We start from the raw sequence: 144,179 nt of genomic DNA on the forward strand, positions 1-144,179 counted from the left end.
GTTGAGTAAAGTGGATCAGCTGAAAGTCATCGTTAGCAGAGGCGGGATGACTTCTCGCACAAAACTGGGCTTTGCTGTCCGTGTCTGGCTCAAGGACACCTCAGCAGAAAGCTTGCTGCAGTAACACTGTATGCATCTGTCGGTGAAGAGAGAAATGAACCGATCTCAGCCTTGTTAAGTTGGAGGTGAGACCACATGTTTACTGGAGCCTCTCAGGAGGCTTAATTCTGTCTTGCTTTTTGTATTTTTTTCCCCATTTATGTGTGAACACTTATGCCAAATAACTGATCAATGCTGGGACTATTTGCAAAAGTTAAAGAGGTCCCCAGTAAACAATGGCCCAGAGAACTGTAAACTAATGATGTTGATCACCACACCAAAGGACGGTGTGTCTGTCAGCTCAAAAACACAGCACAAAGCAGGAGACAGTATCCGACTTGCCACAGCATTGAACAAGAGGTGAGAAACAAAGTGCTTTCAGCCTGTCAGTCTGTGCTGTCAGCGACGCAGACAAGAAAGCCAAGAAGAAAGATCAAAGCAAATACAATAAATTAATCAACTGGTTTTTCTCACAAAAAGCTAAAAGAAATAAAGTAGTTAGAGGGGGAGGAGTCACGCTACTTCACTACCTAAGATTTAACCAGGAAAGCATGAAGCTCTAGACTCATACCAACAAAACATACAGCTTTTTTTTGTTCAGTGGACAGGGTTTGACACAAACTAAAAACACAATAAATACTCTTTCTGAAGAACAAAAGATTAGGTATATCTCTTCATCAGCTAAAAGGACACTAAAAAAAGGCAGGTCTGTCTGGCAGACTCGCTCAGAAGGGGAGAGGGGGACCCTTTGGGTAAAAAAAAAAAAAAAAAAAAAAAAAAAAAAAAAAAAAAAAAAAAAAAAGGAGGAGGAGGGGGGGCGGCTTGCATCCACAGGGGGAGCCCCTCCCCTTCGTTCTTATGGCACTACAGCAATTCCCCATCAACATTTTCGGCCTTTGTACTTTTCCATTTGTTGGATCATTTTTTATTTACTCCGATCACATTTTACCCCCCAACGGAACCTTTTCAGCTGGATTTTTTTTTCTTTTCTATTTTATTTCAATCTTGTCCACAACTGTGACGTTTGGTTGTCCTTTTTCCATATTTGTCAGCATAAAGTGCAACAGTGCTTTGTTCTCTCCTGCAGCCCCCTGACCTCCACCTGGTGGCCCCTGGTGGCCCCCTCAGGTCAGACGGCACGGGTTAGCAGGATCAGGTTCGGGGTCAGGGTTCGCGCTGGTCTCGCTGATCAAGCTGGTGGCGCTGGCGACACTCGGCTCCTCCACTTCCTCCTCCTCCTCCTCTTCAGTCACTTCTCCAACATCCAACACCTCCACTTCCTCATCATCATCATCATCATCATCGTCATCCTCTTCATCCAGTCCGCCCTGCAGCAGCTCCCCTTCCTCTGCGGCCATCTCCTCCCCCTCTTCTCCTGCTTTCTTCTGCTCTTTCTTCTCCTCCTCCTCGTCTCTCTCACCACTTGACTTTTCCCTCTGCTGGTATGCGGCCATTTTTAGCGGTTTGACCAGACCTTCTGCGTAGACTTTCACGATGGCCTCGCACACAAAGCGGTACTGGCTCTGATAAAGAAAAGACACAACAATGGATATTATAGCTGTTAGCTTGGCTCGGCTGAACGTCTGCACATACAAACGGACAAATGGACTTACAGGTGTTTGAATCATCATGGCCCTCTGATCTCTCATGGTTCTAACAATATCTAATGGATAAACTGGCTGACCGCACTCCATTAGACACAAGGCCGTTTCCATTGTGATCAGAACCCCTGTCCGACCGATGCCCGCACTAGATGGAAAGATATGCTGTTCAGTCAGTTTAAGTGTATCATAAATCAAAGAACAAGAGAAATGAAGATAGAAAAGTCAATAGTGTCGTTTACCTGCAGTGCACCACCATCGGCTGGTCCTGTCCGGCCCGTTTGCTCCGTACCAGAGCTACAAAGTCCAGAAAATCTGTGGAGTCGTCCGGAACGCCGTGGTCTGGCCAAGCCAGGTACTGAATCTGAGTGAGCTCTCTCTGCTGTTCACTCTGAACAAGAAGAAACAAGTGACTTAATCCATCCATCCGACACAATGTATCCACTCTCATCTCAGTCAAGACAAAGTTTACAAGTAATCCTCAGACATCAGCGACAGTAAAACCCATGCAGGTGATCAAAGTCTCTGCGGCAGACCTCCAGGCATGCATGATTCAACTCTTCCAGCTTTAAAAATGTTAGGAAACATGCTGTATTAATAAACATCTCCACTGAAACACATCACAGTTGTTTTACTGTATAAAACATGATATTTCACATATTTCACAGCATTTAACACTAAATAGCCATTCTGCAGCTACAGAAAACAGCAGGTACTGACCAATGCTTCTTCTGCAACTCAGACCCTTGTGTTTCTCTTTAAGCCTGCCCTGCTGCATCACCATGGTAACACATCCTTCTCCATAGCAACAATAACAGGCAGAGGAGAACGCTAACTGCCTCTTATTATATCCATATATTTCAAAGGTCACGGCACAACACAGGGAAGTGATCAGGTCAACAAACAGCAGGAGGGAAATGTTACAGATCCCCGATCACCCTGAAAATCTTACATGTTACGTGTCGTCCAGCAGAAAATGAAAGTTCAGCATCACATGTTGAAGTAAGCGTGGAAGCATTAAAGCCTTCAACAGGGTAATTTAATCAACTTCCATTCTGCATTCCTGCTTTTTACAAACATCCCACTCTCTGCTCCTCTGTTTGGGTTCTCTCTGTTCGCTTCAGCAAAGTGACTGACTGGGTGGTTATGTTGTCATGACAACCAGATCCCAATATGTGGCTGGCTTGCAGCAGCAGGAGCCAGAATAAGAACAGCCCACACTGGTCACTATGGCAACACACCTCCTCGGGGTCCTCAGTAGCTCATCCTTCCTCGACACTGGTCCCTCTTTCTGATTGGACACAGAGTCTTTGTGTGCGGCGCCTTCACCACCCCCCCCTCCCCTCCCCCCCATCCTCTCAGCTCTGGGTGTGCCCTGTGTGTGTGTGTGTGTGCATGGTTACCTGCGTGTGCATGAGAGTCATCTCGCGGACCAGGAAGGCAGAGTTGCCCTCTTCGTTGTGACATGTAACAGTGAAGTCCCCGTAGGTGGCGCTGCTGTCTGGGTTGGGCCAATACTGGTGACACTTCACCTTTAAACACAAACCAGGGATTCAGTTGGATATGTTAGACTGAATGTCTAACATATCCAAACTCTAAACTCAGAGGTCAGGGTCTGGCACTCTTCAGTTAGCCATCTGTTCCTTGAGCTCCCATTTAAAACACATCACACATACAACACACACAGTGAAAGTGAAACTGCTTCCAAACTCCAGGGCAGAAATAATGATTTTCAACTTCGCTGTCACAAGACACAAGATATTTTTATCTGCAGCCTGGCAGCGTTTCAGGAGTCTTCTTTGTTATGTAATGTTGCTTTCGAGCTGTTAAGAGCTCCCTCTGCAATTAGAAAAAAGTCTTTCATTGGTTGTGATGTATCAGTGTTCTGTACATAAGGAAATATTCTGTGTGGCGGAATTAAAGGACAGACATTTACAGATCAACGAAAAGGATGCAGCACTTTAGAGTGCTGGGTGTCCACATTTCAGGGCTTTTCTGAAAAAATCTGGAACAGAGTCACCGACTTCATTTCCAGCCCTTGTCCTTGAATGAGTGCTTTCACATACCCGCCCCCTCTCAACCTGCGTAGTTAGCATGACCACCATGGATGAGCCCTGCTCCCAGGTCATTTGCCAGAAGTCAGGGCAGGTGTTGGGCAGAGGGCCCTGGCATGCTATGTAGCGGTTTATCAGACTGGAGGCTGGAATCTCCATCTGCATAGAGAGGGACACAGAGAGTGAGCTTCTGAGGGAATGAAGTTTGTCAGATTATCAGTCAGATTAATGTTTCTATTACATATCCTGACAGTTACAAATGAAGGCTTTAGCGTTTGCTAAATAATCATTAATTGAGACACAGAGTAAACAATTATTCCACTGCAAATTACTTTTTAAAAAATCCCTGTTTGAAAACTGAGCACTTCATTTGTCACACCAAACCATCCTGCTTTGGATAAGTGAAAAAACAGTGAGGAAGTATATATATATAAAAAAAAAAAACTTTCCTTCTTTGTAACATAAAACTGCCTGACAGACTAAAAACTGTGCAAGAGCTGGCATGTCATACTTAAAGCTAATGTGCTTAACGCATTCACCAGTGTGGCCAGCACATAGACGTCTCATCAGCTGTTTGATGGTTACAGTATGATTCCTCACACAAGTTAAATGAAACATGGTATCGAAAAATAAAAAATGAAAGCCAGGACTGAAGATGAATCAACTTACATTGATATAGTTTGCATTGATGTAGTCATCTGTGCTTTTCAGAATGACCCGCGTGGCATCATCTGTCAGGAGATGAGAGGTAATGTTACACTTACAGAGAACAGAGGAGATGACACACAGAGTTAGAGGAAAACAGGCTCAGAATAGAGAGCATGTGATGAGAGGAACTAAAGGTCAAGTTGAGCGCATATTTCAATACTAACGGCAACCATGTTTGCTCACGTACAAGGAGAGATGTCCCTGTAGCGATTTTTGGAAACGTTCTGAGGTAATTTGGCACACAGCATGGTCATCCCCGGCCTCTTCCTGTACAGTTGCTGTGGGACAAGAAACAGAAAAGATAGAAATTATTATCAAACCCCAAGATTTTCTTCTCTCAGATTGTGCAGGTTAGTAATTTTGGAGCAAAATCTTGCATCCACCGACTTTAAGTGTGTATACATTTTCCTGGGACGATAAGAAGTAGTTCAATGACTGGGATAGAAGAGGAAGTTTGTGGAGCAGAGAAAGAAAAACTAATGTGTGCTTCTCTACTTTATCTGCTCAGGTTCCGACTGTGTGAATGTTTTTATTTCTCTCCTCACATCAAACTGTGCCAGTATGGCTCCACTGCTCAGGCCTTCCTTCAGTGTGACCATGGAGTCCCTCAAAGCATGCTGATCCAGCTGAGCGGGGTCCTGCGGGGACTTCTCAGGGATATACTGGAAATCAGGCTCAGGGTCCACCTTCTCCTCCACAACATCGTAGATAGCTGAACGGGACAGGAGAAAAAAATCATTTTACTCTAACCAGGAAATACGTGTCCAAGCTTTAATTAATACACCCAGGCCTCACACCGCTTACAATGTGTTTACAATCTCTTAAAAAAAAAAAATGTAAAAAGTCAGATTGCACTGCACAAACTAGTTCTTTCTTTCTTACTTTGTTCCCACAGCCATAAGGATTCTTAACAGTGACTGTTCTTCTCAAATTGATTGATTGATTTTTTTTATCTTTATTTAGTCATTTAATATTATTATTATTATTAGTGGTAGTAGAAGTAATAGTATTTTTATTAGATTTATTATTATTGTTGCTGCTTATATACAATCATTGTAAAAAATTGTAAAAAATAAAATAAAATTTGAGCTACTTGACTAATTTGAATTTCCCCCATTGGGTGATGAATAAAGTATTTTTCTATTTTATTCTACTCTTTCATAAGAATAAAAGGAAATTAAACTAGCACTTATACCTTGTAACTGCTAGAAGTAATCATAATACTAGACCAACTGAATAGACAATCTTTCTGAGAAAAATGATCTAATTATCAGTGTTACATATTCTGGTTACATGACAAAGAGAATCACTCCTCCAGTGCCCCGAGTGAAAGATGATTTGTAACATAGAAAATCTTTCACAGTGCGCATGATGGAGGGGACAACTCACCGTTTGGTCTGACCAATAGGATGAGCTCCCCAGAGTGGCTCTCACAGCTGGCTTTGATAAACATGACCACCTGGTCGTGGGTGTGGTCAGAGATGTCCCGCCCATTAATTAGTACCACCTGATCCCCCTCATTAAGGCGTGGCACACACAGGTCAGCCTGAGAAAGAACAGAGAAAAGAACGGCAACGACAGGATGTGAGGATGCGTTCCTGTTCGGATCAATAAAACGCCTGCAGTCAAAGAGAACACAAATACTGGGGTGCAGCTCGTAGCTGAAAGGACTGAAGGTGTCGACTTGTGGTGGCTGAAGTTACATTTGACTCTGTGGGTAAAGAGCTAGCCCATTCTGTTTGAAACACATTCTAATCCACATCTTTGCATATGTGACGGCCGTTAACTTACGGATGTTCCGGGAGCCACTCGAGACACAATGATGGGCATCTTCTGATCAGCTCCACCCTGGAGATAAATGGATACGTTAATAACACAGCACAACGGCTGGAACAAAAATATCAGGGGACATTTCAGGCAAGAAGCGTGGACGTGTGATGATGCATACTGTGGAAATAAGATCATCTAAAGAACCGCACGTTCCAGCTGAATTCAGCCCTCACCTTGACATTGAAGCCAAAACGTCCGTGTTCGTCAGGTCTCATCTTGATCAGGACCAGGTTATCATGCGGGACGACTCCGTTCAACTGAAAGAAGGGAGATGAACAAGGATGAATCAAATCTACATCCTGCCGTGATCCACATTGTCCCTCCATAGTGCCCTGCTAACTCTGATCCTTTCATGGCTCGAGGCACTTTGGAGTGACTGATCAACAAGAAGTACAGAAATCTTCTTATGTTCACTGAAATCTGCCCTCGATTTAAATTTCAAGTAACCACCTAAGAGCATCAATGATTCATTTCATAGGGGAAAAAAAAAAAAAAAAAGGTTCATTCAAGCCATTGCAATTTCACCTCCCAATAATGTTCTATATTCCCTTCTTCAAACATAAAAATCCCTTTCGGATCCTGTTCATCTGCTGTAGATAATCTTTTAAAGGTCTGCCACTACCCCTTTCTTCCTCCACTTGTCCAGTTTCCTCAGATGTTTTAAGGACACTGCACACCATGCTGAGACATGCCAAGTTTTCAGCTAAGAGCTCTTTGGGAATCACCTTGTTGCTGTAGAAATACTATTTTCTGTCTGTCAGACTATCATTGGCACTTTTTCATAGATGCATCTAAAGAAATGGGAACAAATTATGTGCATTTGCAACAGACAGCTTGTAACAACGTGTCTAAACTTACAATTTAAAATCGGGTTTTCGCTATCTGTTACTAAAAGTATCCGTAATGTGTACACGAGACAACGCTGCTTCATCCCTTGAGTTAGGTGCATCTTCTTTTAATGCTTGAATAATTCGTCAGTCAGTGTTAAGTGGCTAAACAGCCAAATAAAAATCCTCCGAAAATGATCAGGTACAAGACCTGGACTGAAAATGAGTGAAAAAGTACCCCAAGTCTAAAGAAGAACTTTAAAAGGCCTGGAGAACTTCTACTCCACCACTTTAACAGATTACAATAAAGTCTGGGTGTCTTTAAGCTGAATACAAAGAAATGAGCGCTGGCTTAGGACTTATGAAAAGTTATATCCAAGTTGCTAGGGTAACAGTGATTAGGCTAGATGTGTCAAATCTCTTAAAATCTCCCAAAACATGTTTTAATTAGTTCTTTAGTTGTAATTTTAAGCAAACTTCCAACTACCATGAGCATTTTTTTCTCTAAAAGCTTTATGTAATACTACACAAGGCGCTTCTGAGTAGAGACACTCACAGTGATTTTGTCAGCGTTGACAGGAACATCGTACATCTCATTGAGGTGGTTGTCCAGGAGGCTTTGCTGGGAGTGGGCCTGGATGATCTGGCTCAGAGTCTTCCTGCTCAGCTGCTTGGGGGGCAGGGCTGGAGGTTGGCCATCTAACCCATCTGGAGACCTGTGGGAGGCAAACGAAGAAAGAGAAGGAGACGGAAAATTTAAGAAAGCAGACAAAAAAGAGAATGGAGCAGTAAGATAAGTTCAGATGAGATGGCAGTCCTTTTTTTTTTTTTTTTTCCTCAATCAATCTGACATGCTCCAGAAGTGATGACGTCTGTCAATTAGAGAACAAGTCATGATAGATAGTGAAAATACAGAGTATTAAAAGAAAAGAAAAAAAAAAAAAAAAAAAAATAAAAATAAAAAAATCGGAAAACTGGTCTTTTAAATGTTATAGTGGTAGTGGGTGTTTTATAGAGAAGAGAGAGGTAGAAGGTAGAAAACCAGATAAGGAATATGATGAGAAAAAGATTGTCAGAGACAGAGAAGCTTAATAGCACCGTTAGTCACAATGCATTAACCTCAATAAAAAAGGCTGCAAGAGGAAGGAAAACAACCCCCTCCATCATTCAGGCAATAAAAGGCAGTCAGTGTGCAAAGTGAAACAACACGGTCAGTCAGTTAAGGCTTTCAGCAGCACCGAGGCGCACTCTCTGGTGGGGAAAGGCCAGTCATTTCACAGTGTGTGTGTGTGGTTCACACACACACACACACACACACACACTCTGGGGGTGGGGGCATCAGTCAAAGAGCATTGCCTTTGTTTTGGCTGCTGCCACTGGTGCCACTTTGTGTCTTAAATACACACATACACAAACTAACATTTATTATGGGTCAAAACCAGGTCAGGCCTTCAGTTAGAGGGCAGTGCACAGCGGGCCTGAGCCAAGACTGCACATCCTCCTCCTTTACTTAATCCCCTGAACATAACACACAAGCGTGATGAGTGCGCAAACATCTGCATACATAAGCCCAATTTAGGAAAGGCTCTGGGATAAGAAGAGTCAAACCCAATGAACAGGGCAGGACATGTTTTAGTGCTTCCGTTTGGTCGACTGCTTTGATCTAAATACTAAATCTTTAAAGAGCTTCTTCTAGGATATGCTACAACTAAAAAAATGAGCCTGAAGTGAAATGAATGACTGAATGACTGACTGAATAAATTAACAAATGCATGGATGATCGAACAAACCGAGCAAACATCACATGACCGTATACAGGACATCCAAAAAGACTAGAGGATAAATTAGCAGGACATAAAGTCCCTTCAAGCTGCATGCAACGCTTTCAGACTGTTTACTGTGTAATCCCAGCATTCTTTCTTGGAAACAACAGCACAACTGTTCATCCAAGTCTACTTTCATTTAAACTGGTGAAAAACTGGGAAAATCTGGATTATAGACCAGAGCAAAGTGATCAAACTGGAGATGGCAAACATGTAGTTGCATTTCAATTGTCTACAGAAAAATGAGGCCTTTCAAAAGAAAAGAGCAGATTTAAATCTAGTGCAAAGCAGGAGTTCTTCAGAAATGACAGTGTTGTCTGGATTGGACCAAATCTTTTGTAAAAGACATCATAACACGGCCGCTGGAGGAGATAATTCAGAGTACTGCAGAGCAAAAAGACCCACCTTGAATGTGAAAATGATTTTCTTCTGAAAATGGTAAAGAGAAAACTATTTTCTGAATATCTGCTGCCAAATACAAACATCTGGGACAAGGAAAGTCCAGCAATGCACTGATTTGAGCCTCTGAGGAATTTCTGCAGGAATCTTCTCTATGAAGGGGAAAACACATTCAGGAAGGGAAACTGGAACATTTTATCTGTTTCCGATTTCACAGAAATGATTTTGAATGTCTTCCTGTTTGACACAGCTTGCCTCTGCACAATTGACCCCTACTCATTTAAGTTTTATGGGCAATAACTACCCAATGTGTGTAATGACAGAGTGTCCAGTCATTCAAGAAAGATATTTTAAACATGTGCACCCCACAAACAAAGAAAATATGTTCAAGACAAACAGTAATCCTTGTTTGTTTCCTGCTAATCAGCTTAAAATGAGATGTTCTATTTTTAATATGATTTTAATGACATGTTCAGGGGTTATTCAAACACAAAATGTTCTCAGATCAAACCAAAGACAGCAAATCAAACAGCATGCATGAGTAACGTCTGTGTTGTCTGAGGGAGAAAAGCAGGTGATTATGTCATCTTCTGACTCTGAAATAGAGCGATGAGCCGCTAAACTTGCCGTTTGCCTGTGTGCTTTGTAGGCAGTGGAGCTGCCACTTTGAAGTTACTTAACCACACTGATCTCCAACTGAGAAATGTTCCATCTTCCCAGCTCCTCTGCTCTCCAACTTCAGACTTTCAAACAGCAATGTGGGACTTAAAAGAACTTTACCAGATATTTTATAGTGTGTGAGCAGTGTAAGGAAATACAGCAGGCACAAAGCTAAGACTGGCTCAGCCCTGTTGCACAATCTCTCCACCCTGCAAGCCTTCTATAAACACATTTTATGGGCTGTTTCTCAAAGGGTTCATCTTTCCAATGAGGTTGCCTAAGTGACACTGGGAGAGGGTGTGAACTGCTGGCAGAAGCCACAGACACCGACAGACATTTAAAGACGTAAAAATAAAACAGTCAACACAGCAGCACAGTCAGACAGACTGAGGCTACCGCTGATGAGGAAAATCTAACTGCTTAATTAAAGGGTGGCTGTTTCTCAGAAGATGTTTTATTTATGAAGCAGTGAAATTATGATCCAACCAATGCTCTGCAAAGTCAAAAGTGATGCTTTTTCCCCAAAGAGAAAGAACTTTAAACAACATGGCCACTATGAAAAACAAGAGATGAGTAAAGGATAGAAGAAAGAGAGAAGGGGAAGGTAGATATGTACAGATTAGAATGATACAAACAGCTTAGAGTAAAAAACAAGAATTATCTCAGGTGTGCGGCAGGGATGAGACTCACGGTGTAGAGTCCAGGCTGATGCTGTTGGCCTGCGTGGACGAGGCTGACTTGTGATTGGAGGAGAACACAGGTAGGCTGGGGGAAGCATGGATCACATGATCAACCAGGTGGCCGACTGACGAAGGGCGTAGTCGTGTGCCTTCTTGTACAAACAGCGAGTTCCTGAGTGCACACAGAGAACTGGAATGTTTAACGGCAGCTTTAAATGTTCTGAGAGTTTGTTTGTTGCTTCACAGAAATACCTCAAATATTTTGAGTTTTATTATTGTAAAAAACATTGTTGTTCGGAATCATAGTTGACTTCTTATGGGGAAATGCATTATTTTAGTCTGGCAAACTCTACACGGCAGACACAGGCCTGGCACAGAAATGATGTCACATTTTATTTGCATGATTGGAGTAAAGAAAAATAAATGGTTGGGCTTTAAAGTAACAATAAAGAATTTAGCTCCCATCATGCGATGACCCCTTCAAAGAAACAAAAAAGTTTGGACTGCAGTCAGAAAACAGACAACTGACTTTCCCATTAGAGAAGATTTGTGTTATTTCTAGACTCACTGGTTGGGTGTGCCGGGTGGTGAGCGAGTGGGCAGACTTTGGGTCTCCAGTCTCTCATCTGATAGGCTGTTCCTGCTGACTGACTCCCAGTCAGTCCCACCCATCAACTTCCTGGCCAATGGCTTGCTGGGAGACCTGCTCAGACCAAGACATTAATTCAGCTGTGCGCAAAATGGAAACATAATTCTCACTACTTTTATACCTCATTTCAACTGTATGGTTCTGCTTGACTTGATTTGACTTTACGTGCTAATGGCAGGGGGATGGTAAACCTCAACAATACAACAACTGTTAACTAAAGAATTCTTCTCAACTGGGTCTGAACCAAAGCAAGTGATCACCTTCTGTCCACAGAGGAAAACCAAAAGAAAGGCGGGTATAGTCAAATTCAGTTGAGCTGTACCATGAAGAGGAAATTAAACACTCAACTAAGCAAATAGCTGTTTTGGTACCTTGCAAAAACTCTGTCCTTGATGCATTTCTCCTTTCCATACTGTACAGACTGCACTTCTGTCCGTCCGCTAAAAACAGAAACAACAAAAACAGCAGTTAATGAACCGAGTTAAAAACAGAAAACCTCATTTGATGTGAAGGCCAGCAGGGTTTTAAAAAGTCATCATTAAAGCCACGTTAACTCTGTACTGAGGCTTAGAGTGATGGCTACCTCACACATCCTGTGTTTGTTGATGTCTTTGATTAAAGGCCCTAAATACCATCTGTGATACCAGAGCTGTTGCTTTTTTCGTCAAGATCTTAACACAATATAAATAATGGCTTCTTTTATTTTCTCCATTTGCATTGTTCACATTCTGCACAGTCTGAGTTTGCCCATGTGCCTCCATTTGAAATCCTCCTCTAGCACACAAGCAAGTATATCTAACCATTAAAGCACCAGCAGAGCCAGTTGCCTACCTGAGCTTCAGCTTGATACAGGTTGTTTTAGTGCTTTGTTTGCAGTCATAAAAGTTACTTCAGTGGTATTAGCTCTTTAAATCTTTCAGAAACAAATGATCTCACACTGGACACGTCAAAGTAACACCAGCAGTCTGCCAGCCAGTAACAGAAGCAGCATATTTGATCTTTTGAAACACTGTTAATACCATACCAAACAGCCAAAATTCACAAGTTAAAAGACCATTCTTATACGAGTCTGTCGATATCTCAAGGGCAAACACACACACACATACACACACACACACACACACACACAGCTTCAAGCAAAACAACAGACGAGGTTCGCTCACGTTGCATCACCGCTGCTCAATAAATAATCACAAGAAAAAAAATCAAAAAGGAAATGAAAAATGCCAACAGAAAAGTAAAACAAAGTTGGCACGAGGTGACATTATAATCCAGCAAGGAGACAGCATTTCATTTGATGCTTTTAGCCCCAATTACAATGTGAAAGTTTAGGAAGGACATGTCAGCTGAGAAATATGTTGACTGGGGAGAGGCTGGAAGCAGCACCGGTGTGTGGAATTAACTGACATAACTGAGAATGGGCACAAACAATTACTGCTTAAGAGTTTAAGACTTAAGAGTAACAGCACAAATGAAATTTTAAGTATACTATTCACTAATGATATGCTTATGATAGGACAGAAGTATAAGAAAATATGTTGTTTAGGCCTCTCAAAATAAAGAGGTACAACAGCATGAATTTAAAAGAAGATGCACTTCTGCTGGCTTTTTTTCTTGAAGTGCAAATGCTGGTGAGTCAAACACAGGGAGAGACCCACAGAGCACGTTCCCATCTGGTCTGGGTCTTTCTGTTCCTCTGGGTACATGCGTTTCATTCCTCTTGTTCCTACCAGTATCTGAACTTTGAGCCCAGGGTGAAGTAGTGAGTGAAGAAGTTCTTCTGCGGGGGGATGGGGCGCTCCAGCCTGAAGAAGGTGTGGTGCTCCACGCAGGCTTTCCACAGGTTCTTACAGGCCCGATAGTTGACCATATTAAAACCCAGCAGCGTCTCGCGAGTTTCCGTCTGTGTGCAGGGAGAGGAAGATGAAGTTATGTGGGACGCTGAATCAGGAAATTTTCCATAGTTGGGCCAATTATTCATTCATTCAATGCATTACTTGAAGTTGTTGCTACTGGTTAAACATTACTTTTCATGTGCAACTATTTTGACCGTTTCTGCATTACATTTGGCCAACCGTATCAGTTGTTCCTTACTTTTATCTAACCATCTTTTTTCTAACAGCTTTGCCCTTTATTCTTTACTTTTGGCTTTTTCAGCTCATCAGTTTCGAGGCCATCTTGAAACTTTCTTCAAAACTTTGTGGAGACTCCTTTTATTGTATATCACATCACTTTTAGCCCTTTCATTGATCAACCTTTGAGCAAAGTGTTTGGTTTTCTGTCTGCTTTCCTTCCCATGCAAACTAAACTTTTCAGAATGATCCTCTCCCTTGTACTGTAGATGCACAACGTTTCTCTGAGGTCAACAACAACAAAGTGAAAAATGCTACTCTGTTGGCCCAGGAGAGTCTGAGATCTGTCAGTCATGATCCTCAGCACACGTGCCTATTTTCTGACGTGACAAACTGAATGCAGATTTCTTTTGGCTCGACTATGACTTTGTTATTTCGTAAAAACTTTGTGAGAAAGTACCCACCTAATCTACTGTCTCATGGTGTCTGGTACCCTAACCCTAACCCACAAGCCTGTTTGAACCAAGTTTAGATAACTAGCCTTTGCCAACTCATACAAAACAGCAGAAGAATGACACAATAGTAACAAAAGTAGGACATTTTGGTCCATTAATATTTAGTGGGTCAGAAGTGAATGCAGGTGAAACAGCGGACTTTGAACAGTTCAGTGAAGAAAGAAGAAATACAAACACATACAACATCAGCTGTTGACAGTTTTTCCTTAATCTTACCCTTTACATCTTGTAAATTTTAGCTTTTAGTCTTATCAAATGAAACGTGGAGATGGATAGGTGGACAAGAAGTGGACGAGGGACAAAATGAAATCCCTGCAATAAATTATTAGAAGCAATGTATTTATTTAACACAGATTACAGAAATGCAGACATAGCACAAGGAACATGTTGTGATGTGTTATTGTACATACATTTAGTTCTATAACCGGCACAGTATGTACAGAAAAAACAAACTCACATTGGATCAACTCCATCTGTTCAGAAACTAGGATGTAGGTGGGAGGTAAGGACGTGTGTGTGTGTGTGTGTGTGTGTGTGTGTGTGTGTGTGTGTGTGTGTACACCTACCCCGTCTCGCCTCAACTGGACGAAAAACTGTTTGCACTTGAAGGAAATTTTCACTATTTTCAACCTAGAAGTAGGAAAAGGCAAAAAAAAAAAAGAAAAAAGAAAAAAGAAAGTCAGTTAGCTGTCCTTAGCAGCATTGACACACCATCATTACAGTTAATTCACCCATTCTCCCTTATGGTGACAACGTTGCATTCTTTGGAGGACTGTGCAAACAAATGCTTTGAACTTCAAAGTTGTTCTTTGCAACATGCGGTAACAACTGTCAGTGAGCACCAGATCGAACAATCGAATGTGAGACGGAACAAATATCCGCAGAGCTGATCTGAGATCTGGAGCCTGATGAATCTGAAGTATATTTGCTCTCGTTGGAAAAAGAAAAAAAGAACTGTACAGCAACTTTTTAATCTTTATCTTTATTCTTTAAAATGAGATGAAAATCCGACGGTGCTGTTTACTCCGGTATAATCTGACACCGTCGCCTGTAAATCCAACCCAGTGTGGGCAGTTCCCCTCACTCCATCTCCACTTACTTACAAAACTTCTCTCCTTAAGGTTGCCAAATTAAATACTGTGCCTGCATATTTTTCCCCAAAAGCAACTAGCTTTCAGTTTAGATTTCAGATTTAGTTTCAATTTTCCTCCTTCACTTCTCTCTGATGAGCAGAGCTGCAACTCACTGGAAGCTGCAAATGTAAACTAACATTCATACCAGATGACGGCACAATGCTGCTAAATAATGTGCAGTATTAATGCCAGTTAGACTATATAACAGTACACACGGGTAGGGGGGCACTGCAGCGCCACGGACAATGTCTAGGACCGTGAAGGATCGCATCCAACTCGTCTCACTTTAGGTGTACTCAAGTCACTTTACTACACTTCACTTTATTCTTATAATTGACCTGATACTACTTTTGCTCTTTGTTGAAGCAATCAGGATAAAAAAATCCATCTATCCATCTATCTATCTATTCATTTCTGGCTCACTGTGCTTCCCCATGACCGAAACAGTGAAAAGAAAGAACAGCTTTATCAGGAATTCAGTTGTATCCAAATGAAGTGTGTGAGAGCAGAGATGGCAGTATGCAGCAGATGTTAACTGTTGACGCTGGTTACCAACAGGCTGAATGAATACACTTTGTTTTACATTTCCTTTCTCAATACTATAATACTAAGGATTAACAGCAACATTCTGATATGTAGAGTATCTCAACATTCTGTCTGAAAATGCCAAGTTTTTGGCCATATCGCCCAACCCTATAAGAAATCTCAAACTGCCGGGGATCATCGCGCAAAGGATAGGCAAGTCAGAAATAACCGTAGACTTAAAGGTGAAAGCACACTGATAGAAGAGGAGACTAAAGCGGTCATTCTGTGGATCGAATAGAGGTCCGACAGTCAAATCCAATTGTGTCACAGCGGCGGTGAGCAGGGCGGGGGTAAAAAAGACAGAGCTGTGGCAGACAGAAGAAAACAGGAGATCTTAAACTAGAAGGAGGAGAAAAATAGGTAGCAACTTCACTCCTGTAATTAATTCTTCACAGCTTAGAATGATACTTCCTGTCAGTGTTCACGAAGCTCATGCAAAGTTTGACACCTCCGGTGAGGCATACGTGCCTCAAAGTGCAATATAAAAAAAATCAAAATTATAATAAATAATTAAAAGCAGGAAAATCACTTTGTTTCATCAGGTCTAGACTTTGATTTACTGAACTTAACTCAGCGTAATTAACATCAAGCTTTTCAGGCATTTGAAGCAACCCAAAATACTTTAGAAAAGAAGAACTAAAACTATGGAAAAGATTAGCAACACTCAGAATGAACAATGTGCATTAACAGCTCAATTCAAAATACAGAATGATAAGAAAGATCAACAAATGATTGAAAAGCTATTTCAAAGTTTTAGGCTTAGATAGGAACTGGTGAAGAAGAGGAGCCTGAAAACTAAAGGCTCTTCCTCCCGTTTGGGTCTCTAACAAACCAACCAGCACTCTGAGAGCAAAAAGTTTTTTGGGGTTGATATGGAACAACGATATCTTTAAGGTAGTAGGGCACTAGACCACTGATGCTTTGTATGTGATGAGAAGAATCTTTGGTTCTATTTATCTTGTAATCTAGCCTAGTAAGCCAGACCCGTACAGCAAAAAGCTGTACAGGGGTCTAGTGACGCTGGATAGCAGTGTGGGCGGGATAAACAGCTGTCTGTCAAGTTCAACGCCACGCAATAGGATGGCGCAACAACCAATCAGAGCGATGAAGAAGTTTTACGTAGTCAACGCGACGGAATGTACAATGTGGTCAGTAGTCTATGGCCTGAAAAGCCGATTTCTCTTAAGCTCTAAACTCTGTAAACTTTAGCAACATTTGAAACATTTTCAGGCGAGAAAGTAGTCGCTTAGATCCCCAAGGTGTTGAAAATCTGACAAAATACCGGCTATTTACAATTTTGTTCCCACGAATTCGGCACTGCTAAAGCTAGCCGCAGTGAGCAACGCACTTCCGGTTTTGCCGTTTTGACTCCTCTCGTCCCGTTAACGGAATTTGACCGTTCAAATGCCTTACCGGAGAGTTTTGTCAGCTCTGAGACGAAGATCGGCCCGCTGTCTTTCGTACATCATGCTCGCAATTGACTGGGGATTGCTCTCAGATGTAAGTTTACTTCGTTGAGAGCTAGCTAATGGAACTTTTTTTTTTTTTTTTTTTTTTACCTCTCTCTGGAACTACACACTGAAACGTCGCACCTCTGTCGTCACTATGTAGCCCGGCCTCCGACCCCGCTGCTCACGATTTGATTGGCCTGATTAAGTTTTGATTTGGAACCTTGCAAAACGTCCACAAGTGACTAGACTAGCCTCGGAGCAAAATCCATTTACGGCCGCCAGGGGAGTCTAGATTTCTAGGCTACTTGTAATCAGGAGCAAATGCGTTTTGGGAGAAACGTTTTCTCCCTTGCCAGCCACTCAGTACTCTGGGTGCCGGGTTTTGGATCAATTGAAAGATTGTTAAGGAGTTATTTGGACACCCAGCTCAAATGGCATTACAGTACTCCAGCCCGGAGGTAAAAAAAAAGGTGTAGACCAACTTTTCAGCATCGCTTTGGGAAAGCATGCTTCTGATTCTGAAAATATTCCACAGATGAAACAAGATAAGATGCATCTGATTCATACTTGTTATCACAAGTGATCATTCATGCTTCATTTGTTGAACAGAATTTTGACAGCAATAGAGTCAGAACACTTTAACAACCCCATCGACTCTCATATAGCCACACAAAGGAGAGGCAGTATAAATGATGCCCCAATCAGAGGACCACACACACGTGCGGCCGCTGCAAACCGTCTGCTGATGAGCGGCGGCAGCAGCAGAGCAACATAATCCCCTCCTAGAGTTGTGTTGCTGCTGTGACTCATCGCTCCCTGCTAAATATATTTTACATACTTACTCACACACACTTGGACGGACAACCATACACATGCTTAGGCAGAGTGTGAGTCATAGCCCATCTAAGTGTGGCTCTGCTGCGGACAGAAACAGGAAAAAGGCAAAAATCTAAATGTGTCTCTCCAGCTCTCTTTACCCTTTCTGGTCTCACATCCTAACTGACACTAAGGCTGGAACAACGATATCTTTACGGTAGTAGGGCAACAACGCTCTGAAGCATAAATGCAGATGTCCGTTTTTTTCCTCCACAATTTATCTGCGTTCTCACGAGCGTCTTGGGGTGGATATCTGTCTACCCATGGGAACAGGGAAAACGTATAAAACTCGCAGTTTGCCAATGTAGTATGCACGCCCCGGACGTAGGTGGCAGTAGCAACAATACCTTTGGTATTGTTATATATTAATAAATATGAGAAATGCCTGTTTTGTGGCTATTTCCTCCGCGTCAGTTGGAAGAAAATGGCGAAGCGCGGCAGCAACAACAGTATGCCTTCAAACTTTGTTTGGACAGATGATGAGGTCCAGTTGCTCCTGAACACGACACTGAACTACAAAGCCAGGAAGGCAGTGGATAATGTGGATTGGGAGAGTGTCCAAAATAAATATAGTGAGATATGTGAGTCGTTAATGGAGAACTACCCACTTAACCTGTGCAAAAAACGCACTTCTGCGTTTTGAACTGTTCCTACGGCGACGAGAGGTTGGATCGTTTTAAAGATCTCCACTCTGGAGGGCGTTTGCGTTTTCTCCGTTTTGAACTCCTAAAAACGCCGTCGCCGTGTGCAAGATAGGCACATCTGTCGAAATGTTCTGCGTTTATCTGTCGTTACCATTGTCGTAGGCACGTAGCCTAAGAGGAAAATGGCAACAAGAAAGGAGAGCCAGTAAGAGCATGGAAAGAGCTTAAATACATGTAGAAAGGGTGGGTTTTTTTCTGTAGAAAGAGGATAACAGAAAAGCACTGAGCGTAGAGTTGAGGGACACTGTGGACTATTATGTTTCGCTCTTTCTGTCGCACACATGGTGCTCAGCAGCTGCTGGAGACACCACTGTTGGACTCTAAATTTAGCTCAACTGACACTGAGGGACTTTGCGTGGACTTAGACTCATTTGGACAGAGACGCACTCTTTATGCATTTGTTTACCACAATGCCAGAAAACAAAATTGCTCAAATGAACAAAAAACGCCCGTGTGCGCGCACACACACACACACACACACACACACACACACCAGCTGCTGTGTGCATCTGGCCAGAGTGTGGAGCCGACACCTCAGTAAATTATAATCTGGAGTTTGATGGGTTCCTCTCACACCCTCTGCCATATTAACATTTAGTCTCCCACAAAGCAGCAGCAGTATACAAGAGATTTCCAAAAATGGATTCTTTGAAGATAGAAAAAGAGACACAGAGACTGATGAGAGGAAGCAACAGAATGAGGAGAATGGAGGTCAACGAGCAGATATGATGTTTCCAGAAAATTCGAGCTTGACAAAAAGTTTTCCAGTCGAAGAACTATATGTAATCATCTATGTAATTCTAGTGAAGATCAAAAGAAGCTTAAACATCAAAATGCAATGCCAATAATCACCACGTGAGAGGTTTCAAAAATAATACGCAGCCAAGTTCTCTGTGAAAGGACTTTCTGGAGGCACTTCAAGTGGAGCTGGCAGCACATCGATGGGCAGAGAGATGGATTTGTGACAAGGACATCCACACTTCAAAGTATGAAAATATCAATGAGGAACACTTTTTTTTTTTAACACTATCAGAGAAGCTCAGCAGTGTTTCCCATCCACACAGACCCACTCATTTACACCTGATAGCTGCCAGGTTCCCTGCCAGAGTTCCAACAACCGTGATCTCTGAGCAGGTGGAACTCAAACCTCTGATCACAAGCTTCTTTTATTTACTCTGAAACAAAATTTTTTTTTTTTTTCGGTTCAAAAAGCGGACCTTAACATAGTTTAAGAAGTGCTCTTGTTTCCACAGCCATGATTACACATTCACTGATCTGTGACCAGTGTAACCAACTTCTTTCCTCAAAATAAAACATGGAGCCAACTTTCTAAAACTGAACAGTGACAAATTATATGATATGATCATCATCACCGGGTGTAAAGCTCTCACAAGAAGGATCCACAAATTGCCCCTCATCATACACGGCTGCACTCTGAGTAGGACACCATGTAAACCAAATCCCAAGCTGCCATTTTTCACCGTTTACAGTCTACTTTTTCCTCATCTCAGTTAAATACCAGGGTAAGAAATAGCATCACATAAATCTCACCACACAAACACACTTAGTGATGTGTGTTTTCACATTCTCCTGATCAATGTGTGTGCCACTCACCATGGGAAATAGTTGATCCGTACCCTGTTTTTGTAAACCACAATGCCAGCAGACATCACTCCGATGAGAATCTCTGTGTTACTCTGGTCCTGAGGAGAATGAAGCATTGTGTGTGTTGAAGACGGAGAGCAGAGCCAAAGAGGTGAAAAACAACAACGCAACACACCTTAAACAATAGAAAACCTTTCAAGAGGCTCAGGGGCCCGCTTTCGTATACGTCCTGGGTTACACCAACACAAGCGGACAGTACTAAATACAGGTGTGAACACAGGTGAATAAGGGACAATTACTCAGGGGTGGTCGGTGGCGTAGTGGGTTGTGCAGGTGCCCCATGTACAGAGGCTCCCGCATCGGACGGCCCTTTACTGCATGTCATTCCCCCTCTTTCTGCCCCCTGTTTCCTGTCTCTCTCTTCAACTATCCTGTCCATTAAAAGCATAAAAAGCCCCAAAAAATATAAAAAAATATTTAAAAAAAAAAAGAAGTAATCACTCAGACCACTGTCAGAGGGGGTCTTCTATGTATTTATCCACACTTGTTTAGTAGTCTGGATGTGTCCTGGACAACCTACTGATCTCACATTAGTCCACACGAGCAGCAGAGTTGGAGCCAGGATGTTTTCCAGCTCTACCACTTTACGGGTGGAAAAAAATATGTAAAGAGCAGTGTCCAAATTCGGCACCGCTGACGGCAATGTTTAAAAGATGCAACAGCACTGGCAAGGTGGACTCTGATCTTTGTAGCTTTTTAGTTGGAAACATGGTTTTCTTCAATGGAGTATTGTGTGGAAGTTTGCTTGTTCTGTAGTCAGCAGGGACTCTCATGCACCAACATGAATGTGGAAGTGGGCCAGCTGCCACATGAGCAAGGCAAACAGGGGGGGCACTGTAATGAGCTTCTTCAGAGCCTCACTGGTAAGAAGACTTGTGACACAGCATATTTGATCTTTTTACTTCAGCTGCTATAACTATAACTCATACACAGAATCAGCCCTCATGAGCATTCCATACATTTACTTTAAAACTGTTTGCCGACTTGAATCTATGTGTAAGCCCCAATATGCTCAATGCTTAAGCGTTACACCCTTCCATCCCATCATGACATCAGAGCTAATACTGCACCGTTCTAATTTCCTTCTTGAAATGACAGCCAGAGGAGGTCATGTTAGGACACCTAAAGCTTAACCCGCTCCTTTTTTAACAACTAACTATTAGAACTGAGAGAGAAAAGTTAAGGTATCCTAAACAGTGTTTTTAAACCTTTTGCAAATATCTGCTGGTATCATGATAAGAGCGAATGTCAGTGTGTGGCATTTCTGAGGAGTGTGAGCATCCACTGTAAACACTGCAGTTCCTCCAACCCGTTCTCGTTCTCAGTGCAGAGACACTTGGCTCTGGAGCTGCTGGCTTAATAAAAACAGTGCAGTATCATCCATGTTGTGCTGATGAGGATGGGGAAACCTGTTATGGACCGGAGCTTTTTCATTTCAGTTCTTATCATAATGGTTGAGGAGATATATAGACTAAATCATGTGAAAATGCTAAGAAGGAGCAGGGAAGGTGAGACTCTTGCTTTTCCTGTCGAGAAAAACCTGCTTTGGATGTGCTGAAATACGGTAACACACAAACACAAACTGTATGTAGAACAGTCTTTACCATGCACAGACAGGGGGTAACAGGCATGGAATAAATCCTTACTTACCCTTGCATAGTGCAGCTCTACCCCGTAGAGCTCCAGCGTGCGTGCTGTGTTCAGATAATTAAACTCTGACTGGGCAGGAGACAGACCGCTGAGAGGGAGAAGGGTACAGAGACAGACGGGGACGGGAGGTTGTGTGTGGGAGAGCAGGGAGTGGCGATGGCAGGGCAGTGTGGCAGAGGTATGGAGGGAGAAAGAGTACAAAGAGAAACAACAAAACACAGGCAATCAGAAATAAACTGAAGCAATGGGAGGGAAAAGGTCAGATCATCTGCAGCATATGGAGCCGTTTGTGCGTACATCTGCGAGTGTCGGCGCACAGTTAACTATGTAACATTGGGAGTTTTCTCTATGATCAACACCACAGGGAGAATGAAGAACTAATGTTGCACCAAACCGAGGTTCAGGACAGAGTGTCCCAGTGTACCTGTGCTGCTGGTGATGTTTGGCAACCTCTTTATGGAAGTCTTGTGGGGGGTTTGGGATGAAGCTGTACTCGGACAGATAGCCAGGACTATGATCCGTTTCACTGTAGTCCCCCAGCTCAGCTACAGAAAAGGAGAAAAAAAGAGAAATATAGAATTCAGTTGTGATGTTAAATGGAAAACATGCTAGAAACCCCCCTTAACCCCCCCCCCCCCCCAGATAAAGGTCTATGAACTGGATGCTGACAGCAATCTGGATCTTCACTCACTATTTTTTTCAATTTTGCATCACACCACAGTTCAGGTTTCCACTTTTCTGGGTATTTTTTTAAACTTGCACACAGTGCCAGCCTAATATTTCACTTCTAAAAGACGGGACTATGTGCAGTGCTCTTTTCACACCTCATCGGGTTACTGACCTGGTAATTATCGTTGTAGCATTAAACTGCAACTATTTGTTGACCTGTACACAAGCTTTCTTTTCTTTTTTTTTTTTCTTTTTTTTATGTAATACAGGCATCAAATTTAAAAATAAATAAAAAAAAAGATAAAACATTACTGCTGATCAAATGTTTATTTGATCAAATCAAATTTTCTTTGTACAATAATTGAATCAACAAAGGCTTTGCACACTGTTTTCATTATCATTTTTATAGATTCTACTAACTCTTTGAAAGAAGGTTGTAAAACTATTCATTAAATGAAGTAAATAAAGACCAAAGTAACACATTTTTACAATAAGCTTGAGAAATAATTAGTCTGTAAAATGTAACGCATGGGCTGTTTTCAGGAAGGAAAAAGCTTTGTTCACACTACAGGATTTTCAGGACAATTTTCAAGTCACAAACAAATGGCCCAGATCTGAGGCAAATCACAGACTTGATCAGCACTTGGGAAACACTCCAAAGACATGGGCTCGCATAACCATTCCAGTCTCTGACCCAATATTTAGCGCTTTTTATTTTTCAAGCGTTCGGAGGAATCGTTAAGTGAGCCAACAGATACTGCCAATGAGAGCAATAGATACAGGGGACACGACAGGGAGAAAGCCAGAGAAGGAAAATAATCACACAACCAAGATGAGCATGGAGGAAAAACTCTGGTGTGCTCAGAAGGCTTAGAAGAGTTCGCTGGGGACGGATCTTTGGAAAGAGGCTGAACAACCTGCTCAGCGTAATGAACAACACTGCACACCCTCTACACATCTCACTTATCAAACAGAGCGTCTTCAACTCAGAGGTTTCTTCAGCTTCTCCACATTGACAAGAACTCTTTCCTGCAACAGCCTTACAATAAGGATATCTATAAAGTATCATTCTACCCAATTTAAAAGCTGATATTTTAACTGGGGTCAATGTACAAAAATATATTTTGCCCGGTTGCAAATAATACAATTTAAGGCAAACCTACCATGACAACCAAAGGAACATTAGAACACCAAAATGTCAGTCTTTGTGTAATCTCCTTTTTTCCATGTGCTTATTTACACAGAAACAAAGTCATCTTAACAACCTGAAAGCACATTTTCTCAGTCTCTGACAATCCTTTTCCACTGGGAAAAGCCAGCATTATTACAAATTGTGCACATAAGATTAAAGCAAAGTGAAAGCATCTGGGGACTAAAGCCACAGCACTCATCTTATAGTGCGATAACTGCAGCCAAGTGTGACTGTATGCCTGTGCATGTTATCAGCTGAAAAAATAAGATAAAAACAGGCAACATAACAATATTACTGTATATAACCAGACCAGCTGGAACCTTAACAGAGTGATCACATACATTTAGTCCTCATCACAGGGCGGGGAGCTGGCACACAACAAATATTCCAAACTACAAATGACAACCATGTCTGAACTGGGAATAGCATTCATGTGTTGGAACTTTTTATTAAACGCAGTCCTTCATCAAGCACTTAGGCAGAGGCATTAACTGCGGCTCAGATAGACTGCAGAGAGGAATTATAACAATTTCATTCATAGATAATGAATTGAAAAGTGTTTGAAGACAACAAACAGAAAGAATTAAATGATTCGCAGTAGCTTTCAGAAGCTTCACAGATGAAGAACTAAAAGCAGATTCTATTAGCTCACTGGCTTGCAGCTGAAGCTTAAAAAACATCGATTCGCTCAAGTAGTCCCTTGACTGACCTAAGAGCTGGTAGCCTAAGTATATTGACCAAATAATCAATTGAAGCTTATACACTCATTGAGGTGTACACACCACAGGGGAGATATGCTGCTCAGCTACCACAGTAATGAACAGCGTAACAACTGAAGGGAAAAACATCGAGTATCTCGTTATGATAGCATCTATCTGGATATTTTAGGCAGCAAATGAACATAGAAACATGATGTCTTGGATGCAGAAAACAAAAAAGGAAAGAGCAATGATCTGAATGACTCAGAAAAGGGCCAAATTGTGACGGTCAGATGACCGGTCAGATATCTTAAGAGGATCACGGGCCCCCAATGGCGTCAATTCTCACCCGGCCTTCAAATTCATAAAACAAGCCAGTTCCACATCAGCTGTTAAGGTGCCCGATACCACAGGACTCGTTCTGAGGTCTGATGTAGCCAAAGTTTCCACGGTTCAGAGCTTTCTTAGTCATGAGGATCCACACATGGTTAAAGTGGTGGTTTATCAGTTGTATGAGTAGGCTACTGTTGGTCTAACTACACATCCCGTTCGATGTAAATAACAGTGAGGGTGAGAGACGAGTCAGCCCCATCTCTGTTTTTATCAATCGTTTGATGTGAAATCCATATTCAGATGCCAATCTGCTTTAAGTGGGAGAGACAAGCTTGAGCTTGTGGCTGCTTCTGGTGACAGAGCTAACCCCCAAAAAAGGAAAGAAACAGACAAGATGTTGAACTCTCCATTTTTGATGATGTATTTACTTATACGGCACGTAAATCAAGCGTGCATGTATCCATCACTGTCAACATGAGCCAGTTACACAGAAACCCACTTAAAGTCAGTTTGGAATATGCAAAAGTGTTGGATGATGCAACATTTGATAGAGATAGTAAAACTGCAATAAACAAGCTCACATCACCTGCTCTAAAAAGAAGCAAATGTTTTAATTTGTCTTTACATCTCCTTTTAAGGAAGAGGTTGCTGTGGTTTGGGGTAGTTTTTTGAGTCAATCACAAAACCAGAATTTACCAGGAGGGATTTGTGATGATTTGAGAATGGAAGCTTTAGTGTGGGATTTAGTCATCTGTGCTGGCACTTGGGCTGAATTAGCAGCATAGCAGCTGCTTCAGGCCATATTTCCCCTCGCTCTTTCGTCCCTGAAGCAAACATTTATCTCCATAATCTGTGCTGGCACAGTGAGAAGTGACAACATGGACCGAGCAAAACTGTGCGTGCGTGTGTCTGTGTGTGTGTGTGTGTGTGTGTGTGTGTGTGTGTGTGTGTGTAAAAGCCGTACTGTCAGGGTGTTGCTTGTCTAGGTCAAATCTCTTCTTTGACCTATATACTGTAGCTGTGCTCGCAGAATCTGCCACAGAGGAGGAGCACAGAAGGATATGAGGGGAGCAAAGAGGTGTGGGGTTAGAGGGGGGGTCATTAGTGCATAGAGGGGAGGAGGGGTACAAAGAAAGGGATGAGGAATACTTCAAAAAGAAGCAGGCAGAGGGAAAAAGAGACTGCATGAAAACAATGAACTGATGTATAAGAGAAAGAGGATGTGACACGGATAGACCACTGCGTCAGTAGTCACCATCATGATGACAAAGGGCCAAGCCAGCATTTAACACAAACATTAAATCACAGCAGCAGATGGGATTCACTCCTAAAGTGAACATCCACTAACACAGACACACACAAGGTTTACCCACACAAAATAAAGTTGGTTTCAGACAATAAAATGGAATTTTTTAGAGCCATTTTCACACATAATATATATCAAATTAATGTTGGCATTCAGTCATTTTTCTGTTATTGTTTGTCACCATTCATCAGATGTGCCAGTGAAAGTGACAAACAGAGCCATGGTGTTCATGTGAAGCCATCTGACAGAGTCCATAGGCTGTCGCAATAAGGCTATGTAATGTTACAGTCCTTTACCGTTTTTTGACAACACTATGTCATGTCACCAGAAGGACTCCTATCAGCATGCTTAGGGTGCAGTAGTTGGGTGAAACACAGCCACAGTGAACGGATGCAGCTGAATAATCTGCCTTTTTTACATTTTAAGCTAGCTGAACAGTAGTTTTTTGGGGGTTTTTTTTGTGAGGGTTCCATTGCACCACAGTAAGATTGTAGCTTTATTTCACCTGAGGAAACGTTCTCCACACAATCAGAGCAGGTTGTCAAAAGATAAGCTGCATCATCACACAAATCTCTGCAAGTCCCGGAGATACAGTTTTTATTTGATCAAAATTCATTCATCACACTAACAAACACAGAGCAGTGTGTTAAAATGGCCATGGATAAGAGCAGAAGCTGCAGCTACAGTTCAAACACTTCTCTCTTGATTATTTGGCTCAGATCTGTGCAAAGTCATTATTAAGATATTATTTGATCTATGCGACCTGTCAATTTGCCCTAAGCAGTTGATATTATGTCAAATGAACCCCCTGCTGCTGTGCATACCTCTCTGTTACTGGGTGTGACGCAGTCAGACTTCTGTCTTAAAATGTAACGGAAAGGCTCTGGGAGGATAATTCACACATGGGGTTTGGTTTGCCCCAGATTAACAGAAAGGAGTACATGTGTGAAAGGAGCTTAGGTTGCTTACTGCACAAAGCTGCAACCTAATACAATATGTATGTCACTGATGGTAGAATAAATATCACCACACAGCTTAAAAGGAATCACTGTGGTTTCAGAGCTGCAGTAATAACTGCACTCCAGCAACCACAACCACTCCATTTAACAGTGTGTGCAGCTAAAGAAAACCCTAATGAATTGCCTTTCCATTGTTATGTGGGACGGCTGTACCCAGGGAGCAGTACTTACATTGAACAGCATAGGATGCCAGCAATGCGGCTGTGTTGTGAGGACAGGGCAACCTGGAAATCACAAACAAAGATGCATTTACACAGAATAAACACAAATAAAAACAGAATTCATCATCGGATCATAATATAAGATGATTAAACACAAGCTATTTTCAAAGTACAGAGATTCCTCATTTTTGATAGCAACAGAAAAATGTGTGCGTGTGTGTGTGTGTGGGGGGGGGGGGAATTCATTTCATTGTTCTGAAAAGAAACCAGAGAGAAAAATAGAACTGAAAACAAGAATCGGCATGCTTTGGCTTTTACACCCACAAGCATATGTGTCATGTATATACACCCATCCCTCTTCCAGTCACAGACATCTTGCTTTAGGAGGCAGAAAGTTCCACACTGTTTATTCAACAACATCTAATACACAAAGTTGGACATACTCACCTTCCAGTTAATATATCCTGTTTGATCTGAAGAAAATATTGGTACCTGAGGGGGGATAACACACGCATTACTGTAACAGAGCGGGGAACCATCATATTAAGCTCATTTACCTGAAGAAAACTGCCTAATATTTCTGTTATTAGTATTGCTCAACAAAGCTCTGCTGTGCACCAAACAACTGAGGTCATATATACAGCGCAACAAAGCCGACAGGGTTCAGTTCAGATCGTGGCACCAGACCGGCACGTCAGGTCCATGACTTACTATTCGCTTTAACAAGACCATGGATAAGAGATGGCATAAGCCCAAATAAACACCAGACAGAGAAGGTTAGGCTGAGCCGACGCCTCCTCTGAATGCTGTTTAATAAAAGGTGCTGTTTGCAAACAAGCAGGACAGAGAAACACACTGGTTTCTTTTTCCTTTCAGGGGCCTGCAGATACTCAATAGAGCTCTGATCCTTGAAATTAATTTGCAATAATAAGATCCTTCCTGTGGTTCTCATACCACCAAAAAACATGCATGTCGGGTTAATTAGTGACTCTAAAATTGACCCTAGGACTGAGTTTGAGCGTGAACTTGAGTTTCTTTAAGGGGGTATAGAAAAAGGACGGATGGAAGATACTTCCAGCTCCTCCATTTTAAGTCAATGCCCACATCCGTGTTTCCATAAAAGTGTGGTTGAAAAATAACAAAATGCAAATAGTTCTAAACAATTTAAATCAAATATTCCACTTAAATTTGTAGAAAGACGACATAAATTCTCGGGAATTTTTCTGTCAATCCATCCATCCATCCATCCATCCATCCATCATCTGCCGCTTGTCCGGGGATCGGGTCGTGGGGGCAGCAGCTTGAGCAGAGAAACCCAGACGTCCCTGTCCCCGGCCACTTCCTCCAGCTCTTCTGGGGGTACCCCGAGGCGTTCCCAGGCCAGCCGAGAAACATAGTCTCTCCAACGTGTCCTGGGTCTTCCCCGGGGCCTCTCAACGCCCTGGCTGCACCTAGAAATTCTGTCCATAAGAATTATGAACAAAATCGGTGACAAAGGGCAGCCCTGACGGAGTCCAACCCTCACAGGAAACATGTTCGACTTACTGCCGGCAATGCGGACCAAACTCTGACACTGGTCATACAGAGACCAAACAGCCCATATCAAGGAGTCCGGCACTCCATACTCCCGGAGCACCCCCCACAAGAGTCCCCGAGGGACACGGTCGAACGCCTTCTCCAAGTCCACAAAACACATGTAGACCGGTTGGGCGAACTCCCATGCACCCTCCAGGATCCTGCCGAGGGTATAGAGCTGGTCCACTGTTCCACGGCCAGGACAAAAACCACACTGCACCTCCTGAATCCGAGATTCGACTATCCGGCGGATCCTCCTCTCCAGTACCCCCGAATAGACCTTACCAGGGAGGCTGAGGAGTGTGATCCCCCTATAGTGATCCCCTTTTTAAAGAGGGGGACCACCACCCCAATCTGCCAGTCCAGAGGCACTGCCCCCGATGTCCACGCGATGCTGCAGAGGCGTGTCAACCAAGACAGCCCTACAACATCCAGAGCCTTGAGGAACTCAGGACGGACCTCATCCGGGGCCTTGCCACCGAGGACTTTTTTGACCACCTCGGCAACCTCAGCCCCAGAAATGGGAGGCCCCGCGTCCGAGCTCCCCAACTCTGCTTCCTCATCGGAAGGTGTGTCGGTAAGATTGAGGAGGCCCTCGAAGTATTCCCCCCACCAACTCACGACGTCCCTAGTTGAGGTCAGCAGAGCCCCGCCCTCACCATACACGGTGTTGACGGTGCACCGCTTTCCCCCCCTGAGCCGCCGGATGGTGGACCAGAAACTCCTCGAGGCCGTCCGAAAATCATTCTTCTCATTTTCTGTCAATATATTTGTAAAATATTTTGATACATTGCAAAATGTATTGACTGATCCATCCATCCATTTTCTATACCCGCTGAATCCGTCGGTCGGGTCGCAGGGGGGCTGGAGCCTATCCCAGCGGTCATTGGGCAAGAGGCGGGGTACACCCTTGACAGGCCGCCAGTCTATCACAGGGCCACACAGAGACAAACGAGACAAACAACAACCACACATGGTCACACTCACTCCTAAGGACAATTTTAGAGACATCAGTTAACCTAACATGCATGTTTTTGGACAGTGGGAGGAAGCCGGAGTATCTGGAGAGAACGCATACACGGGGAGAACATGTAAACTCGACACAGAAAGGCCCCAGCCGGGAGTGGAACCTGGTGTGGTGTGGTGCCAGAGCATGTGAACGGAGCGCAGCGCAATTCCCACTCAGGAGGATGTTCGCTCATTCGCTCCCCGCTCAAAGTTGCGCTAGGACGCTCCGCTCAAAACTCGCTCCACGCTCACCTTAATTTTCCTGCTGCTCAGGCGAAATCGCTCCACGCTCGCTCAAATTTTCTGACATTTTTACTTCATGTAATTATGACAGGGCCCTGGGACACACGGCGTTTGATTTAATGATGTGACCGGTGTATTGTCTTATTTAACTGGCTGTTAAATTATCGCCACTGTAACGGTGGCTCTGACGTACAAAAAATAATGTTTAGAAAATGTTGGGCGCCAGGTAGAAAACTACCACTAACCAGAGCAAAACAAAAGGAAGAGGGGGGAGAGAGAGAGAGAGAGAGCCCAGGCTGGGCTAGGCAGGAGGGGGGAGAGGCGTGTGTGTGTGTGTGTGTGTGTGTGTGTGTGTGTGTGTGTGGCCGCGAGAGCATCAGCAGAAACGGAAGCAAAGCAGAGGAAACGAGGGTCACGGTTAGAACTAGCACCTGAGCAGTCAGCTTAATTCAGACAATCAGAAAGGGGAATATGTCTTCACGGTACCTGACCTGTTCAGAGCGTTCCCGTGTCCCAAAACTCCAGACGAAATACACAATCCACACTCGATAGCGTTTGTAGGCCCTACAGTTCGGGCGTTTCCCTGTTTATTATCCGCACTCTCTCTGCAACTAATGCTAGCTCCACCACACATAGAACACACCGTTGCGCCCTCGACTTGAATTGCTCACTTCCACATTTACTACGGGTGACAAGGCCCGCGTGGCTGCTTGTCCCCAGCTGTGAACGTAACATCTCGCTCCATTCATGTTGCCCCGCGTTTCCTATTTAATTATTCATTTATTACACTACACTACATTAAATCAAAAATGTTATTTTACAAATTTTATAATCCGACATTTTTAATTGACGTGAGCGCATCGGAGCGAACTGGAGCGGAGCGTGGAGCTGTGAAATATGGTGAGAGTGGAGAGCGATTTTCAATTCAAAAGCCGGAGCGAGGATTTCGCTCCGCTCCAGTTCGCTCCGATGCGCTCACGTCAATTAAAAATGTCGGATTATAAATCCGTTCACATGCTCTGTGTGGTGCTAACCACCACACCGCCGTGCAGCCCGTATTGATTGATCATTTGATTTAAAATTTGTTTATAAAAAGGTAAGATCTACTACAGAAAATGTTTTATGAACATACAATTTAAAAAATGTCACATGCAACTGTGTGTGGTGGCACAAAGGCACTAATTTAATATTAAATTTACATTCTAACTTACCTGACAAAGTTTTACACTATAGTCATTATTTCTATTAGCAGTTTCTAACAGGTAGTAAGGTCATAGTTAGCTGGTAATTAGAATTCTGTTACAATTAATTAATCAAATGTCCTTTTGCACAGTGAAGCTTGATCTAAACATCTGTGTAACTAAGAAGCAAATCTGAAATGACCACCAAGTGTACAAAACTTAAGTGTACACAACGGCTCACTGGGACCACAGCAGCTGATACCGCTCTGCTTGTGGCGTCTTTACTTCGGTTTGTTTAAAATGAATACAACAAGCAGCTCACTGAGAAAGACTCGCTGACAGCACCATTCTTAATAATACAGCATAACATAACGCACTCAGTGGGGTTACATGGCACTGAAAGGAGCAGATCATTGGCTAAATTACAATAAGAATGAGTTGAGCAAGGGTAATTATCCTTGGATATACGGCGGCGAATGAATCGGATCAGAGGCACAAAGCATATCATACCCCGGTATGATAGGTGGCACTGTACCCATTTCAACTATTGCTAATGGAGCCACTTCCGGTGGCTCCACTCTTCACCACCACTAACAACAACAAACTCAGACATTCGAGAAAGATGGAGAACGAAGAGCAAGATGAAGCTACGTCCCTCTACATTTGGTCTGTGATGAGCTGCTTGTTGCACAAACGCGATGCACAACGGAGCATTCTCCATCGCATTGTTTGTTTCTTTCCGACGGCGACAACAACAGTGATATCGTCTCCTTTGACTTCCGGGTCACGACCCCAGGAAAAAATATCAAGCATGCGCAGAACGCAAAGTCTAATTCACCACTTGCTTCAGCGTCTACAAGCAGGTTTATTTTGACTTTCAAACAAGTTATCTTGGGGTCTTAATCTGAGTAACTCGATCCGATCCAATTTCTTGTCCGATTAAGGTGTCTACATGCACTTAATAACTCAATCTTATTGTAATTTAGCCAATAATCCGATCCTTTCAGTGCCATGTAACCCCACTGATTGAGTCCAACGTCCCCACTGTCATTCATGGTAAGATGAAAAACATTTCCTCAAACCAAAAGCAGACCAAGCAAGCATGGTGGTGCTGCAGTGCTGATATCAACAGGTGTAATCCAACAACTCACCAACCTTCCAGTGGAAAAAAAGTCAAAGAAAACCTCTCACCGTGTGTATTCTTCCTGAAGTTTATTGGGGTCTGTCACAAAGAATTTGACTCTGAAGCTCAAGTTGTGTGGAGACCCCCCTGGCAGAATGGTGATTCACAGAAAGGAGAAATACAACATGCAGATTTATGAAAATGAGTACAAACTGTAACTGCACTGCATGAAACCAAGAGATGAGGTCAACAAGATATTAACTGATAGAACAATATGTTCTGTGTGGGTCCCATAGCATTTCATTTTCTAAAAGAATATATGGTTTACAGGTTAGATAAAACAGATCAGCCACCATCCACTGGCTGTATGGACTAACAAAAAAAACAAAACAGTGATATTTTGACTCTTTGAGTCAAACAGCCGGCATGAAAACAGAGCAGTCTATGACTATGTTATCAAAAAATAAGTCAAATACAGCAGAGTTCAAATTAAGTTTAATCATCGCTTACAGCACATTGAGAATTGTATATGACACTAGGCACTGGAGACTTTTACTGGAGGCAGGGTTTGGATTGTTAACCATTACCGACTGCTGCCTCCACCGGCTGGAAAAAATCTTTTAATCCAGCATTCAAGTTTGACTTGAGTGAACTTTGCTTCTGGACTTTCTGATGTTTGCTTATAATGCAGCAGTTAAGATAAGATGGTGTGGAGTGGATGTCACCTACTTTTTAACTGTTTCCTGATGGGTTTATTGGGATCCAGCCAGCGCTGTAAAATATTCATTCAGAGTCACTTAGAGACACCATAAAGGATAACCACACAATCTAAATTATTCAACACGTCTCGCACACGCACACACACACACACACACACACACACACACTAGAAATACTTGCGCACAGATGCAAATCAATACGGAATGTAGATGTTTAATCTTGTTTTCTGTCATTAGATTTGCTGTAATATCATATAAGTTAACATATGTATAAACACACATCCACATAATGCTTCATTTGGGAAAGTTATACAATTTTGTAGCAGAACTAATAGACAACTTTCAATTTGAAGGAAAACACACACACACACACACGTAAATACACACAAATACACACTTGTGCAGACTGAAAACAGCAAGCATACTAACTGGTGCATCTGAGGCATCATCAGCCAAGTGCAGGCCAAAGTAGTCTCGCTCAGTCAGCTCCAGGTGCTTAAAGACTGCGTCCAGCAGCACCTGGCCAGGATCGGACTTCTGCAGAGAAGAACAAAGAACACAGAATGAACTTGCTGCTCAGTGGGTCACTTGGTTCGGAGGTCTGAGAACTCTTCTTTGCTGCTCCTGAACATGCCAGTGAAAAATGTTAGAGAACAGTGAGCGGGCTGAATCCGTTTTCCCACCGCAGACATCTAAATTATTTAAACTCACTGCTGCAGAAACATTGCACTTACATAAAATTCATCTGTTATTCACCCATGTTGAGCCTAATTTAATATTGTTCCAACCCCATGGAGAAGAACAAGTTCATGGGATTAAAAAAATGAATGCCTGTGGCCTTCTTGTGTGCATTTGTCCATTTTGCTGTGTGACATAAAGCAGTGGAGTAAAGTTATAAAGCCCAAAAAGCACATGCAAACACTGTGTAATGTTTGCTTTATTGACTTACAGAAAACCCAGTTAGAACAACTGGCACTATATTAACAAACTGGCTTGCTTTACCCAACTGGAAACAGGTGTTTGACACCAAAGGTTGTGTGCTTGATTGGGTTGTTTTAATGCAGGTACAACTGCTAAAATTAGCCGATCAAATTCTTTCCCATTCCAATTATTACATGTTTTACCTCCAAGGGAAAAAGCTGTAAGCTCCAACAACATGATGAGATGAACAGGTTCCGATAAGCACAACCTTTTAGACAATTAGGGCAGTTAATTATTTTTGACTGAACCGCAGATGTTAGCCCCAAACAATGGGGCAGAGAGTGAACTGCCAGCTGTCCTGAAGACGGCTAAGGTCAATCTGGTCTCTTTGTCCGCAAGTTTTTGCTGTTTCAGGGCCTCCAAGCGAGACATTACAATCATTAAAAGTTTGTTTCAATAAAGATTAAGTGAGCTGTGCCCATTCTCACAGGTCCGAATGCAGCTTGTGCACCTGGGTGTTGAGTTCCTGTCAATTTGGATTGGAGCTGGAGCCAATAAATACCCACAACAACAGAAGGATCATTTGCCGTGGACATGTTTTGACATTCATCATTGAAACTACATCCTGTCTGATAAGCTTGTGTAAAGCAATGGAAAGAACTACACTTAGAAAAGGTACTGTGAATTGTATGCTTTAAAAGATCACAGTCATTTTGCACATTATGATTTTATCTTTATTTATTCATTTAGTTTTAAACACACACAAAGGTACGATGGTGGCCACACTTCTGCACACAACTTACAACCAAAAGCGTTCAAATTAAAGCAGCTGTCCAGAATTGATACATTCCATTGATATACTGGAAGTATAATTGAAAGTAAACAGTGGGTGGATTGTTCTATCCGTGGAGGTAATCCAGTGTGTAAAATTGAATAAATAGAATAAATAGTGACCCCCTGTAAAGGGTTGAAAGCACACTTAAAGTGAGAAATAATTTATCCGATCCACCATTAATATGACATCATTTCCTGAGAGTGCAGGACAGGCGAGAGGATAAACTGTGGGACCAAAAGTGGAGCAGAAATTCACATCTGATGCTGCAACTTTTAGAGACTGAGAGTGTAACTCCATCAGAGCTCCCATGGGAGAAAAGAGACACACAAACACAAACACAGTTACGGCTCTCATACGCTGATCCCCTTTGCCCTGGTGACACAGATTTACCGCACAGCATGAGTGAGTGTTGGAGCATCAGAGGAAATGATAGCTGACAGTTGACATGGCAGCCCTTTAGGAGGACTCGCAGCGAGCTTGTGTGTGAAGTCGACTGCTGTCGTAGCAGACTTGAGTGCGAGTCGACTCAGTGCTCATTTACTCAGATTCTTTTTTTTTTTTTCGTTTGCACACTCATCTTCTGTCAAATGGTGCAAAAAAAAAAATCTACCACTAAAATGGCTTTGAATACTTTCTGCTACTGTACGAATTGATGGATTTCCAGAAAACCCACAAAATATGATGATTTGAAAAATGTGTCTGGAAGGAGAAAATGAAGTGAAAAAAGACACATGCCTCCAATGTAATGGTTCTCCATGTGAGGCTACAAACTGTGTGTTTAAGCTTCTTGTCCTTTGTATGAAGTAGCTTTCAGCTGGATGTGGGAGCCCTCTATGCACTTTTACACTGTGCTCCCACCTCTTAGGGACAGCTCATGGGGTAGTGCTCAGTCAGAAGCAGTGTCACAAAGTGCAACGCAATGCAAACTAACAGTGATACAAAGAAAAAAAGAGCAAAAGAATGCAAATGTAAGAAGAAGACAGAGAGTCACAGAGAGGAAAAAAGAATGCATGGAAGAAGAGAAAGAGAGTGATTGACGATGCTACTGAGTGAGACAAACGCTCTTTGTGCAGTCTGCTAGCACAGTGGACTGAAACCGTGTCTGTGTGCGTGAGAAGAGAGGAAGAAGACATGGTGATCGAGAGCAATCAGAGCACCAGAGATTGGTTGAAAGAAAGCGGGAGTGAAAGAGAAAGATGCAACGAGAACTTTTAGACCCTCAAAAGTCAAAAGACACTGGGTGAAGTGGCACTTAAGGGAAAATCCCAGAGTTTTTTCGGTGGGTATATATAAAATTGATATTTTTTCCTCAGGAAACGCAACTGAGGTGTTCAATTCCGGTCCTCGGGACCCACTGCCTTGCATGTTTTCGATGTTTCCCTCCCCCAGCACACCTGATTCAAATGATCAACTCATCATCAAGCTCTGCAGTGGCCTGATCAGGAGCCATTCATTTGAATCAGGTGTGCTGGAGGAGGGAAACATCGAAAACATGCAGGGCAGTGGGTCCCGAGGACCGGATTTGAAAAACACTGGCTTAAGGAATGAAGGAAATTCAGGAATGTGTGAGGAAGCTTGTCCAGACAGGAAAAGAACCACATGAAGCAGAGTCACTCACATCTACATTGGGCCTAGAAGATGCACACAATCCCAGCAGCATGTTTCACGGGTAAAATCATACCCAAACTTAATGGTAGATTTGGAAAATGAGTGTATGGTTAGGGTCATCTCAGTTAAAGAATAGCCTGCAATGTTTTTAAAAAAAAAAAAAGGTCTAAACACTTGAGACCTGCACTACATGACCAGTTTAATGGTTATTCAGCTTACAAAATAAAAAGCTCCATGTACTTTATCCACAAATTAAGCTTCGATACATTGCAAACAATGAATGACTATTAAAATGAAGATAAACATTGATGGGAAAAGGCCCACACAGAAAAAATTAATAAGCAGCACCCATGTAGTTCAAGTCCACCTACTCAAAATGTGCGACACCAGCACCTGCCTAGAACCAAAGCAGGGCAGCTGTAGTGTTTATTTCAGCTCCTTCAGTCACATAAATGCCTCACTAACTATAGCATCACGGAAATCCTGCTCAAAATGTTCAAGATCAAAAATGCAAATACTCAAATTTCAGGAACAACACTTTTATGTACAAACTAGTGCTGTGATCAATACCATGTGGACCGAGAAGTCAGGGTGCCCTGAAAAAGGGACAAGACAAAGACTTTGAGGAGTCAGGATCTGAGACTGAGACAACACCAAATTTGTGAAGGTCAAGACCAAGTCAAGAGCAAGACTATAATATATTGAAACAGTGACAAGACTTTGGTCTTGGTCCTGACTTTTTCTCAACCCATCAAGAGTATTTCAAGACAAAGACAACATTGAGATGCCAAAACCAGCTCCAGACAAGCATACTCTTGAACTTGCAAAGATGAGGTACAGCTCACACCCACATGAAATATTCACATTCCAACAAAATACCCAGAGAAACCAAGTTCAATTCAATTCAATTTATTTATATAGCGCCAAATCACCACAAATGCCATCTCAAGGCACTTCAATGACACAGTTCAATTCAAACCAATCAGAGTCCACTTCATAATACAGAACCAATTCAAAAACTATTTTCTAGCTAAGGAAACCAACAGACTGCACTGAAACTTCTTTAGATTCAAATTAGATTCTTCTTAAATGAACCGGTCTTTTGTCCTGCGCAGCACATGTGCATGTATGCACTGGTGAACTGTGAGTAATATCTTGATCGAATATAGGGCTTTTAATGAGGTTGATTTTAAGTCTGAGAATTTGTTTTTGTATTTCTATGAATAAGCAAATGATAAAGAAGGTAAAATCACCTGAACCATCTTTATTGTAGATGGCCCTCAAAGAACACATGCTCTAGGATTTGACTGAGTAAAAAGTTATGCTGACCTGACAATATCCAACACAGGTATAAAGTGACTATCTACATTAGCTACATATCCTAATGCCACCTGTTTCCTTTCGGACACAATCACTGCGGTCAGTGAAATGTCATTTGAATACTGGCAATTTGAACCCAGAATTTAAGTATCATCTACAGTAGCCAAACTTTGAAGAGAAACTCCAGAAATTTAAACCATTTAAGGGATGAAAAAAAATGACTCTTTTGGCTGAGCTGATATACCAGGAACTGCAGCCAACAGACAGATGGAATCTCTGGTTACATCTGCAGGCAATTCTGTTGGGATTTGTGATACAACTAGGTACAATATCAAAGACTATATTGTTTCATCTTCTCTCCAACAATCAATAAATGACTGTTGTTATTGAAAATGTGTAAAGGTATGACCTGTCTAACCAAACATGCCCTATAGGTTCTTGTAAAGTGATGTTACTTCACATCCAAAGCATCTTTTTAGACTAACCCTGTTCATATTTCTCAAAGTAAAATAGAAGACCAACTATATCCATGTCTGCGTTGGACCAAAAGGTAATTGCAGTCAGAGGTCTCATTTTGCAATAAAATACGCCGTTTCAAAGGATTATATATAATTTTTTACTTTCTTTTATCTTCAAGTCTTAAATAGAAGCTACTTCATCAATAAATAGCTCTCCCAGATGTCCAAATATTTATGTGGCATGCAGCAGTCACTATGGTTACCTCTTTATTCAATATGAATAAACTGCCTCTGACCTTGCTTTTGTATCAATGAAGAGGAGGATAATTTGAGTGCAGGTCTTTTTCAAATGTGTTGTCATTAACAAGGCTTTCAAGCCGCTACAAATTCTGTTTGTTAACAGTATTATTTAAACTAAAGACTTCCTATCAGTAAGATAATCAATACAAGCCCTTATATGCAGACAAGCTCCTTGGTTTCCATGACAGTAAGTGACTGCTTCTGGATTTTCACTCTCCACTAGAATCACAGCCAGTCTGCCAGAGAGAGGATCAATAGAAGTATTGTTCCTCTCAGGATGGCTTGCCTTTCCAGGAAGTTACTGCTGCAGTAGGGGTCTGATCAATGACACTGACAGAGATCGACTCAGACCGAGTCATTCATTCAGCAATTTGCAGGAAGTGACTGGAATAGGGGAACTCTGCAGCAGACAGAAAATTGCTGCACAGTGGTTAGAGTCGGTCGTCCAATAACCGGAAGGTTGGCGGTTCGATTCCCACTCTCGCCACTCAAAAAAGATTGGTAGAACTGATAGCTGGAGGGGTGTCAGTCCACCTCCTTGTCACGGCTGAGGTGCCCTTGAGCAAAGCACCGTACCCCCATGCTCCCCGGGCGCTTCATGGCTGCCCACCGCTCCAGGTTGGCATCTGTCTATAAGTGTGTGACCCTGTGCATGTGCATGTCAGCAGGTGCCAACCTGGATGGGTTAAAAGCGGAGGACAAATCTACCTTCGGGTATAAATAAAGTCACCTTACCTTACCTTAAAATTGTGAAGGGAGAGATGCATCTACAAACTCAATTTTTCAGAAAAGATAGGAGGCTTTAAAATGCAACAAATTTTAAACTATATTTTAAACAGATATAATGTCAAAGCAAACTATTTTCAGTGTCTTAACTGACAAACTTCACTGTAATGAGAAAATGTAGACAAATGTAGAATTTGTTGCCAGCAACACAAAATGTTTTGAGCAGGGAAACTAAACACATACAGGTTCCTAGATTATAGGAATAAAAGTGTTCTGGAAGACTCTACAACTAGCAGATTAATTGGTAAAAGGCGAGGGTGTCAGGATTAGGTGGTATAGGAACCTCCACTTGAGCTTTGTTTTTGTTTTTTACTCAAAAGCCCCTGGCTGAGCACCGTGGTTTTAGAGTTTTGCCAGGTGAGCAAGAGGGTGGCCATCCATGGCTTCTTCAAGCCGTGACCTTCAGCATGAACTGGAGTGGTTCATGGCTGAGGGTGAAGCGGCCGGGATGGAAGTCAGCTCTTCCAAATCCGAGCCATGGTTTTCAACCAGAAGAAGGTGGAATGCTCTCTCCTGGTCGGGGGAAAGTCCATGCCTCTGGTGGAGAAGTTTAAATATCTTGGGATCTTGTTCACGACCGATGGCAAGTTGCAGTAAGAAATGGACAGATGGATTGGGGCTTTGTCAGCAGTAAATGAGGACACTGCTCTGGTCCGTTGTGGTAAAGAGGGACCTGAGCCGGAAGGTGAAGCTTTCAGTTTACTGGTCCATCTTTGTTCCAACCCTCTACTATGGTTCACAAGATCAGAATAGTGAAGAGAATGAGGTCAAAGATACAAGCAGCCTTCCGTCGGAGGGTGGCTGGGATCAGCCTTAGAGATAGTGTGAGGAGCTTGGCAATGTGGAGAGCCTTTGCTTCAGTGAGTTCTCCTTTGTCCTTGTACCTGTGGGTTTCTTTGAGTGCAGCACCTCCCTTTATAAGCCACCCCTCGCCCTAACCTCTTCCCTTTTGCCAACTTCACTTGATGGGAGAGGTGAGCTTTGTGGCTCTGTGTGCTAGCTGCATATACAATTTATATATACTAGCTTAAAAACTCATTGTTTGTCATTTCTTTTGTGATTTAATTGTACAGACGCTGTTTCGGGGCATACCTCTCATTGCATATCTGTGTGTGCCGTACATGTTTCCATGTATGTCTGTCTGTGCTTTTTATTGCCCTTTTGCCAACTGCACTTGATGGGAGAGACGCTGTATCGGGGCATACCTCTCATTGCATATCTGGGGCAGACCCAGAACTCACTGGACAGATTATATCCACTCTGGCCTGGGAATGCCTTAGGATCCCCCCAGGAAGAGCTGGAGAGTGTCGCTGGGGAGAGGGATGTCTGGGTTTCGTTCCTGGGCTTTAGAGTCATTTGGAAAACTCTTTTCACTCAACACAGCAAGCTGCTGCATCCAAAGATGTAACCAGAAGTTGTATTCCACAAGAAGGAAGCCATCCTTAATGAGAGTTGGTGAGAGTGAGTTGTATGGCTTTGTTTTTGCTGGTATTTTTAGTGATTATAGGACTGTTTAGGTGAGTTTGTCTGCTGAATCTGCTAGTGTGTCTTGTCCTGCCTCCACCTCTGGCACCCTCTATATTTTCATTACCCCCTACCCGAACCAGGGTTTGAATCCCATTCCCGCTTATCTTACCTCTTTTATTTCTCCCCCTACCCGAACCAGGGTTTGCATCCCCACCCCGCTGTGACTGGTGTGCAGTTGGTGAGAGGCTGAGGTAGCTTGTGGCTGTAAAAAGATGGTTGTTGCGGTGTGAGGAGCAGATCTATATAGGGAGTATAGGGAATTACTCACCGAGTCTGGTCCTTTATTTTATTATTTATTTTTTCGTTAGCACAAGTTTCTTGTGTTTACCTTGAATAGGGATGGCTCAGGTAATCCTGAAACATCCAATAGTTAAGCTGCTATAGGCCTAGACTGCTGGGGGGCCTCATCTGTCACACCTTTCCTCACTTTACTCTCTTTATGTATATGTGATATTATTGTGGTCATTAACATGTTTCCCTGTTCCAACAGATATCCTTTGAATGGTGTTACAGTGCCGCCGCGGCCCCCTTATGATTATTATTAATTAATTGAATTCCAATTGGCTTGAATTGGACTTACTATCTAAGTGCCTTGAGATGACATTTGTTGTATTTGGCGCTATATAAATAAAAATGAATTGAATATATTAATTACACACAGAAACGTCAGAGTTCTCTGAACACAAACCCATCGCAGATGATCAGGAGGACAGCAGAGACGTGTTCTGACATCAGATGAGTTCACTGATATGGCTGCATACGTTGGAAAGTTGATCAGAAGACAAACAAATCATTTCCTTTGTACTTTTGTCAAAAATGAATGAACAAATTAGATATTTAAAGTTTGATGCATTTTAGAAAGCTTGCCATTTTTTCTCAATAATATGAGTAATTCTTTTAGTGCAAATCACACTTTAAAAAGAGCAGAAACGGAAAATTGTCAGGTTATCACCAATCAACTCATTGAATGGCACATACACTTTAACACGTGCATTTCTGCAGTTATACAAATGTGCACACTCTAAGACCTCCACAGCAACAGGATGTGGTCTGTCAGAAAACAATGTTAAAAGAAGAATTGTATTTTCTGACTCAAAGGGAATTTCCCAGCTCATGTCTTCTAATATTTGATCAAACACATGATGACAGGCATACTGTCAGTCACAAGCCTGCTTGTCACCTTGTCTGGAGCACATGGAACACACATATTTTCCACCACCTACTCTTGCATCAATTTGAGGTGGAGATATTTACAGCAATGGAAGAAGTGGAGGAAGATTGTGACTTAATGAATATATTTGCTTTGTGACTTAATGAATGTATTAAAATGGTTTTGCATGACTTTCAGAAAATATGTGATATGTACTTTCCAAATTAATAGAATCTTTTTCCATCAGCAAGACTGAAGAGACTCAGTGGGTTTACTGACAGGGCCACTGTGTGAAAATAAACAGAAGGCAGAGACGGTGTACCAGAAATGGTGGGAAAATTTTACAATACTGATGTCTAAAATATCAATAGTTGCTTTGTCCTTATAGCCCAGGTCCTCATCATTTACAGCAAATATACACAGGAACTTAAGAGCAGTACTTACATTGACTTTGAATGCCTGGACAGTGTTGTCCAGCAGCAGTACGTTGCACACAACCTGTGTGTGCTGCCTGTCTCGCTCCAGCTCCGTCGCCCGGACATTGTAGGATCTGCCAGCAGGCAAGCGGAAGCGCGCGCTCATCACGCTCTTACCAGGGTCTGCAACAACCAACACAGCAGAGAGGAGAAAATGATGAGCGAGAGGAAAAAACAGAATAAAGAAACATAGCTGTGTCCCCATGTTGTGGTCTGATCTGTGAAAACGGTCTGTAATGCATACATAAAGTCTGATAGCATGCTTCAGGTAACAAAAAACGAATTCTTACGCTGTACAATTAGGCAACGTACAGTATGAATTTGGGTATTTTCTTCCACATGCCTTAGTGAAGGAAGCCAGGCACCAATGCAAGTCTGTACAAGCACGGTGCGGCAGCAGAGAATGAGTGCTTCATGAGAAAAAAATGTCAAAGAGCCGGCTCGCTTCTATAGGTTCTATAGGTCTTTTTCAGGTCTCTGATTTGATATATGGAAGCAGAAATAAACTATTTCAATTCTAATAACTCCAACATGAATTTGAGCCTTAAATTCATTTCAGCATTTGAATCAATCTATCATCAATATTACTGACTTGAGAGGCTCGTGATTGGCTGGTAGATGATGGAACTGCACAGTTATGTCTCTTATGCTCTCAAGTGCAAATAATTAACAGTTCAATTTTAAGCTACTTAATTCCGGAAGCAGTCTGATCCTCTCCCTCAACAGCAAACAATAATTATAATCACCACAATTAATTAACGTTGCAATCCTTTGATGAAATTTGTTGAGAGTTCCACAGGATTTCTTCTCATTTTGGCGTCGCTGCGGCAGTGTTTTCAGTCGTTTGGATATCATATGCCATTAAAAAGGGTTCTGCCCTTCCTGTCCACCTCCAGCCTTTATTATTTTCATGTGATCTGCCACGACATGAGACAATAACCCCTGAGGGTTCATGGGCCCATCATCTAGAGCTGCTGCATTTGTACTGATGGCTCTGTGTGAGCAGATTTGTTTTTTATGTAGTGAGGGCTCTCTGTGTATCTTAGCTGCTTGTCATAACACATCAACACAAACCCCCATGACCGCTGGCAGATGGCGTGCTCTTTGTCGATGCATACTCACACATACAAATCTATACTCACAGCCACCAGTAACAGCCAGACAGCCCACTTTCTCCCCAACAAACATTCAGGCTACATGTTTAACATGGAGAAGATCGCACTTACGGGATGATTACTTCTTAAAGCGATTATTCTCTTTAAAAATATCAAGGGTGATCCATACATAAAAATATGATAGAAACTGTCCTGAAGAAGCACTTTTCGCATTCAGCAGCACCTCAGGTCACATAACATTCCGTATTTTCCGGACTATAAGTCACTCCGGAGTATAAGTGGCACATGAGTTGGAAGTCTGCTGATAGTTTGTGACAGAGGCTGTTGCGTTGCATGAAGCGGTAACACCAAGAAGGCCCGCCTGCAAAGTAATTTCTATTCATCTTCTGGCAAGCACCAGGGCGTGGAGACGTAACTGCGCCGTTGAGGCGCCTCTCCCAGCAGCGCGTTGTTCAAGCACCGACCTGTGGCCTCGGTCCTGCAGCTATGGCCATCTTGCTTTCAGCCTGTGATCAGCTTTCTGCTGCATATTTTATCCATCCATCCATCCATCCATCCATCCATTATCTGCCGCTTGTCCGGGGATCGGGTCGCGGGGGCGGCAGCTTGAGCAGAGAAGCCCAGACGTCCCTGTCCCCGGCCACTTCCTCCAGCTCTTTTGGGGGGACCCCGAGGCGTTCCCAGGCCAGCCGAGATACATAGTCTCTCCAACGTGTCCTGGGTCTTCCCCGGGCCTGCTCCCAGTGGGACGGGCCCGGAACACCTCACCAGGGAGGCGTCCAGGAGGCATCCTAACCAGATGCCCGAGCCACCTCATCTGAGAGCCCAGACACCCTGCGGAGGAAACTTATTTCGGCCGCTTGTATTCGCGATCTCGTTCTTTCGGTCACTACCCACAGCTCGTGACCATAGGTGAGGGTAGGAACATAGATTGACCGGTAAATCGAGAGCTTCGCCTTCTGGCTCAGCTCCTTCTTCACCACGACGGGCCGGTGCAGAGCCCGCATCACTGCAGACGCCGCACCGATCCGTCTGTCAATCTCCTGTTCCATTAGTTCCTCACTCGTGAACAAGACCCGGAGATACGCCTTCTCCAAGTCCACAAAACACATGTAGACCGGTTGGGCGAACTCCCATGCACCCTCCAGGATCCTGCCGAGGGTATAGAGCTGGTCCACTGTTCCACGGCCAGGACGAAAACCACACTGTACCTCCTGAATCCGAGATTCGACTATCCGGCGGATCCTCCTCTCCAGTACCCCCGAATAGACCTTACCAGGGAGGCTGAGGAGTGTGATCCCCCTATAGTTGGAACACACCCTCCGGTCCCCCTTTTTAAAGAGGGGGACCACCACCCCAATCTGCCAGTCCAGAGGCACTGCTCCCGATGTCCACGCGATGCTGCAGAGGCGTGTCAACCAAGACAGCCCTACAACATCCAGAGCCTTGAGGAACTTAGGACGGACCTCATCCACCCCCGGGGCCTTGCCACCGAGGAGTTTTTTTAACCACCTCGGCAACCTCAGCCCCAGAAATGGGAGGCCCCATGTCCGAGCTCCCCGACTCTGCTTCCTCATCGGAAGGCGTGTTGGTAGGATTGAGGAGGCCCTCGAAGTATTCCCCCCACCGACTCACGACGTCCCAAGTTGAGGTCAGCAGAGCCCCGCCCTCACCATACACGGTGTTGACGGTGCACCGCTTCCCCCCCCTGAGCCGCCGGATGGTGGACCAGAAACTCTTCGAGGCCGTCCGGAAATCGTTCTCCATGGCCTCCCCAAACTCCTCCAAAGCCCGAGTTTTTGCCTCAGCAACCGCCGAGGCCGTGTTCCGCTTGGCCTGTCAGTACCCATCAGCTGCTTCCAGAGTCCCACTGGCCAAAAAGGCCCGATAGGACTCCTTCTTCAGCTTGACGGCTTCCCTCACCACTGGTGTCCACCAGCGGGTTCGGGGGTTGCCGCCACGACAGGCACCGACCACCTTACGGCCACAGCTCCGGTCGGCCGCCTCAACAATGGAGGCACGGAACATGGCCCATTCGGGCTCAATGTCCCCCACCTCCCCCGGGACATGGTTGAAGCTCTGCCGGAGGTGGGAGTTGAAACTCCTCCTTACAGGGGATTCCGCCAGCCGTTCCCAACAGACCCTCACAATACGTTTGGGCCTGCCAGGTCTGACCGGCTTCCTCCCCCACCAGCGGATCCAACTCACCACCAGGTGGTGATCAGTTGACAGCTCCGCCCCTCTCTTCACCCGAGTGTCCAGGACATACGGCCGCAAGTCCGACGATACAACCACAAAGTCGATCATCGAGCTGCGGCCTAGGGTGTCCTGGTGCCAAGTGCACATATGGACACCCTTATGCTTGAACATGGTGTTCATTATGGACAGTTCGTGACGAGCACAGAAGTCCAACAACAAAACACCACTCTGATTCAGATCGGGGGGGGCCGTTCCTCCCAATCACGCCCCTCCAGGTCTCACTGTCATTGCCCACGTGAGCATTGAAGTCCCCCAGCAGGACGAGGGAGTCTCCCGGAGGAGCACTCTCCAGTGCCTCCTCCAGGGACTCCAAAAAGGGTGGGTACTCTGAACTGCTGTTCGGTGCATAAGCACAAACAACAGTCAGGATCCGTCCCCCCACCCTAAGGCGGAGGGAGGCTACCCTCTCGTCTACCGGGGTAAACCCCAATGTACAGGCGCACAGCCGGGGGCAATAAGTATGCCCACACCTGCTCTACGCCTCTCACCGCGGGCAACTCCAGAGTGGAAGAGAGTCCAACCCCTCTCGAGGAGGCTGGTTCCGGAGCCATGCGTCGAGGTGAGTCCAACTATATCTAGCCGGAACCGCTCAGCCTCGCGCACCAGCTCAGACTCCTTCCCCAGCAGAGAGGTGACGTTCCACGTCCCAAGAGCCAGCTTCAGTAGCCGATGATCCGGCCCGCCAAGGTCTCTGCCTTCGGCTGCCGCCCAGCTCACACTGCACCCGACCCCCATGGCCCCTCCCACGGGTGGTGAGCCCGTCAGAAGGGGGACCCGTGTAGTTTCTTCGGGCTGTGCCCGACCGAGCCCCACGGGCACAGACCCGGCCACCAGGCGTTCGCCGGCGGGCCCCACCGATGGGCCTGGCTCCAGGGGGAGGCCCCGGTGACCCGCATCCGGGCAAGGGCACACGGTGTCCAACTGTTTTCTTCGTCATAGAGGGTCTTGTGACCCTCCATATTTTATATTACACATTTTATTTTACTACCTGCAGTTTGTAATCTGCAAAATAGGATTTTCTTTTTGGCGGCATTTTGTTTGTGTTCAGTCTGTCTCAGGTGTCTTTAAGTTAATGTTTCAGAGGTACAGGAGCAGCTTATAGTTGTCACGAGCCTCGAGTGTCCTCTCACGGCTGTAGATAGCAATGTTTAAGCCTTGGTTCATGTCAGTCAGTATGAATTAGCATTTAAAAACATATTCAATTATATATATTTTGATATATAAGTTGCACCTGACCTGGACCGGCAGGACCAGTCAAACCATGAAAAAAAAAAAGTGTGACTTATAGTCCGGAAAATACAGTAATTACTCTGTCAAAGTTCTTGGTAAAAAGGTCACACTAAATGCCTCCTGACCTGAGAACCACTGAGGAAGCACATAAAAATACAAACGAAGAGGAAATTGGTCACAGATATATCCCTGTTGTAAAAATACCAGCATGTTAATGCAAGAAGTGTTCGAAAACGGGCAGAGTCCCGGACTTTTTCTTGGCCTGCCCAGCTCAAAGGCTTGTCCGGCATAAGTAAGACAGCATAAGAATACATTTGATTTTTTGGTGGAATTTACCTGCAATGATTAGTCCCATGCTCCCATTTCCATTGCAATCAATGAGCTAAACGGTTACAGAAAGCACATAGAAGAGTGTCCATCCAATTACATATTCAAGCATTCTATTGATGTTACACATAATGACTAGTTTTTCAACAAATATTCTTCAGAGCCGATATAATTCTATTATGTCATTTCTGTGTAACCGTGCTATAAAGATACCCCTGATGCTGTCAGGAAATTCTTACATTGAATCAGCCCACACAGGAAAAGAGCAAAGGCCCCTTACATCAGAATCTATGTGTGATGTGGAGTATTGTGATCTTTTAGTGTCACCAAGTAATAAACAGATGACAGGATGAGATTAGTCACTATTTGTCTGATTCATAACAGTGGGCCACAGAGTTTGCCACCTCTGCTAACAGTTTTGTGGGTAAAGCAATGACCAGTGGCATGAAATGAAGTATGTGATTTGCAAGATGTACTAGTCGTACTGTAGGACCCTTCAGATCAATATGTTCTGACTGCCAACAGAACAACCTCACAGAAACAACCACAAACACAATATGTGCTATTACAGGCACAAAACCACAAATACGGGCAAGCATGCGCTTGGGTCAGAGTGGGAAAGATGAGCATCAACGGATACAGAGATGAAGCCACGCAGAAGGAAAGAGGAACAGAGCGAGGCGCTCCCGCCATTGTAGGAAGAGCTGTGGGACTCAAAGATGATGAGCTCTGACAAACAGTCCACAAGCTGCATCACTGTCTACGGCTTGTTTTTTTCCTCTTTTAAAAAAGGACCATAATCCTCAGAAATGCATCGGCTCTATTGTGTGCAATCATCACAGTCTCATTTATCCCCACAGAGTGTTCTGTGTTTGGGATTTTATCTGATCAGGACTCCAAAGTGTGATCAAACCAATAAAGAAACTGGTTTTTCACTGGTTGCACCTGATATTCTGTGGACCGTCTCCTTGTCTGGGACTTTCAGTGGTCTGGCTCTCCTGCAGCCGTTTCACAGAAGCAGCCCGTCTCATGTAATCTGGTCAGTTGTAAACACCGTCAATGCCCATACAGTGTCTGAGCCAATCATGTGGGGTGTCAGGTCACTGTTGGCTCGGGGTGGGGGGATGAGTCCACCTGGCTGTAAATCTGTGCACTGTCAGAAATCCCCCACGAACCCCTCCTGCTGCACATTGTGGATCAGGCAGCTAATAACGAGGTGGCTTTCTTTACTCATGAAGAATTGGTTGAGTGACAGAAATGTCCTCATAACAACATGGAGAAGCTCACCTGTAACACTTACTACAGATGCATTGAGAAGCATTAAGTTAGAGGCACCGGTGCATCCAATGTGAAAGGTTAGACAGGTCTTTAACATTATGCAATATATTTTACTCTGCGCTTACATTACTGTAGAGTCAGACTTTTATTCAAGCAGGTCTCAGCTGCCACACTGCACTGCCATCCTTCTACAATGTGGTGGGGGGGTGCTCACCACATCATGTCATGACGGTACTATTACACATCTGCAACTAAGTGTTTTCACAATGTTGTATCAAAATTTCATGTTAACCTTGTTAAATGTTCTGTGATTCTGTCAGGGGGGTCATCAGGCCTGAAGCTAAATTATCCTTTTTTATTTCATTTGATTTGTTCTGAAAAATATTTTCACCAACTATTAAAGTATTTTCAGCTCTTCTCAGTGGGAGAAGAATTTCAACTTGTTACCACTGAATCTTTTTTCATGCTCACTTCCTGTGCGTTCCGTGTTTTCATTACAACATTTGTCTTTCTCTACTGTGTTCCTTCCTGCCCTGTAATATTGGGACATTTTCTATTGTACTCCATTCTATTCACAATGCTCTAAAATTTCCTGCTCTGCTGCGTTCTTTTCAGCGTTGCTCTGCTGAGCTGGACAAGACAGCCACACTCTCCTGAGAGAAGCCTCCGGAACCCCAGAAGCAAGCTACCATTATTGCTTCCTGCAGTCAGCAGAGCTCACCAACAGGCAGGAGAGCATCTTAGCGTGTGTGTGTGTGTTGGTACTATATGAGGGCCTTTGACACCGAAGCTTCCCTGGCTGGTGGGCTCCTCTCAGCTTATTGCAAATACAGACGGTCCAGCAGCCATCCTGTCTGTTCTCGGGAATATAAAGTCCTCATATTTAGCGCATCCGTGAACACAAACATGCACTTATTAACAAAAGCACAAAAACAAAAACATAAAAACACACGCGTGACCCATCATCAAAGTCAAGCCGAGACTCATTCACACAAACACATCCAACACATACAAGCCATGCTTGTACCCAACTGAAGAAAAGTCCTCAAAGACAAACTTACACAAAAGCCAAAAAAAGTCTGTTAAAAAAAAGACAAAAGCCTTTCCAATACACATTCATTTGTCCCATAAATTTTCATTCATGCGCCAGTTTCTTCCAAGTAACTCAAAGGCGTGTTATAAATATGGTTTTCTTGTCCTTATGTATTGCTTTGGAACAACTGAATTCAGAGGCTTGCATTTTAATATCCATGGGGAATTGTTAATAATTGCTCTATAGTTTTTTATAAAGAGAACTAGGCCATAGACAAACAGGTGGTCAATTACAGAAAGAAAAATGAAATTCACTTAAATTGGAACATAAAAGTGTTGCATGTATAAACAGCAACGGAATTGAAAAGAACAAAACCTGACCTGTGGTGTTTTTGCAGGACAAGATCTGCTCAAGAAGGAGGGAGGAAACATCAACGCTTCCTGTGAATGTTCTCGCACTCGTCACCCATCCTCTACCTGCCCCTCCTCACAACCCACATCCCCCCTGGGTGTTTCACACGTCACTCCCCCGATCACCCACTGCTCTTTACCTCTGCTTTGTGTATGTACACCACCATTTTCATGTTTGTCTCTCTCTGTCTGTGCGTGTTCTTAGAAGTGACTGATGAGGAAAAACAAACAAAAACAACAACATTAAAAATGGGCTTGTGTGTTAAAAGGTGTGAGAGATGCAGCTGAAGGAATGTGGGCAGCAAATGACCTCCGATCTGCTGTAGGCTTCGTCATGTGTGGCCTGCACTGATGCTAAAGTCAAATGGTGCTGCTCGTTATGCGATTGGTGGAGTCAGAAGAGAACAGATACAGATATACAGATAAGGAAGTGAAGCCAAAAACTTTGCCAACAAAGCACAGACTTTATGGCTGAGAATTGACATGTTCACTGCATTCACAGTGAAATGAGGGAGAGGGGTCCGTCCTCTCTCGGTGTATCAGTTGGTATTTTGCTTGACGGCAGTGAAGTCTTGGCAGAACACAAAACATTCAGGACTTGTTTGTGGAACAGGACAAACATTAAAGTTGTTGATTTGACTTATCATTTGATTGCACATCTGGAAGAAGTACAGTACAAGAGGGACCCGTTTAATCAAGCCACTGGTTTTACTGTTGATGACGCACCAAATAGACCATTTCAATTCAAGTTTGAAGAAAATCCTCATTTATTTCCTGTATGAAAACAGAGCCATGAAAGGTACAAAGTATAGAACATAACATTTCGGGTTTCTTTTCACCATAATGAGCTTGTTTTGAATCCAAAGTGTTCTCGTTTCATTAGGACACTCATTAGCTGTTATTGCTTAGAATAAAAAGAACAAGTTGAATAAATAACAGTTTTGGCCCTGAAAGATTTCCTTTAAGGCCACATGCCTGCTGAGTAAAGGGCTTATCCAAGCAGAGACAAAGGCCTCAGTATGAGGAGTAAAGAACAATCTCTGACCCAACAATAGAAACACCATTTAACCTACTCGTTCACAAATTTCTTTCAAACTCTTTTCCTCGTGTTCCTTGATATTTCTTCACCTGTTCTTAACTGTGGGTCCGTTATGCAAATTCTTGGCAGAAACCGTTCAGCTCATTCTGAGCCATCAGTACCACATCAGTACTCCCTTAGTCTCCCCCAACCTTCAAAACATCTTTCAATCCTTCCCCTTTTCCCTGCCCTTAAGTGATTCAACATTTTTCCTTTCTCCACTCCAGTTTGATCTTTTACACGCTTTGCCTGCTACACATCCCTTCACTGCCAGCCAATCCTTCATTCTTCACCTTACTTACATGCATATGCCTCTTAGAGCAAAGCCAAATGAATTCAATTCATCTTCCTATGCAGTTATTTAAGCACACAAAATTGATAATAGGAGTAAACAAGATGCACAAATGACTGTAATGGTATATTGTAAATCCATTTTGTAAATAAGTGGGAAAAGAATAACACTGCACATTTCCAACAATCTATAGCAGGGATTTCCAAAGTTGGTCCTCGAGGGCTGCTGTCCTGCAGGTTTTAGATGTTGCCCTGCTTCAACACACCTGATTCAGATCAAGACAACATTAACAGGCTTGTGCAGAACTTAACAATCTGTTGAAGAGATCCATTTAATCTGAATCAGGTGTGTTGAAGCAGGGCAACATCTAAAACCTGCAGGACAGCGGCCCTCGAGGACCGACTTTGGACATCCCTGATCTATAGAATTAATTTCTATGGCAGAAGTGCTCACACAGGGTTCCAAGTTGTCCAGCGTTTGTTTATTTCTCTGATTCTTAAATCTGTTTAAATCTTAAAAATTTTAAATCAACAAACAACCAAATGTTCATCTATTTCACACACACACACACACACACACACACACACACACAACATTTGTTTATGAGCCTGCAAAGACAGCAGCTGACCTGAGGAAACATCACACTTTGGCTACTTTTACACTGCAAGTCTTGATGCCCAGATCTGATTTTTTTTGCCTAAATCCGTTTTTTTTTTTTTACGTGTGGTTACACGTACTTTAATAATGTGACTCATATCTGATTCACGCGATTACACTTGCCTATCACCTGAAACATCGCGCATGCCTACTTAAGTGTTTACCAAACTCTACTGCTGAGGCAAATGGACGACGTTGACACAGGTGTGATGCTAGTGTTGCGGTACATGAGAAGTTCGCCCAACATTGGCAGGATTTTAAGGCAGAGAAGGAGGAAAAGGGCCATTATTGCATCCTGTGCACACGCTGCAATTATTGCCTCCTCAGCTGTTCAGAGGTGTGTCTGGGTGCGAGACCGATCCCAGGACTGGTGGGAGAATGTTGTGGCGGGCTTTGATGAAGAGCAGTGGGTCAGCAATTTTAGAATGAGCCGACAAACTTTTGGTATGCTGTGCGAGAGTTTGTCCCCATTCTTCTCCTACCAAGACACCACATTTCGTCGGGCGATTCCACTGAAAATGCGTGTCGGTGTCGCTCTTTGGTGGCTCGCAACAGGTGCAGGCTATCGCACATTAGCTCACCTATTTGGCATTAGCAACGCATCAGTGTGCCTGATTGTAAACAACTTCTGCCAAGTCGTGCGAGACGAGTTGTGGCATCGGTACATACAGCTTCCACGAGCTGATGAGCTACAGACCGTCCTCCGAGGTTGACGTGTGGAAACCAATGTGTAAGAATATCCGATCTGCCTGTTTACACGGCGGTCGCATTGTCACATATCCGATTCGTATCTGATAAATTTCCACAATTTCCTGTATCCGATCTCAAAATATCCGAATGCATGCGTCCTTGTCCTATTTACATGGTCAAAAAACATATCCGATCTGTGTTACATGAGAGCAAAAAATCGGAATTGGGTAACATTTAACTGACAGTGCAATGTAGCCAAAATTCTTCAGTCAGATAATGTCAGAGCTGCTGAGAGGCTGATGCGCTTTATTTCCTCGTGCTATGCACAAACTCCATGTGGCTTCACTTGTTTTGAACTTATATACAGCACAAAGGTCACAGTGGTGGCTGCCTGGCAGTGAAGGAAAAAGCTCACAATTTGAGGTTTCCTGCTTTCAGCTAACAAGTATCACACCTGCTCATAATTCAAATAACTGTCACACTTTCATCTATTTAGAAAAATAAAAGAACTCCTGTTCAGGAATCCTTTTTGTGTCTCACCCGTACTTCTGCAGGCGAGTCAAAAGAGTCAAAGTGGGGTTTTCTCAGGTGGCCACCAAGAGCATGATTATCTTTACATATCTGCTCCAGTGCTTTTTTACTGTTTGAATTCCCTTGCAATCATGCTTTAGCTGGAAAAGAATAATAAAAAATAAATAAAATACTTTTAACAATTAAAAGAGAAGCCTCTAAGGTTTTACATATTCTGTAAAGAAGGGAAAAACATGGAAAAAGGCTAAGCAGCCACCGGTGGGACAGTGTTCCCTCATTTATACAAAAAGAGGCCCTCCTCTGTGCTGAAGCTGCACACAAACCTCTAACACACAAAGAGAAGCAGAGAAACATAGATGCACGTCTGATTAAAGCAGCACATTCCTCTGATTTTTCCTTTTCTGCTGATGCTGGCACCTTTAAATGGAACCAGGGCTCATGTTCTGAACACGCCACATATTTGCACCCGCATCCCCTCCAGCCGTGGACATTCCTACCTCACCAGCAGGGAAGTCAGGTGTGCTATTCCAAGCACACACCCTCTTGCTACCAGGTTGAGTTAGCCACAACACGCATGTTTGGGCCCAATGAGGAGAGTTCAAAGTGAAACTACGCCCGGAGTCTGACACCTTCCGTCTGAACCAGCGTGTCTTTTCATTAGTCAGAAGCAGGACTGGGATCGTTCTTTTAAAATATAATACCGGCTGGTTTATCATCTTGTTGAGAAGATCTTGTGTTCATCGACACCTGACTGCATCACGTTTAAAAATGAAATCAGCCTGTGTTACAAATTATCACTGAATGGAAATAAAAGAATCTTTAAGATTTGCACTCAAAACAATATCGCTACCAAACTGAGACAAAAGTTCTGCCATAAAACAGTAAAATGTCATCATTATTTGTCTTAAAGGGCATTTAGAGTTCGAAATACTTTTTGAGACTATTCTCTATAATGTAGGGCGATGATTTAAAAGGATTCAGTAGTTTTAATGTGGCCTTTTTGCATAGATAAGTAAAACTGTTTCCTGTATGGGAGGTAGGAGAAACTGCAGTGAATGTCTGCTGGTGATGAGGAGTCATGAACAAAGAATGACAGTTATGTAGCTTCCCAGAAACTAACAGATACACACAAAATGCACCATTGTCAGGAGTAATGTATGCCATGCAAGCTATTAGGTAACAAGTATCCAGAAAACTAGATTATACTGTAGACGTCAACAAAAGCAGAGTGAAGGTTTCACTTTCTTTCTTTCATCTTTCAGTCCTGATCATGGAAGTGTCCAAAACTCCGACCCAGTTTATTTCTAACTGATGTTATGATTCCAGTTATTATGGCATGCACCTGTGTCTTCACAGCCTTGTGATGCAACAAGGTCACATGACAACAAGGTCACATGACAGAGTCAGCGTCAAAACAGTTTCAAGGCTGAGCAACTCTGTTTGTGCAGCAGGGCGTCCACACATTGGAAATATGAATGGAATTATGCAGCCACAAGCAGTTTGATGCTGTGTGCACTTTGATAGCATGAAAGTAGCTTCAGTAATGCTTTTAAGCAACAATCAAAGCACAAAATGACTGTTAGGCAGACACCATTTGAGAAAAGTCAAAGAAAGCAAAGACTGCATACAAAGATTTCCAGTCACTTTCACAGTAATTCTGCAATAAACACTATTGTTTGCTCGAAGAATAATCCGACTATGCATTAGCAGTAGGTCTACAGCAGGGCTCTAAACTAACTTTTTACACTGGTTGCACTGGTGCGCCTAACTTTTTTTCTTAGGTGCACCAGCACAAAAGTTAGGTGCACCCAAATTTTCAAACACATTGCATTTAACACTGCAGTTTTACAGGTTCACTTTATTTATTTTAAATTTGCTGTCCATATATGTCTATTAACTAGCAATCTGGTCAAAATAAAGTTCTTTATTTGAAACACAATTCTACAAACTTACTGAACTCAACTTACTGAAAAAGTGTTGGTGCTTAAAGTGCTTCACTGGCCTGAAATTTAAACTTAAAACATCTCAAGATAAATTAAATAAAAAGAAAGTCTAAATTAAAATTGCAAGTGTTTTAAGGGCTTCAAACTGAACATCTCAATGTCTTATGGACTATCCTCCATTGGAGTCACATGCCCCACGGGTGGCCAACTCCTGTAGTTGGGTTATATATTATATCAGTATATTCACCGGTCTTCCTCTCCTCAAGATACGGCCGTACAGAATGACGCATTACTGATCATGTACTCACTGTTCGCAGTTAGCACAGACGTCTTTTTTTCCAATGTATCTGCGATGACTCCTATAAATTGCGCGCACGCGACATCATTGCTGTACGTCGGGTTTATGTTCAAGCTATTTTTCTTCTGAAGAATTATTTCGGACTTGAACTTAGTGAAGGGAACTTTTGCAATATGGTCGGCAACGTTAAACTTGATTATCATCTCTGTTTGCTGCTGCCTGCCGCTGAAAGGCAGCGGGGAGAGGGGACACTGAGCAGGTAATGCGTTTCATAGATGCGTTGTGCTTTTTCAGCGTTTCAATTCGAAATGTATTAGAACCAGTCACAAATGCACTATTGCCACACTTTACAGTAAATGCAGTGCATTATATTATCGGCTTTACTGTATTTTAGCCAGGTAAACTGGTCAAGACACTCTCTTAGAAATGTATACACTTTACCCCTTTTAATTTCAGTTGGTTCTGGCTCGGAGTCGATCGTATGTGGCTCATTATCTGATGCTAGCTCCGGATGCTAGCTCTGGACCTGGGCTTGACATAACGTGGGAGGTTGATGGCTCCGTGTTAGAGCATTGGTTGTGGGTTTTTTCGGACGAATCAGGCCTTAACTTAACCAAAAAGTTGTCAATCATTCTTTTCATCTTATCACCCGCGGCTACATCGACTGTTTATCACCTCTCTGTCTGACTAGCAAGCACGTGTTCAAACGTACACACGTACACGGGCCAATCAGAAGGGGTCCCGCCCTTCACCATCTCTGATTGGTTTAGACCACGATATGGGTCTAATGTGTGTCTGTTGTTGAACCACAGGGAGACTTTCAGAGTCGCTTAGACTTTTTTTTTTTTTTTTCTCGAATGGGTGGTTGCACCTAGCCTGACGACGCCATCCTACGTACATCCGCCCAAGATTTTGGCTCCGCACACAGTCTGGCCCAATCCCCCTACCTCGGTTCGCTCAGTGTTTTGCCAATCAGCAAACAGTTGAGAGTGGTGACGCAGAACTCACGCGCGGAGTCCATTGTAGTCCATGTAATTGTAGTTCAACCGCAGCGGAAATAAACGTTTTGAAATAAAAGTTTGGAGTTTGTTATTCTCCCTCCAACTTTCAAATTACCGTTACAAAATCGGCACGTCATTGACATCCATGATCTTAAATAATGATTGCCTCCGCGATGTAAACAAAGTCTAGCCCATGGTGGTTATTGTTGCAACCCGGTATAATGAAAGCGGATGTGGGAAGCGTGATTCGCGAGCTAGAGCCTCGCGAGAGTAAGCGTGAACCTCGGCGCATAACCTACGTCATTTCTAAACATTACTGATTGGTTAAGGGAACTCCAATGAATTTAAGTTGCTGAGTAAGGTCCCACCCTCCATGGGAACAAATTCCTCTTGGGTTTTTCCAGACTGTTTGACGGAGTCAACAGTCGGCTTTCGCCCAGGCTAGGTTGCACCGGTGCAACCTGAGATTTTTTTTAGGCGCACCATTGACCAAATTGGTCGCACTTTAGAGCCCTGGTCTACAGTAAAGAAAAAAAAAACCTGAAGTAATATTACAGACTGCAACCAAAACTGCTGCTTTTGCAACTACTGCGTGTGTGCAAATGTAGTTTCTATGCTGATCATTAGGCGGTTTGGGTGACCCTCCAGCAGCTCGTGTTTGCAGTTTTATTTTTGTCCATCTTCTTCAGATTAACAATCCATTTAGCACATACCATGTTCCAAAGTCTTTAGCTTGAATAGAGCAGGAGGAGACAAGACGAGGAAGACAGAAAGGAACAGAGCACGAGGGGTCCCAACCATAAATGAAAGTGCAGGCAAGAAGGGATCAGCTACGCTGCAGCCTGGGCTGTTTGCACTTGTTGGCAAATGTGTACAGCAGAAAACTTCTGACTTGGTTACCAGGACAACACAGTTTTACCTTGCAACAGAGAGAGAAAACGCTGAGCCCCTCCCCACTCCTTTTCAGCAGCTGCGGGGGTAAAGGGTGTGTCCGGGAGTCTCTTTTCTGATAAATAATGAGGCAGCATGGTGGTACAGCGATTAGAACTGCGACAGCAAAATGTTCCAACCTGCTGCTGCAGCTGACGGCAGCATTTCTGTGTGCAGTCCGCATGTCCTCCCTGAGCCCGCGTGGGTTTTCGGTTTTATGACCTCTGGGTTCCCCCAACACTGAATTACACAGACAAACTGAAGAATTTCTGTCGGTTCTTTACAATCAACCGCACACTCAGTTGTGTAAGCTACTCCAACCACATCTGCGAGCTGCAGGTAATACCTTTGAGAATAAGCATCATACATTTAACATCTCATTGTAAAATCAAAGTAGAACTTCTACTTTATTTTACTCATCAGTATATATATTTTTTTTTCCTAAAAAAGGACATTTCAGAAGTTAATGGAAAAAGAAAAAAGAAGAGTTCAAACTTAATTTTTAAACTGCTTTGATACATGATTTCAATATGAGAAAGGAACAAGAAACCAATGGTAGCTGCACTCATTCAACAAATTAAATGGAATATTGTATTCTTAAAACAGTCAAGGCCATCTCAATATAGACATAAATGAGTTTACGAGGTGTGCTTGAATGCAACATGAAGTCTCACAGCTAGACTTTACAAATTATAGATAAACCAGAGTTCCTATGCATTTTCCATTCAAATTTCCAGATGGTTTGGAAATCCAATGGTGAATTTGTACGTTGTATTATTAGCATGTATGCTGCCGTTGCCAAATATTTGCCATTCTAGGATTATAGTTTTTGGTTCTGCACTTCTAAAAGAAAACTGCCACCAAATGATTGTTTTATTCCATCTGCAACACTGAAACAGGAGGCGGCACTGAAAGTATATTTGCCCAACATCACATCTCTGTATAGCTCCACAAGCTAATAAACAACATTACATTTGGTCTGTTATACAAATACAAACTGAAAATCACCGTTTATTCACAGTATCCATGGAATCCACCATAAACGCAACCATAAAGCTGACTCAGCCTCTCTCACACACAGGCCGGAGACACATTCACACATACTTTGGATGTTTGTTTGTGGGGTAAATAATCACTTTCCCATTTGGGATTTATATGTTCATTTTTTTCATGGTTTTCACTCATTCCTCCACCTGAACGACGGACATCCGTCGCGCTCACAAAGCCGTGCGATGGTGCATGTGTTTACGGGTTCTCATGATGGTGACAAAATGATGACGATTCAAGCTTCAAAAATGATAAACAGACAAAGAGCTGACATCATGGTGGCTACATCCATCTTTTCTATACAATCTATTTGAAAAGTAAAAAGAGAGAGTAGACAAGAGAAAATACCTTCAATAAATGTCCCACTTGTTTTCCCTTGTAGCTGTCATACTGTTTTAAAAACAGTCCTTCACATTTTTAGCTTTAACAAGATGATAGCCAGCTTAAAGGTGTGTTTTAATGATTTTAGCAAAAAAAAAATAAGGAAAGTGTTTCTATTCAGAGCCGACAGTAGGGCTGCAGCTGCTCTGCAGCGGTTTGGAAAGAAAAAAGAAAAATGACCATCATTTGCCCAACACATGGCAGTTTTATAAAGTATGAACACAAAGTCACTAAGTTGCTAGTGTGCAACCCATCCTGCTGCTCAAAGACAGCGAAATACAGCTGCGTTGCTGTGATGGAAGTATAACAAAAAAAGGGGCAAGAAGGTCAAAGCAACATCAGAATGATTTAAAAAAAGAAAAACAGCATTTAAAATGCAAAAACTATCCGGACACGATTAATGAAAATAAAAAAATAAAAATAGGTAAAATGAGAAAATAGAATGAATATAGAATAAAAATGTTAAACTCATGCCAAGGTATTACTTTTAATGTGTCAATTAAATGGGAACAATACATTAAACAAACCAAATATGATCAAATCCATTTGTGTGCATTTAATTTATCCTGAAGCCAAAAAACATTCTGAAGCCGTGAATGATGACAAATACATCCAACTCAAAAGCATGTGGTTTGAAGCGCATACTCAAGCACTTTCTGCCACAAACAGATACCACTTCAATTCAATCAGGATTTTTAGGCCTGGTTACTGGAGTAACAAAAGCTGCCAGTCTCTCACAAAAACTGGGACGTAATATGTGACAAAGTTATCACGGGTACATTATTTGCTTGATCAACCATCAGGACGGATCAAAAAACTAAACCAAATCCGGAACTAATCTCGTGAAATTTCAAATTTCTTCATTTTCAGTCTCCTCTCACACGACTGAAGCCTGAGATGGAGACTTAAATAGAGGTTTGACATTTCAAATGACAGAGAAGGAGCAGGTAGTTCCAGAAGCACTTCCAGGAAGAGGCTTTTATGATCAGCCAAATCCTTTCGAGGAAACACAAGTCATTTTCCTGGAAACTCAGCACCTCCTGCTGCTGATCAGAGCTGCATTAAACAGCCTCCAAAAGGCACAGAGTGCCAGGATTTGCCCAATTCGTTGGTCATATTTAACAAGGAGGTCTTAAGGTGTAACTGGAAGGCAGAGAATGACCTAAGATACGATAATGATAACAATAATATAAAAATGGCACGGCCAACAGCACAGGACACTGACAGGGAGTCAATGCTCCGTCTGGATGCTGACGAGAAATGTATGGCAGGTTATTTGAATGCAACATGGCCATTCACATTAATACACACATATTTGCCTAAAAAAGTAACTGAAGTGAATACGAACACTTCGATTTGAGCAAACAATGGATGAGAGAGAAATAGTTTTTTTAATTTATCACAGTACAATATGCTAAACCATGCTAGATGCTAACATAGCTGCTCCTTTAAAAATATCTAAAAATGAACTGTTTATCCTCCTTTAACATCAACATCCACTTCTGAGAGATTTTCAGAGAGCATGTTTTCCAACACTGTATCTGCTGTTATAGTCCGTGTGTGTGTGTGTGTGTGTGTGTGTGTGTGTGTGTGAGTGATCTCATGATGAAGATTTTACTGGTGAAAGGAATACTGCTTCACTCATAATGGAGGAAACTTGAGGCCCTGCCTAAGTTTTACTCTGTGTTCCTGCTTTATTTTGATCATCTTTTTGGTCAACATCACTTCAGTAGAAATCTCTTAGCTACTAGCTACAGTTTGTTGTCTGAAATATTTCAAAGCAGCCCTTCCTGGCTGCTGCAGACATTCTCTCACTTACATAAATGCACCGTGTTTTTGGCTCCGTGCTCCAAATTTTCAAATGCTAACAGTACACTCAAGACAGAAGACCTACAAAAAAAAAAAAAAAAAAAAAAAAAAACAACCATAAAACTGTTCAACCCAGGTATATTTTTGGGGCTAAATTAAACTGAAACTTCATGACAGCTAAATCGTGCAACACAGACCACGAAGAACAGGCGACTCAAGAGTGGAGTAGATGATTAAACAGCTCGTAGCACAAAAAACAAGAAGCATGTGTGTGGAAGATGTGTTAAGGGATATCTCTCTGCCGCTGCTTGTGTGACGAGGTGAGGATGAAGAGATGGAGGTGGGTGGAACACATTGTGGTTGGTAAACAGGGCCAAAACAGGAAAGCGTGGGCCCACCTGACACTCATATTATTGCCACGATGTGGAAAATAAGGTTAGCCGCTGTAGAAGAATACTGACAGAAAATTGTTGCTATTTCGTCCTCTTTGTTTTTTTTAAACCTCCTGTCCCTGAGGTTTCAAAGATAAGAATAATAGTTGTGTAAAACATATCGTTGTCAATGCTTTGGTGCTATACTCAGTTGATACATATGCAAGAAGCAGGTGCCTTTAGTGAAGTTTTATCACTAAACCGGTGCACAGGAGAAGCCTTTGGAGAATAATGTGTCACAGCAGAGCAGCCTCCAGAACTAAAATACTGATCAAACGTTTGAAGACCCCCCCACATCCAAGCAGCCAGACTTTTATGCAATCTTTTAAGAGGTCTTGAGCAATAGTTTTCCAAGATTTTTAAAGGTCCTTTTAAGTTTCTCTTCGAACATTTCACTGATTTTCAGTTCAGCAGACCAGTTACAGAGGAATGTGCTCGTTTTTATTTTTGTTTGTTCCCTTCATAGATTACTTTATACCGACCTGTGAATCATTTAAGCTCCTAACACAAGGGTGGGCCACTGAGGTGGTTGTGTATGCCCCTTTTCAACCGAAGCAATTCCATCACTGGTTCAGGACTGGTTCTGGGGTCAGTTCTAAGTTGGTTCCAGCTCAGAACTGGTTTGGCTTTGAACAGCCAACCGCTCTTTAAATGTCTCTTCTAACACATATTGTGTGCCCATTTTCTGTTTTCCTGGCAAAATAGAAAGAGAAAATAAGAGGTAGCTCAAGACTGCTGCACATGACCGTACAAAACTAACCTGCTGTGGTGATGAAGGTGACATTTCATCTGCAGGCCTGGCCTGATACACGCAACCTCAAACCTGGATTCACAAACACAGCGCTTGATTTAGCCTGTTCTGCATTAATCTGATTTCACACAAGAAGATTAGTGCAACCCCAGACTCAGGTGACAGCTTTAACGGGCCAATGACACAGATTAAACTTTTCAAGGGCCACCATTTTGTTTTGTAGAACAGAAAGGTTTATTTAAAACATACATGCACCCTACCTTTTATGACCGCCTATAGTTTCTGACTCTGGGATGAATGCTTGTATTCTAAGACTGAACTACACAATCAAGGCCAGCATATAACTGATATTTACTCAGCCTTTGAAATTCCCCAACAGTACAGATACATCAGCGTTGGCTCCTGCTGTGCAGGGGGATCACCTACTCTTAGGTGCCGTTTACACATACCCGGGTATTTTGATAAACGAAGACCTTTCCCTTCGTTTGTGCCTTTCGTTTATACACAAACGGAGTTTTTTCCTCCGAAAACGAGGCATAAAAAAAAAAAACTCCAGCAAAAGTGGAGATTTTTTAAAAACTCCGTTTAGCGTTTGTGTATAAACTGGTTGAAAGAGACAAAAACGGAGTTTTGGGCAATTGAGAATGAGGAGTTGTCGTCATAGTACAGAGCCCCGCCCCTATCCGCCATGTTGGCAGGATGCTAGCGTGAAAACGCCATTCTCTCCGTTCGTTTACAGTGTACGCGTGTGTTTTTAAATCAGTAAGTTTAAACAGTCCGGAATTGCAAGAACATGCCTGGAAATCACTGCTGTGTGAAGAACTGTTCCAGTACCTCACATAATACGTTTGGGAAACATAGGAACAACGAAATACATTCTTTCGAAGTTCTTCCTGTCAGCGGTTCTCTATTAGGCTTCTGATTGGCTTGTGTGGAATTCTCATTGTTCTAACACTGCCACCGTCAGGCTTGGCGTAATTTAACAGCTCTTGATAGCGTTTTTATGCTGATCAATGTAGACGTGTTTTTTTTTTTTTTAAAACGGGGCTGTGTGCACCTAGTTATTTTGCAAACGAAGGTTAGAAAATATGCGTTTATCAAAATACCCGGGTATGTGTAAACAGCACCTTAGGCAGGAGCTACACAAGACCAAATAAATAGTGGCTCAGCTAGAGTTAATCAGTCAGCAAGGTTCTGCTTGAGCAAGAGGTGCTAAAATATGCAGTTTTATGGTCCTGTAATTAAAGTTTTTGGATTAAAGTGTCCAAGAAATGTCACGTATTACTTCTTGGGTAATATATTGCCACAGAGACTGACCGAGAGAAAGCAGGCAAAGTAGCCATGAGTCAGCCAGAGCCAGCCCCCTGCCTCATGCTGAAATCAGAGAAACCACAAGAATGTAACAGCTTCTGTTATTATCCCTCCCTGCTGCCTCACAGCCTGATGGCCTGCCCTAGAAAATAGCAGTGAGACTGCCTGTTTCTCTCCTTGTCTCTCACATACACACTCATTCTCATCTCTGACACATAAAAGGAAAATGATTAGCCTAACAATGTCCATTTCACCCGCCTTTTCCTCTGAGTACACAAATGTTACATGTAGGCACCCACAGGCAAACCAAGTTGATGTAGAGTAGATTATCAGCCTGTAGACACAAAGTAAAAACGAACAAGATATTGAATTCAGTTCAGGACTGAGAAAGTAGCACACCGTCTCTCCTATCTCTTTCACAGAGAGCACAGGGCCTGGGTGTAAATGCTAAGTGGAAAATAATACAACCAATTTAAAGATAAAGCTGCTCTTAATTCACTTATTGTTCTGGGCCTTTTGTCAGATGGCTAAATGGGTCAGAAATTAAGATGGAAAATCAACCCAACACTTTGTGTTGCTTAAAGCATTTCCAGATTGTCACTCTGCTCTCATAAATGAATGATTTCACAACCACAGCGTCGTCTAACAAAATCACCATTCAAGTAATGTAAAGACTTCAACCACACTTACATGTACAATGAACTCCCACAGAGAAAGTTAGAAGCAGAGGAATGTCTTGAACGCTGTCTCACACACTCCAAAGCATTGCGGTGCCGGGCATACTTCAGCCGGTAACTTGATTCCTCTCTTTTGACCAAAGGGACACGAACAGTGGTCAAATCAAACGTCCAACCGCAGCTCAACTTAACTGTGCAGGACCTGGATCTCTCAACAGTTACCTGCACTGCAGGTAACTGTTGAGAGATCCAGATTGTGTTGATACCTACTTACTGAAAAAGTTCAAAGTACCTCTAAAATGTTCAAAGCCAAATTCTTTGAGTTCAACCATTTAAAGGGGGTGAAAGAAACCGTTAAACCACAGTTTCAGTGTGGTGAAAATTACAAGCAACACTGTTATCTATTCACACAAAAAGCAGTACAACACAGTCAACACATTGCATTTGTATCGACAAGTTAGATAAAGAAAAAATGCTTTAAAAATGTGTACATCTTCACAGAAAGAAAAGGTCAAACTGGAGCAACAGAGTTGCACGTGATATCCACTGTTGCACTGTGAAAGCATTCATTTGTCACAAAAGGCTGACTCTGCAGCTCACTACAAAGTCTTTGGAGGGAAAAGCTGCGCTGTGGCCTTGTTTCTGTCTGACATGACAGTGGTAGCCAACCACATATAGCGGTCTATAGTTCCCAGCTCCCAGCTAAAGGCTGATTCATACTCGGCGCAAACGCGCAACTGTTCTGGCTCGAGAACCATTAATGACGTCATCGAAAGCGCCAGCCCCTTCACAGTTCCTTCAGCTCATAAGCGCAGTTTGCGCCGAGAATGCGTCACATTTGCAGTTCTCTCCAGACCAGCGAGCGTCACTGTTGAGGAAACAAGCTGAAAAGCATACGAAGAAAGCATACACAATGCCACCTGTGGTGTCACGTCAGCAGAGGCTGGCACATCTGATGCGGAATGAATTTACTCTGGGTGTAGAACTGTATATGTATCTCAGAGCTAAGCGGCTGCGGCAAAAACAGAAGAGAAGGTGGGATGTTCGTCCTTTGCAACAAGACAAACTTTGTCAAACGTTGTCCCAGTGTAACTTCATAGACGTGTCGTACAGATGTTTGTAGAGGCGCACCCTCTCAGTCACCGCGGTCTCTGCAGTGTTCATTTTTTCTTTTTCTTGGTCAGCTGTTTCCAGTTGAGCGCGCGTGAAGTCAGAAAAAAAGTTGTGTGCGCGCCCTTGCGCCGCGCGAGGATTTTCTAGCTTGCGACGGGGGGCGTGGCGGAATTTTGGGACACGTGACCGTTTGCGCCATTTGCGACCAGCTAGTATGAGCGAGGTCGCGCCGAGTAAGAATCAGCCTTAAGGCACATTAAGATCAGGAGGTCCCCATAACACAATGCATCAACTAGAAATGTAATTAAATTGGCCATCTTTAGATCAAATTTCACATGAGGAAATATCTTCTGTACATCAACACAATACTCAGACACACTCAGGGTCTTTGACTGGAACTGTTTAACTGTTAAAAGCACTTTTGCAAGGGGGCGGTCGGTGGCGTAGTGGGTTAAGCGGCCGCCCCATGTGCAGAGGCTTGGTCCTCGATGCGGCGGGCCCCGGTTCGTGTCTTCCCCATCTCTCTGCCCCCTGCTTCCTGTCTCTCTCACACTGTCCTATCATTAAAGGCATAAAAAGCCCAAAAAAATACTTTTTAAAAAAAAAAAAAAAAAAAAAAAAAAAAGCACTTTTGCAAGAACATTTTTGTTGCATACTTCTAAAACAAACAAACAAAAAAAAGCTTCTGAAATGAGGCCACATTCACCGAGGTAAAAAAGAAGATAGCTTGAGGAACAGTTAACTCCTCTCCTCAGGCTACAAGGTCAAGCTAATAAAGGTTGGGGCCGGCCCAAATGTCAGCAGAAGAGCACAACAGTTTATGCATGCTGTCGCCCCTCGCTGCATCCCCTCCTGCGAACCATGACAATATTTTCACAGCCCACATCCATACTTGGCCCATGTCTGTTGGCTCAGCAGAGGAAATTAATGAGAGGAGGAATTCACAAAAAGCTTCGCCTTGGACAAGTTGAGCATTAAAAAAAAAGCCTGACAGTGAAGTCATTGGCAGCAGTATGAAATAAAAACGGTGGTAGTGATGTCCTGTGCCCTCTGTGTTTGAGTTGGATATGGAATCACTTTGCGCTTCCTCCACATATCCCCAAGAAAAACATGCAACGGATAAAACTCAGTTTTACTAAGTAAACTGTGACGGCCCAGAAATAACTGGAAGGTGCCACACAAAAACACCTTCCTCAGCTGAAAAAGAGAACACAGCTAACCAATATAAAACCTTCTACTCTTTATTTATTACATGATAGAGCCAAAACATAACTAACAGCCTCATGCAACAATCAACACCATCAGAACTGGGACCGGACCAAATGAGGAGGCCAATTTTGGCTCTGACCCACTGTTCTTAACCAACTGTGTCCTTTGCCCTCCTGAGGTATTCAAAGCTCTTTAAGCAGCTGTTACAAGGCAGACCTGAGGAGCTGAAGCTCACACACAGACACACTCAGCTCATTTAGCATTTAAGCCCATGTGGCAGGTATAATGGCTATGCAGCAAGAGGGTCAACAGCTCTCTGCAAGTAAGCACACAAGGGGCACGTACATGTGACTGCAGTGTATGAAGCATACTCAAGCATATGTGTCATTGTGTGTATGCATTTTAGGGGATGATAGTGAGGGAAAGGACAAGCCAAAACATGTGCTGGAGCATAACTGAGTAAAGAGCAAGGAACCAGCTGTACTCACATACCTGAGGGTTGTAAAAGCAGAGAAGAAACCTCTCTTTCAGGTGGAAAAAAAGCATTCAGATATGTTCTGAACGGAATCTGGGACTCAAGTATCAGTTTAAGAGTTTCCTAAGATTTGTTGTTTTTTTAAAATCACATTAGACGGGACTAAAATCAGTTCATCAATTCATCACAATATGTTTTGTTCAGGCTTAACAGGTTCTGACTACATTTGTAAAACCCTGAAACTAGACAGATAAAGCCCCTGACTTTCACAAAGACAGGTGCAAAACACCACAGATTCTGGCCATGTTGTCCCATTGTGTTAACAGCCTTATCCTATTAGACAAAACAAGTACATTCATCATCAGCACATTTTTCCGTCTGCTTTGCTACAGTTTGCTGCCTCTCAAACTCGAGTCTCAGCTACAGTCCACAACAGCTAAACTGAGCCATACTGTATCAATGTCTTTAAAGCACTGCAGGAAATGGGGAATTTACAGCTGTGACTCAACTGCCCAGGAGCTCAGCGGTGTCGTGTTTCTGACGACAACTCAACAAGAATCATTTAGAACTGATGTTTGATACCAGGGACAATGGAATTATAAGATGAGTAAAATGGCAGACACAAAGGGATCTCTGTAAAAGGGGACTGAAGAGAAATCAGGAAGGATGGGGAATATCTTATATGCAACAAAAGTCGAGCACGGTTTCAAATGGGTTTTCTATCTTAAAGGTAGGGTAGGAGATCCTGGATTTTGAGTCCAGCGAAGCTGCATTTTGAAAATACACAGGTAAAAAGTCCCAACCCTTTTCTTCACTTTCCCCCCGAAGGCACGCCTCTAGAGTACATGAACGCGCACGAGCACGAAGGTGCACGAGCGCTGTTCTGACAGCAAGCATCGATCGTTGCCGTATTTAGTATTTAGTTTATGCTAACTATACGTTTAATAATGCTAGGTGCTAGCCAAGCTGGCTCTAGTTTAGCTTCCTGCCTAGCTTCTGGACGTGTAATTCGTTCACGGAGCAGGGTACGCGCACGGGGGGGAGGAGGGGGAGGGAGGAGCAGATTGCAGTTTGATAGACGGCATCAGAATCCAATCATTGTGAACAGTCCGTTCACAATGATTGGATAGTGTTTTTCCTAGATTGTACGTTCTAGAGGCCACTAAAACTTTTCATATTTGTGTCAAAACTTTTAATTAATTGGTTGCAATGGGGGTGTGAAGAGTATTTCAAGCAATATGTAAAAAAATGTTCCAGAAAAAGATCCCCTACCCTGCCTTTAAAGGGATAGTTCGCCTCTTTTGACATGAAGCTGTATGACATCCCATATTAGCAATATCATTTATGAACATTGACTTACCCCCCGCTGCATCCTGTGAGCGGAGTTCCAGCTGAGTTTTGGCATCCAATGTAAACTGTGTAGACCGAAGAGCAGACCGAGCACTCCCCTGCTTCCGAGCAGCAAACACCGTAACAGGTGCGGCTATCGCTAGGTGGCTTGACGGGAGGCAAAAATACCGCCAAGCGAAGTGAGGTCTGACTTTTTCATGCAAAACGATTTTGTGATGCAAATGTATTACTCTTTTGAACGCATATTTTTTTGAGAAGCAAGACGCTTTATTTTTCAAGCCCCAGCCAACTAGCCGGACTACCTTCGTGGACGCCAAAACTCAGCTGGAACTCCGCTCACAGGATGCAGCGGGGGGTAAGAAAATCTTCATAAATGATATTGCTAATATGGGATGTCATACAGCTTCCATTCAAAAGAGGCGAACTATCCCTTTAAAATCCAATTGGTCATCCTTTTCATACCCGGAGATCATCACTGATTGTGTTGTAATCTTTTAATGTCTCTATGTAGCACTCTCCTAATCTGACCACTGCAGTAAAATATAAATCTAGCAAGCTTAATCTCATGGCTCACAAATGAGTCCTGCCTTTTTCAGAAACTAGCTTGCAAAACTGGTTGGAAAACTGACTCGTAACAGGGCAAATAAAGGATGAATTCTACTGGGGTGTAGGCCAATGGAGTCCAGTTCTCTCAATGTATAGTTTTAGGCACATTTTGGAAACATTTTTGGCTGCAATATGACCAGTGTGGCTTCAAATTATGCCCCATTTTGTCCTTCCAGAGCTTATGAAATGCCTGGAGGGAGCAAGAACTGGTGTGTGTGTGTGTGTGTGTGTGCACATGTCTTGTGTGAGCAGGGCTGAAGATCTACTGCAAGCCTGTTGGCACCGCTGGGTCAGGTGCATAAAAAGCAGCCTACTGCTGCTCTCACTTGGTAATTCAACTGCATTTATGTCGCGCTTTCCTAGTCTTGGTAACCACTCTAAGTGTTTTTGCACAACGAGCCACATTCATAGACTCACACACACAATTATGGCACTTCTTAGTCTGTAGAGCCTCACTGGCCACACAGTGCTTCTCGTCAATCAAATTCACAAACCAATGAACACTTTTCCCGAAGCCAACCGTGGAGCAGACAGATACTTTAACAGAACCAAGCCAATTAATACAATTCTGCACATTTAACGGCACTGGGACTCACTGGAAGTGACATCGATGTTTTTGATCATACAGCTCAACACAATAAAAATGTATTCCACCTTAAAACCATTCCTGATAATGAGAAATGATTTGGTAACGAACTGGCTACTGTTTTGCTGTTTGACTTTAAAGGAAGATATTAAAAGGATCAATCATGGCATTCATGGAAAAGAAAAATCTTTCTCCCTCAGATGCCTCACCCTGTGCCATTTTTCCTTTGAAATAAAACTCATTGGTCATTTTAGTGGTAAACAATTAATACTATAGCCACGAATGCAGTCAAGTTAAGGTGATTTAAGTAGTTGTTCTGGTGCAGCTACAGTTTTCAGTTAGTGTGACAAATGCCACAAGTTAGAAAAAAATATTGCATGAACTGATAAAGAGTGAATCAAATCCAGGGCTTTCTCATCTAATTATTCCCCACTATAAAGGGGATGAATTCCCCAAATGCTTTATGTGGTATGCAATGTTCTCTTTCTTTAAAATCCTGAGATGCACTTTCATCTTTCCAGAAAGATTAAATAAAAGCTGCATTGTGTTAATCTTTATGCCCCCAGTGGGGAACATTAAAGAATGTGCTTTCATAATCCAAGGCTGACCTGAGGATACAGCACAACAGTGACAGATAATATCAGGGTGGTTTCATAAAAACACACTTTGTTTATGGTTTGGATCTAACTAACAGCGGAACATCACATCCATCTTAACAGATGTACAAATATGTGCATAAAAGATAGCAAACCAATTACAGGAAAAGCCAACTTTAAGTGTCTTAATACAGTTTTAACAGCTTCAGTGCACAATGGCATTGATTTCTCCACATCTGGACCTGAGACACTTCTGCACACAGACTGGAGGACCCTGGGATCAAACCACTTCTCTTGTGATTGTGTACCACGTTAGGGGTTTTCCCCTAAATTTGCCTCCTATCTGCAAAAATAAGAATATATTATGCAATGCAAGGAAAGGAAATTCAGGGGGATAAACAAACATTTCTTATTACGAGGAGCAACATGTGCTAATCAGACAAAACGTGACAGATTTATATAGTTTTCTAAGGTTACGTTTTGGTCAAAGAAAAACATCTCGACTCTGAGACATTCCCATTAACACAGTTAAGCCATTTCACACTGGTTGCACTGTTCTCTTTTGGTAAGTCACACAGACCAAACAGAGGAGCCTCAGCATTGCATCAGTGTGTGCTTACACAGAGAATCAGCCGAGTTCTGACGGCATCGTTGGTTAGAGCGACGTATTCTGCAATGCTGGATCTCCCTCTTACACACACACAAGCTGCTTCGGCCCTGGGACTAACCTCCTTTGCTGGCTCAGAGACAGATCAGTGGTGGATCAACCACAACCCCCAGTTCAGCCTTTGTACTTTAACACAGGACACCAATGCGCAATAAAGCCACATGCATCCATCCATTAGCTAAAAGTTATCTGGGACTGTTACATGAACGAATTGGATTATTTTATGAATTATGATTATTATTAATTAATTGAATTCCAATTGGCTTGAATTGGACTTACTATCTAAGTGCCTTGAGATGACATTTGTTGTATTTGGCGCTATATAAATAAAAATGAATTGAATTGAATTACATGAGCAACCATGAGGGATCAAAATAAATCATTCCATATTTCTCAACCTGCCTGGCTTGAATTAAACTAATTCAAGAGATAAGTTATATCTGACACTGCAGGTAATTCTTAAAGTAGGATATTAATGTCTTCACAGAAGCCCCCCTCTTAAAGTTTCACAGGAACAGAGAACGTGCTAAGCACTACAAAGAATTCTACATACCTACATCATTTTCTTATAAAACCATAAAAATGTGTCCTTTAAAAAAAAAAAAAAAAAAGTCTGAGCAATTCACCAATAATCAAAATTAGCTGCCAAATCATTTTCTCTTGATTGGGAGTGTGTAAGAAGTCTGTGGTTTTCATCTCGCTCTTGCATGGCTTCACAACAGAATGTTTCAGCTAATCAACCCACTGTGACTGCCTGCTCATTGAGAACAACATTATTAGAATTTGCAGTTTTATCTTATTTGATATGCATGAAGAAACACCGAAGCTGGACACAGAGACAGGAAAAGGGGAAGACAATAATAAGGGACAGGATGTTTAATAAGGGATTTACGATCTCTAACGCTTTACTGTCCTTACTGACAGAAAACCTCTCAAATAAAAGCCTGAAATTCCCAAGAGCCAGTAAGGATAATTACAAAGTCCTCATTAGAACCATTATAAATGCTTTAGATTCACAGCAATATTCAGTACTTAAAGCTTGAAAAACCATCCAACTACTATTAATCATTGTTCACTCATACCTGATTTAACCTAAACCCAATCTACAAGGCCACTGGCTTACATCTGAGCTTCAAACTTTAAAACCCAAAACAAACACAATGCGACTTTTCTCCCCAAATCTTGAATGACGTTCGGTAAAATCCTGAAAGAGCCATCAACATTATAAGGTCATTCTTTGCAACTAATGAAAACAAAACACATCACGGTCATTGTGGCACTACTTGTGTTCCACTTTGGAGAACTAAAATTGTCAAGGCGCCTTCATCCTGGCATCCTGTAGCTGTGGTATTGTGCAGCAAATAAACACAGCTGTGTTTGGAGTTTGGGAGATGATTTTCACTGAACAGTCGTGCCATATCCGCCCAAGCAACAGACCACTAACTAGCTGCTTTTCTGAGGTCTATCTGGCTATATATTTGTGTGAATGGATGGTCGTTTGGTTGGTTCCCTTAACATCGCTAGTCAACCAAACTAAAAGGACTGTAACTCAGAACAGTCGTGGATATGCTGGAAAAGTAGTCACCATTTTTCTTCCACACATCAACAATGACCCTTTAAATAATTGCTGATTGTAAAACTAATAATATTTAAGAATCAAGAAAGCAGAACATCATAAAAAACAATCCAGTAGGCCTGTAAAAGGCAGCCACTGTGAAAGGAAATGTCCCAGTTTAGAGGGTTTTCATGGGCTGAACAGGCACCTGGTCATCATGATTGAATATGATAGGCTCCTCTTTGGAAGGGCTGTCAAAAACAGTCAAGCAGTACATGGAAAAGAGCATGAAAAATCTTCAAGGTAGGTGCCCTTTATTCATATATGGCATTTCATCAAATAAAAAACAGGATTCAGTTAAAAGCCAGGCCTCTTATAACAGCCAGAGGTGGAGCTGACACGAGCAAATGGGGGCTTGCCTCTAATAGGGAAGGAAAGAAAAGAAAGAAAAGAAAATTACAATGTGCATAGCAAAAACAAAACACCACTTCTATATCAATTCCATCAAACAACCATGCTGATTTAAACGTATTGTTGTAATTAATTTAGCATTTATTAGTCAGCGTTTAATTCTTTAGTTTTAAACCACTTTGAATCAGTCCAGTAAGCCGCTGCATACAATACGGATGCATATCTTTGACTAAAAGCCCTGCTGCAAACAGGGCTTTTTCTAATTTGATAGGGTGGAGGAAGTGTTAAGCGTGTTGTTTCAGCTTATCAAACTAACAGTCTGTTGGCCTGTTCGCTACTTTGTTTATTCGACTCTCTGTATGGTTGCTCTGCACAATCCCCCACAGGAGCTCAGCTTGTTCGACATACTCAAAGCAAATTCCTGAGGGGAAAAAAATAAAACTACAGCGGTGTTTCGCATGCTTGTCCCGACTATGGAGCTCCTCGTAGGAATGAATAAATATCCAGCTGACTCGTGCATGAACATGCCGATATATGAATATGAGGAGCAGGGGTTTATGTGCACCATTCCAGATTTTCTTTAGAGGCATTGAAATATTGCATTGTAGAAAAATATGACAAGTCAAACTAACAACAATGGGAATTTGAAGTGAAGACCTGCCTCTAACAAAGGCCTGGTACCATAAACTGCTGAGGTAAGTAAAGGCCTTGATATACAAGTCTTAATAACTAGGTTATTAATTTGGGTGAACAGTTGAAATGATCAATGTGATGGCACTAGGTTGACAGGAAATAAACCAATATTTACAAACCTGTGGCACTAATCCAAGACATGCAAATGCTTGCATTTTTCCAGCCTGATAATGCATCTGGCCTGAAGCACCCAGCCAGCACTCTTCTTTCAACACCAACACTAAGCCTTGAAACCCTCAAGAAATAAGCTGCCAAGCAAAAACAGAGAAAGGTGGAAGGAACAAAAATAAAAATAAAAAATTTAATTCAATAAATTTAAAAAAGGCAAGACATGTTGGAAAGAAAGATGGTCAACTGGAAGGCAGCTAAAGGTCACATTCATTCATCTAAACTAATATGAGAAAACATGGAAATGCCATTATGTCATAAAACAACTTAAATATATAAGACATTTATTTTCATCTGTTGGCTTTGTCCACTGAGCTTCCACAAGATCCTTTTAGCCCCGACTGCTTGTATAAATGCCCCTGATATGATCTGGGCCCATTTAATATTGTATACACATCAGAGCCTTTTAAACTCACAAGAACAAAGACCAGACTTTGATGACTGCGCTATGCAGGCCAGTTTATGATGTTTAATCAGGATGCTGCCGACTTTATGCATCTTGTGAGCAGTTGATAGTCAAACCTGTGGCAAAAAGGCATGACGGTGAACTGACAGTGATGGCCATAAGGAGAGCTGCAAATTGGGCATGAATTTACCGCATCTTTTAGCAGATAAACACTGGAAGCAGCCTTATTTTTGCACATAACCGTGTCACGTGTTTCCCATTGGTCTGCTGACCAAACTAAGTGTCGAGCATATCACCACATCTATGCTTCCTCTACAGATGGCTTCTTGAGGTCACATTCTTCGCAACAAAGACGCTCAACTTCAGTTTCATTTGCTTGCATTTTTGGCGACACCAATTTTTGCCCCTTATGCAGTGGTTGACTTTTGGGGTCTCCAACAGCCGCCTGGTTACTCTGTATCCATTTGTTACAACTCTTCATCTGCCAATTCTGGTTCAAATAACTACAGCTGAGCAAGACGTGTTTTAATGGCTTCCTTATATACCATCAGCTTCTGATTACAAAATGATAGCAAACGCAGGAGGAGGACGTTTACATCCTGCCGTGAGAGCAGTTGTGAGTAGATTCCTTCCCAGGGAACAGGTTTGCTTTGAACATGGATTTAGATGGGTAGAAAATAGCCCCTACACAAAACTGGTCACAACAAAGTTTGTGAATGATGGCCATCATTCTAAGAACAGATAGTCATGTCCTCTTTTTTTTTGGCATGGTATCCAGTCCCATTATATCATGGTAGGTCTGATGTCTCTATGACTAATATCTCAAAAAGTTGCCCAGTCTGCTAGAACAACAGGAAGGGGAAATAATTACTCATGTTTAACTGATTTAAATCTACACACTAAATATGGAATACAATATTTGACGAGGTGTGGCTAAAATTATGCATGCGGTCATATTACAATTTGCCTCTGCATCATACAAACAGTCAATCTCAAGATACCTGAGGATCTGATGATATTCCTCTGATAGCAGGTACCTTTTGTACCGGTTACCCCAGCCACACCTTTGCCCCTGTCATCTTTGTCCCTTTGCATTTCTCTCCACATACTCTCCTCACTTCTTACTGTCAATTGTCTCTGACACCAAAAACTCTGTAGTGCACCGTAGGGGTGGCAGATTCAGGAGTGAAACCCAAGTGAAGCAGGGCTGTTGTCACTGACAAGCTGAGCCATTCCACCTCTGAAATGGAGGATTTTAGCATCACAGAAGAATAAGGTTTGAGGTTCAACCAAGAGTTCTCCTCAAAATAAAAACGGAAAGATTGCATTTCTATTGCATGAAACAAAGTTTGCGCACTGTTATTTAGTTCTGTTTAGGTACCAACATCTACACAGCACACAAAACATGCACCGAACAAGAATGTTTACTCTGAGCTCACACCACACCATCTCAAAGTTTCACTCTGGCTTTCAAAGTGGTTTTATCTGTAATAAAAATTACATTTACATTTTACAATGTAACAGTGTAACTTTTAACGTTACAAAACTAAGAACTTCTGTACTTCATAGTAATCCTTTTCTTAACATACAATATATATATAAGCCTAACACAGGGATTCCCACATGAATTTGTGTCAAGACCACTCACAAATAATTGGTCAAATACATTTCTGAAGTCTTATCTGTTAATTTTTTGTTTTAATTGTGTAGAAAAGACAATTAGAAAAGTAATAATTTCCGTGCAGTAATAATTTCAATGTCCAATGAGTCAAAACGTAAAGCTGTCCAGGATGCATATTCTATTTTAAGAAAGGGATGTGGAGGGGTCTTCTGATGTCACCCCCAGGGATCCCTGGGGACTCCCAACCACACTTTTGGGGCAACCTTGTTTTGCCAAACACTGAACACAGCCCCTGGATTTCATTCACACTTTCTTGGTCGGCCGCCTCGGTGTGCACGCCTGTTCATAAGGAGACTGCGCCACGACTGCATTATCGTTTTGCATTGAAGATAGCGACTAAAGAGAGAAAAGGGGTGGTGAGACGGGACTGTGCGGGCTCCATATGAGCTCAGCGGCGGCAGCAGACTGTCAAGCAGCAGTGGAACCCGAAGATGTGGTGGGGGATTACGTCATCGAAAAAAAAAGAAAAAAGGAGGACGGCTCATCACAGCAGACCAGCACATCCATAACGGAACAGCAAATAATTAACAACTTCTCGGCCACAAGACCGCTTGAATCATTTACTTCGGAAAAAATAAACACTTATTGGTGCACGGGCGACTAAAAGCAGGGTCTCTGCAAAGCGGCTTATCAACACAGGCCCTCTGCTGTGACATTTCTACAATGTGACATGGACATGAGGAGTGGTAGCAAGCTCCAATTATTTACCAATCAACGAAAACCCGCAGAAACAGCTCCGTCTTCCCTCTGTTCCGTACGTTTATCCAAAGAAAGCTACAGCAGCACCGAAACACTGCCACGCAATTGTCGCCATTATCAGTAATTGTCCATATCGAAAGATAAAGACATGCTAATTTAAATCCCCAGCCATTACATAGGTGACGCCGTACTGATTCAACTGAGCGCTAACTGGGCTCATTAAAGGGTTTATTGTATACTGCCCAATGAATGAACTACAAACGACCTATCTAAGTCAAATATATACGCATGCCAAATCAAGGGGGCATAAACAAACTTTTATCGAAACAATAAATCTTTATTTGCAAGCCAACACTGCGCACACTGGATTTGCTCCCGTTTTTTAGGAACGTAAAGTGAGACGCGAGATATTGAATGGGGTAAGAAACAGTTAGCTCACTAACAGGCTACATCAACCCTGGCTATTAAGGTTAGAGATACAATTGAGTATATTGTGGGCTTTTAGTTCCTTTTGGGACACTCAACTCCAACAGACGTCAGTGTAACTACCTAACAGTCCATTTGGAACAGCATTCTCACATTGTTATTTAGCTATTTTAGCCGTGCGGTGAGCAACTTGGATAAAAGTGACAGCGCTAAGCTAGCTAGCTAACGTCAGCTGGCTGTGGAAAAAAAAAAAAAAAAAAAAAACTGGTGGCCTGTGAACGAGTATTTCTTACCGTCATAAACTGCTCCAGGGGCGTCCAGTTTTTAGGTAATATATTTGTTGCTGTATGAGAAAATGTTTTGTGTAGGGGCGATATAGCCCGAACATCCAAGTTCAGTTCACCCACTGCCGATGAAACCCGAGCATCACCATTATCACCGTCAACATCAGTTCTTGGAGCTCGGCGCTGCTTCACACACATCCATCCGGCAGAACGGGGCCTCCTCCGGGCTCGACCATGCGACTGGCTAGGCGACGACGGATAATCCACAAGACAGGAGCCCCCGCAGTAACCATGGGCTACACACGGGGACTATCACTCATTTCAGGTCGAGAGAATGAGAAATATAATCCCACGAATACGTAAAAACAAACTACGTGTGGTCAGTAAAAAAGGCAGGACACGGAAACTGTCAATTCACAAAACAGCCAAAGGTTTAGGCTTCGACATGCCCTGCATGAGTCTGTCCGTTGTTACCAGCGATCCCTGATCCCTCTGCAGCTGCTTTGCCTGCCTGCTTGCCTTGCAGCACAGCAGCGATCTGTACACCGACGTAATGGCGCAACTTGAACGCGCAGGGGCGGCGCCATGGAGGGGGCGGGGTCGTACAGAGGGCGTGGCCGTGCAGAGGGCGTGGCCGTGCAGAGGGGCGCGCGCTGCTTTGAGCAGGTAGACCTGCTCCAAAATCTCTACGCGCTAAAAAGTTTTGTGAATTCAAACCAAACGTTGTGTTTCTGTAAATGGCTCAGAGCTGACGAGGATAACTTTATGTAATGAAACAGTGTTGCTGATTGTACTAACAGCAGGTTGGATATGTAGGCTATAATGCAGACTACAAATAATGTAAGCTGCAGGAATGTAAGTCATACCTCATGCTGCAACTTGATGCAAACACCATGTCTCTGTCATTGTTCTTTAATTGCAATAAAAATAAAAAATTAATTAAAAAAAAAAAAACGCTGGTTTCTGTTTCATCTTCAACGTGCTTTTACTTCATTTGAATTTGAATAGACTGTTCCCACAGGAGTCGATTATTGTAGCACCTTCAAAATGGATGTGATGATGGCAGTTCTTCTTAAAATGAATTTCTTTGGTTTCATTTCAAGCCCAAACCTGCCCATTCACACCGAATTAATCCGCTGCCCGGTCATTCATGAACGTGGTTAAAGGCAGACAGTGAGGCTGGTAATGGGGGTTGTACTGACCTCAAGTGGCTCGAAAGGAAACATGCTGCAATGCAACAAACAATGGGCCATTGTACACACAGCTCTGTCGGGTTTACAATGAGCTAAACTGATGAAGCAGAGTGGTGAGAGCAAGATAATAATCCCAGTGTTGTTGACGCGCATATATTCCAAAAGACACTTTGTTGTCGCGGAAATAATAGAGTGGATCTAAAAAATACAAAGCTTGTTGAATAGAACACCGTTTTTCACTTAACATTTAACATTTTCTGCACAACCACAGAGATTATTAGTTCATGCATCTGTGGAAGCACTCCTGTTAAAGAGCAGCGTGTCAAAGCCCACATTCTGCTGCAAAAACCATTGTACTGAATCAAATCCAGCATCTTTTTTTTTATTTTATCAGAAAATGTACCCTTTAATATATATTCACTCAGTTAAAAAAAGAAGCCTTTGTTCAAAGGGGTAATGATGATAAAAAATGTAAAAAATTAAATTAAATTAAAAAAAGGGGGGGGGTCTATCTGTAACAATTAATAACGTGCCTCAATATTTAACTCACTCCTCATGATAGAAGATTGGAAATGTAATTAAAACACCATATCAGAACCTCGTTAAGACAGATGACCTGGGGGGGTATTGAGTGCCGCATGACAAGATCTGAGTCACCACATGCTGCATATTAAGATTTTACGGAGCGCGGCAAGTATCGTGGCCGTGCACGTGGATTATTAAACTGTACTCTCGGTTTTGCAATCCGTAGGATCCATTGAGTCACACCCTTTCTATTTTTTCTCACCTGCAACACAAGTACACTGCTGTTAATAGTTTGAGCAAAATTAGACGTTTCTCCATGTATGTTTAGATGAAACAAAAAGCAGGAAGTGCGAGAAATACCAGCCTGGATCTCCAAGATGTCAACTTTAAGTGTGTCTCAAGCAAAGGCCCCGCGCTTTGACGCAGTTCCATTTTTGAAATACAGTTCCACAATAATTCAACGTTTATTTCCTCCTGAATTGTTTTTCCTGCCTTTCATTGAATGCTAACTCGGTTTGAGATGAGGCCTTTTCAGCTTCTCCAACAGTACTGGGTTGCTGTTTGTTGCAAAGAAGCAATCAGCTGAGCATGGAAACACTTCAAAAATTAACTGAAAGGATCAAATCCTTCTGGAAAGAAAGAAAATAATGTCATATTCTCCAAAGACAACATCCCTGAAACTCAGGTTAATCTATAAAATGTGCTGCCAAAATTAGTGTGCAAACTACTTCTTTGGAAGAATGTCGTTCTAGTGATCAACTGTTCCCACTTTGGTTTTGTGGAGAATAACTACAACATTTCTGCTCTTAAGATTTTATCAGCACTGTGATAGAAAAAAAGCAACTAAATTACATTTATCTTCAAAGTAAGAGAATAACCAAATTACTTCTGTTCACATAACTTGTCATATTTAAATACTTTCTCATTGTCAGATTAAATAAGCCTTGAGGTATACAGTTATTGTGTGATATGTGTGGTATAATTGATCTGTATCTGCTGCAAGAGGGTGTGTGTTCGTGCTCAACACTATCCAACAGAGGGCGCATTGGATCACAGAACTGCAGTTTTGTCATTAGTTACTAAATAATCCCAGTGACTTATCAGTTTACATCCATACATGATTCACTCCAAGTTACTCTTTGCATAAAGACGTGGAGCTTTTTCATACCAGTAATGGTTAATACACTACTGCTTCAGTGAACTTTCTACAGTCAGGAAAGCAGCATTTAAGTTGGCTTTGATGTTGCCTTACGCAGCAAAAGCTCCTCCTCACTGCAAACAACACAGCTTATGAATTTAACACGGGTTTTGGATGCTGTGTTAAATTCAGTACTGATGCTGCCCAAAGCCCCAAAAGGAGAAAATAAAAATAAATCACACTTAATTTCTATGACTGAAGCCTATTCAACATAGAAATACAGTCTATATAGCCACATATATACATCACATTGTTTATTACTGTAAGGCAATTATGAGCTCCTTCTCTACGATTGATGAAGTCAATAATCACAGAAATCACTAAAGAAATAACACCCCAGACTTTAAAAGACTGTCTTTTTAATTTAACTTGTTACACACTTTGGGTTTCATGACACACTAAAAAGAGGATGACATGTGTCTATGGAAAACCTGCTACTGAGGTTCTGAATCTGAACAAAAACGCTCAGAGCCTGTTGTTTTCTGTCTTTATAGAGACAAGCAGATCTTGTCTATAGTATAATGGGTGAGGCCCGGTGACATGTATTTCAATCCTCCATTCACGCTTTCTCCTCTTTCAGCAGAGCCATGATGCCTTCCCTCCTGGATGTGTATGGTGTGTGTTTCAGCTTCAGGATGTGAGCTGGGAACAGGTTCCCACTGGGTGCATACACCTCCTCTCCCTTCTGGCCCATCAACGCACGCAGCGTCTTGTTTCTTGACAGGATTTTATCGTAAAACTCCACCCCTCCTTTGGCGTATTCTCGAGACACTCCGGCCGCTTGCCGGTCAGAATTGTAGTCAGTCCACTGGCTCACAGCATCCGAGGTGAGGAAGTAAGAAACGGCCCCGATGCCCAATGCTAGAGCGTTCACGGCCCCACGAAACAGCGCAGGCCCCCCGTGCAGCCCAAACACCTGTTTCAGCACCACACTGTACACCCAAACCCCACCCAAGCAGAGCGGGGCAACGGCAGCATTGACAACCGGCCCACCCGATTGTAGGCGAGCCACCTCTCGCGCAATGGCAAACTTCTGCGCCTCGATGGAAAATACCAGAGCCTCCTTCAGAGCAGAACCAGGTTCGCTACTCCAGTCCACGGTTTTGCCGTAGATGAAAATGTAGCGGTTTGTAATCCCGCTCAGGTCATCAGCAGAGCTGTTAAAGTTAGCAGGGATGCCAATCTGGGCCCCAGCAGGAAGCCACGGGACACCAGCACCGACCGGATGGAACCCAAAGGAGGCAAAGGCAGAGAAATTCTCGGTTGAACTGATACCATAGTCCTTCAGCACCTGGAAACAGAAAAAACACTAGAAGTTGGTCTTAATGCTACTTTAAATACCTGGAATGCAAACTCCAGTCTCACAAAGTCTCTTTGTGTTCTAACTTTTCTGAAGTAAAGGTATGGAACTTAAATGTACACATACAGTACCTGCTGAAAAACCCCGCTGAGCTTTTCAGACAGCACCACTGGTTCTCCTTTGAACCAGGCCTGATAGAGCTGACGGAAGGACAAGTCAGGGCAAACATGGTAGAACATGTTGGCCGCAAAGACCCCTCCACAGCTTGCAATGAGCAGCGGAGTCCGGTACTTCTGAAGAAGTACAGAGTACCTGAGGAACTGAGATGCCATGCTGCCTTTTTGGTCTGGACTTGATTTTGTGTCAGCTCGGTGGAACAAGCCTCAGTGAGTGACAGCTGTGTGGAAGAAAGCTTCATTTGTGAGTCAAATCTGCACATTATAGAGACAGAAACATTTAGGTTGGGCAAAGTTTGTTTCTGAGATGGAACCTGAGCCAGGATTGTCATGTCATGGGAATGTCCATCGGCCTCGGTTACACCTCATTCATTACAAACAGTAAACCATATGTTGCAAGCTATAAATGAGCTGAAAATCCAATTAAACAGTTTAGATAAACTGCCGAGTTGACTTTTAAATTTTTTTTAATTTAGATGTTTTTTTATCTGGTTATTCTTGTATTTTACCGCTGCTTTTTGTCAGGATTAGAAACTTTTTTTTTTTTTACTCTTTTATAGAATCTGTGTTTTTGAAGATGGTAAAGCATGACTTGTTTCTTTGCTATAAAATAATAATAAGCATTCAAATTATCATTATTTACTGTTAACTAAATACGGAAAAACTAAAGTCATTGATAAAAGTCATAGTTCCAGCTTTTAAAATAAACTCCTTTTCATAATGTTGTCACTTGTTTTGTTCCTTATTAAACAAGTTGTCAACTAGTTGACAATGAAAATAATTAGCTACATATCAGGCAAAACCTCCATCATTTAAGACAGTAACAGAAGACGAACTGCTCTGATATTGACCCATGTGTAGACATGGTGGAAAGCTGCAGAACTGTAGCTAAATCAAGCCAATACTTCAGTGTCTACTCCTAAAGTTTGTTGTTGTAGACGTCCTTCACTTGACGCGTGCATAACGTTTAACAGCTCAGTATCTAACTGAGCTACATTGCACCGAACCAACAAGGAAATACCGACACGTGCTTCTCTTCGTCCCACGCGAACACAATGTGGCTAAAACAGTTGCTCTTATTTTCAATTAGGAGAGAAAACAGCAATACAAACTTACAGGCTTGGTACATCTTTACAAGGACAGCTGCAAAGTACACAGCTCGAAACAGTTACATGACGGCTGAAGATGTCCGTAAAGCAATACAGCTGCCGTCATGGCGCTTTACGACATATTTTACGACATAACAGATAGAGAAAACCGGTGGGTTGTTAAATATTACTCTATAGCTCTGGTTTACAGCTACATACATTCTACAGTTCCAGGTACTATACATTGTACTTATTTTATATTACATGACGAATGCATCCATAATCTCATTATTATGGAGAGCAAAAAGGGTCAAAATTCCCCTTAGTACTCAATACTAAGGGGACCAAAAGTAATTGTTTCAAGTGGAAACCACACGTGAATTCACATCTGTTTGGTTAATTAAACATAATCACACAGTTACAAAATAACAGAATCCAAAATAATACAAACATTTCACTCTTGACAACCTTCAAAGGATGACATTCTACATTTTACACAATAACAAGTGTGGCTTTAGTTAGGCAACGATGGCTGAACAGCATAGAGCAATATTGTCCATGATGTCAAAACTTAAAAAATACCAGCCTCACTTAAAAAAAAAAAGATAAATTGATAGTGGAAATGTGGTCTTAAGTGTAAATATGTCATTTCTTAATTCATTGGAAACTTTCGTTAACAGACACCAATGGAACTTACCATGGAACTTATTTTCAGCATCAAACTGGTGAGCTTCATTGTATTGAGAGACTTTAAACTAATTTAAAATGTAATGCCAACCACACTCAAAAATGGCGAGTGAGAGGCATAGAAAGACATAAAAGAGCAAAGAATAATCAAACAATCGTGCTCTATCAGATTCTGCAGTCAACAGATGAACTGGTAACAGGTGAGGGTGTCGGGATTCAGTACAGAAGGAGCATCCATCAAATATTTGGTCTTTCCACGCAGGCAAGGGTTGTGGCTCAACCACTTCGCACCAAACTTGGTCTGAGAATTATCAATAAGTTTAAAAAAAATGTATCTCTAAATGAAAGTTTATAAAGAACGTTGAACTTTCATCATCTATGCAGTGCATAAAATTGTGAAGACTTTCAAGGAGTCTGGGTGATTCTCAGTGTGTAAAGTCCAAGGATTGACGCCACTGTTGGATCTGTGGGACTTCCGAACCCTCAGCCTGCACTGTCTGAAAAATGTCATGCCACTGGGATCAGTAAATCCACAATGGGCTCAAGAGTACCTTAGAGAACTATTGTCACTCTCCAAAGTCCTCTGCTGTATTCAGATGTGTAACTTGAGGCAATATTGCTCAAAGAAGAAGCAAAATAAATAGAACACCTGTGCCTCGGAGTTGTCAGAGCACAAACTCATCCCAGATGGACAGAGAGACTGAACACAAGTTTTGTGGTCAGATGAATCTACGTTTCACCTGCACTTGGAAAAAATAGGCATTAAGATCTAAATGGAAAAAGTGGGAAAGAACATCCAGGTTGTTTTCATTATTATTGCACCGGTGTCCATGGAATTGGACTATTGAAGGTGTCATTAATGCAGATGTGTGTATTGGAATTTTGAGAGATATCCTTCCATCTTGGTGGTGTCTTTTTCCTGAAGGTTCATTGTCATTTCAACAGGAAAGTGTCATACTTTGTTTTGCACCATGGCTACATGGACACAGAGTGTGTGTGTCCTTGACCAGCCAGCCGGCAGTTCAGATCTATCGTCAATTAAAAATGTATGGAGCATTATGAAGAGGAGAAGCAGATGAGCAACTGAAAATTTGGATTTAGCAAGAATAGACACAGACTCCGATGAAAAGCTGTAACAGTTAGTATGATCACTGTCCAAATGTTTACTAAGCATAAACTGTTGCCAGCACGAAATTCTATAAAATGTTTATATTTTCGTAATACATCAAGTTGGTTGGTGAAGGACCTGAGAATAATTTTCTTTGTATGGGTGTCTGTTAAACAAAGGTTCAAACTGATTAAATTACTTTTTTTTTTCTACCTCAAAGCTTAAATTGTTTGTTTTACTGTTTTATTTATCCATAAAGGCTGCTTTCCAAATGTTAATGCAAGTACAATCATTTGCTTGTATTTTTATCTTTTCTCTCGTTTGTATATATAAAAAAAAGTGGACACAAGAACAGGCTAAAGTCTAAATGACAAGTATGTATACTGAGGTGACTAGAGTGGCTCATTTAACCAGCAGCACATCCTTTCACGTGTCCGAGGTGGCGAGGAAGGAGGACCCAGGTGTAGAGACTGATGAAAACCAGAGGAAGACCAAATTTAGACTGATTTATTAAAACTAAACTGACAACGCAGCCAAACTAGAACGCTACAAAAAACTAAACTGAAACTAAACCAAGCAAGAACAAGAGCAAGAACAAGAACAAGAACAAGCTGGGGAAACAAAACCAGGCCGTTGTTGCAGCACCGGCAACTCGGGCAGACAACCCTAAAGAGAACAGAAGATCTGACCAAGAGTGAATGAAAGCAGGAGTTTAAATACAGAGGAGGGTGATTGGTGAGTGAAGACAGCTGAGGGAAATAACACAGGTGAAGGGGGTGGAGCTGATGACCGGACTGAAGAGAGACTGAGGAAGTGAGAAAGTGAACACAACTGAGACAAGACAGAAAAAACACAAAAAGCCACAGATCATGACACATCCGGTCCCACAAAATCTTCTTTTTTTTCAGAATCTGAATCATAAATAGTTTCAATTCCTGATACAAACCGTCTTCGGTGATTGCAACCAGTTAAAAAAAAAACAGGTCTGTTTACCGCTTAACACATTATCTGAATGCAGCCTTACTGATTATTCCAGGAATTTATCAGTCTTTCAGAATGAAAAATGACTTGCAGTTTTGTCTGCACAGCTCTGGTTTTATTAATTTGTTTTACAATATTTAAGACAAACCATGCAGACTGTGATTCTATATCAAAACTGTGGAGGAAAAACATTGACAGTGATGAAAGTACAAAAAAATTAGTAAGTGTTGAGGAAGGTTTTGTTTAATTGTAGGGACCTTCATGAAGGGAACATGTTATTGTATGTGTAAGAGAAGGAGATAAGGCTGAACAGAAGCAGTAAAGTATCTGCACACGCAGGGGTGTTGTGTTGAGGAGGAAGTGAAACTTGTGCACATACAATATCAGGGAGAAAACTGTCAGAGTGGCATGATGACATGACACCCACTTATACCTTAATTCAAGTCACAAAGCAAAGTTGCTGGGACGGTGAAAACGTCTTATGGTCACAGACTTCATGGAGCCTTGGACAAACATTGATACTCTGATGAAAAATGTGCTGCTTGCTGCTGCTAGTGTTGAGCTTGAAGTGTGCTGCACCCCTCAAAAAGGATGGTGCAGCCCGCCGAGTACTTGCTTTTATTGCTTAAAACACGATTGATTCAATAACCACTTATTGCTGCAGCATGAACCCATGCATTCAGCCGGGAAGAATCTCAACAGTGGGGGGTGCTGTCATCCCAGCTGTTATCCCAGCTGTCATTGGGCGAGAGGCAGGGGACACCCTGGACAGGTCACTAGTCCATCACAGGGCCTTATAGAGACAAAACGAGACACACAACCATGCAAACTCACTCCAGGGGACCAATTCAGAGACCCCAAATTACCTGACATGCATGTTTTTGGGTGGTGGCAGGAAGCTGGAGCACCTGGAGAGAGCCCATGCATACATGTGGAGAACATGTCAACTCCACACAGAAATGCTCCAGCCAGGATTCAAACCAGGAACCCTCTTGCTGTGAGGCGCTGATGCTAACCACCATACCAACATGCCGTCTTTAAACATTGTTCTCAGGGATATTCAAGTGAAAAAGATTTGAAACATTGGGTCCTGCACAGAGAGGAGAAGATCTGCTCCTAAGCCACAGCTTTCCTGTGATGAGAAAAAAAGCTTATGAGAAACACAAGCCCACGATCACATAGCTGCTTGAATGGTAAAAGTAAATCCATTCACAGTGGGCATGTGCACATTGTGAGAAAGTCAGACATCAGTTCCTTGTTGAAAGATACAGCTCATTTCTATCTCCATGGAAACGGGCCAGAAGTAATGGAATGCGAGTCTTGGGTTTTGAGGGAATGTGATGGAGACATCCTTGTTCTGTTCTATTCTATTCTATTTTTCTGACTGACTTACCATATTTGGAAAGGAGGTAAAGATGGATGAAAATATTTCAATTTCCATGATGTCATTATTTATTTCACAAAAACTACGTCAAATGCAGAAGCAGTGTGTGAAACACTGATTACGCCACATGGTTTAGTAGCTAGAATCAACTTCAGCAGCAATCACTTGAGGTAACAGTTTTCTGTATGACATCATCAGCCTCTCACATTGTTGCAGAGAAATTTTGACCCATCCTTCTTTACAGTTTTGCTTTACTTCATGGGGGGTTGTACTCAGCTCTCTTAATTTATTTCTATTTGGATTTTTTGCTGGTTTTTTTCTAGTCTTGATTTGTCTTTTTATTCATGGTTCATCCTTGGTTGCTCTCTGTTCTTGTTCTTTGTCAGTTTTTGTTTTCAGCTCAGTTTGTTTGTCTTGAGTTATTGGTCTGTTATCAGGTTTTTTATTCTAGTCTTCAGTTGTTGGTTGATAGTTACACTCATGTTTTGTCTTTATTACTTTTACTTTGATTAGTTAGTCTTGTCTCAGTTCTGTTTTGGTTCTTGCTCCACCTTCCCTCTCTTAGGCCCCGTTTACACGATAGGAAGACGCAGATATTTTCCTGCGGTTTGGCCTCTCATTTACACCAAAACCCCGTTTTTATCACAGAAAACGATTATTTCTAAAACCTCCGGCCAAAGTGGAGATTTCTGATAACGCCGGTTATGTGTTGCCGTGTCAACTGGGAGAAACGGCGTTTTAGGTTCTTAAACGTCACATTATGCGCCAGAAAATGCTTAAATCATGCGAGCGCCTTATGTTTACAGTTTGTTTGACTACTGATCAGGATTATCATGGATGATGTTAAAGTTCTACTAATTTTTACGTTTGTGCAAACGATTCTGGCCTTATTGCATTTGCCACCCCAAACCTGCTCGCACAGTTCAAAATAGAGGAGCACCACTCTTCCGTAGCCGCTCCTGCGTCCAGTATCCACTGACCGTCTATATTTCCCTCTTATTGCCTTCAGTTTTGTTGTGATATTTGCTCGCGTTATCTCCTCCTTCACATGAGGAAAGTCCTCGATTCTGAGGATTTTGATTGGCTTGCATGGCTTTATTCCTTTCCCTACACTGCCGCCAATAGGTTTGGCAGAGTTATTATGGCGCTTGACGGCGTATTTATGCGGGTTGATGTAAATGACAAGTTTTTTGAAAACGATGTTGTGTGCATGATGTTATTATTGAAAACAGAGGGGGGGGAATATTCGTTTCTCTAAATACCCGGCTATGTGTAAATGTGGCCTCAGTTTTCCTCAGTTCTACTGCCACACTTGTGTTCATTATCCTCCCCAGCTGCGCTCATTCACCAATCACTCTCCCACAGTATTTTTAGTCTCCCTGGATTTTCACAGTCTTTGTCAGATCCTTGTTGTTCCTAGTTTCCCCTGTTATCAGGATTTGTTCTTTTCTAGCTTTTTTTTAATGGTATTCTGGCTTGGCTGTGCTTTCTGTTTTAATTTTAGAATAAAGTTCGAGTCTCTTTCAGCCTACAGTCTTCTCCAGTGTCTGCGATTGGGTCTTCACTTCATTACGCACCACAAACTGCAACAAAACTCTTGTTGAAGATGGCAACAAGACCACTGGCCCCACCTTTCCCTTTCTGTTATAAACTAAAATGAAATTCTGAAAACTTGGCTCCATATATAATTTTTCAAGTCAAATGGTGAAGGAGTCTCATGAGGTCAGGGAGTCTATGCTGTGCATTGGATTTGCTGTGTCACTACACGTGAATATATGTGCACATGTTTGTAAATGAATGCTGACACACACGGATGTCAATGGTGTTCAGTGATCCAAGAGAGAGGATGTCAGTGACACCTTGAAAGGTGAATGAACCCTGTAGCCTTTCGATGTTGCTTCAGAGAAAAGGAACATTGCAGTTTGTACAGATTATGTGACCGTAAGGAGCCGCCACAAGGAAGCATCACGCTGCACTCTGGCTGACCCCGTCCTACAAATGCCAGCAAAATCTGTGGAAAACAAAAAAAGGAGTACGCAGGAGACACAAAACAATCAATTCTTAATCCTAATCTAGCACAGTCAACAAATGAGCAACAATGTATATCAATTCACCACCTCTGGATTGTTTAATTCAAAGCCTAAATAAAAGAATCCATACGTCTAAAAGGATAAGCTTCGGATTCCTTCGCGAACATACTGGAAAAACAGAACTTCTCTGTCAGTGCAGATCTGATAATAGTTCTGTTTACCTTTGAGGAAAAAAACTAAAGAGAATTCTTCAAATAACATCCAGGATTTTTTTTTTGGCAAATACGTCACCAATGTCTGGTAAGATCAACTGCACATATTTCCAATATATGGAAGGAGCTACTGTGTATCCAGGCATGCTTTTAAATGCATCAGGCTTTCCTGGAAAAGCTACTTTTCACAATGATACATCATTTCCCATCACTCAGTCACTGGAACATGAAGACATGTCTAATGCCTTGTTTTTTTACAAGTAAAATGCATATCAGGCTCCCTCTCCGTGCTTCTGTTGATTTATTTATACATTTCTTTCCCTCTTTCTTGCACCCATACCCACAGTTCTGACATTTATCATTAAGAGAAGACTACATTAAAACAAAAGTCCTATCAGTAATGTCTGGAAGTATATCTATTTGTATGTTCTGTTGCACTCAGTACTGTATACTTTGTATGCTATCAATTTTTCTATATCCTATATGGATTTAAATGTAGACACATGAGTACTTTCTAGCAGTTTATGTCTCTGTAAATAATGTATAAGTACAGGTACTTCATAAGCCTGCCACATTCCTGAGTGTTTGCTCCTGTCCTCTGTGGATTACCATTCAGAGAACCTGCTGGCAAGCAGCCTCATAATTTCCAAGTTTCTGGGAAGTACTTTTTTTAAGTGGCTACTAGGTTGTGTGATTAATAAATCAGTCAGATTAAAGCTTCTATTAAAACAAGGAATTTGAAGACCTTAACTTTCATAACTTTCAAAGTTACATGAATACACACTGATAACTTTAAACAAAAAAAAAAAATCATTTTCTATTTATTTACACACACAATCCTGCTCCTTTTCTCTTGATTGATTGTATTGCTAAGAGTGCAGTGTTTTTACCTGGGCCTGGTTCCTGAAAAAAGAAAGACCACAAAAAGTGCTGAATCACTTGATCCCGTTTATTTGTTACCACTCAGATCAGGTGAAAAGAACAGTAGGAAGCCTTTGGTACACGATGCAACTCGTGAAATCCTGCCAGAAGAAAACTTTCTCATAAATTGGCCAATGGAATCTTGACATGTAATCCTGAGATAAGAAGTTAAAATGACTTGCAAATGAGATGGTTACATTAGCAAATAAAACATCTTGTGGATCATAAAGCCATAATCATATGTGAAATTCTTTGAGTTGTTCTCAAAAGGGCTATCAAAAAAAGCCAGTCATATGTATTTATTAAAGCAAATGTAATGTAAATGATTGTGCCCGAAACAGAAGTCTGACAACATACAACAGCAGCATATATGATGTAGGCACACTAACAGGTTTCCTCTTTTCCACCATTGAATCTACTCAACTCCCCCTAAATTCAATGTGACAGGACTATCCCTTTAAAGAAGTCCGCCACACTAGGGAACAGTCCATTTCTCTAGAAAAAAAGGGGAACTCTGTCACTGCTTCTTTAAATTTGAAAAAATAGTATAAAAAAGAGTCGAGAAAGACAATAAAGGCGTTGCTCTCACATTTGTGTAAATATAGACATGGTAACACACTGAAAATCTAGATTAAGCCCTTTAACATCTTTCTTGAGCTCTTAAGAAAAACCTTGTCCACCCCTTTGGGACGTTTCTATTTATAGCATCAGCTGTTGCAATACAAAGATTAGCTACTCAAAGTATTGTTTCGCAGATGTGGGCAGCACGTTCCAGTCTGTGGCGAAAGGGCGGCGTTGGTTTAAAGCCGAGGAAGACGGAGATGAGGAGGAGGAATATGTCGATGTGAAGACGTCTCTTTGGCTCCACGACAGAGAAGCTCGTATCGGTGAGTGGTTTTTTCCTCGTGAGACTGTGGAAGTCGTGAATTGTCGTGTCTCTATTAAGACACAGTGCAGGCAAAACCTTCCGTTCATGTAAAATCCCAAACAGCTCTCAGTATCACCAACTTCCCAAAGCCTAGCTAACCGATTAATGACATTGTGCTAAGAGGAGGCTAGCTGGTTTTAATCGAGCATATCAACGACTGGATACCGAGAGGGGAATTTCCTTTTTGGAGTTAACTTGAAGAGAAATATGAAGCAAGCCAAATCCGTTATTCAGGGGCGGCTACTGTCGGTTTCCCATGCTGCTGCTCACTCATGCTCACACACAGACGGGCCCTGGCTCGGTGTGTCAGAAATTCCCCGTAGGGACGAAAGAAAAACACGGCGTTTGTCTTCTCTTTTCTCGTCTGTCAGAAAAGAAAACCCCGTACAGTAGATGGATTTCACGACGGCCTTTATCCCCCCTCCCCGGCCAGCTGTGTACACACGGCGGCTCTGAGGCAGGAATGGTGTGCATATTAAGCGCCGGACACGGAGAACACAGATTCTTCGTGTGTCAAATCATCGCATGAGATCACTCAGAAGCAGCAGTCGGTCAGTGTGCAGAAAGGGAGAAGTACTCACAGCCACAACTGCGTTAATCTCTGATAATAACATCTTAAACCATTAGATCATCTGGCTGTCTGGGGGAACCTTTTAATTCCTCCATCATAAACAGAAAAGTCAGGCTGCTGATTATTTAGATGCTGAGCCTCAGGTTGGTCCTTTCATGTATGTAGTGTCACCCACAGGTGCCACATATGGCCTTTCATGGTGTGACTGCAGTGTGGCCTAGAGTGTAGAAAAGCAGGCATTTTGGCCAAAAGGTTGCAGTTTTACGTATTTAGCAAAATGAAGATGCTGGATGCTATGCGCATGTGCATTCAGGCATGTCACAGGATGTGCAGAGTCAAGTCGGGCAAGTCAACTTCAACACATCAGGTTACTGTTCAGCTTGGGGCGGTTCACATTTTTCATGACTCATCTATGTGACATATTTCTGTATTCTACATGATTTACGTCGCTTTAGGAGTTCTTGGATACACGTAGTTCATTTGAATTATTTTGAAAACACAGAGTTGGTTCCATGAAGGCTTTAAGTGAGCATAGGAGACATGCAGAGAAGGAGAACCTTTTGGCTAAAAGAAATGCAACCTTATGTTATGTGGATGTATTTTAACTCTAAAACAGCTGATTTGTCCTTTTACCACAAAGTTCCTTAATTGCAAAGCCTGATGTAAATGCTCCTCTCTTCTTCAAAATAATTTAAGGGTGACTGAATTTTTCCAGATAGATCTATTTATTTGTGTGTTGTTCTGTGTAATTTAGTAGATATTGAAGAACAGAAAGTCTACTCGTAGTGTAACTGTTTAATTTGATTAGATAATTACTGCTCTTTCTGAGGTTGTTTGAATTATTTGTTGAATCTTTACGATGATATTGTTTTCACATGAATAACTGCCCTCTGTTTTGAAACAATATACCTTGCAGCCCTTCTATAGAGTCAGTTTTGCATGTTTCCCCCACATTATGGCATTCAGAAATATTTCAAAGGGGAAGATACCGCACACTCTTGTCCATCATGCTGAATATTATTTCACAAACAACGTTTCGGCCAGTGTGGCCTTTCTCAAGTTTTTACACAAGTTTTTTTAAATATTTACCTCTGAGAACAGTGAGAAGCATTTTAACAAAGTGACATAATGTTGGCGTCCTTGTTTGCATTATAATACATGAGAACGTTTAATGAAAATGACCTGCTTTAAAAAGCGGTGGACACTACAAAGAAAACCACTGAACATGGATAAGCGCTACAAAAAATGCATGTTCTTTGCAATGTCAACATACGCAATGTCAGTATCGTAAAAGACTGCTTGGACTGTAATAAATGGCAGGCTGAAAAAATCCAACATTGGGACTTGAAATACAAAGAAAACCACATTATTGACGGCTGCGTTCCATGTGGAGGAAGTTTTAGTTTTGTGCATCTTTAACCAGCAGGTGCAGAAAACAGAACACAGCCTCGTTAATACAGCTGAGCTTAATGTCATATAGTGAAGTATTTGTTTCAAGTCATATTGTCTTCTCAGTATTAAAGAATGATATCGTTTTTTTTGTTTGTTTTTTTTTTCTATTACACAGCCAGTTCTTCTGCATATTTAGTCAGGCAAGGAACATGAAATATGAAATGGTGACGTTATAGATTTCTAGAAAATGTTCTATATTTTCATTATGACGTTTCCACATCATCATGATGATGATACTGACACTGCACTCTGCTGCCTGATTATAAAGGTAATATTATGCCCTTTTTAACAGTTTGACACAAATTTCTGAGGTGCTGTTGCGATGTATAATAATAACAAAATACCTGTTGGTTTAAACACAGTGCCTCTCTGTCTCACTCTGTTTAGACACCTCTTCTCAGCAATGTCAACCCCCGCCCTTTGGGTGAGGTTAGCAGCTACTCACCCCTTCCCAATCCACCTCTATATATAGATGAAGATGGTTACTCTATTGATTTAAGAGGGAAATAGTTTAGCAGTTGAACTGCAAATTAGCAGCAGATGCTACTAAACAATGTGATGTAATGGATTAAGCCAGAGATGTATACAGCGTAACTCAGTGGTCCCCAACCCCTGGGCCCCGGACCGGTACCGTCTGTGGGTCGTTTGGTACCGGGCCACACAGAAAGAATAAATAACTTACATTATTTTTGTTTTATTTATTATCCGAGTCTGAACAATGGGCCTCAGAACCGTTCGTACGCACAGATTTCTTCTTAAGTCGTGCGTACGAGTGATTTAAGAGAATTCACCAATCTTTTCGTATTTTACGTTTTCTTTCAGGTACGAACAGAATTTACGAGTGATCCAGACCTGTCGTAGGAGTTTCGTAAAATAGTCCGCTGTTATTCCAATCAAGTTTGCTTGACTAATGGATTGTATATTTAATTACTTTGAAGAAAACATAAATAAATATACATTATACCTCATAATTATGCTGACATTATTCTGTTTGACTTAAATTGTGCACTAATTGAAGGTTCATTTGAATCTGTAAAGGGAAGCTCAGCGGCTGACTTGCTACTTTTGGATTCCTTAGTGCGTCAGGCTCTTGGAAGAGACCGTGTAGATATCCATGTGGAGACAGACGAATGGCTGACATTGCGATTAAGATTCCCAAGGACTGTGCTGCTACAAATATGCAGCTTGCTAGAGCCACAACTCCAAAGAAAAACACGGGGATCAAACCCAATTCCACCCTACGTCCAGGTCCTCACCACCCTTGGATTTTTGGCCACTGGAACCTTTCAGAGGGAGACTGGAGACGGATCGGGGGTGTCCCAGTCCTCTGTGAGTCGTGCGCTCCCCTTGGTCATCAAAACTCTCATCAGTTTATCACCTGTCCAACAAGTACAAATTAAGAGGGACTTTCATGCCGTGGCTGGACTGCCAAACATAATTGGAGCACGAGACACACATACGCATCAAAGCACCCGTGCTGTCGTGGAGCGCACTGAGCTGAAGGCCAGGTGGGTGTGTCTCCATACCTCGTTCATGGTGCAATATTGCCATGAACGAGGGTCTCCACCTGAACCAGCCCAGGCAGACCAGAAGGTGTGGTGCCAGAAGACCCCCCTCATGGACCACCCCATCAAAGTGCCATCATGATGAGGCAACAACTGATTGCACGGCTTTAGTTGCAGTCATCGATTGCCTGCCCATGGCGAGACGTTTTTTTTTTTTTTAAAGCCATTTTCATATCAAACCATTTATTTTTTATTTCGGTGACATGGTATTAACAGCACTCGTAATTGCTTCCCATTTCTTCGCTTTAGCAGGTCCCGTAATTCCACTGCTGACACTGCTAAAAATGACAGATTTTCCTTTTTGGATCTCTGAAAGCAGAACTTCAGTCTCAGAGCCCCTAAAGTTGTTCTTTATGGCCTTGATGCCATTCTCATGACTCAACACTTCCTGGCACAGGAGCGAGGAAGCACAGCCTTATATGGTATAATTTTGGGCGTGGAGTATGCAAATCTACTATCCTTGTGCACGTGAACTTAGATACGCACAGGTGTGATTCATCATTTACGCAGGTCGTTTACACACTTTTTCCGAAGTTAAGAGCGCTTGTTAAATCTGATGTGGCGTGTTCGTATGAGACCTTCTTACGAAAAAATTAAGAGAAATTTAGAATAAAAATACGAAAGTGTCCTTGCATGAGGACCAATGTTTTATTTAGAAAAATGACTGAATTCTCTCCGTTACATCCATCTATGACTCACTCTTGACACGTGTCAAAATGCTCGTCTTGGTCACATGAGACATTAACGCTAATATTAAACCCACAAGCTAGCAAAATGGGTAAAAAAAACAGACGTTTTTGGAAAGTTTCTTTGCAAAGGGGAAAAGGCCCAGTGAGGAGACAGAAGAAGAGCCTATGACCACTTAGAAAAAGAAAGCTGCATTTAACAGACAATACCAGGAGACATACTTAAAATATGGATTTATCGCGACATGTGATTCCCATGCACCAAGCCCGCTCTGCATAATATGCGGCGACCGGCTCTAACCTTAAAGGCCGGTCTGTGAAAATATTGTCTGACATTAAACTGGTCCGTGGTGCAAAAACGGTTGGGGACCACTGGCGTAACTCATAGTAACGCATGTTTACCTTAAATTACTGCATTCAAAAACATGCCGATTATGAAACATTAACCCACCGAGAGCGGTACACGGCGTTCAATGTAGCAGCGAGAGTGAGGAGAGGACCGGCGTTGTGTTGAAAACGCACCTTATCCACACAGCTGCAGGTTGTCTGATTTACAGAACGGAACTGTTCAGCTAGAAAGCTTCACTTAGTCTTTAGCTAAATCTGCTGGAACATTCCCCTCAGAGAGAGTTTATCCGCTGGGCTCTGATATCCTCTGAGGCTGCTGCCAGATGGAAGATGCATGCTCCTCAGTACAGCTGACAGCAGAACATTTCCACCAGAAGGTGGCTTCATCCGTCCAGCGTGGGGGAATTTAGTGGGCGTGGCTTATCAGAGGAGGCGGAGTCAACTTAAAGAGTGATGTACTTTAGAAATCAAAATCAGGATAAATGGATACCAGGGTTGTGTTTTGGGTGAGTTTTACACTTGCTGGTGACAGCAGACACCCTGATATATGCTCTCAGGAGCAGGACGAAGGGATTTTTATATAATATTTATATAATACCTTCAAAATTATTTTTTTCAGTAACGATCCAAGTTTTATGAAGAATTAAAAAAACAAATAAAAGAAATTCATCAAGTTTAACACAGTTTCCTCAAAAACTTGAATTTGGACAACATTTCTAGCATTATTTTGGCGTGATATGAATTTACCAAAAGCTAAAAATTAACAATTTAAAAGGTAAAATGATGCGTTCATTGTTTAGAGCTTTTATTCATGTATATCTAAACCCGTTTTATATCTAAGCCATTTCCTCATATGAACTCTGGAGATGTTCAGGAGACACTGAATTAATATAACATTGTATTACCACCTTCTTGCATTTCTTTCTTTCTCCCAATTCCACCAGGAAAGTGGTTGCTCACATGTGCTGAGTCCTTCACTCAGTGTTATCAGTGGGGTCGGGGGGGGGGGGTCAGTCCTGACATACTGTAACCTTGGTGACATTCCTCAACTGCCAGTAAAAGAAAACAAAATGATCTGAGTGAAGACGAAGGTCAAAGCAGGACATGGCCCCTGCAAGTCCCAGCGCACTGCTGAAATATTTGTGACGTGTGGGGGCGTCTTGGTAGTGCATTCATCAGCAATGTTCCATCAGAGCAGGGAGGTTCTGGGTGTGAACCTGCTGGTTGCTTGCAGCCTGCCTGTGTCAATTCTTGCCTGTTTTCACAGTTCAGACACGTGGATTTCAGGTTACATGCTATTTCTGAATTGGCAGTATGGAGCTGTCAGCTGGGTTGGGTTCCGGTCCCTCTACAGGGTAAAGCAGGCCTATAGCTAATGGATGGATGTTTAGATAGCAGCTTCCCCCACAGATGGATTCTTAACCAAGAAAATGAGAATTAGGTTTAACGGGTCCTCAAGTTAAAGGAGACGTATCAGGGTCCTTTTTTATAAATGACACAAATACCTGACGTCTTAAAGGGATAGTTCGCCTCTTTTGACATGAAGCTGTATGACATCCCATACTAGCAATATTATTTATGAACATTTTCTTACCCCCCCACTGCATCCTGTGAGCCGAGTTCCGGCCTTGTTTTGGCGTTGATGAAGGTAGTCCGGCTAGTTGGCTGGGGCCACAAAAATAAAGCGTTTTGCTTCTCAAAACAATATGCGTTCAAAAGAGTAATACATTTGCATCACAAAATCGTTGTGCAGGAATAAGTCAGACCTCACAATCGCTTGGTGCTATTTTCTCTCCCTTCATAGAGGGGGGCGTAGGCAGAAAGCAGAGGCATCTGATTGGTTTTTTGTAGGCGACCAATCCGAGATCAGCGTCCCGCTGATCTCGGATTGGTCAGCTTTTTCTCAGTCCTGCAGCTGCCACAGAGGTCTGATTATTTTCGTCCCTTTTTCTAAATACATCTTGTATAGATTTCTCTCAGGATAGATGGACCATTTCACCCAGTATTACAAAATGTGTTTCTGAACAGGATTACCAACCATGTCTTTAACCTGAATCATTCGTCGACTCACTCTCAGATATCTCTTCCTTCGTTCCTGTATCCAGCAAGTGAGAGTAGCCTCCATCTCCTCACTGACAGGGCGCCTCCCGTCGCCTTGAATCCTAGCCCTCCTCGGAGAAATCAGTTTCGCCGCATCGACAAGTGCGTCTTTTTGTTTCTTCCAAGCCCTCACCTGCCTGGCATCTATGCTGAAGTGACGGGCTGTTTGTTCGCCTGAGTTTTCTGCGGCATATTTAAGCACCTCAAGTTTGAATCCCACAGTGAACTTTCGTTTCGGCGCCTTGTTTAAAGTTCTGTGTTTGCCATACGCCCGTTCACGTCTGTCGTAAAACGCACCGGCTACTTAAAGGGGCCGGCTACTAAACGGGGCCGGTGTCTATTTCTCAGATTTTTCACAACACCCGGTTACAAAACGAGGCCGGCTACTATTAGGAGCCCGGCTATAACTCGAGGAAATACGGTATATTATTGCTAGTATCTATATACTTGAATCTACTAACACCTTATTTATCTATTACCACTAACACCATATTTTATTTATTTTATTACCGTAACAAAAAAAACTCTGCATCTTACACCCTTCCCTTTTTTTTTTTTACATTACTTATATATTTTTATATCGCACTCTCTTTGAACTGTTTTTGGTGGCTTTAAATTTCGTTGTACCATGTATAATGACAATAAAGGCATTCTGATTCTGATTCATACAGCTTCATGTCAAAAGAGGCGACCTATCCCTTTAAGGAAATATCTGCCATGCTTTGATCAGAGTACCACAGATATACACTACAACACTTCCATTTTCAATTGTAAATTTCCAAAGCAACTCATTTTAGGGGCATATGTGAACATCCAACTCCTCTCCAATCCTCTCTCCAGCGGGGTTCGTCTTATTTCAGATTAGGGGTGGGCGATATGGGAAAAAATGTTGTATCACGATTTTTTTGCATAAAATCACGATTTCGATTTTTTTATCACGATCTTCCATCCAAAAAAAAAAAAAAAAGACCAATTACAGTAGAGTTAAGTCGACATGCTGAACCACAGAAGAGCTAAGGAGTAAAAGAAAGAATTTGGCAATCAACACATTGTAATTCAACTGTAACCCAATTCAAGATGAAAAATAATGATCTAATTAATGACATCTGACACAGAAAAACGAACCACTGATGACGACTTGACTCCACCTCATGATGCCATTTAGCAACAGATGAGCAACGCTGCATGTTAATTTACTGCAGCCACAGTCACGCACTGCCATCACCAGAGCGCCCTAAAGGAATACTTTTCAACTGTGTAATGTTTGTCACGGTCGCGGTGCATCCCTTTTCTCTTGCACCGTAGTTAGCTTACGAGCTAGCGGTTTCCTCATCTGACCCGAGAGTGCTGCTGCTGGCCGTGAGTTTCTCCCGTGCGCCGCTATGGATGTGCTGTGGATGGTGCCGCTGCTGCTGTTCCCATTCCTGATGTGGACCAGCAGCAGTGGGTTAGGGTAGAAGAAAACCCGAACCAATTCCAAATTACAGAGGTGGATTTCCTCTTCTTCACCAGCTCGTCGGCTTGGCTTTCAGCCATGGCTGTCCATGCGTTTTCTAAGTTTTTACAAACACAACATGCAGGCGTGTAAGAAAGTGTCACGACGTACAGTTCGCTATGATTGGTCGGTTAAGGACGCCCTACGTCTGCTGTCAGATCAGTCTTACGGCTTTGAGCTACACTGCAAACATACATTTGGACACAAATTACACTCAATACTCTTGAAGCCCGTTGTTATCGTACAAGTGGGTAAACAATATCTAGCCAGAGAGTTCACAGAGCGAAATCGCACAAAGCAATCTCAGGTTACACTGTGGCACACCAAAGTTTCCCAAAGACTCAACAATTCTCTCGTTTGTAGTTTGTCTTCGAAGAGACGGTAATGGCTGCCTTTTAGGCGGCGTCTTGTCTCGAGTCATGTGTGAAAGTAGCCCTTGTTGGTGAAACACTGCACCACAGATGGGAAGGCTGAAGTTCTGATAGAGTTGCTGTTAAATTCCTTCATCACATTTCTTGTTTTATGAACCCTGCGCTGCACCATGGCTTTTAAGTGTTTGTCAGCTAATGTGAAGAACTGTCCATGTTTCTGGGCAAAATTTAACCAAAATGTTTAAAATGTTTAATTTTGTTTTTGTAAAAAGAATTAAAGAACACAATTAGAAGTGATAATTTTGTCATAAACGTTAGACAAAAGTCTGTTAAAGCATTATTCGCTCATTTAATGATTGTGTGAACTCTATAACTGCTGATGGGAATTGGCTGTTAATAGCAAAGCACAAAACTTCAAACTGAGATGCAGCATGAATTAAAGTTGGTTGGAGGTAAACACAAGGAGGCTGGATATTTCTACTTTGAGCCGGAGATGTGATGTAGAAATCCACAGTGAATCTTTTTGGCTCACTGGATGACACATTTCCAGACTTGGTGGCCCCAAAGAGCCGGGGTTGTGTTTTTTCAAGCTTATAGTGATTTCAGACACCAAAATGGCAAACACACGTGTCCCCTTTAAAGATCTATCAGGTTTATTGATAAATGTTGACTAAGTCCAACGAGCAGTTTAAATCTTAAAGAAATGTTTTTAATCTAAAGATCTCCCCTGAATGATCGATGAGTGTTAATATCAGTGCTGCGTTACAGGCCGGGGTGTGTTGTTCCTTATTCCTGCTCTGTGAGTTATGTTGCTGATTTGTTCCTATGTGAACAGGGAAATCCCTTCAGTTTTTTCAAAGCAGCAACCAGACACTTCTCTCTTGCTCCCAGAGAGACTTTATGTTGCGTCTCTGAACACAAAATCTAAGGTGCAAACAAACCAGCTGCAGCCATTTTAAACGTAAATGTACCCGTATGTTCACATATGTTAGTGGTGGCATATGTGGTGAAAATTACGGAAGCCCAGAGCGGACGTGGTACGTCTAAACTTTTTTTTTTTGATCGTTTTCTCGAGATAACGAGTTAATTTACCGATGGTTTTCGAGGCCACTTTTTCTCCCCAGTCAACCCCTGTTTATATGTATTTCTGGCAAAGGTGTAGCCATTTTTACCCCCCTTTCATTGAAAACTGAATAAAGTAGCCTATGAATCAAACATGAAATGTGGAGCGTTTGTGTAACAATTCTGCTTGTGAAAATGCACAATGCAAATCCCGCTGGTGTGACAAGCATTTGAAGAGTGGAATCAGGTTTAACACACACCAATCATGCCGTTATCCTTTCCTCGAGATAACGAAACGATAATGGCACCTCTCGTGCATCATTCGGTAACCATGGAGACGGCCTTGTCCCCTCAGCTGGTCACTGATGAAGTTGACTATATCAGCAGGATCACTTGGGTGTAAACGCCTATTGAGCTGCAGTCGAGCCAGCCGTCTCCTTAAATGATGCGGGCTGATATGAAAGTTATCTCTACAAGACAAACAAATTGCAATTTCAGCCTGTGTTAGAACTCGACAGAAGTAAAATCCGATGCGTTGATCTATGTCGGGTTCTCCAAAATCTGACATTTTCAGCTTAAGTCCGTTCTTGGAAAGGCTTTAAGAACACAGAGAAACTGATCATGAGCATTCAAGAAAAGATGGTCATCTCGTGATCTCAAAAACCATCGGTAAATTATCTCGTTATCTCGAGAAAACGATAATTGTTTTCTCGATAACAACATAATTATCTTGTTATCTCAAGAAAACCATCAAAAAAAAGTTTGTACGTACCACGTCCGCTCTGGGCTTCCGTAGAAAATGGACCGTTGCTGATACCCCTTTTCTTTTTTCTTGCTGCATGAAGGGGAAATTACTCGATTTCACGGATTATCACTACAAACGCCGGATTTACAAAATAATTAAAGTTGAAATTTTGTTCAAGTGTGGATAATTTTCCAAATGCATGGCCCAGTCTGTTGTAGCATCTTCAGACTGGTTCCAGAATAATTTAAAGGTCCAAATTGTAAGAGTGTTTTTTGTTTATTTTTTTTATTAAGTTTCAACTACAGCCATCCTCTCTTTAAGAAGGCTTGACCAGTTATGGACAGATTGGATTGCAATCCTGTCCAAAGTCGGTGTGCTACCTCCCATTGTGTTAATGTAGCAGTGGCCAAACCCACAGTTTTGGTTGAGTTGGCTAGTGGTGTTTCGGCAAACTGTTCACCACACCAAAGAAACTCTGAGGGAAATCCTGACACACCCTGCAGAGTTGTGACCCCACTTGGCTTCAGCTTGGCCAACCCATGCATGACGAGTGTACAAAAACACTGGTAGCAGGTACTGGGATAGCTTGGTGTTTGCAGGGGCTGCTGTGTTTTTTCATTTCTTCTTCCAAAGTGCTAAAATTGTATAATTTCAAGTGTTTTTTTTAAATGTTTTAGCGGTCCAGATGCCTAGTTTTGTGGCATTTTGACACTTTGACAGAAGAAGGTTTTTAACATCAGGAATGTGGCTCAGAAATTCTTTGCTTGGCTGCAGGCTGGCTGCAGGCTGACTTGTTAGTCTGACCGGTTGACTTTGGAAAGGAAGGAAACATCTTCCTTCCCCCTATTGTGCTGAGCAGGAAAGGATGGACTACAGCCAGCTGACAGCTGTTTCCTGGTGGATGGAGGAGGAATGGGTGCGTGGGTGGCGGTGTAGTGGGAGTAGTAAGTGAATGTGCGCCTTTTTTGTCTGTTTTAAACTTCAATCAAGGAGATGCATGGCAAAAAGGAGAAGATGGAAATGGAATCTCCCACTTGTGTAAAGTGTGTGGAATACATGGTGTAAAGCCATTTACTGTGCATTATATATCACAGCCAAAATGTCTCTGAAGCTAATTTTATTTTCTTGTTCTTTAATGGGAGCCATTGTCTGAATGAGTGTTGCATAGACTGGAGCTCCACTGAGACCTCTGTCAGAGCTGTGCTTCCAGAACAACTGAACCCTTTCAGCCCCCCCCCCACCGTGATTAGCTATTAGTTTTGTAATCACAACAACATTGTAGAAAACTCTGTATTTAGCTATATTTCCCCAACAGCTTTTAGACTTAACAAAGTGACAAACACTTGAAGTTGGCAACAATGAGAAGTAACGACTAAGGGAAGAGATACAAATACTGATGAGGCTTTACAGAGAAGCCAGGCTATGTAAAGCAGAGACTAAATATTAATCATACTGTCTTGTTTTATACCTTGTTTAAAAAAGATATCGGTATAAATTTGGAATGCAACATAGCGCCCTGCCCTACTCTCAATATAACGTACAGTATAATTTTGTGGGAATAAGTGCATCCTGTGGAATTCTTTTTATATTTGGACAAGCACATGATTATCTTTGATTCAGTGGCCCCTGCCTACAGATAAAGGCCATACACAGAACACCGTGAATTTTCATTCTTTAACAATAGATGTAAAATTCTTTGGAAAGAGTACATCTTTGATGTAAAATGCTGTCTAGTACAGGTATGGTGAAAAGCCAAAAAATTCTAGAAGTTGTCCTTCCCACACTTCCAAAGAAGTCTTCGTTAAATGTAAATAAAAAATCAGAATACAATTATTTGCAATTTATCTACAAATTATTGATGTATGTTAGTTTAAATTCCATGTCAATGAAAGATCTATCAGGTGGTTATTTACTATTTTGATTATTATTAGCTACATATTTCATGCCTTTTGCTGCTGATTAGTTCTAAAGGTTGAGAGGCAATAAGAATGAATCCAGATCCATCTGGAGTGTAGGTAATCTTGTCATAATTTAAGTTTTCTTTTGGATTAGAAATCGGGCTCCTGCACACAGAGTATAGATGCAAATGTCTGTTGATCAAAATGTCTATATTTGCATCTTATTCGTTATTTTGTCGGTAATAAAAAATAAACAAATGTAATCTGAATTATATATCTCCTTTCTTTTAAAACAAGAAGGAAGCTTGGCTTAGGTTTGTTTCATCTGAACACACCATGAGACTGCTGGAAAAGTGTCCTTTTTACAGAGGTTTTGTTTTCTCCCAACGTTGGGCTGAGTTATGACCTAAAACAGCATATCAGCACAAACACCTCATACCAAATTTCAAGCACGGTGGTGGAGGGCTGATGATTTGGGCTTGTTTTGTGGCTAGATCATTCAACAGGACACTGATCCCAAATGATCCCAAACACAGCACCAAACCGACAGCAGAAGAGCTGTGCATAAACCAATGCTGCAAACCTCAATGAACTAAGGCAGAAAGAGTGGTACAGACTTCATTCACAAAGCTATGAGGGACTAATAAAAACAGTTATTACGTCATATTATTGCTGATACAAGCTACTAAATCATGGGGTGCGCTTAGTTTTTCACACACTGCTTCTGCATTTTGGCATGAAGGTTTTGCGAAGTAATTAATGCCAAATATGTGTAAAAACATTTTTTTAAATAAGTCGCATATTGTTCATCTGAGTTTGTATTTACCTAATTTAACACTTGGTAAAGATCAGATGAGTTTCTATTATGTCCTGACATGTAAAACCGTAGAAATGAAAGAGGTTCTACTGTCACAACTGTATGTAAGCGCTAGCAAGGCCACGATTATGCTAACTGAATGTGGAAAGGAACTCTTCCACGAATGGCCTAAATATTGCTGTAATTAGGGTGTCTTGATTGGACTAAGTTAGTTCAGGTCTGTACCAGTTCATTCAATCCGACTTTGTTTATGTAAAAACAATAAAAACAATTCTTAATGGAAATACACGCCTTACATGGAGGGAATGACACACGATATAAAGGCTGCAGAACTGAGGAAACTTTTGTTTTTCTTTACTCAAAAACCAACAAACAACAACAGAAAAATGTGTGTGAGGACACACGAGAGCTAGATTTAAAAAAAAAAGTTCCAGAATTGTGCAAAATATCAAATCTGTCAGTACTGTAGGACCACAGTCAATGATTAAGCTAGTCAGTCAAATAATGGAATGAGACATAAACTTTGAAAAGTCCAATAAACCAAACTAAGAGCAGAATAAATTAAACCACACAGGTCCGTCTTGAGTTTGGTTTTAAAACATCAGCAGGAAGCCTCAGCACAGCTTCTCGTTCTTATTTGGGTGTGATCAAAATGTCTCTTGCAGAAGACCTGAGGGTCCTGTCACCAGGATCGAGGCCAGTTAACAGTTTTTAAAATCAGTGTGATGGGAGTTCTCTTTCTGGTCAGTTTGGAGTTGGTTGTAGCTGTGATATACTTCTCTTTGGGAGACCACACAGCAGAGCGTTACAGCAGTTAAGCCTGCAGCTAATAAAAGTGTGCAGCACTGTTACATCTCTGTTGTGGTGTGCTTGCTCTGATGGATTAATTGCCAGAGCTCCTTGTTTCATGTTCTTTTTCTCTCTCTGAGCACCAGTACTTGTGATTAATGCCTCGGTTTTGTCCTGATTGAGTTGTACCAAGTTTCCTGCTGTCCATGACTTAGTATCCTAAACATTTAAAAGGGACATCAGTTAAAGCTGTTTGTCGTTAGCATAGCTGTGGACAATGGCTCCATGTCTCCTGATAACATTACCAAGTGGCAGCATATGGAGGTTAAAAATTGTAGGACTTAACTGAGCCTTGTGGAACTCCATAATTAATTTTAAAGCTTATTGATGAACATTGTTCACAAGGTTGATGGTAATATCACTTTTGGTGCATTTCTGTCCATGTGTGGTGGTCAATTTTTTACAACATGGCTTTGCAGCCAAATGTAACTGGAGGTTGGTGCTGTTACAGCATGTGATCGCATGGCTTATGTTCGAGCATCTCCAGGAAGTCATGACCCTTAGTGATCTGAAATATATCATTTTATCATGTTACATTTGGCACTCTGAGTACTCTACAAGCTGTAAGTTTTAGATACTTTTGATATATTGAGCACAGACTTAACTTGTGCAGAAAACACTCTTCTGCTGAAGATTTTTATTTTTATGTTGAAAAAGCCATAATTACAAGACACTGTAATCCATTCATGCATGAGTCATCATATTTCTCTTCTGGTTCTGTGCTTATATTGGGCCAGAGAGGCAAGATGTCATTAGTCTGGTTTCTGACTCGAACCAGACTGTGGCTGTGTTTTTTTTTTTTTTTACTATTTCCACTTATTTTTATGCTGCCCATATCTTGGTAGACTGTCACCATAATAACAGTGAGGCGCAAATGCTGCTTCATTCCCACCATCTGCTTCACAGTAAAAGCTTTTTGTTGCTCTCTACTGGAAATCTCAGTTTTAAGCCGTTTGTCTGGCTAACAATGAAGAGCATTTTAAGACCTCTCTGATCTTTTGAGTTTATCGCAAAATACCAAAACTCCCTTCTGAGCATGACACCAAATAAGCTTTACATTCAACACTGAAGCTGCTAAAATGCTAAAACAGCTGACAACTTTGTTGCAGCACTACTTCCTGGCTAATAAAAAGTGCATTGTTTCAGCTCTTATGGCGGATCTGACGGGGGCTTACATCAGGCACATCAAAGTGAAACGAAGAACCAAATCCAGAATGTCTTTCCTGATACTTCTGATGCAGACAAATGCTGAGAACATTTTTAAAGGGATACATTATATATTTTCTTATGTTTCCTTTTTTAATGGGGTTGTATGAAGTACTTGTAAGGAGGTCTTACCTGTTGCAGGTCTACTTCAAGTATAGAGGCCAGGACATATACCAGTGTAAGTTAAAAAGCTGAGCGTGTTTGGCATGTCCTCTCTGGGTTGAATGATTAGTTCCTTCGGGTGGATTTCATATCACGTGCACTTTTGTGATCCTGATGAAGACCTGCTGTTGATACACAGTTCTTAACATGCATGCATGAAGAATAATTTGAAAAAAAAAGAAGCTTTTTTTCATGTTTGCCTCCATCTTTCCCCACAGTCGTGTATACTACTAATTATCAGGAATACTTCCCTGATCTGTTTCCCAGTTGTTTTACTTTCAGACTTTTTTCTCCGAGGTTAGAGAAGCTTTGGATTATAATGGCCATCACTCACACATAGAAAAACTGTGAGCTGAACTTTTTCTGTCTGTCGTTTGTCCATTTTTCCATCTCTCCGCTTTGATCTGCAATTCTTAGCTGTGATCTGTTGTTTCCATGGGGATGAGAAAGCAGCTGCAACAAAAAAAACTTAACTCCTCTCTCCCTTGTTCTCCTTCCGTCTCTTCTTTGTTGACAATCTCCCATTGTTTCTCTCTCTCTCTCTCTATGTCCTCCTTTTCAGCCAGGTGTGTCTCATCAGCCGCCGACTAGCCTACTTCCCACCTGTACCACCACTGTTGAGGTAGCCATGGCGACCAGCGCTGTGCCAAGCGACAACCTGCCAACATACAAGCTGGTGGTGGTGGGGGATGGTGGTGTTGGGAAAAGTGCTCTAACCATCCAATTTTTCCAGAAGATCTTTGTGCCAGATTATGACCCCACGATCGAAGACTCGTATCTTAAACACACTGAAATAGATGGACAGTGGGCAATACTGGATGGTGAGGAGCAAGGATTCAGTTTCCCATGCAAATTTCTCTTACTTTTTTTCCCTTTTGGTTTCAGTTGAACTTGTCTGCCAGTGTCAAATTAGTTAACTCTGTTTGAAGCTACTAACTTCACTCTTCTGGTAGCTAATTTCTGTTCTGAATTATTCTCAAACAGAATTAGGAACCTGAAGAAGAAGATACTGCTGATGTTTCCTGCATGTGGGAAAACTCTTTTAAAACAGTGTTGCTGTCCCCCTGTAAAATACCGATTTACTTTGGAAATCCATTTAACAAATGAGAGAAAAAGTGTTATTATAATCATTTATTAGTTTATGGAAATATTGTTGTTGTTTAATTGATGTACAATGTATAATTGATCATTTTTATGTATGATATTTATAATGACAATTAACGACTTCTTACAAGAAGACAAAATTTCATTAATAGGAAATATATAATGTAATATAATATTTATTTATTTATTCTTTTTTTTTTTGTGTGTGAGTGTACGTGTATATATGTTTGTCCTATGCTGTGTGAAGTGATGCATTTGTGTCCCCACATCTACCCAGTACTGGACACAGCCGGTCAGGAGGAGTTCAGTGCCATGAGGGAGCAGTACATGAGGACAGGAGATGGCTTCCTTATTGTGTTCTCTGTCACAGACAAAGCCAGTTTTGAACATGTTGACCGATTCCATCAACTCATTCTACGGGTCAAAGACAGGTAGATGCAACAACTTGGCCTTATGATGTAGAACAGGAATATTATTGAGGTATGATTTAGAATCTGTTTGAATGAGTTTAGCAGGTAACAGTACTTAAGATTTTATGACTGTGTCTCTGAATAACAAACCTGATAAAGCCATGTCATGACTTCTCCTGCGTAGTCGGGATTGTATTGCAATGCTCATCTAATTATGGCACATTTTACTGTGTATGGGGTTGTTTGTTTCTGGGATTGAATGAACTGGTTTTAAGATGAACAGTAGATGGTTTTGTTGTCTTTGAGAAACTACGAAGAAATCAGTTCTGAGTTGGTTTGGTCTGCTGAATAAAGGTGGGTTATGTAGTGGTGAAGATTTTTACGAGTGAGCGGTCAGATGGATTGTTTGGTCTCAGTTACCCTGTCAAGTGTCAGGGTCAGTTTGAGCTTACGTGGTCAGGGATGCTTTTGTCAGGTGGTAGGACTCAAGTGCCACTATGATTTTGGGTTATCATATTATTTGGGATCGTTTAACTTTACACTTTTTAGTGTGCTTGAGCATCTGAGACACAAAGTTATGCTTTAATGTTACTGCAAAAGCTGTATACACCCTCACCTGACCCACACCTGTTGTTGACATAATCTTGAAGAATATTAACGCTTTTTTTAAAAAAAAATTTAAACATTGTTTATTGGGTTTTGCAGATGTATACAATTTCATTCAGACATTTGCAAAGAGTTTAGTATACATTCTTTCTTTTTAGACAACAAAAAAAGAAAGTGGTCATTGAAATATTATTGCATACCTGAACAACTTTATCAAATAAAAAATGTAATAATAAAATAAATACATTTTTAGAAATAATTAATTCTTTTTTAGGACTAGGACAGAACCAGACAATTGAAAAAAAAATATAGACAAAAAAAAAGAAGGACAGGCACATCAGTCAGGTAACAAACAGCAATAGACATAGCAGCAGACATCCCAAGACAGAGTAATGGCACCTCTGTTGCCTCAGTCGTGTCAATCAGTCAGGGGTGAGTGAAGGATCTGTCCTCTTAAAGGGACACTATGTAATTTCTTCCCCCATCTAGTGGTGCAATTTTATTTTGCAAAGTTGAATGAATTTGCTCTCTAGCGCCTCACGTTTTCAAATGTGCGCTGCAACTTCTTGAACTACGGCAAGCGGAATGTGTCAAGATTCAAGAAGCTATAGCTTCAGACTCAAGGTCCATACAAACAAAAAGAAATCAAGACACACAGTACAAAGGATTATATAACACACATACAACAACACTATAAATACAGATGACAGATAACATGTCAGATAACATAACATCTCCTTTGGTGTGCAAGCAATGCAATTAGTCCTATTCCGGGAGTTACCGGAAGTGACGTCGACGCAGCCTTAGCATTAGCCTGCGTTAGCAATAGGAGCATTAGCAGCGGTAAATAAACTCCCGGTAAACTTACAAACTTTCTAATGCCTCGTTTTGTGAGTTAAGAGCCTATGTGTACTACGGCAGAAGTTTGGTAACAATCAATGCATTATTAGTGGGATCATTTACGAGATAAAATCTATTTAGCATTTTTTTTTTTTAAACTTTATTAGTAAATCAACAAAATAACAATTTACAAATGTGAGCATAACGCCAAAAAGAAGATATCCAGGGGGAGCATAGGAATAATAATAAAAAGAAGATGATGCACTTACAATAAGAAAGCTAATGAACACAAAGACATATGTGCCAAGGAATAAAATCTATTTAGCATTAGCGGCTGTAATAAGCCATTTGGCGGAAATGACGTCACAATGACGTCATTTCTGCTTGTAGGCCTGGTGGGGAAATCGCGATTCGAAGTGCTTTATGTCCCTCTCGGCACTTCGTCATTTTTCATAGACCGGAAGGACATGGCAGCCTCCATAGAGCTTACCTGCTCTATGTAGATACAGACAAGTTATTCTTCACTCAGGAGGATAAGTGAGATTTTTGACAGAGATCATTTTACACCAATGAGGACTAACTTATGAATGATTATGTTGATTTGAGCTAATAAATGACTTAATTTATTACATAGTGTCCCTTTAACAAATTGAAAGAATGGGCCCCATAATTTCCCAAATTTACTGGAGCCAGTCAAAGACGGTCAAATTTTCTCTAATCCAGCAGGCGTGACTGGGGAATATTAACACTTTGATAACTATGCTAAGGTGGAGGTTAGAATATGAATTGTATATTTTTACAGAAATGCTCACATTTTCTGTTTGTCTCCTCTCGCTCTCAGGGAGGCCTTCCCTATGGTGCTGGTTGCAAACAAAGTGGACTTAGTCCATCTGAGAAAAATCACATCAGACCAGGGCCAAGAGATGGCTGCAAAGCATAATGTAAGTGGTGAACCTTTCCTGAGTCACTTCCTGAATCCAGATTTACTGTTAGTCATGTGCAGCACCAGTTTTTATTTGTTATTGGTCTTTCAGTGAGTTTTAAAAAGCTAACATTTTGCCTTCAGAGCGGTGTCCTTATATTTAAAGTAACTGAATCCAAAATCAGAGAACTCTTATTGAAATGAACTGTTAAAGCTTGGAATCTAAGTTAACCTATGTAACAATACCAAACAAATGAAAATGCTACTCATTGAATGTTAAATGGTTCAAACTTGTGTAACATCTTTTTAAACCTTGTCTCAGTTCTGAAAAGTGATGAACAATGTGCTTATTCATTCATTTACACAGACACTCGTACAGGACTGATTTATAAAATATAGCTATGTGTATGTTCTTTATATTCAGTATGATACAATTTGTTCCTCTACAATCACACCCATGAGCATCAGGGGTAATGTGGGAATTCTCCGTCTTGCCTACTTGTCGAGGCCCTGAGTATAGAACTGCCAACTTTTCAACTGAAGGACGAAATTTCAGCCAGTAAGCCCATCTACACCAGATAAATCTATCTATATTTAGCTGTACACCAGATTTTAAAAACCTTGGTGACATTTCTGAGCTGGTAAATTGGCATTAGCACATTTTAGATTTGTTAGAGCTGAAGAATGGATCGCCCATAAGGACAGAACCAGAAATCCTCAGCAACAAGGAGAATGCTAGAGCCTATGGGAAAATAACTTCAGAGTGCATCCAATGACAGCTTCTGATTCTCCAGTTGAAAAATAATGATTTTTCTTCCATCATAAACTTACGTGATAAATGGAACAACAAGAAGAGGTAGACGAAAGTTCTCCTCGACAGGATTTATTTAACTCCACAGCTGGCCTATCAGTGACTATTCATACCAAACTGAAAGCTAAAATAAGCTTAATGATACAGATAAAGTGAACACTATTAACAGCAAGAGGGACGGGCAAATGAAGCTGCAGGGTAGGCTTTTTTTCCAGTGGTGGTGAATTACTTTGTTTAATAAGGGTTCATTTAGCAGAACTCATGATATCACATTTGACTTTAATTGATCATTTCTCCATTGTTTGTATGCTGCCTAAAGAATAAGTACAACCCACGCTTACTAGCATCAGAGGTCGCTGATTAAGCTCCATACTGTCCATGACTCATAGGATGTGATTTAATGCCAGGTCCGGGTAATCAGACTGGAACATTGTGTCCACTATTGATTCTCCACTGTGGAGCATGTGGTTGTTCTTTTTCCAAGGGTTTAATAGTTGTTTTTATGTTTCCCTGTACTGTAAATTCCAAAAATAATAAACAAGTTGCTCATATTGCAGTTTGGAATATTTCTTCATGTTTCCTCAGATAACTTATATTGAAACCAGTGCCAAGGATCCCCCAATGAATGTGGACAAAGCCTTTCATGAACTGGTCCGAGTTATAAGGTAATTTCAGGTTCACTTGAGGTTTTCACTTGATCTCAAATTTTCACCAAAAGAAATCTTTTCACAAAATATTTTGAGAAAACAAAAGACAGTCATTTGCTGTGAAGGTTAAGGTTGAAATAACAGCTTCCAAATGAGAGTGCAGTCAGTTGTATTTTATGGCGAAAGCTTATTTTGTTCATTTCAAACCTTTTCAGGGGGTATTTGACTGTTTTTAGTGGACAGTGGCATTGGAGGAGTGTAATGCTGGACATGTTAGGTTAGTAAAAGTGGTTTTGGAAAGAAAAGGAGAAAAATGTTTAAACAATTTCTCATCTTGACATGTAATTTCATTTATTTATACCAGAATATGCAAGTATATATTTTCTATGTGGTCATATTCTTCTTCTGGTGAAGTCTTATCAGGACCAATTGGCAAAAAGAACTGTTGTCCCATTGTTTAAGGTTTGTATGTGTATGTATACCTACATACAGAGCAGTAGAAGACTAGTATTAAGACTACCTGTCTGGTGGAAAGCTGTGTGAGTGGGGGGGTCTCATCTTTCATAATGTACCGAAACTGAGAAAATGACCTGGATGAATCCACAATGCCCCCTTGTGGCCAGACTTAAGAAACCCAGTCATTACTGGAGAAGGATGCAAAATATGATTGATGTATCATTAGTTCAATGTGTCATCTGTGAGCAATGAGGTGACGCAGCTTATGGCTTAGCTCCAAGTGTAATGATGACATCATTGATTGTTCAGCCAGTCTGTTCAGGTTCACCTTTTCTTTGTTTGGTTGTTCTCCTCAGAAAGACTTCTGAAAAAAACACTGAGAATCGAATACATCCATCCAATTGTAGCACAATTATGCTATGCTTATCTAACAAGCTGCTGGTGGTAACTTTAAGTGGACTTGAGGGATGTATTCTTTATCTAAGTCTTTACAGTGTGGTAATTCACTTCCTGTAGAGACATTCCTTTGAGACCAGCTTTGACTTGTATGATTGCCTTTTCATTGTTTTGTCGTAGATTCTGAATTTTGAGTTCTCTTTGTTTTTACAACCTGCTCTGCCAATGCTTTTCTTTCTCACCACCTGCAGACAACAGGTTCCAGAGCGAAACCAGAAGAAGAAAAAGAAGATGAAATGGAGAGCGGAGCGTTCCACGGGTTCCCACAGGTTCCACTGTGCCATATTGTGACACCCCCCCCCCCCTTTACTCTCCTTGTCAGTCATAACGCACAACACACACACACACAAACCCACACGCACACCAACACACTTTTGGATGTCAGGGAACTCCCCAGCAGTATTCGACTGCTGGAGCACAAAAAGGAGGGGGGAGATGGTCACCGGACATCTTGATGGATATGACGAAGGCTGAGATGAACCTGAAACACGTGGCCGGTGTCCCATCAGCCCTTCACAAGGCCTTGGAATGCGTGCTGTACCCTCTCTCCTCACTTTCAAAGGTTTTTCTTGACCCCTTGTCCTCCCTCTTCTGTATTTAACCCTGAACCACTTGGTCACCTAATTGATTCTAAATCAAGTGTAACTTTTGACCTCAGCATTAAAAGTTGCACAAGATGATAAACTTTGGGGGGCGGGGGGCGGGTGACAACTTTTGTCTTCTTTAGAGAATGGAGGAAAAGGGAGGAACTGGCTCAAAGTGGCTCCCTGTGTTTCACAGACAACTTAGTGCTATTCATCACTTTCTACGTCACACTCCTGCAGCTTGTGGAAGAAGAGCCCCGTCATCCCCACACTGGCTTCTGTGTGTTCTTCCATAGCAGAGTGGACCTCTAAGCACGGTGGATGAATACGATGGTGGTGATTATGCTGGTGTCGGAGGACGTTAGTATGTTGTTACGTGGAGTGCGAGTGCAACGATAATAGCATGTTCTTCGTGGTCATGCTTTGGTTTTGTGATGTCAGTTGGGAGATGGTGGTAACAAGTGAAGGAAATGTGATGTGTTGAGAAAATGTGACATATCTATTGTGGCCATATGGGCTGTTTATGTGTTGTAACATTAAAAAAAAAAAAAAATGGAGAAAAAATCCTAACAGTACATGTAATAAGGTTTATACCAATACTGATCTGTTAAGAGCCAAGTTTACAGAGATTTTTACTGAAGATTATTTTCCCACATGTACATGGACAGTATAAAAGAGCCACTTTATTTGCCCTTTCAATTATTTGAAACTAGTTATTGATGGTTTGGTTGCCTCTTTAATCATTGTCAGTGGCTGATCCTTGATCAGTACTGTATGAGCAGTAGTACTCATGTATTTCTTTCCTTTCTTAACAAATAACAAACTTCTTTTCATATTTTTTGTATCTTAAAGTGTAAAACAAATATTTGTGATATAAAAAGTATCTAAATATGGGTGGCAAAGTAGATAAATTCACTGCTGTTTTACAAAGAATCCTATAGAAGTCGATAAATAAATAGAATAGATAAGGGATGATGAGAGCTTCATGCTTCAGAGCTGAAACGGGCTGGTGAAGCTGATTTGCACTGGCCACTAACCAAAATAATGTGATGTCACTTTATTCCAATCCAGGGGCTTTTCCAACTCCACCTCTGAATTCAGGACTGTCTTAATGGATGAGTCCTGCTCGGTAAAGGACAGAGGAAAAAAAATACTGTAGCCCTGGGAATACGTCATTGTTACAAAGACTAGCTGAACTGGGCAGTGTGGCACTGCCTCTGGCTTGAAGCCATGCTAACATTCAGTAGCTACAAACCATGTTAGTTGAAGGAAAACCTCACAGGTGAAGCAGGAATACATTCATTGTATCCATGTTTGTCATAGGGAGGTGGCTGGGAAAATGTACAATTTAATAACCTATGAAATGGCAAGTACTGTTATCGGACTTTAGTGTGGGTGGACAACTTTCTCGTCTGGATGTGCATCTACTCTTGAAGGAATACATTTTTGCACTTTTAATACAATTTCTGACTTTCCTATTGGCATGTCATTTTCTTTTCAAAACTGTAAGTCAACTGAAAGGCACAGAAAAAAAAATATCTGAATGTAAAATGTAATAACAAAACAAGCAAACAGTTGATTAGAGTTGTAGCCTTGTGTGCCTGCGTATGCCTGTTGCCTTGGCGTTGATTGTAACATATGAAATCATTTGGGATTTTATCCTTAGAAAAGCATAGAAAGTTAAGCTCCACATTTGCCAGTTTTGAATTGAGAAGGTTACCTATGAAAAGTCTAATTTCGTATTTGATAAATGGAATACAAATTCACCTTCGCCTGGAAGTGGAGCCTCAACGAGAAGGAACACAGAATGAATCTACAACTACTGTTAAAAGGACTTCAGAGGAGGACTCAAAACCTTAAAAAAAGGATTGTTTAACAGTGAAGCAACAGACACAAAGGCTGAAAAAGAAGAAAAAGAACAATGTGTTTGAAAATGTTACATCGTGTGTTTGATACCATTTTTGTATAATTGATGACTCTTGCAAAATGTTTTTTTTGTTTGTTTTTTTTGTTTTTTTCCAACAATAATTTATTACAGTCTATGTTACCTCATTGTGTCCCTGCCCTTTTTTATTTTTTGAGTACCCAAGCTTTATGCTTTTTGAGGATCAAGATAAAATGAATTTACTTCTGAACTGAAAATGGATTTCAGCTTCACTGGAGCTCATGTGGATGGCTTCAAAGGTGACAACAAAAGTACACAATGGGTCAAAACAGTGTAAAAAAAAAAAAAGGTTTTTGTTTCTGCCTGGCAACATGCTCCCTTGTTTTGGGTAATACTAAACTAAACTGACCTGCTGCTGGCTTCAGCTTCTTACTGTACACACAGGAGAGTGGGAGCAGTCTTCTCCTCTAACTTGCAGCAAATTGGGGAATCAGTTATTTTCTTTATGTACTTCAAGCAGACAGGTGCTGTCCATTTTACTTGGGTTTTTACCTGTTGATAAAAATAAATGTTTAAAGTGAATATATAGCAAATTATTTGACCCTGGATTATGTGAGCCAAATTAAGTCCTCTTGTTTAGGGGGGTTCTTTTTTTGTAGTTGAAGTCACGAGTTGAGTTGTGTACATCTTGTCAGACTTTGTCAGTATGTGAAGGGCTGTGTGAACTTTGAATTATGACAGGAAAAAAAGAGTTTTCAGACAATTCGCGTACTGTGGTTTTTTTTCGTTTTTTTTTCTTAAAACATTTATTGCACAATTTGTTAGTTTTACAAACGGTGAACAACAGAACAAAAAAGCACATGTAAGAAACAACAATAATAATGATGAAAATAAAGTTAAATACAAGTAAAAAAACAACAAAGGACACCTATAATACCCACCCAAAGAATTATCATTGTGTATGTTCTACAACAATAATGGTGGTAGAGAAAAAATAAAAATTACAAAAAAAAAAATAATAATAATAATGTGTGTGTATAATACTAAATCTAGACTAGAAAAATTCCAATTTGCATTACCAATCATAAGTTAATGGCATGCAGATGCTATATGTTAACGAGCCATCCTAATGTTTAGGGAGTTGGCCTTTAAATCACAGGGTTGCAGGCTCAAATCCCATGATTAGGCTACCTCTGTTTACACCCTCATCCATGACTGGAGTGACCTTGAGCAAAACAACTAACCCAACATTGCTCCAGAGACTGTAACCAATAATGTGTTCTTATAAGTCGCTTTGGATAAAAAAAGTCTGCTAAGTGTTATGTAATGTAACTCATATAATGAAAGTCAAGGAGGCATTTCAGAGAGTTCTCAACTTTATTCTATAATAAAGGATGTTTGGGGCTGTAGTGGTGAAACAGTGCATAATACAGCCAATTTAGATCAAGATCAAGAACAATGATCAAGATCAAGAACATTGAAAGACATAGATCAAGAACATTGAAACACATAACTACAGCATGTAGGCCTAACATGTAAGTAATAGATCAAGAACATTGAAACACATAATGTAACATGTAAGTAAAGTGTTGGTTACTGATACTGATACTGATTAACACAAGTACATTTCTTTACACTGGTTGCTCTTATTTGAAAGAACCAAACATGCCTGTGCCTGTCTTTTGACAGCGACAAACTGCTGGCAGATCTCTGTTAGGTCAGTATTGTCCAGTTTTTCCTGGTGAACATGGCACACAGCAAGATTGTTCAGCCTTACTTGTGTCATGGTGGTTCTTAGCCATGTTTTCAGTCTCCTAAGGGCACTGAAACTTCTCTCTGCTTCAGATGAGGAAATTGGGATGACTAAAAGAAGCCTGACAAGGGACTTAACTTCATCAAACAAGCCTCTCACTTCAACTGCCAAACCTCTCATGATGTCAGCTACTTCGACACTAGATTTGTAGGAGTACTTGGACCTGAACATGGCTAACTGCACCTTTAATGCATCCCTATTCAGCTCTGGGTACTGGCCAATAATGTCGTTCACTTCTCCAGTTAGGAGTGTTTCCTCCAGTTTCTGCAGTACACTGAGATCTGGCTGATTAAACCTCTCCTCAAACTGAACATGCACTGTATCCAACATTTTGTAGAACTCTGTTCTATAATGCTCCTCAGCTGACTTTGGAGTGTGCTGGATTGCTTCACTTGAGTATCGTTTTGGTGGTTTTCTTTGGTGAGGAATCTGGATTGGTTCAATCCCAAGACTGTCAACCATTGCAACTGCTTTCTGAAAAACCTCATGAAAGCTGTCTTCACTCCTTTTGCCCTGTATGGTCGATTTGACACACTCTACGGCACTTCTCATTCCTGCCACAGTCTCAGTCCTCTTTTGCAGAGATGTGCTGAGACACTCCAGTTCCTCAATCACCTCTAATGCCAAACAAAGGCCAAGCACAGTTTTTCCTTTCTCAAATCTTTCTCGCAAGCCATTTGCTCTCATGCCTGTGTTAGACCCACTTGATGCCATCTCCTCCAAGCTAGACAAAACACGTTCGTACTGAGACAGCACTGCTCGGATAGCCTTTCCTCTCACTGTCCACCTGGTCGGACAAAGCGGCCTGAGTGACTTGACCGGTACCTCTGAACTTTCTGCTGCAGAAAACAAGTTTTTGAACTTCCCAGACTGTTTGCTTAATGTTCCTAGCTCATGCACCCACTGCAAGGAGTCATTAATCAGAGGGCTGGCTCTGCATGCAGACTGTGTGATCAGGTTCAAACAGTGAGCCCCACAATGCACAAACAATGCTAGAGGTTGCTGTGTCTTAATTTCGGCTTGTGCTCCAGAATACCTCCCTGACATATTTGCAGCACCATCATATGTCTGGGCTCTTAACCCAGACATTGGAATATTCAGCCTCAAGAGCACATCCTCTGCTATTTTTGCTATTTCAACCCCAGTGGTACCAGGGACCTCGTACAATCCAACAAACACCTCATGTGGTACCAGGTCATGGTCCACATACTTCAAACAAATAGCCTTTTGCTCTGTTCCAGAGATATCCTGAGTGCCGTCGATAATCAGTGAGTACTGCAGAACTGGAAGCACCTGAATGGACTGCACGATACCTCTAACGATAGTGTTCCCTAACAATTGCAAAATTTCATTCTGCACTTTAGGAGAGGTATAGTCATGAGAACGAGCTAGCCAATCCCTGAGATGCGAGTCATCCTGAGCTTGCAATTTCAACAGCTGAAACAGATTGCCGTCTACTGTATCATGGCCCCTCAGTGCAATGCCCTGCCTAGCAAGGTATTGTACTGATCCCAAAATATTCTTCAAACAATGCCTAGCATCCTCTTGTTTTTGTGCCCACACACTGGAAAGCTGGGAAATATGTCACTTACTAGACACATGCTGCTTGGCTCAATGGCATAAATAAGCAGTGAGAGAGATGCAGAGGTCATAGTATGCTTACTATTCTATCAGAGGTTAAATCCTCAGACAGAGGCTGTCATGAAACAGTCATATTCTCATGATTCGTTGGCGTAAACCTGTTATAACAAAGTTATAGTTGATGTATAGTTGATGTATTCAGAATAATGGGAGTAAGTTTGTGTCGTGAGTGGCTGGCATAAACCTGATATAACAGGTCAGCCATGTTGGCTCTGCCCTCATAAGGAGTTGCAGCTGTGTGATTAGTTGATTAGTTGGAGCTACTGCCCGCTGAGAGACAGAGGCTGTCATGTTATATTGTATTAGGAGTACGCACACATAACACAGGCTGGCATAAAGTTGTTATAATAGGGCAGCCATCTTGGCTCTGCCCTCATAAGGAGTAATTCAAGGTAAACACAAGAAACTTGTGCTAAAGAAAAAATGGACCAGACTCAATGAATAAATCCCTATAATCCAGTGAGCAGTGCTGACCAACATGTCACCGGGGTCATCAGGTGGGAACCTCCTTTCATCTGTGTTTTGTCTAGTTGGGCCCACGACACCTCCAGGAGGCTAGACAGGGATCACTGGCGTCCCAGAGTCACTCCCCTAATGCCAGCCATCACTGCTCCTCACACCACAACAACCATCTTTTTTTTCACAACCACAAACTATCCCAGCCTGATTCGGGTAGGGGTAGAAATAGAAGAGGTAAAGATAAGTAGGAATGGGATTCAAACCCTGGTTCGGGTAGGGGGTAATGAAAGTATAGAGGGTGCCAGAGGTAGAGGCATGACAAGACACACTTGCAGATTCAGCAGACAAACTCACCTAAACAGTCCTACAATCACTAAAAATGCCAGCAAAAGCAAGGCCATACAGGCCAACTCACCTAAAAGGGCCGCCTGGTTTCAAAAGGGCCACCCCCAAGTCACCCTCCACTTAAATACATCCTGGATTTCTTCCTTGTCTCTTCCAAGAGTCTGTTTTCCCTAAGTGCTCCCCCTGTTGGGCCCTCAGCTACTATTGCTTCTTCTAATCCAAATCCACTGACTGGACTTTACTGCCTCATCTGACACTTCCTTCACTATTTTCCTCACACTCTGTCCACTTACACCCAGCTCCCTCAACAATGAGACAACAGACTTTGCAACAAATCTTCTACATCCTACTCCTAGACCACAAGACTATATCAGACCTTAAATTTGTAGAGGCTATTTCCTGGGGAACAACAAGGTTGTTTCCTAAATCTACCTACATCTCCCAATCACAAGCATCCTCTAATCTGACTTGCCTCCTTATTATTTCATTAAATTTCTCCCCCTCTTGAACAAACTGAATTGCCACTCTCTTCACCTTAGACCCTCCTAAATACATACATCATACGTTGCCCCTATCAAAAATCTAATACTCCTTTCCTCCATACTCCACAGCTCTTTTCAACTAAGCTTTTTCTTCTCTACACTTCCCAATTCAACCACCGTCCCTGCTTAGCCTGAGCCACTGCCTTTGCACCCCTTATCATTTCCTCCTGTCTACGAACCTGCTCAACAACAAGCTTTCTCTTCTGGGACCTTCTCTACTCCACACTGGATTGCCTGGGCCAAGCCCCAATCCCCCCTGGCCTATTTGAACATTACCCACAATCTCTGTATGTCTAAGAGTTCAATTAAATTAAATTCAATACATTTTTATTTATATAGCGCCAAATACAACAAATGTCATCTCAAGACACTTAGATAATAAAGTCCAATTCAAGCCAATTGGAATTCAATTAATTGTAATCATAATGATTCATAAAATAATCCAATTCGTTCATATAGAGCCAATTCAAAAACAATTTCCGAGCTAAGGAAACCAACAGATTGCACTGAAACTGAGTTGCTTCTGCCTCCTGAGCTGCCATTCTTGGATTCCATTTCCTCCCCTTGGTTGGGTTTGGAACCACCTCACTAACTACCACATCTTTACTCCCAGCCTGCCATAATGCCTATTTCTAGCCTCTGCCAACCTGTTGTGAAACCTGCTGTACTTAGGCATAGTCTAATATCCTGAAAATATGCTCGTACTAAGTTAACAGCTACTACAGGCACTCTAAAATAATCAAACCCTTTCCAAATAAGGCTATGTGGCTCTGAACCAAATGCATTTGCTAGATCCAGAAATATAACATGTAAGTCTTTTTTCTCAATCTTGGGTGTCTGAATCTGATGCCAAATCATTCTAGTGTGCTCTAAACACCCTGCGAAACCTGGTATTCCTGCCTTCTGCACAGTAGTATCTATTAAGCTATTCTTTTCTAAATAACTAGCTAATCTCTGTGCAACTACACTAAAGAAAATCTTCCCCTCTACATTTAGGAGAGAGATCATCCGGAACTGACTCAGGTCCGAAGACTCTTTCTCCTTTGGAGAAACAGGCAGGAAACTATTCTTAATTGCCTCCACAAAAACTTCAGGATATCAGGTGCACTTTTATAAACCTGGTAGGGGACTCCATTTGGCCCTGGGGCCGACTAAGCCTTTGCACGCCTGACTACCTCAACCTCTTTCCAACTAGGTGGTCTCACATCCATCTTATGAGCTATCTCTCCTAATGGTGGCATGTCAGGTGGAAGGCCTACTACTCTACGCTGCTCAAGATCTGAATATGTATTTCTTAGATACTCTTCCACCTCTTACTTTATTGCCTTAAGCTGCCCTCCCTTTTCCTGGTTAAACAATCCTTTAACAAACTTGAACAGGTCCCTGTAAAACACAGTCCTTACATATTCTTTCTTCTTTCTCTTTTTCCTAAGATATTCAGCCCTTTTGAGTATTGGTAGGCTGTTTCTCAATTCTTCCTGCTAAACATTAATTCCCTCCCTCTCTTCTTCTGTAGCTCTTTTCCACTGCTTTCTTAAATTTCCTCTTTCCTTACTAATTTCTCCATCTCTTTTTGCAGTCTAGACTTAACTAAATTTACTCTTTCAACTCTCTTTCTATCTTGCACCCCAAATCTTTCTACACCATTGGAGTAAATTATATCTCCCATCTGCTCTAGCCTATCGCTTGCATTTCCTCATAACATACCTAATATTATTGACAAATCTTTATTGACTGCCTCCCATTCTTTCTTGATATTTGCCCTAGGCCACTTAACTCAAGCTTTCTGCTCCATATTTCTCTCTAACTGGCCTACTCACCTCAGTATCAGCACCGCGACGGCGGCACTGTAACACCATTCAAAGGATATCTGTTGGAACAGGGAAACATGAGTTAATGACCACAATAATATCACATATACATAAAGAGAGTAAAGTGAGGAAAGGTGTGTCAGATGAGGCCCCCCAGCAGTCTAGGCCTATGGCAGCTTAACTATGGGATGTTTCAGGATCACATGAGCCATCCCTATTCAAGGTAAACACAAGAAACTTGTGCTAACGAAAAAATAAATAATAAAATAAAGTAAAGGACCAGACTCAGTGAGTAATTCCCTATACTCCCTATATAGATCTGCTCCTCACACCACAACAACCATCTTTTTACAGCCACGTAGTCTGCCTGTGAGTCATCTTCCGCCCCTGCTCTCGCTGACCCTAGGGGTATTCTCCTTAATAAGCTTGTAGCTTATGCTGGTTGTAACAAAGCTGCTTGGCCTCGCTACTGCTACCATGGATTGCTAGCCCATGGCAGCACCTTTGGGGTCTTTGCCTCCTGTCAGCTGTCTTTCCAATCTGTCACATGGTATTTCCCTTGTTGTCAGCTGCCCTATTCACAGCAGTCACTACCTAGGCTAGATTTGAATTCAAGGTAAATACAAGAAACTTGTATTAGAAACGAGAATTAGAATAGGGAAGCCATCTTGGCTCTGTCCTCATAAGCAGTATTAGAACAGGGCAGCCATCTTGGCTCTGCCCTCATAATTAGTTGCTAGGGGAGACTGTGTGTGTAAGTAGGACAGGAGCCAACTGACAGAAGTGCCATCACTTTACGTCCTTATGACCTTGGTTACATGCAATTAATAATTGCAATTACAGACATCAATGACAGCTCACCTGTGTCAGACGTCCTGGTGCTGCAAATAAAACCAATTTCATATATTAAGCTACCCAACATGTATTATTATTATTATTTTTATAAGTTTATTAGTTTTAAGTCAATAAGCGAACAGTGTTTGTCGCTCCTTTTTGTGTAATAAACTCTTTAAATATCATTAATTTGCTTTTGGAGTGCATATTGAAAATGACCACGGACTCATGACATTGTCAGGATCTGACGGTATCCGACACACCTACATGACAGCTGTTACATGCACACCAGATTGATAGTAAAATAGTAACAACACAGCCCTTATGGATGGATCCTGAGTGCCATCATCTTTTAATTTTATTTTTAGAATCCAAAATTAGCCCACATCCACCTGATCCTCCTCTCTGACTGTAAATTTGAACCTTAAATTATTATTCAGTATTCATTTAATATCATTCAAACATCACAAGCTTTGAAGAATGACAGGGAGAGAGAGAGGGGGAGAGGCTTTAATTATGCTTTTAAAGACAGTATCCCATCTGTACACATCTGTATTAAAACGTAAAATGCATGAACAGAAAAGAAGGGACTGTTATCTGTTGAGCAAAGCACATTTCCTTATATGGAAAACCTTGTCGGAATGGCGGGATGTCGGAATGGCGGGATGTCAGAATGGCGGGATGTCGGAATGGTGGGATGTTGGAATGGCGGGATGTTGGAATGGGTGGTGCAACTCTATGACCTTGGGGTTTAATACTGATGCGTATGTCTCAAACAAACGCTGTTCGAAAAATATGAGTCGTATCTGAAAAATTCTTGAACCATGATCACCAGAAGGGACGGCAGAAGCCAGCGGTAAAAATTTTATTCTGCTCCTATGTTGTTTTTTTTTATGGCAGTTTTAAAATGATTCCTTCACATTTGATGAGGTGGCCTGTTTATAATGGGAGCTGGAGTGCCTGCTCTGCGCTCAGAGGTGATTTGTGAGAAATCCGTGAGGCCAAGCTCAATGAGGGTGATTTTAGGTGAAAGGGGACAAAAATACCAACGTTTTTAAATAAAATTTGTCTGGGCCAGGCAGATATTTTGGACGTGAGAGGCGTTTGTTCGAGTAATTTTTTTACAAATCAAATTAGAGGGTGAGACAGAGTCAGAGGAGTTTGAGAGGCGTTTCTGATTCTAAAACATAAACTGCCGTTGTGTCAAAGCTGTATAATATATCAACAAACCCTTTAGTTCAGTTAAAGTTGAGTCTTTCCTGTCATGCCCGTATGGCTGAGTTATGAGGCCTCCAAAATAGGGCTGTTAAAGCCCTCGTTTTGTGCTTTTCAATGCATTTCTCCATGGGAAAATTCCCAGTTTTTCCCCATTTTTACAGAATTCCTTTCAAGTAATGAGAGATAAAAATACAAGCACACTATTAAGCACCTTACTGCCTTTGGCATTGGCACCCATAATAAAATGAAAAGATAAATAAATCTTCAGTTCAGCTCATCATTCCAGTCATCTACATCAATATAATTTTTCTCAAGGGAATTATTGAAAACATTCCAGATATTCCAAAACTTCTCAAGTTTATTTTTCGAGGTGTAACTTATCTTTTCTAAAGCAAAGTAAAAAGACATCCCCGTCAACCACTGTGAAGTGATACAAGGTTTTTCTTTTTATCCACGAACAGGCTATACATCTTTTAGCTTCCAGAAAACAAATATTGTGTAAGGATTTTTCATTTTCGGAGGTCACAAAGACATCTGTCCCAAAAGCCAGTTTCTGCTGCAGGGGATCGCGATGCTGCTTACTTGGGGTAATATACTGTGTGCTCATCCATTTATATTGCAATAACTTTAGTTTCAGCTATAAAACAGACTCTGGACCATTCTTCCTTTGTTAAATTTTCTTGCAAATCTCCATGAGTACAATATGTTTTGTGATGACACTTTGGATTTACTTTTAAACAAGTCATAAAAAGGACACCTGTCCCTTGGAGCCTAAAAATCTTATCGTAAAGTCTTCAAGGATAGACAGCGGGGGAAGTTTCAAACCATTACACTGCCTGGCCACTATGAAAATTTCAACTGAAGATATTTAAAGAAATGTTTTGAGGGTATTCTATATGTGGCCAAAAGTTCTTCAAATGACATAAAGTTATGGTTGTCTTTAAAGAGATCAGATGTTTTAGCTACACCTTGAGATGCCCAAGTTTTAAACAGGCTCTTCCAGGCTGAAAGTCATCATTACTGAAGATAGGATAAAACTGTGATCCCTTGGAAGTCTCTCCCAAGTACACCAAAGCGCTGTGCCAAACCATTACTGTATTTTTGAGGAAGGGGTTTTGGGTTGTTCTTGTTGGCTGAATATATATACAATGCAACGGCAGTACATTGACCTGAGAATAATCCGTCATGGTTGTGGTCTGACAAACCATTAACTACAAGGCCTATGTCCAGGACGTCATCATCCTCCTTGTCAGTGTCCAACTGGAACTGAGTCTCGATGGCGTCTTTGGGGTGCCCCTGCTCAGTCTTGGTTAGCACCGCAACATACTCCATGTGGTCTGCCCAGTTACACACAGGGACATCTACCGAAAGATTGTCTCCAGATTTGGATGAAACCGGGTCCATCGACTTGGAGAGTAGGGGGTCAGCAGCAGCAACAGCTGTCTTTCCCAGCACCTTTTCCAGGAACGTGACCTGTTTTTCCAGGGTTGAGCACAGAAGCTGGCGACAGAACGCACAAGCCTCCGGACCGCCAACCAGGGATGGAGCAGTGATTTTAAATGTGGGGGTGTTACATGAGTGCCACATCAAGCCCATAGACACGACGCTGAAGTTGGCATCCGATTCGCGATTTAAATGGATGGGCATAAAGGGCCATTTTTTGCATTCTGATCGCCCTAAACTAGGTCCTGTATGGAAACTACAATTGTTACACTGCTCAAATCTGGATGGAATTATTCTAAAGAGGCTATAGATTCATTAAAACCTTGTTTGGGATTTGTGAAACCTTTTTCTGATTTGTAAAAATGCAGAACAGGGCCATTTTACTGCTTTTTTTGCATTTTGATCGCCCTAAACTAGGTCCTGTATGGAAACTACAACCGTTACACTGCTCAAATCTGGATAGAATTATTCTAAAGAGGGTACAGGGTCTTTAAAACACATTTTATGATTTGTTAAAACTTTATTTGGTCATTGAAAATTCAAAAAGGTGAAATCATCTTGCTGTAAAAGTGGGGGTGTCGAAACACCCCCATCCCCCACGGGTGCGACGCCCATGCCGCCAACGCTCTCCTGGCATGGACGATCCCCAGACAGACGGGGCACGCTTCGTCCTGGTCCTTCTCATGAAGGGTAAAGCTGCACCCCTGAGGACAGGGGCGAATAGAAGACTTTTGCTTCGCTTGTTTTAGCTTTGTGCTCAAGGCGAAACACTAAACTTGTCATAAGAATGAAAACCTGAAATCAGCGCTCCGTGGGCAGGCACACTAACCAGCAGGCAGCAGTGACTAACACCAACAAGACCTGTTAAGCTAATTCCGAGTTGTCTGTAGCCTTCTGGAAGAACAAGGCTAACTAGCAGTAGCTAGAGGGCCTTTTTATAAAATTTCAATAAAACATACAAATAATGTAACTTCACGTGTTTGGCTGCTTTACCTCTTGCTGCATGGTTGTAAACATATCCAGCAGCCATGGTGAGCGTGGCCACGTGTGTTTCAATAGTCAGCTTGCTTGTTCATCAGAAGCTCTCCTCATTAATCTTCAGAGCCGCCAGAATCCATGGAGTTGAGCTCTACAAGAATGCTGAGTATTCCATTTTGCCTCATTGATTTCACGCCCTCAGGGAAGCGAGGAAAGTCGGCACACAGTGCAGCTACTTCATCTCTGTAACTGATTTACATTAATGTTCCTGTCAGAATGAAATTGTAAAGAGGGGTGCTCAACATGAACCAAGGGTGACAAGATAGTGATATTGTTACATCCCGGCTCGGCCAGCGGGTGAGAGATGCAACATTAATAATCCCAGACAAGTTTGATGTTGAAAAAGGAAAAAAGGGTTTATTTTGTTGGATTAACATTGGTCCAAAAACTAATGACAAACAAACTCCATACAAAACAAAGCTCGGACTCAACTTAAAAGCGAGGCCAAAAGGGCTCTGGAACACCAAACCAACTAATACTGAGAAAAATCTAAGTGCAACACAAAATCAAGGATACCCAAAGGCTAACAAGCTTAGCAAAAGCTACACAGCTTAAATCAGTCACAACACACAAGCAACAAAGCTTAGACTCAGAGTCACAACACACAAGTGGACAAGGAAGTGAGGGTTTAAATATCCCGGTCCTCCTCAGGGATAGGTGGAGCACTCAATTGCCCAGCCAGTGACGAAGTCCGTGGGCGACACCCAGGAAGGAGAGACGGGAAGGGCTGCATCCAATGGAGCCTGCTGGCGACTCAGGGGGACTGCATGATGAAGAGGGGGGAAAGAAGAGAAACACACACACCACAAGGCCACTGGCCGTAACAGATATGTTTAAGGATATCAACAATCTACAAATCTACATCTACAAAAATACCACTCTTTCCATTAATAGGCTTGAACATGAACATACAAGACAGCTTGAAAGTTAAGAAATCAACCTCAACATAACACTGAATGTGATAAAGTAATGTGAAAATAGAAAATACACCTCTGGCATATAAAAATTGTTACACATCAGAACACAATATAATAATAATAATAATACATTTTATTTTTCGAGGCGCCTTTCAGGTCACCCAAGGTCACCTTACATTAAAATTTGAGAGCATTAAGAAAAATAATAAAAGCATAAAAACACGAGGCAACATAAAACAGAAGTGCACAGAGTCCAGTTATAGGGAGAATGCCAGTTTGAATAGGTGAGTTTTAAGTTGGGATTTGAATGATGTGATGGAGTCTGACTGTGTTATGAGTGGGGGGAGGGAGTTCCAGAGCCTGGGTGCTGAGCAGCTGAAGGCTCGGTCACCCATGGTCTTGAGGCGTGACGTGGGGGTGGTTAGCAGTCCAGCAGAGGTTGAGCGGAGGGTGCGGGAGGGAGTGTGTTGGTGAAGGAGGTCGCTGAGGTAGGTGGGGGCTAGGTTGTGGAGAGCTTTATAGGTGAGGAGAAGATTTTTGTAGTGAATGCGGTATTGTACTGGGAGCCAGTGAAGTTGAATGAGAACAGGGGTGATGTGGTCCGAAGATTTGGTACCGGTGATGATCCGAGCGGCTGAATTCTGGATGATTTGCAGTCTGTTAATGAGTTTGGTGGGGAGTCCAGTGAGCAGGGCATTGCAATAGTCAATGCGGGATGTGACAAATGAATGAACCAGGATTTCAGTGCTGGATTGGGTCAGTGATGGGCGGAGTCTGGAGATGTTGTGGAGGTGGAAGAATGCGGTTCGGGTGATATTTTGAATGTGGGGTGCAAATTAAAGGGTGCTGTCCAGAATAATGCCGAGGCTCTTGACTTGGGGTGAAAAGGGTACAGGAAATCCGTCGATGATGATGGGTGGAACTGGGTTGTGATGTGATTTGGTGAGGATGGATTTGGAGCCGATGAGCAGGGCCTCGGTTTTGTTGCTGTTAAGTTTAAGGAAGTTCCTGCTCATCCAGCTCCGGATGTCTTCAAGGCAGATGATGAGGGAGGGGAGAGGGATGGCGGCGGTGGGTTTGGAGGAGATGTAGACCTGTGTGTCGTCAGCGTAACAGTGAAAATGGACCCCATGGTGACGGAGGAGTGTGCCCAGGGGGAGAAGGTAGATGATGAACAGAAATATAAAACCCTCTGGTCCTTACCGTGTCTTAAAATATGTTAAATACAACCATAAATGAAAGCCAACTCTTGACATAATTCAGCCTGTAATTATTCATTAAGCAAAAACTTGTTAAGGAGTTAGTTTGTGAAAAACCAAGTCTACCCTTGCTATTTCTACAGGAATTAAAAGGGTAAGTAGCAGCCAGGTGCTGCAAATCAAATGAAATTTGACTAATTGATCATCAGTAAGTGTGAGCACCTTTATAAAACCAAAGTTTTGTCAGTTTGCTGGTCTGGAGCATTCAGGTGTGTGTTAACACAATGTCAAGGAGGAAATACATCAACAATGATCTTAGAGAAGCAACTGTTGCTGCCCATCAGTCTGGGAAGGGTAATAAGACCCTGCAATGCTCAAAGTAAATGTAAAGCCCCAAAACCTACAGATCAGACAACAAGCCCATTGGAATGTTTCATTTTAAAGTTCGTGACAGTACACAAGGTGCACGAACATCACTGAGAAAAGAGAGTAACAAAGCAAAAACTCAACATGTTTTATCGGAAAGTCGAAGCCTCACAGTGCTGTTTGAAGGTGCTACCACAAGGGGTCAGTACTTACTCTTCTTCCTCATAACATGAGCACTAAAAACACAATCTGTCACAAATATGTGAAGTGAAACCAAAGCCACAGCAAATGTGCTGAAGACTTCATATTACTAAAACACAAATCTCACAAATGTCTGACAAGCTCTGTCACTTTTAAAGAAATGACAAAGCACACAGTTTTTTGTTGTTACACAAAGCTCATTTAAATGTAAAAAGGAACTGTGGAAGAGGACCTGTCCAGAATTAAGAGGCATAACATGCTGAATACATTTAGACAAGATGGACGAAAATAAACCAATTGTGCAGAGCAGAAAAACCAGCAGGTCTTGTCAGATCGAGGTCGTGCTTTTCCACTATCTTAAAGCACTCCTGTGTTTGGTGCTCAGTATATTAATACCCGTCATGTACTGTGCAATTAATTCATTTCACAAATGATTCAACATTTTTCTTCAACTTAATGTCTATCTCCACCAGACAGACAACCTCCAGATGTCATTCCTTATTATATTGCCTTGTACAGTATTTGCTATAGACACCACTGACAATTTGCTTTGCCTGTATTTGTTGACTGGTTTTGCTGCACTCCAACACAATCTCATGCGAGCTGCGTATATCTTGATTGCACTGCGCTGCAACCTCATCACCAGCAGTCTTCATTTTTACGAATGGATTGAGAGCGCATTGATGCTAAATGTTCTGTGGAGATTGAAGCTCTTCTCGATACAGACCTTTTATTTAAACTTTAATGTTCAAAAAAGAAGAGCAAGGACTATAAAGCACACTATTTTATCAAGCAGTAATGTACAGACCGATTTAATGAGCAGTATTAATAAAAGAGTGAAATAGCCTGCCTTTAAAGCTTTAAGTCAGATTCAAACCTTGTGTGAATGTTAAAATCTCAATGTATGTCAAAATGAAAGGAAAAAGGAGGGCCACATTTTCAACTCAGTCACACCTGAGATTACACAAAACATTATTATTTCAAATGACACAAAAGGGTAATGTGTAACTTTAAGTGAGGGTCAGATTTAAGAATATCGTGTGGCACCAGAAGCGAAAAGAGATGGGAAGACAGAAGAAAATCACGAGGTTGGATGAAGTAAGATAAAAAACAACGTCTGAATGTGCAAAAGAGTTTAATCACTGATACATGAAGCCATTAGGATTATGCATGATTTTAAAATTCTACTCACACACCGGTCATTCTTCCATTACCCTTTTTTTTTTTTTTTTTTTTGGTGAATAAGGAGCAGGAGTGATGACAGATAGAAAATTACATGGAATGAGGAGAACTTGACAAGGTTAACACAAATGACAAAGGGCAAAAAGGTGGGAACATTTAAAAAAAATCTCTTTCATATCAACCAACTGGCATAGCTTGGCCTAAGGCTGCTCTACACAGTGCCCCTTTACTCCAGTCTCTTTGTTTTTCTGAATGTAACCCACATAGTTCTGGTGCACCCTGTGCACAACATGCCAGTTTGAAATGAACAATTATCCTAGATAAGCCTGTGTTATGTCACGAAAACTAATGAGCAGATAAAAAAGGTGCAAGAAATCTAAAAAAAAGTTATTATGCATAGTTAACAAAAAGTGTGTTTACTATTCAATTCAATTCAATTCATTTTTATTTATATAGCGCCAAATACAACAAATGTCATCTCAAGGCACTTAGATAGTAAGTCCAATTCAAGCCAATTGGAATTCAATTAATCAATAATAATCATAATTCATAAAATAATCCAATTCGTTCATATAGAGCCAATTCAAAAACAATTTCCTAGCTAAGAAAACCAACAGATTGCACTGAAAACTTTTTGTTTTTCGGTCCAATCTCCCGGCCTGAGCGTGCCTGAGGCGACTGTGGAGAGAAACGACTCCCTTTTAACAGGTTTACTAGGAAGGCTTTGATACTTGTGTAGACTAAAAGAGACTGTAGAGCTCAGAATCTTTCAGTTTACACAGATGGCCTGAATGTGCTTCTAAATCTTTGCAAAAGACCCACTCACAGATTGACTCCTCTTGCAGGCATGCATTAAAACAAATTCTTTATCATTGTGTATATACTTTGGTGTCCTCAATAATTTTGATTTGCAAGTCAGCAAGCTAACATTTGCTCTGAATATGTTTGCAGATATATGATCATACGTTACACTGGCTTTCTACAATTGAATTTCTAAATTTGAATTCAGTTGCTAGGCGCCTATCTTATCGGCAGGAAGTCTGTGTAGCCTTCAATTTTTTCGTCGTTAATATGATTATGTGTAATTTTTAATTTTTAGTTTTAATCTAAACATTTTTAGTTATTTTTAGTGATCTGCTTTTAATTTATATTTACATTTTGTTTTATTTTAATTTTTTGACAATGTGCACTACTACTAGAGCAGTGTACACAAGAGAACAACTGTTGGCACTGTCAAGGATTAATTAAATATCCAATTCCGACCGAGCTTAAAAAGGTGTATCGTGGATGCAGAGCCGGAGAGAAACTAAAGGCAAAGAGGCACAACAGGAAGTGGAGGTACAAACCTTTTCTGCCCTCTGTGATTATGGGAAACGCTAGAGCTGGAGTTACAGTTGCCGCGTCTGTCACGGCGGTGGCGGACCGTGACGTCAAAATGACGTATCAGGCCTGGCGCTTCCCTTGAAAAGACGGCGCAGCGCGGTGTCGTGCACCACTTGGCGGCGCCAACAACGACAGACCGGATGGACCATTTTGAGGCCAGGCTCAGTGAGGAAGTGCGTTTATACAGGCACCTGTACGACACTTCTGTAAAACAAGACAGGGACCACGTAAACTCCCAAAACAGGTGGACAGAGATTGGCAGAACTTTGGGGAAAGAGGGAGAGTTCTGTAAGAATGTGTGGAAGAAGCTACGGGACAGATACGTGAAGGCAAAGAAGAGGGAAGAGACTCCAAGTGGTGATGTCGGGGGCTTCAGACCTTCACCTCTTTTAACTGAATTAAAAAATTAAAATGATCCGAATACTGCAGCAGTATCATTAATGGCAGTATTCCTGCTCTTGACAGTGGCATTGTTTTCTTCTCTACTTTCTTCGTTGTAGAGTAGTTAGTGGTAACCTTAATGTAGCAGCGCCACCTCTGTGACGGAGAAAATTGCAATTACTGGCAAATCGATTTGCGCCAGTATATATTGCGGGCACGAAATCGTGACGTCATCAACACCGCTCGCACTAACAGACGCGGCAACCATGCTAGAGCCTTAACACACTACCAAACAAGTGTGATGAGTTAGAGGCGCTTGTGCGGAACCAACGGCTGTATAAGGAGAGCAGTTTGATCTGTCTGTTTGAGTCCTGGCTGAACGACAACACACCAGACTCATGTGTGGACATGCCCGGCTTCACAGCCGTACGAGCGGATCATGACCTGAGTACGAGCGGCGGTAAGCGGAAAGGCCGGGGTGTTATACAGTTCTTTAGGGGTACTTTACACGGAAACGAAAACGGGTTAAAAACACAAAACCTTTTTGCGGATGCACTATATCGTTTAGATGGTAACGGCGTTTTGGGGGCATGAAAACGCCAAAAAGTGAAACCGCCCTACAGAGTGGAATTCTTGAAAACGCTCCACTGTCGCGCCACGTGTAAAGGATGAAAACGCAAAACTGCGTTTCTCGTCACATAGAAAGTAGAAAGACTTGGTCTTGGTAGTGTTGCCACTAGCCATCTGGCGTGTTTAATGCATCGATAAATATGAAACGTCACACACTTTTGCGTTTCCGTATGCACGCAGATCTTCACCCTAAAACGCTCGTCTAAATGCAGATTTAAAAGTGAAAACGAAACGCCACTTTTGCGTTTTGGTTTCAGATTGTTTCCGTGTAAAGGTAGCCTTAATCAGAGATGGGTTTACCCCCGCAATGTGACCGTTAAGGAGATGGTTTGTTGTCCCGACATCGAAATGCTGTCAGTTGGTTTCCGTGCTTTCTATGCGCCCAGAGAGTTCCCATACACAGTCGTCAACGTTGTTTACATTCCACCTTGGGCGGCACCAACAACGGCGTGTGATGTCATCCATGAAGCCGTTTCTAGGATACAGACCCAGCATCCTGAGGAATTCATTGCAATCACAGGGGATTTCAACCACGTCTCTCTATCCTCCTGCCTGACTGGTTTTGTACCGTATGTGGACTGTCCAGAAGAACTCTCAGTCTGTGGAAAGTGACGTGGACAGAGCCAATACTTTCAACCAATATTACAACAGGTTTGATAGTGTGGCTTTTTCCACCTCTGCTGCTGCTCCCTCCACCCCCACCACTACAGCTGCTTCCTCTATACTGCTTCCACTGCCCTGCTGTACTTCCACCTCAATGGCAACCCGCATCGCCAAGCCTCCTCCTCCGCCTGACTGCACCTCCACCTCTGCAGCAACTGTCACCAACAGGCTTCTTCTGTCCAGCTGTACCTCCACTTCTACGGCAGCTTCCACCACAAGGTCTCCTGAGCCAAGCTACACCTCCACCTCTGCAGCAACTCATACCACTAGCCCTCCTCTGTCCAGCTGCACCCCCACCCCCATCTCTATGATTGATAGCAACATCACTCCTGTGTCCATCCCTCCGCTACAACCTCTGTGTCTAACTGTAGAGGAGGTTGGAGCTGAGCTCAGGAGACTTCACTTGCAGTCCCTCTTCAGAGGCTCTTCAATATGAGCATTCAGTTGGAAAAAGTCCTGATACTGTGGAAAACTTCTTGTCTCATACCAGAGCCCAAATTAGGGCAACCGGTGGAGCTGAATGACTACAGACTGGTGGCTTTGACATCTCATATCATGAAGACCTTGGAGAGACTCCTTGTTCGTCGCATAAGATTGCAGGTTGCTGAGGCTCTTGACCCCTCCAGTTTGCCTACCAGAAACACATAGGAGTGGAACACGCGATTCTGTACATGTTGCATCGGGCATATGCTTATCTGGATGTGCCTAGTTCATATGTGAGAATCAAGTTTTTTGACTTCTCCAGTGCCTTCAACACCATACGGCCGCCCATACTGAAAGACAAGCTTCTAGGTATGGGTGTGGCCCCCTCCCTGACATCATGGATTATAGACTATTTGTCTGCCAGACCACAGTATGTCAGGATGGGGAAATGTGTTTCTGGAACACTGGAATGCAGTACTGGGGCTCCGCAGGGTACTGTTTTGGCTCCTTTTCTTTTCACCCAGTACACATCAGACTTCAGGTACAACTCAGAGTCATGCCACATTCAGAAGTATTCTGATGATACGGCTGTTGTGGTATGTGTGCATGGTGGACAGGAGAGGGAGTACAGGGACCTTGTGGAGGCCTTTACTGACTGGAGCAAAAAGAACTGTTTGCTCATGAACCACCAAGACCAAAGAGCTGGTGGTGGACTTCAGGAGATCTAAAACTCCATACCAGTCAGTCTGCATTGATGGAGGGGAGATAGAGGCTCATCTCTCTGTGCTGCAGGACTGAGAGGTTCAGGAGGTCCTTTGTTGCCACAGTCACAAGGCGTTTTAACAGTGACTGCTGACATGTTCCTCTCAAATTGATTTATTAATTTATTCAGTCATTTATTATTATTATTATTATTATTTTTTATTAGTATTGTTATTATTGTAGCTGTTGTTAATATACAATCATTGTAAATATTTATAATTTATTTTTTTGAGCTACTTGACAAATTTGAATTTCCCCCATTGGGGGATGAATAAAGTATTTTTTTATTCTATTTCTATTCTACACGTGTCTAGTGTGACGACGTCATCGACGCGTGCCGCTGCAGCACAGCTCATTTACTCCGTGCTCTGTGATGGTCGGCTATCTTTATACAGAGTTGTGCAACATGGCAATTTGAAAAATACGCAATAACGAACCATGTTACCAGCAGCAGCAAATTCCGTGTAAAGATGCTGCTGCAGTGGTGCTCGTCGATGATGTCATCCCAGTACACATGTGTGTAGTAAGCCCCAGATAGCCCCCAATTAACAACAACACGCAGCTCTGAACTAACAGTGCAATAGTACGCGTTCATTCATTCATTCGTCTTAAAGTATTGGTGAAATAAAGACAGATAATGCCTTATTTAGAGGCTATTTTGTCAATGCCCTGTTCGCTCCCGTTATATGGATATAGGCTACGCGGATCTCGAGTGATCTAAATATCTTCTGTAGGACGCCAACTTCCACCAAACTGTTATCGGTGAGCAGATGAAGGTATTTTATGCCAGAAATAAGGTCCAGATTTAAAAAAACAAACTTCTCCTTTAACTGGTTTGTGACCTTGAAAATAGTTTATATTTCTAATAGAGGAAGCTTGTCCTATCTTACTAATTTATTATTATAATGGGAAGAAAATAACTGGCATATTTAGATTATTTGATAATGTCAATCCATCATTTCCATTTATTCCCCCACTTTATCCAGGATGGATACTATCCTACAGTAGCTGTTGTAGGGTAAGAGGCAGATTGTTTGTTGTAAATTGGCAGTATATGAATAAAGTTAAGCTTCATAAGCTTAAGCTACATTATTGTTGGTCCAGCATTGTATGAGTCTGTGTTTGAGAGGAAATGATGGTCTGATGTTATTGTATACGTGTGGGTCTGGCTTTGACCAAGTAACACAGTGGAAGTACAAAGTTATGAATATAAGAGGTTGAGTTTTTGTCCAACTAATTTTCCGTTGTGGTGACCCAGTGAATTGAAGGCAGAACCTGGATTTGTCTTGTGGTTGAGATAAGGCAGGCAAATGAAAAGTGAAAGTCTGCACACATTGTTAACCCTATGTTAACCTTCTGACACTCAACAGCATAGAGTAACACAACGGAATGATTTAGTTTAATTTAGATTCATGTTTTGTATTTTATAACTCATTAACTTTATTTTTTTCAAATCATAGTAATTCATTTTTTACATAAAACACAATTCTTCAACTTACTTTTCATTTGAGATTTCAGTCCACTGATCTTTTATGCCCTCTCTTTTAAATCTCTCTCTAAAAAGTTTAGCTGATATTCAGTCATGAATATCATTATATCAATATCGATTAAAAGCTAATTATTTCAGTAATGGATCTGCATGTTGTGCTCTCCTTTGTACTGTAAATGGAGTGAACAGAAGTTTTTCTTGTGCAGTACAGCTCTAATATGACTCTTGCTGTGGGACAAAGTGTATGACATATGAGTGAAAAGAGAGCCAGAAATAATTAGTTGTAGCGATGGATCAGATGTACATGTAGTGTCATGGAGATGACTCAACATGCTGGATTTCACCACCAAAAACTCTTACCTCTTATGTGGGGCTGGGCTCTGTCAGACCACTTTTCAATATTCACTAAATTCAATTTTCAATTCAATTTTATTTTTAACAGAACAGTGCTTATGAATAAATATTAACAAATATTAAAATTAACAGTACATCTGTAACATGCCAGAGTTAGCCAAAGGCTAGTTTTCATCTGTAGTCCTCAAAAAAATTAACAGAAAATACTCTGACTTTTCTTTCCACAATGAGACTAATTTGCCCTGGCTCATTTTCTGTAAAACCATAAAAAAAAAACAACATACAAACAAACAAACAAGCCAAAATCTTTGACAGTTAAATATATGCAGCCCCTTCCCCAGGGTAAAAAAGATAAATGAAAACAAGTAATTATGACTACCCTGTGGACAAAAACTGGCCTCAGCTATTCCAACACTCTTCATACTATGTTGCCTGTGAATCCACTAAAATATAAACATTACATACACGTACGTGTACAGTCAAGGCTGAAATATTGTTACTCAAGAAACCTTTCTTCTCCCACATATTCCTGCAAACGTAACCATGGAAAGTGTGTAAAGCAGAGGCAAAGCAAGGTAAGTTGATTTATATAGCACAATTCTACAACTGGGCAATTCCAAGTACCTTGCATGGACCATAAAAGCTTTAAAACAAAATTTACTGTAAAAAAAAAAAAAATAATAAGTAAAACAAGGTGAGAGGTACAGTGCAGTGACAGTCCTTCAGTTCAAATAAATCAATTGATTTACCTCAGTGATGAATGGGAAAGCCTTATGGTTTGATTCTAGAGAAGCTAGAATTTATGCAGACCTGAAGTTATCTGGGAGTTTGTTCCACAATATATGGTGCATAACTGGAAGCAGCATCTCCATGTTTAGTCCTGACCTGTTCCCGATGACCTGAGATCCTAAACCATTTAACACTTTATAAACCAACTACAGCATTTTAAAACAGGGGCGTCTGTAGCTTGAGCAAACATTCGGGGCTGTAGCCCAGACATGAAAATAATTTTTAACGGGGCTCCGGGGGTTTCTCCCCCGGGAAAAAAAATTAAAAAAGGGGGTGTTAATTAAAAAAGCCTTGTTGGCTTTTAATCAACAGGACGATTATAGCGAAATATTATTTTACATTCATCATGACATATCAAATTGCTTTCTTTTTCCTTTTAAATTGGCATTAGGAAAACAAAACAACTTCCCCTTAAATATATGTCTATATATATCGGCATAAAATAAAAGACTCAATACACAAGTTCCAAAATATCACACCATTAACAACCTCAGTTCACTCTCATGGACTTTTATATCACCACAACTTTCTTTAGGACACCGAGAAACAACAAAAAAATAGCCTCAGAGCAGCTAAAAAGATAAGTTTCTCACTGTTGCCCTCTGTATTTCAAAGTACGCCGATATCGGAGCTTGCAGCGGCTCTACAGATGACAGGTGAGTGGTTAGCCTGTTAGCCACAGAGCTTGCAGCGGCTCTACAGGTGACAGGTGAGTGTTAGCCTGTTAGACACAGAGCTATGGCGTGATCTTTGTGCCACCAGGTTGAGCGCGCAGTGACACTGATTTGAGGGCACAGATCTATCTGAAGGAACAATAATTTTAGGCGTGTGCGTATGAATCTCACACACGCTCGCTCATAGGTGCTCGGACACGCGCTCAACTCTGACAAACTGCTCGCTCGAACGGCACTCTGCTCGCTCGCGGCTCTGTCTCTGCGCTCGCAACTCTGTTAGTTGTATGTAAATGAGCCACGCCACCAGCCAATCACTGCAGAGTCTGCAGTGCAGACTCAATTGAACTTCTACCATCACCCTAAAGGAATTAAACTAGATGTTATATTTTTTTGTCAAACCAGTAACCATTACAGATTAAACCAATAACACAATTGATCAGTTTAAAGTTTAAAAGTTTAAAAAACCCACTGTGGGTCAGCTGCTATAGTTCATAACTTACTAGGTAAAAACAACCACTTCAATACTTCAAACATTTAATTTCCTAAGCTGGTGTAGTTTTATTTTTCTACCGTTTTAAATTTGGATCAAATCAAATTTATTTGTAGCACATTTCATGTACAAAACAATTCTTTACATAAAATAAAAGCATTGCAGCAGGGAGTGGAAGAAACATTAAAAATACATGAAAGAATATAAAGAGAAACAAATAAAAAAAGTTGATGTTAGGTTTCTTTCTCTAAAATATTTGTGACACCCTACAACAGTAATCAGTAGGCTAACTAGCTAGCACCCAACTACACCAGTTTTAACATGATTACTACAATTCTTCCTCCTTATTTTATTGTTATTTATCACACAAATACCAGTCTGTGAAAACTATCAGTCTGTGATTGGCTGGTGGCGTGGCTCATTTACATACAACTAACAGAGTTGCGAGCGCAGAGACAGAGCCGCGAGCGAGCAGAGAGATAGAGCCGAGCGCGAGCAGAGTGCCGTTCGAGCGAGCAGTTTGTCAGAGTTGAGCGCGTGTCCGAGCACCAATGAGCGAGCGTGTGTGAGATTCATACGCACACGCCTAAAATTATTGTTCCTTCAGATAGATCTGTGCCCTCAAATCAGTGTCACTGCGCGCTCAACCTGGTGGCACAAAGATCACGCCATACAGAGCTAGCATTAGCATGGACGACGGTAAGCGTACAAGCCTTTATTTTGATAACTGACTCGTCTTACCGACGTACTTGTCTCCGGACTTCCAATCGGTATGTGCTCTGACTTTCTTTCTGTGTAATTCGGGATTTTTCTCCTTTTTCTGTCCTTTTCACAAGTAGCTGCGCTTTACTTCTCTGGTTAAGGTCAGAAAATAACGTAAAAATCGCGCGCCTGCAGTTCACCTCTGAGCTGAGAGGCTGAACGTGGCCTGCGTAGTCCCGGATTGGCTGTTGAGGCACTCCCCACGTGGGGTCATACGAACTGTGCGGTGCATTCAAATGCAACAGGAACATTAAACTTTACCGATGCAAACATAAAATAAATACTCTCCCGCTTCTTTTATTGGTCTCTATGTCAGTCCAGAGAGATTCAGGGCTGAACCCCGGAGATTCGGGGCTGAAGCCCCGAATGACCAGGTCTCTCGACGCCCATGTTTTAAAATCATCTCCTTGATGGACAGGAAACGCTACACCGTTCAAGGAGGTTGTAAGAAGATGTGTAGAACAACCAGAACATATAGGAAAAAACAATGATTCTGGTTTACTGATTTTATTTCTCTGTATACACAACTTTAGATTCTGAGTAAAGCAGAAAGAAGTCTGATTTCTGTCATAACTTATAAACATTTTAATCCTCAGCATAACACGGATGCTTCGAATAAATGATTATAACAATCAAAGTTTAACAAAGTTAAAAAATTAAGTCTCAAAATCCTAAGAGAATTTCGGTGAAATCAGTTGGTTTCCTTAGCTAGGAAATTGTTTTTGAATTAGCTCTGTATGAATGAATTGGATTATTTTGAAATTAATGAATTGTATTTCATTGGATTATGATTACAATGAATTGAACTCCAATTGGCTTGAATTGGACTGTATTATTTAGGTGCTTTGAGATGACATTTGTTGTAATTTGGCGCTATATAAATAAAACTGAATTGAATTGAACTGAATAGGCTTTTTGAGTTGTTTGGACACTGCCTGGACATACAGCTGCTTTAGTGCTGGGCTGCTTCTGGCACTGTTCATGGCTTTTTCCCTTGTGGCATACAGTGCACAGTGAAAATGAGTACACCCCTGTTGAAAAGTAACATTTTGAACAATATTTTAATACACACACAAGTTATTCCCAAAACGTGCATAGAGTAAGTTTAATACAACATCTGTTGAGCTTACAACAGAAAAGAAAGATCAATAATATAACTTAAATGACCTATTTGTCCATTTTTGTGAAATTATGCTGGTGCAAAAGTGAGTACACCCCTATGTTAAACTCCCTGAGAATGGGCCCGAAATGTCATGAAATGAAAAGGCATTAAAAGGGAGGTCATCGTTGTGCGTTTCATCCTTGCCTTACATTGAAATTTTACATTTTGAGTCTGCACCAGGCTAAAAGAGACGTGTGTGAGATTTGACTGAAATCCTATGGAGAGTATCATGATCTGCTTCAGTAGTCACAGTACATGTTGACAAGCATGTTTCTTTTGGTGAAATTCAGCTTCCTACTGTTGATGGCATCCATACAGCCCCAAACCATGTCACTCCCACTACTATGCTTGACTTTAAGCATGGGGCACTTTTCTTTGTACAAATCACTTTTTACCACCACAAATGCTTGACACCATCGAAAGCAAATTTGTTTATCATTGTCTCATCAGAGACAAACAAACTAAGGATATGGATTGCTGGAACCATGTCCTGTGATCTGATGACACCAAGATGAACAAATTACAAATAGAATTTCTTTGTCTCATCCAGAAATCCCCACATAAAATGATGACTAAGATCATCTTACACAAAGACACACAGGCAGACGTCCCCACAGTTCAGGCAAATCATTGGCTGAAAGAGTAGTGTAAGCTTACGTCATGCCCCGCCTCCGAGAATCAAACCACGGAACCGCGAATCCAAACTCAGAGAGAAGAGAGAAGATCAAGAAGAACAAAGAAAAAGGAAGAAAGAAGAAAGAGGACAGAGAAGAAGGAGATTTGAGCAGAGAACAGTTGCTCAGAGAGAGTTGGAGATGGCTTGAGAAGAAAAGAAGAGCTCACCAGAGTTTTGGGAGTTTTCCCATAATCTCAGGAGAGAGCGGAAAGACAGAGGATGAGTGATGCAGAGGACGGCCGGAGGAAGCCCTCCAGAACCCAGTGAGACCCCGGAGACGAGAAAGAAAGACCCGAACAAAGATAAGAACAGAATTAAGTTTTCCTACCAAGAAGCCAACTCCAAGCAACCTTTTATTAATCTTCTGTGAACTTAAGTTCAATTCATCAGAGAAGCAACGGACCAACTCTGACACTCGGAGGATTTGATCATCTAACCACAGCCCTCGGCACCATCGTTCCCGTTTCCCAGTGAAAGAAGCAACTGAGAAGTCCGCTAAAGTCAGCCACCACAACCAGGAAGGCCCAGAGAGCGGAAGAGAAATCCCCTTGGACCCCGCGTGGCCGCTGCCGTGTTCCGAGCTGACTAAGCAGAACTTCAGCACAGTAAGACCGACCCGTTTTCACCTTAAAGTGGGTTTGATGGATGTCTCGAGGCTTTCACAGAATGATAAATTAATCCGAAATGTCAGTATTTAGCGTCAAATAGTCAGCCAACCTGAACTATTTGAATACATCCAGTATCTCCCCATTCCCCATATTTTATTTTCCATTCACTAAGTGTTTTATATAATCACCCATATTCAATGCATCTCCTGTTTGTTTTAAAGGTTCATGTCTAAGATCATATCATTGTAATAAACAGTTCATATATCTATATATATATATGTTATAATCACAGATTGTGTCGTATGCTTTCTTTACGTAATGTCTGTCCAACCAAACGAGAACTTTCACGAAAGTAGCGAGATATGAGACTGATTATTAATTGATTATTAATTGATTATTAAATTGATTATTAATTTAACATACCAGGATCGTAAGATTTTAACAGTTTTCCTCCCTGACTGTAACTTAAAGCAAGTTAAAATAATGGAAGGTGGTGCCCTAAATTCGAGGTTTAAGGTTTATTTGAGACAGTGAGAACGTCTTATAAATCCTTATATTTGATGCATATATAAATGCCCAATAACGCTACACAATCGTGAAGTGGAATGAAATTTATTGGATGTGTCAAACTTTTTTAACAAATAAAAAACTGAAAAGTGGGGGGTGCAATATTATTCGGCCCCCTTGTGTTAATACTTTGTAGCGCCGCCTTTTGCTGCAAATACAGCTGCAAGTCGCTTGGGGTATGTCTCTATCAGTTTTGCACATCGAGAGACTGAAATTCTTGCCCATTCTTCCTTGCAGAACCGCTCTAGCTCAGTGAGGTTGGATGGAGAGCGTTTGTGAACAGCAGTCTTCAGCTCTTTCCACAGATTCGATTGGATTCAGGTCTGGACTTTGATTTGGCCATTCCAACACCTGGATACGTTTATTTGTGAACCATTCCATTGTAGATTTGGCTTTATGTTGTGGATCATTGTCTTGTTGGAAGATAAATCTCCGTCCCAGTCTCAGGTCTCTTGCAGACTCCAACAGGTTTTCTTCCAGAATGATCCTGTATTTGGAACCCTTCCATCTTCCCATCAATTTTGACCATCTTCCCTGTCCCTGCTGCCACCACCATGTTTGACAGTGGGGATGGTGTGTTCAGGGTGATGAGCTGTGTTGCTTTTACGCCAAACATATCGTTTTGCATTGTGGCCAAACAGTTCGATTTTGGTTTCATCTGACCAGAGCACCTTCTTCCACATGTTTGGTGTGTCTCCCAAGTGGCTTGTGGCAAACTTTAAACGAGACTTTTTATGGATATCTTTGAGAAATGGCTTTCTTCTTGCCACTCCTCCATAAAGGCCAGATTTGTGCAGTGTACGGCTGATTGTTGTCCTATGGACAGACTCTCCCACCTCAGCTGTAGATCTCTGCAGTTCATCCAGAGTGATCATGGGCCTCTTGGCTGCATCTCTGATCAGTCTTCTCCTTGTTCGAGATGAAAGTTTAGAGGGACGACCGGGTCTTGGTAGATTTGCAGTGGTCTGATACTCCTTCCATTTCAATATGATTGCTTGCACAGTGCTCCTTGGGATGTTTAAAGCTTTGGAAATCTTTTTGTATCCAAATCCGGCTTTAAACTTCTCCACAACAGTATCTCGGATCTGCCTGGTGTGTTCCTTGGTCTTCATGATGCTCTCTGCGCTTTGAACAGAACCCTGAGACTATCACAGAGCAGGTGCATTTATACGGAGACTTGATTACAGAAAGTTGGATTCTATTTATCATCATCAGTCATTTGGGACAACATTGGATCATTCAGAGATCCTCACTGAACTTCTGGAGTGAGTTTGCTGCACTGAAAGTAAAGGGGCCGAATAATATTGCACGCCCCACTTTTCAGTTTTTTATTTGTTAAAAAAGTTTGACACATCCAATAAATTTCATTCCACTTCATGATTGTGTCCCACTTGTTGTTGATTCTTCACAAAAAATTTCAATTTTATATCTTTATGTTTGAAGCCTGAAATGTGGCAAAAGGTTGAAAAGTTCAAGGGGGCCGAATACTTTCGCAAGGCACTGTATAAACAACTATAGATAAAAAGTAGATATTTTGTGGAGGACTTCATCGTCTTCTTTTTTTTTTTTACAGTTATTACTGCTTTGAACTGTGCGAGTGTTAAAGTTTCTAAACAATTCAAATGTACCCAGCCTTACTTTTCTTTCAGTTGTTTATTTAATCACTATTTTCTTAACCAAAGAACTTCTGTGTTGCTCTGCATCACCACATGCACAGTGACTGGTCAGTGTATCCTGCAGCTGTTCAGCTGCAGCTCTAATCTGACTACAAGACAATAAAAAAAATCATCAAAAGCCTGGAAAATCACAAATATTTACCATATTTTAAACCTTTCCAACTCTAAAGCGTGTTCCAAATTATTATGCAAATTACATTTTTCTCTGATTTTCCGAAAGCATAATTTTCACATCATCAACCATTAGAGTATAATTTGAATTCGAACAAACCTCCCAATGATTACAGTATTTCTTTCAAAAATAAAAAGCTTAAAATGCACTCTTCCAAATTATTATGCACAACAGAGTTTCAAAACATTTTATAGGTTGTAAAGAATTGAAAATGGTCTTTTGTTGAATTTGCAGCATTAGGAGGTCATACTTAATGCAATCCAGTGTTAATTTCGTCAGCATTTTTTTATTTAGGGACAAAAGCCCAATTCGCACGGGATAAGTATTACCTATGGACCCCCCGTAATTCGGAATAATTGCGGAGAATGTCTGAGTTCTTAGTCCTGTGCGAATGCGCCATGTCCGTGATTTGTGGGGTAATAATTCCGCCGCAAATTACCTACTGTATTTCGGCGAAACACAGACGTCCTGTGGTAATTTAAGTCCCGTCTGAACGCACACCTGTGTGTTCAACCTATGTGTACAACCAGGTACAACAGGGCAAAACAGGAAGTTACGACAATTACGGAATATCCGCTCATGATGTCTGTGATTTCAGTAAATTACAGACTTTTGCTTGTCCCGTCCGAATGCGCCACAAAAAATTACAGAGGTGCGGGGGTAGTTGCGAATTACCAGTGATCCATAGGTAATACTTATCCCGTGCGAATTGGGCTTAAGAGTCTTAAGCCCTATTC

The 144,179-nt window shown here is 41.8% G+C and overlaps 3 protein-coding genes across 5 annotated transcripts; 1 reads left to right on the forward strand and 2 right to left on the reverse strand.

Moving 5' to 3' along the window:
- Positions 1 to 869: 869 nt before the first annotated feature.
- ptpn4a (protein tyrosine phosphatase non-receptor type 4a) lies at positions 870 to 77,527 on the reverse strand. Of its 2 annotated transcripts, XM_075478954.1 has the most exons (28): positions 77,003 to 77,527; positions 42,558 to 42,712; positions 33,638 to 33,745; positions 33,219 to 33,261; positions 32,558 to 32,636; positions 27,807 to 27,851; positions 27,370 to 27,422; positions 25,838 to 25,906; positions 22,406 to 22,526; positions 21,982 to 22,069; positions 20,281 to 20,369; positions 14,484 to 14,547; positions 13,061 to 13,233; positions 11,702 to 11,770; positions 11,250 to 11,384; positions 10,692 to 10,853; positions 7,676 to 7,835; positions 6,466 to 6,549; positions 6,254 to 6,310; positions 5,852 to 6,008; positions 5,008 to 5,174; positions 4,650 to 4,740; positions 4,424 to 4,485; positions 3,767 to 3,913; positions 3,104 to 3,232; positions 1,943 to 2,091; positions 1,713 to 1,848; positions 870 to 1,622 (listed from the first exon to the last, which is right to left on the reverse strand). In XM_075478954.1, the coding sequence occupies exons 2-28, from the start codon at positions 42,693 to 42,695 to the stop codon at positions 1,224 to 1,226; spliced, it is 3,174 nt and encodes a 1,057-aa protein (XP_075335069.1). In that variant the 5' UTR covers positions 42,696 to 42,712; positions 77,003 to 77,527; the 3' UTR covers positions 870 to 1,223. The 2 variants fall into 2 exon arrangements, with proteins under 2 accessions (XP_075335069.1, XP_075335070.1); XM_075478955.1 differs by lacking the exon at positions 25,838 to 25,906.
- Positions 77,528 to 80,248: 2,721 nt separating this feature from the next.
- tmem177 (transmembrane protein 177) lies at positions 80,249 to 82,590 on the reverse strand. The gene is made up of 3 exons (XM_075478615.1): positions 82,502 to 82,590; positions 81,341 to 81,606; positions 80,249 to 81,200 (listed from the first exon to the last, which is right to left on the reverse strand). The coding sequence occupies exons 2-3, from the start codon at positions 81,539 to 81,541 to the stop codon at positions 80,469 to 80,471; spliced, it is 933 nt and encodes a 310-aa protein (XP_075334730.1). The 5' UTR covers positions 81,542 to 81,606; positions 82,502 to 82,590; the 3' UTR covers positions 80,249 to 80,468.
- A 7,802-nt stretch (positions 82,591 to 90,392) lies between these two features.
- mrasa (muscle RAS oncogene homolog a) lies at positions 90,393 to 115,022 on the forward strand. 2 transcript variants are annotated; one of them, XM_075478957.1, is made up of 6 exons: positions 90,393 to 90,683; positions 106,618 to 106,872; positions 107,433 to 107,586; positions 109,853 to 109,952; positions 111,330 to 111,409; positions 112,495 to 115,022. In XM_075478957.1, the coding sequence occupies exons 2-6, from the start codon at positions 106,680 to 106,682 to the stop codon at positions 112,592 to 112,594; spliced, it is 627 nt and encodes a 208-aa protein (XP_075335072.1). In that variant the 5' UTR covers positions 90,393 to 90,683; positions 106,618 to 106,679; the 3' UTR covers positions 112,595 to 115,022. The 2 variants fall into 2 exon arrangements, with proteins under 2 accessions (XP_075335072.1, XP_075335071.1); XM_075478956.1 differs by having other exon boundaries at positions 90,394 to 90,683; positions 106,614 to 106,872.
- Positions 115,023 to 144,179: the final 29,157 nt, after the last annotated feature.

Source organism: Odontesthes bonariensis, chromosome 12 (assembly GCF_027942865.1).
Source record: "Odontesthes bonariensis isolate fOdoBon6 chromosome 12, fOdoBon6.hap1, whole genome shotgun sequence".
Classification (NCBI taxonomy): domain Eukaryota; kingdom Metazoa; phylum Chordata; class Actinopteri; order Atheriniformes; family Atherinopsidae; genus Odontesthes; species Odontesthes bonariensis.

What these genes read in the sequence shown, in the direction of transcription:
- tmem177 (XM_075478615.1), bottom strand. Translation starts at nt 81,541, where the DNA reads ATGGCATCTCAGTTCCTCAGGTACTCTGTACTTCTTCAGAAGTACCGG. An exon ending in TCAGCGGGGTTTTTCAGCAG is followed by an intron (nt 81,201 to 81,340) that starts GTACTGTATGTG and finishes TTCTGTTTCCAG; the next exon opens with GTGCTGAAGGACTATGGTAT.
- ptpn4a (XM_075478954.1), bottom strand. Translation starts at nt 42,695, where the DNA reads ATGAGCGCGCGCTTCCGCTTGCCTGCTGGCAGATCCTACAATGTCCGG. An exon ending in CAGGATATATTAACTGGAAG is followed by an intron (nt 27,423 to 27,806) that starts GTGAGTATGTCC and finishes TGTGATTTCCAG; the next exon opens with GTTGCCCTGTCCTCACAACA. An exon ending in AAACATCACCAGCAGCACAG is followed by an intron (nt 22,070 to 22,405) that starts GTACACTGGGAC and finishes TCTCCCTCTCAG; the next exon opens with CGGTCTGTCTCCTGCCCAGT.
- mrasa (XM_075478957.1), top strand. Translation starts at nt 106,680, where the DNA reads ATGGCGACCAGCGCTGTGCCAAGCGACAACCTGCCAACATACAAGCTG. An exon ending in ATTCTACGGGTCAAAGACAG is followed by an intron (nt 107,587 to 109,852) that starts GTAGATGCAACA and finishes TCTCGCTCTCAG; the next exon opens with GGAGGCCTTCCCTATGGTGC. An exon ending in AGATGGCTGCAAAGCATAAT is followed by an intron (nt 109,953 to 111,329) that starts GTAAGTGGTGAA and finishes ATGTTTCCTCAG; the next exon opens with ATAACTTATATTGAAACCAG.